The sequence below is a fragment of the Leuciscus leuciscus genome (genome assembly GCF_965113295.1).
Source record: "Leuciscus leuciscus genome assembly, chromosome: 1".
Classification (NCBI taxonomy): domain Eukaryota; kingdom Metazoa; phylum Chordata; class Actinopteri; order Cypriniformes; family Leuciscidae; genus Leuciscus; species Leuciscus leuciscus.
Window position 1 is genome coordinate 49,885,745 of NC_138725.1, and position 132,076 is coordinate 50,017,820.

The 132,076-nt window shown below is 39.3% G+C and overlaps 3 protein-coding genes and 1 long non-coding RNA gene across 8 annotated transcripts; 2 read left to right on the forward strand and 2 right to left on the reverse strand.

The window, feature by feature from the left end:
* Positions 1-30,894: 30,894 nt before the first annotated feature.
* On the forward strand, positions 30,895-32,609 carry LOC309507099. The gene is made up of 4 exons (XR_014209015.1): positions 30,895-31,245; positions 31,557-31,613; positions 32,110-32,182; positions 32,261-32,609. It is a non-coding gene; the product is annotated as an uncharacterized lncRNA (long non-coding RNA).
* Positions 32,610-37,337: 4,728 nt separating this feature from the next.
* On the forward strand, positions 37,338-100,424 carry tnrc6c1 (trinucleotide repeat containing adaptor 6C1). 4 transcript variants are annotated; one of them, XM_082180073.1, is made up of 22 exons: positions 37,338-37,359; positions 57,788-57,890; positions 58,412-58,433; positions 74,500-74,817; positions 82,977-85,370; positions 86,125-86,310; positions 86,619-86,782; positions 86,882-86,959; positions 87,181-87,238; positions 87,319-87,467; positions 87,580-87,711; positions 88,042-88,185; positions 88,760-88,879; positions 89,018-89,101; positions 89,243-89,489; positions 89,975-90,139; positions 90,241-90,426; positions 90,995-91,144; positions 91,965-92,180; positions 93,266-93,336; positions 93,434-93,573; positions 93,684-100,424. In XM_082180073.1, the coding sequence occupies exons 2-22, from the start codon at positions 57,828-57,830 to the stop codon at positions 94,057-94,059; spliced, it is 5,463 nt and encodes a 1,820-aa protein (XP_082036199.1). In that variant the 5' UTR covers positions 37,338-37,359; positions 57,788-57,827; the 3' UTR covers positions 94,060-100,424. The 4 variants fall into 4 exon arrangements, with proteins under 4 accessions (XP_082036199.1, XP_082036198.1, XP_082036200.1 ...); XM_082180072.1 differs by having other exon boundaries at positions 37,339-37,359; positions 93,263-93,336; XM_082180074.1 differs by lacking the exon at positions 74,500-74,817 and having other exon boundaries at positions 37,339-37,359; positions 93,263-93,336.
* A 5,228-nt stretch (positions 100,425-105,652) lies between these two features.
* znf207a (zinc finger protein 207, a) lies at positions 105,653-112,778 on the reverse strand. 2 transcript variants are annotated; one of them, XM_082180927.1, is made up of 11 exons: positions 112,629-112,778; positions 111,256-111,382; positions 111,038-111,176; positions 110,770-110,949; positions 110,606-110,681; positions 110,445-110,515; positions 110,202-110,347; positions 109,156-109,236; positions 107,771-107,992; positions 107,286-107,442; positions 105,653-106,355 (listed from the first exon to the last, which is right to left on the reverse strand). In XM_082180927.1, the coding sequence occupies exons 1-11, from the start codon at positions 112,667-112,669 to the stop codon at positions 106,195-106,197; spliced, it is 1,401 nt and encodes a 466-aa protein (XP_082037053.1). In that variant the 5' UTR covers positions 112,670-112,778; the 3' UTR covers positions 105,653-106,194. The 2 variants fall into 2 exon arrangements, with proteins under 2 accessions (XP_082037053.1, XP_082037054.1); XM_082180928.1 differs by lacking the exon at positions 109,156-109,236.
* A 1,396-nt stretch (positions 112,779-114,174) lies between these two features.
* slc25a23b (solute carrier family 25 member 23b) lies at positions 114,175-131,766 on the reverse strand. Its single transcript, XM_082177267.1, has 10 exons — positions 130,834-131,766; positions 128,723-128,846; positions 127,404-127,491; positions 127,082-127,193; positions 126,823-126,981; positions 125,070-125,216; positions 124,857-124,970; positions 123,294-123,461; positions 116,556-116,706; positions 114,175-116,416 (listed from the first exon to the last, which is right to left on the reverse strand). Exons 1-10 carry the CDS (start codon positions 131,032-131,034, stop codon positions 116,235-116,237), a joined length of 1,446 nt encoding a protein of 481 aa, XP_082033393.1. The 5' UTR covers positions 131,035-131,766; the 3' UTR covers positions 114,175-116,234.
* Between the last annotated feature and the right edge of the window lie 310 nt (positions 131,767-132,076).

The window sequence follows — 132,076 nt, forward strand, 5'->3', positions numbered from 1 at the left end:
TAGAACAGCTACGTCCGTGTGACTGTAATTCATACGCAATTGAGCATACACATCAAAGAGCAGGGCCTCGCATTTCAAGTTCGCACAGGGCCTCGCACCCCACCTGCGACGGCACTGTGTGTGTGTGTGGTGCCCTGGTATTCCCTACATTGTGCCTATAGTAAAACCAATTTCTGGTCCCTATATGAGAAAGCAGCATATAAATTATACTAAAATGTAAAAAGGCAGAAATGAAAATGCAGCAAAATTCAGCTAACGTAGAGTTATCCAAGTCAACTCAATTGGCAAAAAAGAAAAGCGTTTGGCAATTTTTATTGATTTAATTATCTATTGTGATTGATTTGTTACATTCAATAAACCTTTTAAACAAGAACTAAACGTGCTTTCCTATCCTTTTCCATAAAAGTTCTACTGTATCAGGTGCGTGACGGTTATTCTGCTTTGACTTGGAATTGTTTTCACTGGTAGAGCAAAAATACACAAAGTATGGGGAAGTGTCTAAAAGGTAAGTTACTCTATAAATGTTTTGTTTATTAAAAAAAATATATCACACTCGCAATAGAGTTGTTCTCTCTGCGGCCTCGTGCCTACTAATATTCACAACAACACTCTTGCTCCGTTGTTTGTGGAAAAGTATGTTTATTAACACAAAATTAATAAACCGATAAATAATTTAAGTGGCACTCCTAACTCCTTGGCTGAATATTCCTAACCTTGGTTGAAATGCAGAGGTCTGTGTTGCCAGATTGCCAGATTGAGTCGACGATTTCCAGCCCAAAAGCTTACCAAAATCCACCCACTCAAAAAAATAAAAATAAAAACCCGCCCAAAACTTTAACTGCCAAAATAATGTGCTAGAATTTTATTGACATGTCAATCAGTGGATAAGCACCATTTTACTCTTTGAAACAAAACAATGATGACAAAATGAAATAAAAATAAATTAATTTCCCAGGAAAACGGATCAAAACAGGGCAATTAGGCTACATTAAAGAGAATTAGCAAATATGCCCAGGTGGAAACGGTCAAGAAATTTACCGATGACTTTTAACCCTTGGAAAAACACATGCATAATTTTTAATGTCAACAATAAGAATAAGCCAATTTAATTGCAAAAAGTGCCCAATCAGTGTTTGGAATAAGCAACGTAATTAGCAGGCATTTCACACGTATTAATGCACACTCCACAGCCAAAATGTGTCATTCATTGATATACTGTACGATAATCCGACAACAAAAAAATAACAACAACAACAACAAGAATGCGCTTATCTTTGTGTTGCGATTTAACTTCAGACAGAACTACTGTAGGCCTATGTCTTTTTAGATCTATCTATCTACAGTATCTATCTATCTATCTATCTATCTATCTATCTATCTATCTATCTATCTATCTATCTATATGTCTGTCTGTCTGTCTGTCTGTCTGTCTGTCTGTCTGTCTGTCTGTCTGTCTGTCTGTCTGTCTGTCTGTCTGTCTGTCTCTGTCTCTGTCTCATATGTTGATGTAGTCCAAAGCCTCGGTGCTTTGTTTTCAGGTATGAGTCAACTATATAAGCTAGTGCACTGTAGTTCAGTTTGTCACAGTAAGCAGAGACTTGCCCCTGTGAATGATGTGCGTTGCCAAGGAAACAGCCTCAATTTTAGGTAAATTACTCTACTTGGCACTCGACAAAAGTGCAATTAGCTCACCAGTGGCCTGAGCCGAAGCACAATTAAAACCCAGAGGAGATGTGAAGGAGCAAAGAGGATCATGGGTATCTGACAGCTTGCTTGTTCCTAATCTCCTTGTTGCAGGGGGGTCCCTCTTTGTGTAGTTCCCTCTGAACACATGTGGTGAGGAGGAGATGGCTTTAATTATGCAGTTTGATCTCGAATATTCTGCAAAGAGCCATTCGGGACTTACCTTGTTAAATACTGACTTTTGAAAGCAAAAATAGCTTGCATTCCTTAGTCTGTATTTTAACAATTATCTTGTCATTATCTTTTCCTTTATGTGCCCCTTTCCACGTCCTATCACTACATTCAGTTTTCTATCACATGCAGCTTTATCATATTTACATATTTGTTGCTGTGTAACATTAAAAGTTTTTTTAACAGCAAAATTGGCTGCTGGAATTGCAGGTCATAGGTACAGTAATGGTTCAGTAGTGCTGTAGCATTTTTGCATATTCATAGATCATTTCTAACATGTATTAAGGAGAGAAAGTACAGCAAACTCAAGTGTGATGTAGAGTGATACGGGAGACTACTATCAAAAGCAACAGTAAACAGACGGAGGGATTCCTCCGGCATGGAAATGCCATCTCAGCAAGATTTGACTGTTGGTATTTTCCACTGTTGTAAGTTTTTTTTTTTCATGTGATTCTCTCTGTGAAGGAGGTGGAGGAAAAAACAAACAAGTAAGACAAAGCCAGAAAAAGAGACCTGTAAGAAATCTCTGGAGTCCTGATTATAAAGAGCTCACAGACAAGCCTGTTACTACTGAAGATGCATCTGCCAACTCACATATGCTACAAAACCTGAGCTAGGTTTTTCCCATAATTCACCTCATAACTTTTGTAATACAAAACAAACAAAAATTTGAGTCACTGTCTGGTTTTTTAACCTTATATGCAGGCATCCATTGTTGCTCCAGGTTTTGAACCATTCATAAGAGTCTCTGAGACTGAGACCCCAAACATTAGTAATGTACAGTGTAATTTTCATTGAGGAAATTTGAATTCTAAATATACATTTGAAATTTGGAATATAAAAATTGTGTATTTTTAAATTGTGTATTTAAATGGCTATATGGTCTCTTATATCATCAGCTGTCAAACAAACCAAAATATATCTTTAAAACAGTATTTTTATTTATTCTTATAAATTATTAATTTTAGGATCACCTGTTCAGCCAGTTAAGTTAAAACTTAACTTAAATCAAAATTAAATCTAAATAATATTTAAAACAAACAACAACTAATAAAGACAAAAGCCCATAACAAAATGACTCAAATAAACTAAGATTAAAATTAAACTAAAAAGATAAAAGCTAATTCAAAATACTATTATAGTGTTATTAGATTACTACAAGTAATACTAAAATAACACTGTACCCAAGTGCAAATGTTGAGCAGTTGAATATATATTGAAGTTGTAGTTTGTGGGCACCCATTCCTGCTACTGGAGATCTACTTTCCTGCAAATTAGGGGTTGTCCAGAGAGTTTAGGCTTATGTGGTTAAATATCTGGTTCTGGTGTTTGGTTAAGTTTGATCATGGTAAACTATGCTGGAAGATAAATGCAAGGTCGGAATGAGTTGAACTATGGAACGTTTACAGCTGCGGTGTTGCAGGCATATGTCAATGACTTTATACATCTTCTAGCTATAAGCACGTGTTTATCCAGAAATCCAATACTGTCAACTGTAGAGAGAAAAAAAACAATCTAAGAAAGTTAGATAAGCAGTGACTGGGCTAGTGGCAAGGATTCTAGTGACACATTCTGTAAGGGCTTACATGGTTATTGCAATAATGTCTATTTTCACTTTCAGTGATTTTTCAGTGAATAACAACTTACTGTTCCTATCAAATGATTTCAAAAGACTTGGAGGCCAAATTGACTAAACAGGGCAAATAAGCGTGAGAGCACTATGCCATAAAAGCGAGTGGAAAGTTGTGCGTGTGATCTACTGACAATCCGCTGGTGCTCTTCAGTAATATTTGGCCGAAAAATGTAACGTTTATTTTTTTGTATTTTTTTTTACTTCATTGGAAGAAACTTGGTAAAGGTTTTGGCACTAAGTTATGTGAACACAAGAAAAAAATCATAGACCTGATTCGAAAAGGTTAAATGGTCCTGGAAAAAAAATAGCCACACTCCCGATCAAATACACTGCATTGAAAATTAATGGGAGACGAATTTCATCTAGTGGAAACTTTTGGTACTGCGCCCATACAAAATCACATGAAAGCTAATTTTTTTTTGGAGATATCAAGCTCAAATTTGGATCACAACTTATTTATGGCTTTGATTTTCTAGCAATTTTAGAGTAAAAAGTGGTTTTGAAAATAGATTTTTCTATAAAAAAATTTAATTGGATTTTGTTGTTTTTGTAAAATTCAGTAACTTTTTTAAGTTCACTTTTTAAAACTTTTTTCACCTCAGCAATAATTTGCCAAGTGTCGTCTTTGAAAAGAGATCAAACTTAATTCAAGATTTATGACAGTTTAAGTTGGAAATTACATTTTCAGGACTATGCTCAAAAAGTGAATAAATGGATTATAACTACAGCGTAAATATAATTTTGTACCATAATATTCCCTAAAAATACAAAATATTAAATAAAATAAAAACATTATCGATCTAAAATATAGTGCATTCATTCATCAAAAAAATGTTGGTCAATTTTTGACCGGCACTCGAAAGAGCACTGGAGGGTTAGAACACAGATAAAGTCGAATCATTTCTATAATGACCAACACAATCTACCAAGAGCAGCGCAAATTAGCGTCTGGTTTAAGACATGCTTTTTTGGACAGTAAATAATGGCACAAATACCAGTAAATTGACTAGCGCAAACCTTAGTAAATCACCTTGCAGGATTAATTTAACACTCTCCTCCCATAAATGTTGCATCTTAATGTGAAACTCCTTAAAATGCATATGCAACAATCATGCATATGCGTCAAACATGACCGTGTCCAAGCCTTTTCGGGGCTAATTTTTCACTGCATGTCTTTAGTATGTCCTGACAGTAGTTTTTTAACGCCAAAAGAGGGTTTGCGCTGGTGCAAGCTGTTAGTAAATCAGGCCCTTGGATTATAGTGCACGAGTGTTATGGTGAGGCTGTAATATTTAGGATAACTGCATATTCCTTTCCCTACTGCAACATATGGTATATTGGTACATTTAAACTGCAATGCAGTCCAGAGAAAGTTTTTTCACTGGTTAAGTTTTCTTGCGAATGTGGGTGTGTTTTTGCACACTGCACTCCCTGTTCACGCTTCTGTGTATATGAGAAAGCCTCTATTCATTTGAAAGGCTGAAACAGGTTTGTGTCTGTGTGCTAGAGCAGTGAGATCTCATTAACGGAGAGAGTAAGGCAGACTGGTCGAGGCACTCATCCAAACAGTCTCAGAGCAATCATCCTCCCTCGACTGCCTGCAGAAGCTCACAGCAAATTAAAACTCTAATGGATATCGATCAGATACCTTCTAATAAACCTACTGCTATCATCCTATGGCAGCCTCCTTTTGCCTTTCTCGCACAAAGTGTTTGTGTGCGCGCGCAATCACAAGGCTTTTTCTCCAGACGTACAGTTTTGCATTGCCATAGATGTTTTGGGGGGAAATAACAGCAAAAGCAAAAGTCTCTCCTGTCAGATCAAATAACATTTGTATCTTTTCCTTTCCCGTCTGCATGCTTGATGTTTTTTTCTTTAATCTTGCCTACCATTGTATCAACCATGTAGAGTTTGAACAACAATCTTGAAAACAATATCAGTAAGAGAGAAAATACTGGAAGAGAAAGAGGTATAAATGGATATTTTCTTTTTCTGAACAAAGGTGGAGAGATTCTGTGAAAACCTGGTAGATTTCTAAAGGTCTCCATCTGGTATTCACAATAGGGGCTTCAGTTTGAATGGGGAATCCTAATTTTCTCATTCAGTCAGCCAGGCATACAGCCGCTAATGATTTTTAGATGTGAGATGAGTCATGAATTTTCTGTCTGTTCAATATTCCTCTGAGAGTTTTGAAGGGCGATGTGATCAGATCACAATTGGGGAGCCGTTAACCGGGTAAGAGGGCTGCGTTGGGTCAACTCGGTCAGCCAGAAGCCTTGACCTTTGACTTCTGGCTCATAATAGTTCCCTGAGGAGTCTGGTACACCAGCCAAGCATAAATCCCACACACCAGAATGTCTAGCTAGAGAGGTTAATAGGTCAGGATGCTTTGACCTGACCTGTCCCATCAGGACATGCAGATAACATGCAGCTCTGTGGACAGAATGATCATTATTGCGAGATTTGAGGTGATTGTGATGTACGATTCATGTTTAGCTACATCCAGGTGAAGATCAGTGTCTAGATCAAATTTGGAGAAAGCTATCCATTAGCATTTATTATTTATTCCACAGGTACTCGTTCACCTGCCAAAGGACCTTAAGTGATAAAAAACAAATAAGATCTAGAGCAGGACACTAATTAGCTGGTTCGGTGTGTTTAATTGGGGTTGGAGCTAAACTCTGCAGGACAGTGTTTGGAGACCCCTGATCTAGAGTAACAAAAATTTGCAATATTCTCATTCCATGACCCAGATATTGATATAATATTGCTGATTTCCATCCCCACTGATAACTACCTGATATAATCAAATCCCGGTGTAACACAAGGTTAAAGTGTTTCTCAGAAAAGACCCGCACCAGTATTGGAGAATAAAATTGTGTTGCAATCAATCCAATCCTCATAAAAACGGCAATGTTTTGAGATGGAGATTTCTAATCGGCTCTACCCAAATGTTATAAATGAAAGCTATGGGGATGATTGCTGTAGTAAGTGTTCATTGATATTAAATAGAAAAACGTAATGGCCTTATTTTTCAGCTGAATTGGGATTGAAATCAAATGAGAGATTGTCTGCCTGTGCTATTGCCTCCAGTCACTTCAGCTTTAAAAAAGACTCCCTGCCAGGCTGGAATAAGGCTCTTTGATTGGCATCTCTGGAAATATAGCTTCATTGGACTTGATTTGATGGCTGCAAGTTTGTTCAGGCATCAATTGCCAATCAGAGGCTTGATATGCTGCAGCCAACTATGCTCCCTACCCTCAGGGGTCACACTCGAGACAGATAAAGAGAGAAATAACAAGTGCTTCCCTTTGCGTTCTCCTTTAGAAGCTCCTTGAAGATATATGTTGATGATGGATAGTCACTCAAGATGTGGACGACAGCCAATTTACAGATGTGTTATTGTTTAAGCCCCAGCTAATGAACCCTAGCAAGCGTTCTTAGTTAAAGGGTGCCATAAAAGCACTATTTAGATCGTCTTAAAACAAACAGTTAGTAGGCCATGAAAATGTTAGCCTGCTTGCAAATTGCTCTGCACTTTTCTGCATTTGCACCTAACATTTTTGCAAGCCTTGGTTCATTATTCAGATTTAGATAGCTTTCAGAGGGATCATTTATCATCAATGTTTTGGGTAGTTTGTTGTGGTTCCCTAACCACTAAAATGGCACAGCACACAGATTCTAATGTCTCAACTACATTTGTCTTTGCCTTGGTTTATATTATTTTTTAAGGCTTTGGTGGGGCAAAAATTACCATACTTACCCAAATTAGCAAAGGAACAGTTCATGGGTAGCCCTGCACATTGTGAAATCTCATTGGTCCAAATAATCATAAAATGCAACATTTTGTGTTCCAGAACAACCCTTTTATGAACAAAATGCATTTTGTGTCATGCTGGGTGCAAAGGTGGTTTCTGTTATTCACAAAATGAAAAGTATCCACACTTATTGGCACAATATTTTTTTTGTCTTTTTTTTTTTTTGCCTACAAAATGAATCAAAGTATAAATGCATTTTGTCATGGAATACTCCATTTCATGTCATGTAATCCATTCAGTCCACAAAATTAGTCAGGTGACACTTGATGCCCCATATAGTTATGCACACAGCTTCCCAGTGCTCTTGCTCTATAGCAGACTGCTTTTGGTTCAGTGTATCTCCTGGAGGCTGCATTGTGTTAATTGGATTATCTGAGACAGGAGCGCTGTACCAGGGTTTACACCAACCAGTTAATAAAATGTGTGCTGCAATAATACATATCATTTACAAGGGAAGATTAAAAGATATTATGTCTAAATGAAGTAAGTACTTCCCCCATGAGTGCTAATAAAAATCTTTCTTGTGCCTTATATCGGGTTTGTCAGCTGCTCTAATCTAGCCATGTGTAAAATCTCACTGTTTTCTACGGCAATCAAATACTAAACTTTATCTCTTGTAACGTAAAGTATTGAGAAATAACTAGTAGCAGTGCTTCTAACTTAACTATATTTATTTCAGCATAGCCATCAATAGTTCAGTTGTTTTTAAAATACTGTTTACAAATTACTTTTTTTTTTTCAACAGTGCATGACACTGTTTTATAACTAAAACCATTTCATATTAATGCTATATGAAATATTTGCATAATGCTGCTGTTCATTCGTTTTTTTTTTTACTCATTTAAAAAAATTGCTGTCAATAAGATTTTTTTTACAATTAACAATCTTCAAGGCTGCATTTATTTGTTCAAATGTACAGTAAATCAGTAATATTGTAAAATAACTATTTTCTGTTTTAATATATTTCAAAAATGACATTTATTCCTGTAATGCTCAGTGTCACATGATACTTCAGAAATCATTCTGGTATGCTTATTTGCTGGTCAAGAAATATGTAGAAACATGTTCTTATTATTAATGTTGTAAAAAAGATGTGCTGCAAAATGTTTTTGTGGAAACAGTGATGCATTTTTTTCTCAGGATTCTTTGAATAGAAAGTTCAAAAGAACATTTATTTGAAATTGAAATCTTTTGTAGCATTATAAATGTTTTTACTGTCACTTTTGATCTATTGAATTAATTAATTGCTAAATAAAAGTATTCATTTCATTATTTAAAAACTATCTTACTGACCCAAACCTTTGAACATATAGTGTATGTAAATTAAATTTGGACTTATTTAGATAAACTATGCATTTGTGAATACATTTGTTTAAATCTTTAATAGTTTCACCCTAATTGAGATGTTTATTCGTATTTTTCAGAAAAATATGGCTCTCGTTAAATTATATCATCGCATAATTAATATTTCAAACAAAAATGCCTCCCCTTTAAATATCTTCTATGTAGTTAGCGTCTTTTTATTAGAAGCATGTAGTGTAGCTAGATACTTTTCCTCTTCTTCAAATTTTAGTAGTTGCACCTAAGCACCTTAGTGGTGAGATTTTACCACTGAAAATAGTCTGAAACTGAAAATTGCGGATTGTCCATTTTCATTGCCAGATCAATACATCAAAATGTATTGAGGCTGTGTCTAACTGTGTACATTTGAAGTATGAAACACTAGCTGTGAGTTGCATTTTTTTTATGCTAGGAGGGCATTTTGCATAATAGCATTTAGGTCATCATTTGCAGAAATCCCTTGCTGCAGATACGTTAAATCACCCCCACTGTGCAGTGTGATAGAGCTTTAATTACACACTCGCACAGCCTGAGGGGGTGGATGTCACTCCCGGCAAATGCACACATGGCTGATGCCTGGAGAGTCAGGTGTCAAAAGCATAAAAAAAAACCACTCAAACCAAAAGCTTTCGCACACATATACGTGATCACATAAGCTAGTGTTTTTTTTTATTTTACGTTTGCACCACACTTGTGAACATTTCTTCCACACGTTCCTCTCCGTTCTCCTTGACCTTTTCGTTTTGCCTTTGGCAGAGCTGCAGTCAGACTGGGCGTCACGGCTGCGGCACGCTCTCGCTATCGCTCCATGATTTATTCACCAGCCTGCCTCTGTCTGCACAGCCCCCAAACCTCACACAAACTCCACAGTGCAGGCTGTCCCCAAGGGCTCGCACGTACACACAAACGCAAATGGACAAACACCGTGCAACATCTCTCCCCTCCTCCTCTCTCAGCAGCAGAGCATAGATAGATCACGTCACCGCAGCTCTCGGCTTGGGTTGTTTGCATTTCATTAACTGCGCCGGGGAGCAAGCGCTACATACGCCATATGCAATCACACAAACACAGGTTATGTCTACAAAACCACCAAGAGTAAACATATGCATATGCGAGGACACACAATTTAACAATCGAAGCAAACATAACCTGAATTTTGTTACTGTGTTTGTCTTATTTGTGTAGTGATATTGTCATAATTTTGTTCTAAACCTGTGTGATATTCTTTTGGAACACAAAAGAAGATACAGTGGGGAGAACACGTATTTGATACACTGCCGATTTTGCAGGTTTTCCTACTTAGAAAGCATGTAGAGGTCTGTAATATTTTTCATAGGTACACTTCAACTGTGAGAGACGGAATCTAAAACAAAAATCGAGAAAATCACATTGTATGATTTTTAAGTTATTCATTTGCATTTTATTGCATGACATAAGTATTTGATCACCTACCAACCGGTAAGAATTCCGGCTCTCACAGACCTGTTAGTTTTTTCTTTAAGAAGCCCTCCTGTTCTCCACTCATTACCTGTATTAACTACACCTGTTTGAACTCGTTACCAGTATAAAAGACACCTGTCCACACACTCAATCAAACAGACTCCAACCTCTCCACAATGGCCAAGACCAGAGAGCTATGTAAGGACATCAGGGATAAATGTAGACCTGCACAAGGCTGGGATGGGCTACAGGACAATAGGCAAGCAGCTTGGTGAGAAGGCAACAACTGTTGGCGCAATTATTAGAAAATGGAAGAAGTTCAAGAAGACGGTCAATCTCCCTCGGTCTGGGGCACCATGCAAGATCTCACCTCGTGGGGCATCAATGATCATGAGGAAGGCGAGAGATCAGCCCAGAACTACACGGCAGGACCTGGTCAATGACCTGAAGAGAGCTGGGACCACAGTCTCAAAGAAAACCATTAGATACACACTACGCCGTCATGGATTAAAATCCTGCAGCGCACGCAAGGTCCCCCTGCTCAAGCCAGCGCATGTCCAGGCTGAAGTCCAGGCTTCTCCTGTCTGAAGTTTGCCAATGACCATCTGGATGATGCAGAGGAGGAATGGGAGAAGGTCATGTGGTCTGATGAGACAAAAATAGAGCTTTTTGGTCTAAACTCCATTTGCCGTGTTTAAAGGAAGAAGGATGAGTACAACCCCAAGAACACCATCCCAACCGTGAAGCATGGAGGTGGAAACATCATTCTTTGGGGATGCTTTTCTGCAAAGGGGACAGGACAACTGCACCGTATTGAGGGGAGGATGGATTGGGCCATGTATCGCAAGATCTTGGCCAACAACCTCCTTCCCTCAGTAAGAGCATTGAAGATGGGTCGTGGCTGGGTCTTCCAGCATGGCAACGACCCGAAACACACAGCCAGGGCAACTAAGGAGTGGCTCCGTGAGAAGCATCTCAAGGTCCTGAGTGGCCTAGCCAGTCTCCAGACCTGAACCCAATAGAAAATCTTTGGAGGGAGCTGAAAGTCCGTATTGCCCAGCGACAGCCCCGAAACCTGAAAGATCTGGAGAAGGTCTGTATGGAGGAGTGGGCCAAAATCTCTGCTGCAGTGTGTGCAAACCTGGTCAAGAACTACAGGAAACGTATGATCTCTGTAATTGCAAACAAAGGTTTCTGTACTGAAGGGTTTCAAATTTAAGAATATGTTTAAGATCTGCTGATCCTATTTCCTTACATAACATCACATAAAAAACTAAGATGAACTATACTGTATTGGGCATTCAAGGTGAACATGAGGGCATACATTTACTGATTATATTTAACAGTTTCCTTTGAAGGGGTTTTGTTAGTCTTTAATCTTCCTACTAAGAGATGAACTATGTGTGAATGTTTCATAGTCTTAGTTCTCATGACCATTTGTTGTTTATACCATTTGGGGGGTACCATTATCTCAGTTGGGGGTAATTGCCTCTATTGTCTTTAGATGATTAGATTCAGTAGTCATCCCTGAAGGCTGTGTGTAAGTTCAGCACCTTTAAGGACAGCCCACTGAATTGCCTATAAGATACCATGTAAAGTTCCCGTAGTCAGATAATGTTGGAAGTACTGCAGCCACGTACAGCGGAGTTCTCAATAAAGAATAACTTCTGTTGAACGCGATCCCAACTGTCTCCTGGTCTTGCGTCGAAGAAAGAAAACTTTCCAACAGTACCAAATATTAAGTTCTGCTTTTCTAATGTATCAAATACTTATGTCATGCAATAAAATGCAAATTAATTACTTAAATATCATACAATGTGATTTTCTCGATTTTTGTTTTAGATTCCTTCACTCACAGTTGAAGAGTACCTTTGATAAAAATGACAGACTTCTACATGCTTTGTAAGTGGGAAAACCTGCAAAATCGGCAGTGTATCGAATACTTGTTCTCCTATGTTGAATAATTTTTATTTTTTTTGTATTTTTTTTTGTATGTCCATCCATACAATGAAAGTCAGTGAGGTCCAGTGTTCTTTTGGACCACACTGACCTGCATTATTTGGGCAAAAACAGTTGAAACAATTTTCGACATACCAAGTCGATACTTCAATTTTAATAAAATAATGGTACCAGTCTTTCTGCAGTTCCAGTAGAACTGAGAATCAGGTCAATCCGGTAGCCGCTGATAGACAGCTGCTTTCAAACGTGTATTTGTTTGAGCGCTCAGTAAAGAGCGTCAAATGTTACTATTTACAATGTGCTTTTGCTACATTGAGCATTGTAGCCAGTCACAGACATGTTTGTTTATCGCATGAACGCAATGCCCAGTTGCTTTTTAGTTATTCAGAATCAAATTTTGTTCAGTGTGAGCTTTGCATGCGTGCAAATCATTTCATTATAACCAACAAAGTATAAAGACGATGTAAATAAGAGATTCATTGTGCAGTATAGACCAATTGGGTGTTTGCAAACATCGATGATGTGTTTGTGGGCGGAGCCTACCTGGTGGCAGAAAATGACAGTTCTGCAGTAGCACTCTATAAGCCACGTAATAAAACAATAAAAAATTATATCTCACAATTTTGACTTTTTCCCCCCTCGCATTTCCGAGTTCATATTTCACAATTCTAAGAAGAAATATTAGAATTGCAAGACATAAACTCGATATTCTGTCTTTTTCCCCTCAGAATTACAGGTTTATATCCCCCAATTCTGACTTTTTAGCCTCAGAATTTTGATATCAACTCGCAATTACAAGAAAAAAGAATTGTGAGGTAGGAGATAGCCCCTGTGAACTGCTATTGGGAATATTATGTAGATCTGTGCATCAAATCCATGCTTTAATAGTAGATTAATCATCACAGGTTTCATCAGTCCAGTCTGTGGCTTGCAACCATAAATGTCTGCGTTTAACTTAACAGAACGTCTTTGACGACAGTATTCTATAAATGTGAAGAACATCTTTTTTGCATTCTGTTTCTGACATCCAAAGGCACAATTTCTCTTATTCCATGGATTTTGCTCATTTTCATCCATTTGTTACCACTGTTTTACTGCCACCACAATGTGCCCACAATGTACAGTTGTGTGAGCAACACTCAAACACGTCTATCTAGTGCATAGAAAACAATGGCTTAGCAGTCCAGTGGAATGCAAAAACTGTGTTCTGTGTGAACAGCCCCTAAGAAACTCACTTTTGTAGTATTTACTTCATGAGTCTGGTTGTGAGAGTTTGCTAGTTTCTGAGCCCAGACTATTCTCTCTGCTCCTGAGAATCTTTGGTTTCTCTACGACAGGGGTGCAAAACTCTGTTCCTGGAGGTTTACAGGGTTGCAGAGTTTTTCTTCTTCTTCTTTTTGAAATTATTTTGGCGGTTGACAAACAACGAAATGGTGTATTACCGCCACCATCAAAACAACATACTCTCTCCCTTTTCATATATATATATCTATATATATATATATATAAAAAATAATGCATATCCTCTCCCACAAATTATTTTAAGATACTGAAAAATATAACATAACATTCATTTCCCGAGTTATTTTGTAAAATATCTCCAAGTATAATATCTCCAAGCATAAAAACTTCCCGTCTTATGTTTACCCATCTTATAAAGTGTGCTGTTTAGTCTTGTATGTCCAAATCTCATCCTTGATATTATCTCATCCCTCTTGTTTCTTCCTGCACTTCTCATCTCTCCCACTTTCCTTTGAATTATATAAAACCATCAACCTTTCTTCTCCTTATCCCATTGTTTTTACCACCTTTCCTTCAACCTTTTCTTAATAATACTCTTGATTTCATTCTTACTCAGCCTAACAATTAAGTTAATGTTGTGTTTTTTTATGGCTTCTTTTGCTGCCTTATCTGCCATTTCATTTCAATATGTGCAGGTACCCATAAAACTACCACTGTAAGGCCCATCATTTACAATGTATGCTGTATCTCTATTAAAATGTCTGTAGGTCAACTTTCCGAGTGTCTATATTGTAAGCTAGCCAATGATGAACTTGAGTCTGAACAAACTACTGATTTCAAAGGGCTTATCTCCTAACAATAGTGCAATCATTTTCCCCTGTATAAACAGATAACTCATCACTGATCCTTTTTCTTATTGACAAATTAAATTCTGGAGTGGAAAACACTATTCCTATCTTGTTGTCTAAACTCTTAGATGCATCTGTGTATATCTGTTCATAGCTTATATTAATACATCATTAATATATGTCTGCATCTTATATGAAGTACATTCATTATTCTTGTTTTTCTTTTCTAACAATGTAAAATATACTGTAGCATCTGAAAGTAACCAAGGTTTTATTACAGGTAGTAGCTGTACAGTTTTAAAGTATCTAGTGTTGGATGCTCTTGACTATGGCCTTGTAAATTAGTCCAATAATTCACTGATAACTGCATCCTTCTCATATCCAATGACATTTCTCCCATTTATACCTGTAGTGCTGTAATTTGTGGAGTTTTTATAGCTCCTGTACATAGGCCTGCAGAGTTTAGCTTCAACCGTAATTAAATACACCTCCAGTTAATCAAGTCCCTTAGCCTTGTTTGAAAACTACAGGTAGGCCTATGTGTGTTGGAGCAGGGCAGAGTTTTACACTCCTGCTCTATGACATTACTGCCATTGTATGTGTGACCTTAGCACACAACCTCAAGCCATAATGAATAACCATGAGTCTTACTGGTTAAGACAGAAGGCAGTGAGCCAGCTGCATGTTACTGTAATGCCATACCATACCATACCATACCATACCATACCATACCATACCATACCATACCATACCATACCATCTTCTTCCGCTTATCTGGGGCCGGGTCGCGGGGGCAGCAGTCTAAGCAGAGATGCCCAGACTTCCCTCTCCCTAGACACTTCCTCTAGCTCTTCCGGGGGGACACCGAGGCGTTCCCAGGCCAGCCGGGAGACATAGACATGGTCTCCTCCCAGTGGTTAATTCACTGATAACTGATAATTCACTGATCTGGTTTCCATGTCCAGGGATCGGGTTGTCGAGGCCCCCGCCTTCGACTGCCGCCCGATCCTCTCAGCACCGGCCCCTTACGGTCCCTCCTGTAGGTGGTGATCCCACGGGAAGGCGGCCCCACGTCGCTCCTTCGGGCTGAGCCCGGCCGGACCCCGTGGGGGGAGGCCCGGCCACCAGGCGCTCGCATACGAGCCCCAACCCCGGGCCTGGCTCCAGGGTGGGGCCCCGGCTGCGCCATACCGGGCGACGTCACGGTCCTCGATTTAATATTATTCATAAAGGGCTTTTTGAACCACTCTTAGTCTGACCCGTCGCCTAGGACCTGTTTGCCTTGGGAGACCCTACCAGGGGCATATAGCCCCGGACAACATAGCTCCTAGGGCCATTCGGGTACTCAAACCCCTCCACCACGTTAAGTCGGCAGTTCAAGGAGGGGTGTTACTGTAATGCTTCCAAGAAATGTGTTTGCCTTTGGTCCGATATTGGTTTGGGCTGTAAACTATTTTGTATTGTAATATCTGGTAAATGCACTTAATTGAACTATAGATTGCAGTACCTCAACAACTAGCCCTATACCCTTTGGCTAGTGATTAGTGATTATAGGGTTTTATTTAGGGTGTCTACTGAGTCTATCCTCTCTTCACCATGTCACTGATGAAATTTCAATCAATCACCAAGATGGAAGACTCTGTGTCAAATTATTTCACTGATTTTAAAGTTTTAAAACGCACCTCAACGCAGCAATTTAACAGAAAAGACCAAAATGACATACAAAATCATCATGTAAATATTACTATATTAATGGAAGGTGCATATAACATGACCATTAGACAGTGACATTTGACCGTAGCTTGGCTTTAACAGCCTCACACCCTGAAGGTACAGCAGACATTGTTTTGCAGTCTGTTGGTTTTTGAGTGGATGCTCTTGATAATGGTTGAGATGACTGAGGTGCTCGTGGATAGGCCTGGTCTTATGAAGATGTCTAACTTAGATGGCCTGGACATTTTGTAGCCCACAGCCAATAATGAGCTTCTCTTAATTCACCAGTGTCTGCGGTGAATCATCTCATCACATTGCGCTTCAGGGCAGAGCAGCTCCCATACTGGGCTGTGCACTTGTGGAAGTTGGCCAGGTTGTGTGATGGCTTGCCAGTCATCTGTAGGGAATGAAGATCTGCAGCTATCCATTTTGATCGTAGAGCTGGTGTGATGTTAGCTGCCTGACCCTCTCTGTTTCAGGCCCACTTGTGATCTCCTCCTTTACCCCTTTTCCACCAAGGCAGAGCTGGTGCTGGTTCGGAGCCAGAGCCTAGTTTCAAATCGGTTCTTTGTTTTTCCACCGCCAAAGCACCAGCTCCGAACCAGTAAAAGTGGTTCTTAAGTAGCACCAAATCATTGCAGGGTCTAGAACGGAGCCAAGAAAGAACCGCTTGCGTCAGAGGCTGGGGGCGGGGTTACCGTGGCCAACAAGACTGAAGAGAAACTTGTGACCGCCATTTTTAAATAGCAGCTAGTCGAGCTAATAGCAGCTCGATTATAATATCCGTCTATGTAAGTTACGGCGAGCTGCACGAACGCGTTGGATTCGCCGTGTTTGGATGCCGATTTATTTTCGCAAACCCATGAGCATCCATAGTAACGCAACGTCTATTATTGTTGATGCCTTGTTCGAGATGCATCGGAGCAGCGTGGACCGATCAGAGCTGCGGGAGTGTTTGGAGATCATACGACTCCTTGTGCTTTTTGATCGCTTTCGCAGTGCTTTGATTTCATGTGCTGATCGTTCTGCGAGAAGCCGATGCATCACGAACAAGTCTGGTGTGTTTGTGTTTGGCGCTGCCGCACTAGCGTTGCTGGGCAACATGATACGTATGCAGTGACGTAAGATATAGCTCTGTTGTGGCTCTCTGGCCGGTGGAAACGCAAACCGGTTCTAAGTAAGCTCGTCAGTCGAACCAACTCCGAACTGGCAATAGCTCTAGCTCTGAACCAGCACCCGGTTCTTGTTGGTGGAAAAGGGGTACTTTACCCCTTTTCCACCAAGGCAGAGTTGGTGCTGGTTCGGAGCCAGAGCCTAGTTTCAAATCGGTTCTTTGTTTTTCCACCGCCAAAGCACCAGCTCCGAACCAGTAAAACTGGTTCTTAAGTAGCACCAAATCATTGCAGGGTCTAGAACGGAGCCAAGAAAGAACCGCTTGCGTCAGAGGCTGGGGGCGGGGTTACCGTGGCCAACAAGACTGAAGAGAAACTTGTGACCACCATTTTTAAATAGCAGCTAGTCGAGCTAATAGCAGCTCGATTATAATATCCGTCTATGTAAGTTACGGCGAGCGGCACGAACGCGTTGGATTCGCCGTGTTTGGATGCCGATTTATTTTCGCAAACCCATGAGCATCCATAGTAACGCAACGTCTATTATTGTTGATGCCTTGCTCGAGATGCATCGGAGCACCGTGGACCGATCAGAGCTGCGAGAGTGTTTGGAGATCATACGACTCCTTGTGCTTTTTGGTCGCTTTCGCAGTGCTTTGATTTCATGTGCTGATCGTTCTGCGAGAAGCCGATGCATCTCGAACAAGTCTGGTGTGTTTGTGTTTGGCGCTGCCGTACTAGCGTTGCTGGGCAACATGATACGTATGCAGTGACGTAAGATATAGCTCTGTCGTGGCTCTCTGGCCGGTGGAAACGCAAACCGGTTCTTAGTAAGCTCGTCAGTCGAACCAACTCCGAACTGGCAATAGCTCTAGCTCTGAACCAGCACCCGGTTCTTGTTGGTGGAAAAGGGGTACTTGATGTTCCCTGTAGTCTACACTCATCTCTTTGATGTTCAGAAAGCAAAGCACCATGTTGCAAGTGCTGCAACTTCCTCTCTGTCTGTCAGATATCCTTAACTTTGTGTCAGTGACATCTTAAAAAACATGTTAGCAAAAGCAAGACCAATAAAAGAAACCAACCAAAAAAAAACTACATTTCGAAAGAAAAATGTATGTCATCACCACCTATGGTATTAACCCTTTCACACGTAAGTTTAAAATATTCTGACTGACCCCCCAGCGTGAGTTTTTCAAGGCGACCGTTATTTAGAATGTGTCACTTTATGGTTTCCGTGGTGACGCGTCATTGATTGTCACGTGACACACCGCAGCAACAACAGAGCTGAATGAATGATGATCTGCTTTTATGTCATTTTTCCTTTTTTATTCAAAATATTCACAAATTTGTTAGATATGGCATGAAATATCTGATATTCCGGTTGTCAAATATATGCAAGTGGAAGTGTTTTGTTGTTTAAACACATTTATAACGATCGCGTTAGTTCAGCTGTATTCGCGATGGGCGCCGCCATCTTAGTTTGTGCCGCAGACGCGCAGTTCAGAGAATCGGATCTGTTGGATTTACAACACGTTAATTCATCCACTTCTCCCGAAATACATACAAGTAAGTGGCAGATCAACTGGGAGAAGAATAGAGTAAACTTTAAAGTTACTTACACAATGTGTATCTGATATGAATAAAACAAATTATAATGGAAAGGATTATTATTGCCTCTTCCTTTGACATCAGTGTGTATTTTACGAACTGTAATGTATTGTTTTTTTAGTACTTATATGTCTGGAACCTAAAATAAACATTATGTGGTTGAAAACACTGAAAAGTTGTGATATATGACAGCTCTGAGCGCGCCTGTCTCTGGCTCAGCGCCAGCCAACGCGCGAAAGCACATTTGAATTTAGCAGTTGATCACGTCATGCACTGACCGTTCTAATCACACCGGTGTGATCGTACGCTCCAGGGACCAGCTTAGACTGATCACACCGGTGTGATCGTACGTGCGAAAGGGTTAAGATGTTGTCAGTGGTCACCAAAGTGTTGCTAAGGTGTTCAGAATCAGAAAGAGCTTTATTGCCAAATACAAGTTCTGGCATGAAACTCTAGAAACGCTAGATGTAATGAAACAAGGTGTTAATTATTTTTAACTTTGAGCTCCACTTTTCAAGGCTCAGTTGACCAGCAATACGTCGCATGGGTAACGTTAACGCTGAAGCTGATGCTTCACTTAATAGAGACCAATGGCATTGATTCAATGCGTGACTTGCTGATTTTTTTCCCCGCTGCTTCCTCGCGCTGTGGAATGCTGACCAGCGCTGTCGCTGACGCCATTGATGGTAAATACCCTTAAAGGGATAGTTCACTTTGAAATTAAATTTTGGTATGTTTTAGCTTACCTCAAGGGCATCCAAGATGTAGGTGGTTTTTTTTCCGCAGTAGTTTCAATTTTGATATTTTTAGGTCAAACCGTTCTTGTCTGTCAGTCATATAATGCAGGTCGATGGTCACTTGTCTTCATGCACAGAGTCCAAATTAAAACAACCGTAGCCAAGGCGACATCTAGTGTATATATCTATACCCGCCCGCGCTCTCAGATCACTTGGACGTGGCTGAGTTCAAGAGGTGAAAACTATATAAAAACTGTTCGTTTTCTCACACAAACCGCTCGTTTCGTGTCTTAGGCCATCAATGTGTACTTACGATGGGGAATTGTTTAATTTGGAAGACGGGGAATTGTTTTAATTTGGACTCTGTGCATGCTGTTTGAGACAAGTGACCATCGACCTGCATTATATGACTGACAGACAAGAACGGTTTGACCTAAAAATATCAAAATTGAAACTACTGCGGAAAAAAAGACACCTACATCTTGGATGCCCTTGAGGTAAGCTAAAACATACCAAAATTTAATTTCAAAGTGAACTATCCCTTTAAACGTTAAAAGGGTGATACGACAAATATTTCACTTTCCTTGGACACGGCAACCTTTTCACAAATATAAATGACTTGACAGACGCAGGTAATCGCACGCGCTCAGTCAATCTCTCTCTTATTTACTGTCTGTTTAGGTTTAAGTGCAAATCCACGAAGCCTCTGTACAAATTACCAAACAGTCTTGTTATCATTATTAACTTATTGAACATTCAATACACATGCACGAAGTTCAAAACAAGAAGGATAGCCTTATGAAAAAAGAAAACATGCGAATATCGCGGTTGCTGCGGTTACTTGCATTCCTCTGCGGTTGGCTTGTCAGTAGCGCGGTACTACAATATTGCGTTTATCTCAGCCCTACGTATGCATTGGCAGTAACAAGTCCCGTACTTGCTCTGCAGCGGCAATAACCTACAGCAGCAGCAGCGTAGCAGATCTATTACATTCAAGACCAAACATACAACATAGTCATATCCATTACCATGCCAATCACTCAGAGAGTTGTCATGACAGAAGTATGTTTGCACACACAAGTAATTTGTTTTGGTTACAGAAGAAGACTCCAGTACTCAGAGTCAACAACAGTACTCAGAATTTGAACTGTTCATGAGGTAGATTGTCTGGGGGAAAAACTTTTCTTGTGCCTGGCTGTCTGGTCCTCAGTGCTCCGTAGCGCTGGCTGGACGGTAACAGTTCAAAGAGAAATTAGCTTGAATGTGAAGGATCCAGAGCCATTTTCCTCAATCTGGATGTATACAGTACATGATTTTGACCCCATTACTATAGGCATCTTCTTTGGCCTGGTGAAGCTGTCTGAGTTTCGTTGAGAATCATAGTTTGTTGTTGTTAAATAAGTCCTGGTAGGAATGCACATATCCTCACAGAAACTGATGTATGATGTGACAGAATCTGTGAGCTCATCCAAATCAGTGGCAGCAGCTTCAAAAACACTTCAATCAGCGCACTCGAAGCAGGCTTGTAAATCCCGCTTTGCTCTGTACAGCTGGTAGTCCAGCAGATGTAACGCGCTGTCCGGAATGGCTCCATTTAGCCACATTTCCGTGAAACACAGAGCAGCATAGTTTGAAAAGCCCTTATTTGTTTGAGAGAGAAGTTCATTAGTTTTATTGGGTAGACAAGCAAAGATTCGCCAGATGGATACTAGGCAGCTCAGTTCTAAGGCTGTGCTGTCTGAGCTTGACTAGCGTGCCGGCTTGCTTCCCATGCATGCGCGTCTTGGAGCGATTGAGCTTCACCACTGCTCCTCCAACTACAATGTTCAGCAAAACGTCAGAATAATCAAAACCGATATGTGATTGGGTGGTGTGTACGGCCGAATGTTCTGCAGGTGAAACTGGTTGTATAAGAAAAAAGAAAAAGAAAAAACGAACAAAAAAAACTAATAACAGTAAAACAACTGGAGAGCTCCTGATCGATTTTTGATGGCAGCAGAAATATCTGCCGATTTTTGATGGCAGCAGTATCCTTCACTGCCTTTGATATCCCACAATCCTGAGCTTTCCATTCTGTGACAGTTGAGCTAGAAAAATAAAGATGGTGTCTGAAATTTGCAGCTGGTTGTCAGTTTGTGTCAATGTAAATTTTTGATCAACGTTTTCCACTTATGATGTAATCTCTAGTGAGAAATTACTATTGTAGTCATTAAATACAGTATTCACTTCAATTCAATTTTCACCAAAGCTCGCTCTATTTTGCTGTAGATCATTAAACCGTTACGCTGCCTCAGAAGTCTGTCCAAAATCAGTTTCGTGAGGTACCTTCATGCACAGATGCTGCCTGCCAAGTCATTGCATGATAGGGCAGCAAGGCAACAAGTCAGCTGCCTAAGTTTTCTGCGATTGTGGTTTCGTGATTGCTTAATTTGTCCGTTTTCTCCAACACTTTTTGCCTGTTTTATCCACCACTTTTTTACCATCCAGGTGAAAAGTTAAAAGTTGTATCACTTAGAAAAGTAATAGCACATCTCTTCATCATTATCATTCATGTTTGTAGCACAAACAGGGCAGTCTTACGAATCGTACAGGTTGCGGTGCTGCCACAATAGCAAAATGTAGCTGGCTAAAAAGGTCCATGTTCAGTTGTCAATAGTGTAGCGAAGTATGAAGCATAGGTCTGCTAGTCAGCACAGCAAATCAGCTTGACTGACTTGAACCCATTGGAAAATTTGCTTGGGGAAATATTTAACCCTGACCCAAAATTCCCAGTTGCATGAAATCCTATTGAAATTACTGGATTTCGCCCGCAAAAATCTGGCAGACAATGTAAATGTGACCCTTTACGCACTGAAATTTACTGTATTTATTTTTAGAAGTTTGTTCAAATCCATTAGCTTTATCGAGCACCACTAATTATGTAAAAAACAAATGAGGGCTTGCTGAACGATCTTCCTTAAAAGCACTATTTTGCAGAAAGGAAGGATTCTGTAAAGATTTTACTTGCCTATAAACAGTCCCTTCCACCAGCGCAAACACTCTGAGACTTCAGTGACTTACAGGGAACACTCTGCCAATCTAATGCCTGCTGGTGACACTGATGTTTGCCAGGGCTCAGTGTGTTCAGATGTATGACAGTAATGAACAGAGAACTATCTGTCAGTCACTGCAGGCTACAGTGGGCCTGATGAAAGCCCGAGAGGAGGGGTATTTGCATTTAAACACACAAGTTACACTTCACTGCTTCCCCCATTATCCCTTTGAGAATGCCAGTCAGGTCAAGCTGAGCGACTTCTTTGATTGGAGTTATGACAGACTGAGACAACGATTGATTCGTTTGAGATTATATACTTGGGTGTTTCCTTCAAAGATGCTGTAACTGGAACGTATTATGTGAAATCACATCTCTAAATAAAAATATTTGAGCTGTGCATACAAAACATCTGAATTCTACTGATTTTGTTATGCTCATCAATGTTTAACATTTAAGATTATTACTTCAATTTACAATAATGATCCACAAAATTGAGTTTGCCTCTCATTAGATGCAGATTTTTCAAAATAGGCTATCTAAATAAAAATTCCAACAAAAAATTGTATAGATAGATAAATAGATGTTCCCTTATGAACTAGCACAGCATTATCACCATGATGTTAGCTAAACCATTATGCTACATTTGTACTGCATTTTGAAGGTTTAAGCGTTGTAGAGAATTTCACAAGCTTTTTGCGATGCGTACATTACCCTTCACTGTGCTGTGATGTCAAAATCGACTAATAAAGATACTTTAAGGAGAACAATAACTGTTTTGAATTTTTTTTCATTTAGGGGAAACAGTTGAGAGAAACCTGCTGTTTGAACCATTGATAGAGATCTTCACAAGCATGTGGTTCACCACAGATCGGTGCCTGTGGAGACAGTGGGTCTAATCGTCTGGTTTTGTTGATGAATGTTAAGGTTTCCAGACAGCCATTGATGTGAAAATGTGAGGATGTGCAGTGAAGCCCTCAGCTTGATATCCCCCCTTGGGCAATTAAATGTGTGTGTCTGTGAGTGTGTGGTTTTTGGTGCTGCTCTATATTTGTGTAATGTCTCCTTTGAGATCATATCCTGGCAGTAAACATTGTGTAGCCTCCTTCAGAGTCCCAATCAAGTCCCTAGATGGTTTGTAGGAGAGGGTCTGGTATACAGTACTTCATCTCTCCTCTCAAGTCTCTCGAGAGGTTACAGCCTGCATCTCATTGTCTGCATTGATCTACAGACTGCACAAGGATGATGATGATCAATATCTGGATTAGTGGAGGCAGGTGCATCTTTGTCCGTCTCTGCTTGGCTTTAACCTCATCATCGAGATACCAATCCAGTCACAAGCTGGAGAAGACAGGACTGAACACAGACAAGGCAGATAGTCCTTCACTCTCATTCACATTGCTGAATGCTGTATTCACTCACTTGCTCATGTAATGCCAGGACATCAACAGAACGTGCCTCTGCTCACAGCCTCTACACTATATCTACATATCTGTGTTAATTGACGTTTGCAGTTTGCCAGGTTGTGTAGCTCCTGCCTGCCGTTGCCATGGCAGCAATCACAGGGCCTCAGCTGGCGAGTTAGTGCTGCCCTATAGGCTTTCTATCTAGCAGCTCGTTTCTCCAAGCCTGACAGCCGCCTCAGCAGGCCTTTTAAGGGATATTTAATAAGGCAAATAATAATCTCTCATGTATTAAACATTCTTAATTATTAAACATTCTCTAAAATTAATGTTTTATTTTATTGGTTTAATTTTGAGACATTTTCAGCATTCACTACAATTAATGTGTTTTTATTTTATTTTATTTAAATGTATGCATTTGGGCATTCCCTAAAATCTATGAAGATGATGATGATTATTATTTAATTAATTAAAATGAAAGCTTTTAGGGCCTAAAATGAATGAGGCATTATTTTTGGCATTCCCTAAATTTTTTTTTTTTTTTTTTTTAATTGATGCATGTGGGCATTTCCTAAAATCTATGATTTTATTTGTATTATTAGTAGTAGTAGTATTTAATTAATTTAAATTGAAGCGTTTGGGGCCTAAAATGAATGTTCATTAATTTTATTCTATTTTTGCCATTCCCTAAATTTTATTTCATTTTATTTTATTTTAAATTGATGCATTTGGACATTCCCTAAAATCTCTCTCTCTCTCTCTCTCTATATATATATATATATATAAAATTAATGTAATTTGAAGCGTTTTGGGCCAAATTTTTTTTGAGCATTCCCTAAAATCGATAATTTTTTATTTATTTAATTCATTTAAACGGAAGTGTTTGGGGCATTCCCTAAAATTATTCAAACTGAGACATGTTTTAGTATTGTTTATTCTTAAATGTTTTTCTTTTCTTTTTCTTTGCAGTAAGGGCCCCACGGTTGCTCTGTATGACAGGGGAAGAACAACAACACTGTCAACCCTCTACTTTTCTCTCTCTCTCTCTCTCTCTCTCTCTCTCTCTCTCAATTAAAGAGTAATATTCTCTCACCTTCACAGCTGATGAGTTCAGGTTGCAATCTCACAAGGTGAAATGCATTAATACCATGTGGAGTTAATAGGTGTTTTTCTGAAGAGGTGAGAAAAAGTGGTTTGTGAAGTTCAGATTATTTCTCACTTATTAGAGATGACTTCATAAGAACTGCAGTTTTGTCATTGTACTTTATTTTGAATTGAAAAAAGTTGTTCGATTTACTGAAAATACTTCTCAAATTGCATACAGTGTGAATAGTCGGCCTATTTAAAAATCTAAAGGTGTTTTAGCTGTGAAGATTGCTGAAAGTTCTGGTTTTCTTAAAAAGTTCATCCCCGCTCTCTCACTCACACACAAAGCCCATAAGCCTCATTTGCCTTCTGATTATCCAGTAGGGAGAGCTGTTCAAGCGGAGTCCCACACAGAGAGAGCCTGAGGCCTGGGAGGGGCAGAGACGGCCCCATCTCTGCCAGCATATGGCCAGCTAAACGCTCCTGTGACCTGAAATGACCTGAGATTGAAACACACAGGCTCAAACCTCCAGACTGCTAATGCAATAATTACCACGGTCTCTTTGCACCTAATGCTGGAGACTCTATAATTTAATAATAATCTAGTACCTTTCCATTATGTAAATGGGCATTTCTATAGCTGGTATTTGCAAAGATAGTACTTTTATTTATTTATTTATATTTATTTTAGTAGATTTCTTAATAGAAACTCACTGGTTTCTATTAAGGATGGGTGTAAAACTGAATATGTCTGATAAATAATTTTATGAATTATACAAGTCATAATTTGCTATTTTGAGACTATAAATATAGTTACATCTAAAAGTGGGCTTTGTATTTAGCTAGACCATGTCCGTGTTAAGCTCCGCCCATATCAGTATTATTTTAGTATTATTTATACACAATTATAGTATTTATTAATATTTTAAATTAGCTTTTTATTAATATTTGCGGTTTTCATTTTATTTTAAGTAATTTTGTTATGTGCTTTTGTCCTTCTTATTAGTATTTGTTTTTTCAATATTTCTATATAGCTTTATTGAATTTAATAAGTTTAGTTCTTATCTTATTTCAGTTATAGTTGCCAAGGCAGCATTTCTAAGCTTAAGATTTTCATCTAGTATTTTTGTTTTATATTATTTCTGCTTTATTTCAAATCTAGTTTAGGTTAACAGTAACAAGACTGACCCACATCTACTTCTGTCTGAATACAGATATAGATAATTTTGTCATTGCAATGGAATGGCTACAAGTCTTTTACCACATATAATGGCTTTGCTGTAACTCTTAAACATTGCTGCTTTTATAATTAATTATATGTCAACTTTTATTGTAGTTACTGCAGTTGAAGTATTGAGGTTTAAAGTATTCATGTATTCAGGCCGATAGCGTGTCCTTGCGGTCATCCTCACTTTTGCACATCTTTCGCCAACTAGTTTGGCTACAGTAATTGGTTAACATAGCGAGTAACTGTCGAGGCATGAAGGGAAGAGAAGAGAGAGAGAAGGAGACAAGCGAGTTGAAATGCTTTACAGGGGACTAGTGGTGAAAGAGGCTCCTCATTAGCCCAATGCTTTTTTGGAGGTTGAGCTCTCCTCTCTGCCTCTGTGTATGAAACACGCGGAGGCCGTCCTGTCCCTCATCGTCCTCTGTGTTGATGTGCAATTACGAGCTGGAGTTCTCATCAGCCACACAAAGACATGCTCACATGCTCTGCCTGTCTGCTGCCCATTTTAATAGGATACATTTCTTTATTCAGTACTCCCCCTTCAAATAGAGACATCAAAGACGGAAGGATGGACAAATAGAGAAATATGCAGAGGTTTTCTGAGTGTAAGGAGGACAGCCTTTACTTTTACGAGGAGAGGGTGAAATTGGCTGACATTTTCACCTCTGGAAAGGTTGATGTGAATTCTTTGTCCTGAGCATTCTAGCTTTTGGGAGTGGGTTCCTGTGAGTGCTTAAAGGGATAGTTCACCCAAAAATGAATATTCTCTACTGTGGGCCATATTACCGGTAGACAAGATAAACCGGTAGAGATTTGTCAACCAGTAGATATTTCTATGGTCTCTATCGTGAATATGCTCATTTGACGTTGCCGGGTCTTGCGGTTTAAAAAGAAGTGTAAAGAGAACTCATTTTGGTAAATGCAAGAGCTTTCGGACACTTTTTTTGTCCCACAAAAAGTCGCTGCTCATATAGCGCGAGTACTGAAATTAGGTTTTTATTTTGTTAGTTATAGGATAGTTAGTAAGTTAGTAATAGTTAGTGTTTTTGTGATTTTGAAATTGGTGATGTGAATTATGAAATTTAATTGCAAAATTTTTATATCATAAAAACCTTATCTAAAGCAAAAGTATCGTGATATTATTGTTATTGAGAAATTTAAATATTCATATCATGATATAAGATTTTGGTAATTTTGCCCACCCCTATTCTCAAATTTGTTGATTATATGCTTCAAAATCTTTTTTGTGTTTTGCAGAAGAAAGTCAAGTGTGAATCAGTATGAGGGTGAGTAAATGATTACATGATCTTTATTTTTTGTGTGAACTATGTCTCCAAGGTCAGTCTCTCGTCCAATCATAAATCCTTGTGAAAGATTGTTCTTAGGCTGATGCTTGATGTCTGTGTTTGTTTCGTTGTCACATTTCACTATCCAAGACAATTACTCAATGTTTCAATTACTCAATGTTCAATGTTTTGAAACTGCAAAATCAATCAAATGACTAATAAAAAAAAGGGTTGAAGGGTTGCACAATTTGGTGCAAAATTGTGTAAATTTATATTTAAATGTCTATATAAAATAATATAATAATTATTTATATTATTATTTTGTTGATATTATTATTATTACTAAATAAAAATAAAAATATAAATATACTATTATTATATTATTATTCCTATTGTAATATTTCACTGTAAAATTAAAATAAATAGTATTTAGCATGGAAAGTATTGAACTCAATAAAACATGCTGCACATATATTTATATAATTAAATTGTAATATTTCACTGTAAAAATAAATAAATTAGTATTTAGCATGGAACTGACAGTTTCTGGTCTCATTGACCAGTTTCTTTTTCTCATTGAAAAAAAAATACTATGGAAGTCAATGAGACCAGAAACTGTCTGGTTACTGATATTCTTCTAAATATCTTCCTTTGTGTTCAGCAGAAGAAAGAAATTCATAAAGGATTGAAACAACATGAGGGTGAGTATATGATGACAGAATTTTCATTTTAAAGTGGAGTATCAATTTAACTCTATAAAACATGCTGCACATATATTTATATAATTAAATTGCAGTCTTTGTGTTTTGATAATCACACTAAGCCGTATCACAATTTTTGCTTTAATTTAATTTAATTCAATAAATGAATTAATTTCATTAATTTTGCTTTAATTTAATTCAATAAATCGTGCAGACCTACAAGAAATACACATCATAGCCCTTCACTTGTTAAAGTGATACCCCCACACATATTCTCCCTTATTTAAAAGAGCACAGAGAAATACAATGGCTCCACAGAATGCACACTTCTGGACCTCGACCCCCCCATACACTGCCATGCTAATTAGACGCACATTAAATCAAAGCAGCATTGGAGTTAATTGATTTTATCCAATGCCTCTGTAATTACATTGTTTTTAAGTGGTTAAACCTCCCTTGTGTCACTGAGCGGTGCACAGACCCCAGTATCACAGAGCCAGACCAGGATCCTGTACTCAGCACGGCTCTTTAAGAGTGTTATTAACTGAACGAGGGGGAGGGGGATTGTATTGCCACGCCACTGTAATCAAACTCATAGAGGCCTTCATTAAAGTATAATTGCTTTGTCAAAGGGCTGCTATTCATATTGTGCTTTTTATTACAAACCCCATGAAATTAAAATTAAAATGTTTTGTGGCTTTAGCTCATGTCTATTAGATTTGAAGGCAACATTGCGGTATGCCGAACATTTTGCTGCAATTATTGAGTGCAGCAAAATGTACATAAAAAGTGTGTACACAAAAAGTGGGACAGAACTGTAAAGCAGTAGTTTCTTTAATGAGGTATTTCTACCTGATTCTATCCATACATTTTAATTTTGTTGTTGTAACCTAATTCAGTCAGGTTTATGTAACATAAAACAAGGGAATGCTTCACTTAATTGAGTTACATTGACCCAATATACACTTTCCAATAAAACTCAGGATGGACACATTCAACATTATGCGCACTACAACTGCACCACACCTATAGAGGGCAGACTAGTCGTGACTCGTGTCAGCTACAGGACATCTGCTCTGAAGGACAAAGAAAAAGAAAAGGTTTGTGTTTGGCTGCTGGAGAAACCTTGTCAGTAAAACCTTGTTTTTTCAGGTTAGTCGAATTCAGTGATGATCAGTAATCTTAAAAAATGTATTTCATTTCAACAAAAGCAGTTATTGTAGATGTTACCACATGAAATACATTTTCTAAGTGACAAAACAAGGGCTCTCAAGTTTTATCAAAAGTTTGGAGTAAGATCTGTTAGGGGAGGAGCCACCCAAATATTTGCAGCAGCGGCCCCTCGGCCCCACCAAATTCAATTTTGCCTATTGTTAATAATTGACCAGCACAAATGGAAATTATATCAATTGGTAAATCTGATAAAAGACAGACAAATTCATCCAAATAAAATAAATAGTTATATTTCAAAAAGACTAATTTATCAAAAAATAAAAATAAATTTGGCCCCAAACGAGTCAACTGAACATCAGTGCTCAATGTACATACTCAGTCATAACAACTTGCCCTGAGCATGTATGTCAAGTTGTGTGTGTGTGTGTGTGTGTGTGTGTGTGTGTGTGTGTGTGTGTGTGTGTGTGTGTGTGTGTGTACACATTTAGCTTATGAATGGTGTTTTGTGTTGTAAGTATTAGTTACACATTTTGATGCCTTGATGACAGGGATAGAGGGCTCCCACTTAAAGCACTGTGGCATGGCTCAAGGCCAGCCATTTTCACAGTCATGATGGATGATACCGTTCCATCCAGAGCCAAACTGTTCCTAGTTTTGGTTTTGTTCAAACCCACCACGGAGAACACTCTCTCTGCATCTGCATGCGAGTGGGGAATAAATAAAACCATTTTGACAATCGTAGAAAGCCTTCCAAATCTGCTCAAACCGGTCACCTTTAAAGGGGTCATCGGATGCCCATTTTCCACAAGTTGGTATGATTCTTTAGGGTCTTCATGTAAAGTTTGTAACATACTTTGGTTAAAATTCCTCAATGGTTGTGTAAAACAACTCCCTTTTTACACTGTAAAAACTAAAGGAGCCTCAAATATCCTGTCGGATACTCAAGGAACTTCAAAATGTAATTTAGGTGCCTCAAAGCTCTTTCTCCTATAGTAGGGTTACTGGAGGAGCATTGACAATCTTTGAGGTTCTTGCTGGAACTTATGGGATCCTTTAAGCACTTTGTATTTAGTTTAGAGGTTCTGGAGTCACCTTTTCATTACTATGAGACCTCGAAGTGCTTTGGGGGAAAATAGAGGAACTTGAATGCGATAAAAGGGTTATTGGAAGATCTTTTAACATTTAAGTGGTTCCTGGAAGATCTCTTATGTTAAAGCCAGCATCTGGAGGAACCCAATGGTTCAGTGAGGCCAGAATAAGATTATTATTATCCTATTATTATTATTATAGGCTACTTAAGTTTGATTCAGTATACATACCCAGGTGAAAAAGACGTACTATTAAAAATGTACTTGAGTGTGTTTTTAGTAGGCCTACAATACAAATATACTTTAATGCATTTTTAATACATTTAACAGTAGCCTACGTCTTTTTCACCTGGGTAGCTTACATTTATTTAGTATCTATAGGCCTATTTTGTTGATTAATTTAAACCTTAAACAACAACACTAAATTATAATAATATTAATAAGAAGAATTAATTAATTATTATTGAATAAATAATAGTAATAAAATAATAATTTTTACCTACTTCTTCATAAATTATTATTATTTGAAGAAGAACTAGGAGGAGAAAAGTTTTATTCTGTCACGAAACTGCTGCTATTCCTCTGCTGTCGTCGCTTCAGTGATCCTCGCGCTGCTCGCGCGCAACAAAGCTCAGCTGATCGACGTCATCGGGTAACGGCTCCTCTCATCAAAGCTTCCGCCGTTTGTTCGGCTCTCCGTTACAAGGTTTGTAAACTCGCCAAATAAATATAAATACAGAGTCTACTCACTATATATTCAAACACACATATATATAAACTAAATTGATTATACATTACTACTTTTTTACAGTGTTTACCACTCGTTTATTGCACAGTATCTGGTATGAAGGTTTTAGCCGCGATGCTAACTACGTTGATCTAACGTAAGTTAATGAACAAATGGAAATTATTTACTTATTGTCTTAGATTGATTTAGTCATTCAATTCAACATATTCTGTAAAACTGTTTCTTCAAATTGCTGAGACAGCCTAACTAATGTAGCTGATTCCTGCTGTCGTCATTGACGTTTGTTATGAATAACAAAAGCAGGTTAATATAGTTTGGTCTGTTTTTGTTTAGCCTAACTTTACTTACTACAGGTGCCCTCATTCTCTTAAATACCATTTTAAAGCCATTTACTGGTCAATAAATATTATGTTGTGAATAATCAGTTTTGTTCTTTTGTTTCCCCAGAACAACCAGTACATTTCTAAAATAATCTGAACATTTCAGAGGCAACATTGAATTACAGTAAGTTACCTATACACCACATGCAAGTACTTTATTACTATGAACTTTCTCTGTGTGAAATTGTATTGTTTGACTGTGTACTTTTTTAATAAGTTATTCTCTGAAAATCTTCCCTCATGCTCTCAAATCTCATTCATGTTACTCAGAAAAATAATATCACAGGTTTGGAGCTAATAATGCTATGCATTTTTTATAGGCTATACCTTAATCATATGCATTTGAATATAAGACATTTGAACCCTGAATTATAACTTAAAGTTTAGTCTTTTTCGACAAAAAAAAAAGGAAAAAGCTATTATATGACTTCAGAAGACTTACAACACAACCCATAACACATGAGTTGTGAACTCATTGATTCTTTTTAGGATCTTTTCTGGGACATTTTTGGAGCTTAACCATTTTTACATAAATTGTTGCATTGAATTGAACTAGACAAGTGTACATAAGAATAGTTTGAATGAATTACAAAAAAAATGTATGCTTGTGTTTCATGCAGTGATATTGAATGGTGACGGGTTGCATTATGCCTGAGATCTGCTTTCGGGTTCCACCGACAGAAAGTCAAACAGGTCTGGAACGTCACAAGGCTGAGGAAATTATTTAATAACTTTAATAACCTTACTAACAGTAAATTTTGTACTTTGCAGGGATCTCGGTAAGCTGAAATACAAGTTTGATCAAGAATAAAAATCCTCCTGTAGACCTGAAAATCACTGAAGTGCCTGGACCATCCACCAGAAAAGAGGAAAAGCAAACAGAAAATGAAGCTGATGCACCTTTTCACTTTTCTAACTCGTTAAGTACCTCACGTGTCCCTTGTGAAGATTTTATAATTGATTGCATTTTATGTTGCAGCGAGTAAAGGTGCATCACATTTGTGAATTTCGTGAAATTACACAGCAAAAAGACAAAATTGCTGATCGTGTGGATTCTTATTGAAATGACTGAATTCACCAGTGAACATTCACAGAACAACAGATCATTTTACTGCACCTTAACTCTTGTTAAAATGGAAAATGTTTTCTGCTTGTTGTGACATAAGGAATACTGTTTCCGGGTCGAAGCCTCTACTTCTACTTTCTCTATCTTGTTTCTAGATATTGAGAATACTCAACAACCATTTATGGGAACTGTTGATTCAAGTCACACATTTAAGCTTTTCAAAAGACATAGTGTACATTTCAGTCTCCAGTCTCACGGCATCCCAGACTTCAACATTTTATGATTCAAAATAGCTGAATAACTAACCATCTGAGATTTCGGAATAGAGATAAAGGTTAGGATCCTAATTTTCAGGAATATTACAGCACAATGAGTGTATATTAGCACTGTTTGTTGTTTGTTTTTGGCATCTGATAGAGCTTTTGGACTTGGAAACAGTGACGTCAGACTTAACAAGCGGACTGAAACACATGTTTTAAAATTAAGTGAAGATGGACATTTTTAATTAGTCAAAATTGTAATTTTTTACATTGATTTATTTCATGGAACATGTGTTTTCCATGCATTTTGATGAGATGTCTTTTCTTGTGTAGCCTATTGTATACACATGGTTGATTATTCATGTTACTTATGTATTATACTATTTTTTTTGTGTGTGTATTCATTGATATTAATCTATTACTAGCTTTTTTTTTCAAGTGCATGGAAGTGTATGTATTAAAATGGATCTAAAATATGTAATAAACAATTCTTATTTTGTATTTGGTTCAGTTTGTTTATTATAATAGAAGTTAATGGTGGTAACCATAGTAACAACATGAAATTAATTTAATACAAATAAAATAAAATTGAAATTTGGTTCCTGGAGGCACCCACAGTGGTTCCACACAGTGCCTTATATAAGAGTTCCTCAGGAAACCTGTGTGGTTCCTCAGAGAACCGCCCCTTTTTAAAGGGTGCCTAGAGGATCTACAGACGGTTCCGCCGGTGTGGCAAAGTGAAGAACCCCAAAAGGTTCCTCCAGGCACCTTTTATTTTTACAGTGTACCTCCTCAAAAATTGGTGGACAGTATACAAAATGGCTGAGGGTGGAAATATGCTAATACAGGACAGTTCGTCAGCGCTCGTGGGCGGAGCATGAGCAATATTACATCATATTGCTCAGAAAATCCAAACGCTTGATTATTGAGAGTGTTTAGGCTTTTTGAGGATTAAAAAAAAGTGAAGGGATTTTTTTCATTGTGTGGTGGTTGTGTCCACACACTGCAAAGACACATTTATATGCAAACACCATATAGAAGTGAATTTTGCTTCCGATGACCCCTTTAAAAGCAGTATTTTTGTGATTCTGCTTGGTGCTGTTAGTGGCAGGAAAATACACACTTCACCTCTGAGCATAAAAAAATGTGAGTCTGTTATAATTGCAGGTGAATAAATGACATTAAGTTCCCATACGTTCTTGATGGATGTGGAGAGGTGTATGTGCAGGAGGAGAGGGGATGTGAGTGCAGTTTCTCTGGTGATAGTGATTCATATCTACAAGCACTGAGGGCCAGAGCAATGGCCAACACTCTAGCTCAGTAAGGAATTTTTCTTCTGTCTCTCTCTTTGACATTCACCTTTTGCCACTCTCTTAGCCCTCCCTCAATGCACATACATACATACACTTCTTACCCATATTAAACATCTCGCTTTATGAACATTTTCTCTCACAAGGAATGGAAAACATACAGATGTATGCTAATTTTCGATAATCATGGTTATAGCTGATGTTTATATAGGGCACAGTGCAGGAATTGGCTGACACCCTAAATTTAATTTAAAATTTACTGTAAGAGAGGGAAAGGGAGAAGAAACAAATTATGTGAGGGAGGACAGTAGACATTAAAATGAGTAACTATCAGGCTATTTGCATTAAAGTGAGAGAAAGAAAGAGAATATAGAAAGGAAGGGAAGTAAAGTCTGATAAAAAGACTAATCCTTCCACTTGCAATGTATTATCAGCTCAGATAAAGGCCAACCGAGAGCTCAAAGATTAAGATTCATCAGCTGCTGATCTCTGAACTGTCACTTCACTGTTTCAGTCTTCTGCTTCCCACCTTCATCTCCATCACCTCGTTGCTAGACAACCAGACACTCGTCAGTTTCCCGACTCAACATCTGCTACTGAAACTGGCTTTCTTAACAAACACACAAACATGCCATAGGCCTATATATATTCAGTATTCCCATTTTGGGTTAATGACAGCAGCACTCGAGCTGCATGAACTCAACAAGATGGTGTTAAACCTGATGATCATGTTGCATGATTTGAAGGGGGTACATTCATTTCTGTGCTGTATGAAATCAATCCATTTATTCCTCATTGCTGGCTGCAGGAAAAAAGCAACCTCAAGAATGCAAATGCCACAGTCCAAAAGCCGTCACACATTAAAATTCTGTCCTGTTCCTGCAATGCAATTTGAATTATGCAGTCAGTGAATACTCATTAGAGGAAATGCACAGCCCCGCGCTTGACATTTTGAGCTGAACTGCATTTAACAGAAAAATGAATCTAGAGAAGATGTAATCACGAGTAATCACATTTGCTAATTGTTAGACTTAAAGTGTCCCCTGGCTGAATAGCACATACACACAAGAGTCGTGACCTGGCATTTTGTCATATAATTTCTATCTTACCAAAGAACAAAGAACACAGTTTAGGTCCATTGGAGATGTTTGGACTCAGTGAAACGTAACAAATGTGTGGTTTATTACATCAAGACACTAATGACATGTAACAGTTCAGCTGCAGGGAATGAAGTGGAAAGCACCGGACTCACAAAGGGTATATTTTATTCCGCAAAGACAACAAAGGACAGAACAATGAGGCAGAATTTACCGAGAATTCACATTATACATCAGACTGCTTAGTCAGATACTTGTTACATTGCTAAATCAGGGCTTTAAGCTTAAAGTCCCTGTAAAGTCAAAATTAAGTATGTGTTCTGAGTTTGTCACAGCACAGAAAAATGTGTTATTAGCCACCCAGCCAAATTTGAAAGCTAAAAAAATCTGGCAAGTAAATAAAATAAGCTATACAAAAATCTTGAAAAAATGAGCAGTATTCTCTGCTCTCAAACGCTGGGGGCGTGTCCGCTGGCTGCGCTGAAACCACGCCTACTAGCAGGGAAGTTGACTCGCGGGCACTCACTGCCGATTATCATGGCACCAGTTGTCGGCGAGACGGGAGGATGAAGGCCGAGGCGGGAGATAGTCGGTTCGGCCCTTCGGCCCCATTCACCAGTAACAGCGGATTATCAATGAATCCCAGTTGTCTCCGACGAAAGTTTATAAAACTATCCTGTGTAAAATGATCACTAAGTTAACTTACAGAGGCGGGTGTTGGTGGTGATTCTCAGCTCTCCATCAAGGTGGCTCTTCACAAAATTAATCCACCTCATGTTGATATGATCGTTGTTCGGAAATTTAAATAAGGACACCGATCTGTTTTGTAAGTGATCGCATCCAGGTAATACGCATTTCCGTGACGAAGGCATAGCTGGCAAGCAAACTGTAGGCTGTGTCGGTACACGATCCGTTCCACCTGCACGATCCGTACACGCATGCGCGTAATTACGTAGTAGAAAACGTCACGGTTTTCCTACACTATCGGAACCACGCATGCGATGGCACAACTTGCGGCATATTTGTGTAACGTTGTATTGTGTTTAACATTTCACAGCGGGTCTATTTTGATGCTTTTAAATGTAGCTTACGCTATGCATTACGATGTGTTTACGTGGTTGCCAATCCAAAAATAATAAAGGAGTTGTGAGTTGTTACATTAACATACATGATCAGTTTCCTCCATAGGCTACTCTCCTTTGCGATTCACTGCTGTATGGTATTAGGCTTAACTTGCCGTGTTTTGGTCTGAGGTCAGTAGTATTGTCAAAGACGGTTTGTGTCGTTTTTTTATTATTAAAAGCTGCTAATATTAGTTAACTTTTAAGTTGAGTAATTTTGTATTAGTATGGTATGGGTCTATATAATCTAAATGAGGAAAATGATCCCTTCAATGTTGTTTACAGAAGACAATAAGGAACATAATATGCATTTCTGCCAAGACAATCTGCACTTACATGAAGAAAGAACTACGTGGAACAGATCGTGCAGTGTCGTAAATCGTCGCAAAACAGAATTATCATTTGCGCATGTGCGTTTTCTACTGCGTCTACTACGCATGCGTGAAACGGATCGTGCAGGTGGAACGGATCGTGTACCGACAGGCTGTAGTAAATAGTACTGACAGTGTGTGAGTCACGAACTGATAGGGGAGGGGCACTGGGGCAGCCTCAGCGGCTCCAGTGCGTCATCGAGCCCCCGTTTTAGCCCCGACCAAAAAATCCTGAACACAGCAATGGTGAAAAACTGTTTAACGGTCTAACTCCACAATTCAGTACTTCACAGTTCACAGGCTTTGTAATGTGTTTTAGCAATACATTTTTAACATTTATAATGTGTTTAGATTTTTTTATATTTTTTTTATTGCCTTTTCAGCTAAAAATGATTCCCCCCCCCCCCAGAATTTCAACCATGTTGTTCCAATGTCTTTCTTATTTGGAAGATATTTCAAAGCACTGTTTTTGTCAATGAAAGTCAATTTGATGCAATTTTGTTTTTGGACCCCATTGACTTTCATTGTATGCACAAAAACAGTTTTTCAAATATACTCCATTTTATATACAAATTTTTTTTCTCTAAATATCTTCTTTGTGTTCCACAGAAGAAAGAGTCATTCAGGTTTGAAAACGACATGAGGGTAAGTGTTGATAGGACTTTAATTTTTGGGTGAACCATCTGAAATAGATTCACTGGAAGTCCAATGCTCTGATGCTAAAGACACACATTATCATGAAGTACACTGCGTGTTAGGTCACCACAGCTGGAAGTCATTTGTTTTAGTTCTGCCAAGAACATCCTCTCAATTGCAGACTGTACTATAATTTGAAAATGAAGTGACAGTCCTCAAACTTTGTGATTCAAGGACTCTATGAGAATCGTTAATTAGTAGGAAGGAAATGCGGCTGGTGTGAGAATGAGATTTGTAGCAGTAATGGTTAGTAGAACAGATGCTGCAATGGTGTTTCTGTGTGTTTGTGTGTGCGTGTCTGGAGGTCGGCAGTCTGTTTTCAGAGGAAGACTGCAGCCGTGAGCTGTTCTGCCTTATGTTTTACTAACTCACTGTAACGGCTCATTGGGAGGAGGCTGAAAAACAGAGTGTTTGTCAGAGACATGCTGCGCTGATTTGGCAGAACTCTGCAGGTCAACGCAGCAAGCCGAACACACACACATACAGTACAAACACACATACAACAATAACGCTGGAAATTGATTAGTTCTGGGTCTCTCTCATTTAATTAAAAGAACATCTCTTTTCACGATTTGATAGTTAGATTGCTTTGCTTTTGTCATTAGTGGTGTTTTTCGAAGGTGCTAATGATTGTGCTAAACTGCACTTGACAAAGCTAAATGGTTTACTCTGCCTTTTTGTGCTATAGACATGAATGATACCTCAAATCATGCGGTTTGTTAAGGAGGGGTTTGCTATTACTTATGTAAATAATTAGACTGATGATTAATTTTTTCCCCCTCTGGCATATAATAAAACAAGTTTTCAAAAATCCCATAGACTTGTATTAAAGGATGTTTCATTTATAGACAATAAAACATGTTTTATTCTTTCTTTTTATTACTTTGGCGGATTGTAAGAAAGCACGTCTAAGGGGTTGTGGACCCATTGGATCCCTTTAAATTATTCATTACTCTCTGTAAAATATATGTCTTGGCTAGAAAATGGGAGAAGAGAAGGACAGTGGGTGAGAGCGAGTGAAGAAGACCTTTACACTGGTATTGTGTACTTGTGAGGAGACTGTCAGTGCTAGTATAGCACTGCACCAGGCATATTTAAGCACTGTCATTTTCACTTGTCATTGCAAACACATGTACTTTATATGCTAAATAGGCTCATTATAGATGCGGCTCTCACAACACTCTCCTCAAAAAATGTACTCTCCTTCATCTCTTAGGATACAGAATTGTTTTTCCTTTATATTTTTCGCGTACAGATGACAACGTTGTCAAAACGGTCCCCGTTCACATGGATCCGTGAAAACTACTAAAAACGCTGTATCATACATGCCAGGCCAGTAGTTGGCGATGTCACTTTGTAAACCACTATGCGGCTAATCCGGCTATATATATATATATATATATATATATATATATATATATATATATATATATATATTTTTTTTTTTTTTATTGCTTGAACAACAATTACAGAACATGAATAAATGTACAAATAAAAAATAATAAAAAAATGCCAGGGTTAAGGATACAAAAATATAAAATACAAAAAAGTGAGTAAAAACAAAACTAAGTAATAGTTAATCCTCGCAATAAAGATATGTTAATAAATAAATAAATAAATAAATAGACCAAACAAACAATAAAAGGCTTTGACATTTCACAAAATCTTAAATGTATTCAACAAATGAATGGTTTTAACAGCTTTTTTGTTTATACTGTCCTTAATGGAAACCATATCATTTTCTAATTCTTTCAATACCACAGAAGTTTCTGATTACTAAATTTACACAGATGAATATGAAACTTAACTAATATAATCACAAGATTAATAATATAAGCTTCATTTTCCAGACTCTTTTCATATTTGAAAAAATATATATACAGTATATATATTACATGCTCGTATAACAAAAGAAAGTTGCATTCCAATTTGTTATTAATAAATTTAGAAACTTCCCACCATAACCTCTTTGTATATTGATAGTGCCAAAAAATGAGGTACTGTTGTGTACATCTATGTCTTTGTTAAATTTGGATAGAAAATGTTTAGCGGTGTAAAATTTATGCAATATCTTAAATGAAATTTCCTTGACCTTATTTGTAATAATATATTTATTAGGTAACAGCCAGACCTTACTCCAATTAATAGTTCCAATAAACCTTGACCAATAGGAAATGGCATGTGGTTTACTGACTAGTTCTTTTTGAAAAAGGATGTGGCTATAGACTGAACACACAATACTTATGCGCATGACATCATCGTTTTCACACACTTGCACTTTTAAACCCGTTTTCAAAAGTGTGCGTTTTTATGTCCTGTAAATGACCGGGCAAAACCATAAAAAGTTTTCAGTTTTTAGTTGAAAACTGTGTCATGTAAATGACCGCTTATCGCTTACGGATGTCATGTAAACCCTCTGTAAATCTCAGTCATACCCATCTGCTGCTTATGACTGTATCTCCTTTTCCTGTACATTCACCTTCTTGTTACTGTTTGAATGCAGACAGTATAAAATAGCCTGAAGACCTGATGACATGATTAACCCCAGCTGAATGAGCGAATGATGTTGTTTCTGTGAGTCTGAATAATTTCCAAATGTTCATTTGAATTCATATACTTCTGCAGAATCAGTGTCTATTGAAAGGTTTACCTTTTGCCTCTGACTCTATGGCAACTGTCCAAAGATATGTGGTTATTGTTTTCATACAATTATGAGGTAACTGATTATATTGCAAGGAATTTACTAGGAATATAAATTGTATTCTCTGACAGCATTGTGGAAGATGCTTCACTGGGGCTTTACAGTATCACTCTACCACTGTGGCTCAGACACCTGATCTAGCTCTTTATTAGAGAAAATGCGTGTGACTGTATGCCTGATTATAATGGTCTTCTCCTTGATTTAATGAATTATTGCTACTATGTTCAATAGAAAATATAAAATACTTAAAACTGTTTAGCACCTGCTTTTTGTGTTTTTAATAGTAATTGCATCAGTCAAGTAGTGATGAGTTTTTATATAGAAAGCCCAATTTGCAAAGAAAGGAGGTGTGTTTACACCAAAAAGAGTTTTTTTATTTACACTATCTGTTATATTTTTGAAAGAAGACTTTAATGCTTAACCAAGGTTGCATTTATTTGTTTTTTTTTAAATACAGTAAAACACTAATTTTCTGAAATATTATTATGATGAAAAATAACTTTCTATTTGAATATATTTTAAAATGTAATTTATTCCTGTGATGCAAAGTTGAATTTTCAGCACCGTTACTCTAGTCTTCAGTGTCACATAATCCTTCAGAAATCATTTGAATATGATGATTTGATACTCAATAAACATTATTTACTATTGATGTTGAAAACCTTGTGCTGCTTAATATTTTTGTGGAAACCATGATACATTTTTTTTCTCTCAGGATTCTTTGAATGGAAAGTTCAACAAAACAGTATTTATTTGAAATATAAATCTTTTGTAACATTATAAATGAGTTACCGTCACTTTTGATCAAATTAATGTGAATAAAAGTATTTATTTCTTTAAAAAAAGAAAGACACCAAATTTTCAAATGATAATGTAAATGCATTGCATGACTATTTCGGCACATTTAGTCCCTGCATGTTAAACTGAATTTCAGCTGGTTAAAAAAAAACAGGTTTTAAATGCTGAAATACTGTACACTACTGTTTGGATCCCCTCAAGCCTCTCTCAAGTTCTCAAGTCTATGAACTCAGTATTAATAAGTTCCCACAACCCTGCCTTTGTTACTTTGAATAGTTTCCATATCAGTCAACTAATTATGCAACCGATAACAAACAGAATGCGACATCAGTCATCAGCAGTTTGGAAAAGAATACAGCAGCACAAAGAAGCTGCTACTGACAGGAATGTTGTTTGTGACAATCACGAACCGTCAGATTTATGACAAGCATCTATAAAGAGTTAAATTCAATCCCCCAGAACAGAAGTATAAGGTTCATTTAAATGGCGATACCACTGATGAGAATGATTGCGAATCCTGGTTGTTGGAGCACAAGACCAGGGTAGCATCAACCGTTGTTTCCTGCCTGGCCCATTTTCTTCCCATCACAGTCAGTCATGCTATTGTGCTCCTGTTTTCAGCTCATTAATATACCCTTCTGTTCTCTTGCCAGCCTTCCCCTTTCTCCTCCCATCCATCCATCCCACCCTCCTCCACTTCCATAAGTCAAGGTCAGACAATTTTACCTTTGGTTTTTCAAATGGGAAATCAGATTCATATCACCCCTCCCCCCGTTCCATTTTCCTGGCCACTGGCTTTGAAGAGAGTGTGTGTGTGTGTGTGTGTGTGTGTGTGTGTGTTTGTGTCCTCTTGTGTGCCCAGTGGAGAAGTTTAATAAATGTAGTGTCACTCTGCAGTATGGCATGTGAGATTGCTTGGCCTGCAGTCTGTGACACGCGTGGAATGCTTTTGAATGGCAGACCTCTGTAAAAAGGCTGCAGAAGGTCTGAGAACAATACAGCATGGCATATGGAAACTGCTAATGACGTGGGCTGACAAGCTTTTTTTTCATACAGATTGCATTAGTAAGATATTGTTTCCACTGCTCTCATTAATGATCAATTGTCTTTTTTGCACGCTTGCATACCAATGTGCCTGAGTGATCTTTTGCTTGCATGTTGCCTACATAGCAGAGGCTGATTGAATTTAGTTTTTTTTAATGGCTATTGGTGATATGTTAATTTGCAGTTGTTACCTTAATGAGCTCATCTTAGCCTTACATTTTGTTTTTAATGGTGTAAGGTAAAATATTTAGGTTGATTGAGTATTAAATAATATTTGTGACTTAACATTGTGACTTTTGTATTTACATTGGGTAAATATAAAAGGACTGTAATTTTGTTCATTTTACATTATAACATTTATTGGTATTAAAATGTCTAATTGCCTACAACTTTGTTAATTTCAAGTTTTATATAAAATGTCCCAGACATCTGTAATCTCAGACTTTTGGGTCTTCTGTATATGTTTACTATACTCCATTCCAGTTTGAGCACATTACTACCGGTAGTTTGATTACATTTCAGATTAAATTGAGGTGGGAGGTGTGAGCCTGATGTTTGTCTGTAAGAGTGAGTTATGCTGTTGTTACCTGAGTGGGTTGGGAGCATGTCGCACAGTGCAGAGGCTCTACTCCACTACTCTGTTCCTGTGACCTTGGGGGGCATTGACCTGAGGGATGCATTCATCACTGTGATGCTGTGGGATGGGGGAAGGGGGAAGGGGAAAGGGGAGCTGTAGGCTTGCAACTGCATGCTCATTACTAACCTACATCTAGCTTCTCTCTGTGAATATCTATGTAAGTGTGATTATATATCGGCAAGTTGTTTTATATTAGCCTTTGTTACTGGTTTAGTGTTTTTATTGATTACAGTTTTTCTCGATTGCTTTAACACATTTCTTGAAACTATGCCTCATATTCTCAAAACAGTAAACACAAATCCATAATGTCTGTTCCAACGTCTGACTTCAATGGGGCTGCTTTGAACAGTTTTTTTCAGTGCTATGAAACTAGACGGTCATTGGATAAATGCTGTGATTATGTCCCGCTCACGGATGCTCAGCGTCTCTGGGGGTGAATGGAGGAGTGGGCTGGCCTGGACTCCGGGCTTCTGCGTGATAATTGGAGGGTCTATCGAAAGACTGCATCTCCTTTTGATTGACAGCGATTTTGTACTATAAAAAGTCGCTGACGCTGAAGCTATTCGAGCTCAGTCCCATTGCGGATTTTGCAAGTGTAGTCGAAAGACAAACATTTTCTTGAAAAGGAACGTAGGGCAGAATTTACGTATAAATAAATGGACAATTTTTATGATGTAGGCCGAAAATGAGCTTCCCCTCTTTGAAAGACCAGCAGCCGCCACTGCAGCACATGTATGTGTTGTAACAGCACATAGTACAGCTCTCAAAAAATACAGTAGAGAGCAGTCTGAAGTACATCTACCTGTTTTTCTCCCAGAAGGTTCTTATGATCGAGGCGACGGTGAAGCGACTCAAATTTGGCCTTCCTCGTAGCCCAGCCTCCCTCCTAGTAATACCATGGACAAAGACATGGGCAAATAGATTGGCACGAATTTCATCCGAGACTTGTCACCTTGCCCTTGCCCTTGCCCTTCACCTTCACCTTCCTCCTCCTCCTCTACTCCAGTGTCCTCGACCTCTTCCTTTATGTCTTTCTGGCTCCATTGTTCCAAAACTGAATGAACTGACTCTGGCCCTTTTATCTATATTGAAGGTTCTGATTGGTGCGTGATCAATTTTGACTCTTAGTGTTTCCACTTGGGTAATTGTGTGCTAATTTAGCTGAAGCTATGTTGACTTGAGTGAACAATATTGAATGCTAGTGCTTTCTAAATGACAACATGGTGTAGGCAATGAGAAATGAAGGGATTTGTGTGTAGAGTTTTGCAGTGACAGTTCAACAAATCTGACTCGTGTCAAAACGGGAATAGTGTTTATAGTTTAGGGAAATGGGTGTGCTTTTTGATAAATGTCGTTATGGTTTTGAAATTTGAAGCCTGGCTATGTTTCACACTGTTATGTGTTTATGCAATCAAGAAAAACTGTAATTTATTTATTTACCACAATAATTACACAAGCTTCCTATGGCCCCACCACCACTAAAAATCCATTTAAAATATTTTTAGATATCACTTTAAATATCACTTTAGATCAGATAAAGTCAAAGTCTGGAAATAAATACAATGTTTTTAAATGTTTTTAAAAATGTGAAAAATTGTAAACAAAGAAATTATGTAAAATGAAGAAAATTCTACTTCTAAGTCACTAGAAACTTGTTATGAAAATGTATCATAAGCGTAATAAAGGTAACATGAAAAGAGCAGTAGAGCTAATGCAAGGGCTTGAAATACATTTATAATTTGCTGAAACTTCTTCATCATCATGGAGAACGCGGCTCATGATTGCTTAGCAATGGCAGACACCACAAGAGCGTTTAGTTTGTCGGTTTAATTTGTTCTACAAACTAGGTGTATGCGAGTAAAATGCGGCAGGAGCATCTGTTTGTGTACGCATTTGGAGATTTGCACGGTGATACTGTAATGGGAAATCCATGTTGAAAACAGCTGTGTACATTTTTTTCAGGATTCTTTGATGAATAGAATTTTTTTTTTAAAACAGCATTAATCTCAAATAGAAAGCTTTTGTAACATTAAAATGTCTTTACTGTCACTTTTAACACATTTAATGCATTCTTGCTGAATAAAACTATTAATTTCTTTAAAACAAATTATTACTAATCCCAAACTTTAGAACGGTAGTGTATAATGCTGCAAAAGCTTTAGATGGTTTGTGTGTAACAATTGACATTTATATCTATGACGTTAAAATTATTTTTAGGATTAAATTGTGCATTGATAGGTTAAGCAAAACAAATGTGTTTATATCTGAGAACCTTTTATACACACACTTAACTGCAGACACTGAAATGACATACACTGTGTGGTACAGTACAAATATTTTATTCCACGATTATTCCACAAATTCCCTTATTTTCCTTGTCTGAAGTTGGCAGCCCTACTTCTTGCCCTTGTTGGGGGGGATGGGACCATAGATCTCAGAGTGAGTTTTAAAGATTATTTGTTAAATATAACAAATAATTGTGTCTGATTTGTCTCAGTCGTTACAGAAAAGAGAGTAATGTACTAGAAGACACAGGAAAAGTATGCAGGTTGTTAGGATTGCACTGCCTCCTGCTTGAGACATTTGATTTACGTATGTTAGTAATAGTAGGGATTTGGGAGCACATAGTGAAGAGAGGTCTCTCAAACAGAAAGATGAGAACAAGTTGTGTAGAAGAGGAAGGAAAAAACCCGAAAATAATACTCAAGTGCCTTGTCGGTGTGGTGTCCTTGCTTGGTGGAGTCGCGCAGGTAGAGTCGCTGGTCTTTACACGATGAGGGCTTCACACGATGAGGGCTTCACACGAGGGCTGCCGCGGTATACTACTTGATACTCATCTGAAATGTCGTTATTGAATACAGCTGGACACGCCTCACTATTTTAAGTTACTCCAATATTACTAGGTCACAAATCAAAATTTGTGACATTGTTTATGTGACTCTTTGTAGAGACGATCAGATGTTTTTTGCTTCCATTGAAGCTCAAGATGTTTTTTAATATTTTCAAATCTTAATCGAGAACATGATCATCAGCTTTTAACTTGAAATTCTGACATTTTTAACTTGAAATTTAACTTGAAATCATTAAAGCAAAAGAGGAACAAACCAAATAAACTTTTCGCTCTCATTGTTATGCTAACTATTGTATAATTCCAATATTGTATCATTTGTTATGATATTTTGCATTTAATTAGAAAACTGCACTCTTTTGGACCCCACTGTTTATCCCATCAGCATACCTCGCTCTGCATCACATTACACATTACACATATACACACTATCCTCCATCTATCTCCATCAATAAAGTGTAATGAATAAGAAATGGCAAAGAGGATGCCCCCTCCCCTTTTACTATCAAACCGAGTAGATCAGGAAGAGCTAAGGTCATGCTCTTTCTCTGTTTATCATCTGCCTTTTGAGCTCAAAGCTCTCATACTCTGTTGTACATAAAAACAACTGAATAAGAGATAATGGTGAAGATAGGATGAGGAATTGTGAGATCAAAATAACCAATTTTTCCCATTGCTGAGCAAAGGCTCCATTAACAAAATGCATTCAAAGATTTCTTTTCACTGTGGTTCACTTTATGTTTGAAGAGCTATTGTGGTTAATCTTTTCTCTTTGTAGACTGTTTCCTTCCTGAAAGCTTGCGCTGATTTCAGTCAACATGCTCTTATGGCAGACTCCAGTCACATGGAAACACAGTATCCGATCGAGCGACATGTATCTGAATGAAGTTTTCCTTGACACATGTATGTATCATAAACAAAGCATGACAGCTGTCACTACAGCTCATGTCAGTGCACGGCAGAAGTCTTTTCTCTACCATGTGCTATTGGCCAGAGCTCTTCATTGTTTTATTTACAAATGTGACCAGAGGATTTCTGTCATTTATGGTCTAGGACCACATTTTAGTTAAGATGAACAGATTTGTTTTGAGTACTGATGCATTTTTTCTTTTAGAGACACTTAATGCATCTTAGAATTTAATTTTAGAACATGTATTGATCTGCAGAGCATGACATTGTGGTTTGTTTTATACTTGAAAGTGTACAATGACCTGTCTGATACCATTGCCATATGAAAACGCTAAATGCTATGGACCAATCAGAATGAAGTATTCCAAATAGCCATGGGTAAGTTTTTGGAGGCTTAAGAGGAAGCTCTGATTGCCTCTGTGGGCTTCTTCACAAAACTATTATGGCAGCACATTCTCATGTTTCCAATGAAAGTGCAACACAGGCGGCTTGTAGTTAATTGCTCATTTGAATCTATAAAAGAAGCCAATTATGGTTATGTGTGTTGTAAATCTGATTAACCTTTCTACGCTGCTCCCCTAATGCCATGGAGACCACAAAGGTATAATGCTTGTTCAACAAGCGTGCGTGATTACAAGCTAAGTAAAGCTAACCAGTGCTGATGTATCTAAAATAAACATCAGCATATGAGCTGAAGAACTGAGATGGATTTTTTGGTAGCTTGACAGTTATGGACAGGCCTAAATGGACTTAAATCTTTCAAATCTTTAATAATATAACTTTTATGTATAATAATATGTATTTATCTATGTAATTATACATAATGTAAACAGGGTAAATGCTAAACAGAGATGCAAATTCTGAACTTTTATTGGACATATTTAAATTAAGAAGGAAAAAACAGGTGCAAAAGATGTGAACTTTGAATTATGGACATTCAAATTACAATTACAAATTAGTGTTGTTATTTTTAAATAAAATGAAAACTTAAACGTTAACTCAAACAAAGCTGAAATTAAATTAAATATAAATGTTAGATGGAAAACTTAAACTTATTTAATTTAGTTGACAACGTTTCAAAATTTACTAAATTACTAAAAACAAAAATTTAAATAAAAATTAATTAAATTAAGAAAATGACAAAAGCACAACAAAATTACTAAAAATGAAAACTAAATGAAAATAAAGTCTAATTCAAAATATGAATAAATACTATAATATATAAATAATAATAACGCTGTTATTCCATATTGACCTGATTCTGGTTAATAAATTAATAAATGGCTTGTTACCACTGTTTTGTATAATTGATCTGGCTTCTTTTAACACAATTGAACAATATTCTTCTTTGAATGTGACAGCTATGCTCTAATTTCAACATTTCACTTGGACATTGTAATTTGTGATGCAGCATGCAAAGCCTGATCCTGCTCCATCTCCTGCCATTATCCATTAAATGATCTCAAGGGATATTAATAAAACTCAGAAATGCCCTGCCCATAACTGTGGCAACCTGAACATTGGTCTGTAAATCAACACACATTCCCGATGCACGTACACACTAAAAGTAATTATATTATTGTCTTGAGTTGCTCCCACAAGACATGACTTTTCAGTGCCTGCATGGGTGAAGTCTGGGTTGCCTCCTTTGCAACTCTGAGATGTTGCTCCTGTGCTGAAGAGGTGACGCGGTGAATAATGAATCTGAATTATCACGACAAGCGAGATTAATTGCCATAAGCTGTGATTAGCCCTCCCTGCCAAGCTGATCTTTTATGCCTCTATACGTACTTCATCATTAAACACACTCAGTAATCACGTTTCTCCTCTGCCACCACATTACATATCTCAGCCGTAATCCATATGCAGATGACATTAGGGCGGATTGTTATTTAATTGGCCCCTTGAAGGTCTGTCAGAACGTCTTTATCTGCGAGCCCTTGTCTTTTAACTAAAGCGACCCAGCCATCCTCTCAGATTCATCTGGCCAACAGAAGTGCTCTGGCTGTCATTGGGTGGATGAATGCTAATGAGAGCGAGAAAGATGAGTCCTTAGTGAGATCGGGTTTTGGCTCATTGCTCAGCAAAATGTTTGGCCAGATCATATTTGTCTTTCCCAGTCTATGCGATAAAGCTGTAAGCTGGAATGGGACAGAGGCGGATCAGTGTTGCAGTGTGAAAATGTCCCCCTGGGAGGAGACCATATACTTACATGCTACACTTTTAAGCCTATATTTCAGCCATGTTTGAAAGCCATGCTTGATAACAGGCATGTGTCCCAAATCGTGGAATCACAGCTTCTGTGAGGAAACTTTCTTTAATGCATCTCAAGAAGATTAAAATAAGTTCAGCAGACAAATAACATTTCAGAGATGTAAAAACAACTGTTGCAGACAAAATGTGTTAAACAGTCCATGTTCTCTATTTAGAGATAATTACTAAAGTGGTGTAAATAAATACAGAATATCTCATACACAAAATTACATATAGGCCTACAATACACAAAATAGCATATTTTAATTGTAACAACGATCAAACTCTGTAAATCACCATGGAGCACACCTCATTTTAAAACAGTAATTGTTTTGGTTTTGATGTTTGTTAGAGAAAAAAGTGCACTTAGTTAACAGCTGGTGAGTCAGTCAAGATGTGTCAGTCCAGAGGGTATTTTAGCAGCCCCCCAAAACAGGAATGTCTGAAAGCCACCGTCTCTGTCAGCGAATGATTGTATGTTCATTTGTTTTTAGTTTTCAGTTAACAAGTTAGTTCATTTTTAAGAGATGATTGCCAAGTGATGTCTAGTGGTTTGTTGAAATCGCGCCCCCTGCTGGTGGAACGATGTCTAAAAAATACATATTTAATGTGCTACGTTAAACCTTGTAACTAAAATGGATGCTAGAACAACTATGGTTTTGTATATTTTTAGGTATTGCTGAGAAAGCCCGATTAATGATTAATCAAATGAGAGAAACACAAGGGATCGGATGGCTGGGTATATATGAGTTTGTGTTGTTGGGGGAGGGAAGAGGTAGTTCCTCGACCCTCGTTGTCATAGCAACAGTAAAGGTGGAGCGATATTTTAACATAGGGGTTGGATTGTTTGTTAGTTGAAGTCACGTGACGTGCCTCTGGGGAATGGGGGCACTTCCTGTTTTACTCTACTGAGACTTGAGCCGCTGTTGTCAGTTTCAACAAAATGGCTGCTGGAGCGCCACAAACGAAAATCCAGTGAACGCTTCACGTCAGTGCAGTATCATTTTAAATGGATGCATTGGAATTTCCCTACCTTCTGAGCATCGGGACATTTACTCGTGTGGACTCGTTTACATACGCATTAGCGAACTGAAGGCATGCTGAAATATTTCCCTTTACGCACTTTATACACTCCCAAAAAAATTACAAAAGCTCAAACTGCCAGTGTGCGCGCGTCTGTGTGGGTGCGCGCGTCTGTAGCTGCTCCTAAACTCGTCGTAATGTTAAAGCTGATCAACCTTAAGCTGTCTTGCTGACGTGCAAAATTGTCTTTTTCACTGTTTGCGCTGGCGTTTCCTTCGCATCTGGATAAATTCCCCTGCATTTTGAGAGGTGAATTCCTCAACTGGAAAGCCAGGCTCGCCATTGCAGCTCACTGCAGGAGCGGGTGTCCTGTGTGTGACTGTCCTGACTGCGACTGAATAATATCTGATCTGTGTCAGTACGGGTATCGACAACACCATGCAGCTCATGCATCACATCTGAATGCATCACATCTGAACAGCAGACCGCAGTTGCTCCGTCTGCAAAAAAAAAAAAAAAAAAAAAAAGGTAAGACAAGACATTTTTTAAAATGGTTATAATATTTAGGTGGGCGGGGTGTGAAATTTTTTAGTATACAGTGATATTGCGTCATTTTAGGAATTTATTTTGAGCTGTTTTGTTTCTGACAGACAGACAGTGACATTGAGAGGGACGCAGAATGAGTGAAATCACTAAAACCAGGCATACTGTGTTCAAACGCTCGCCGATAAGGGTATTTAACACCATGCACGGTCTTTTTTGTTTTGATTGTTAGAAATAGCTTTCGTACGCAAATGTTTACTTCCCCGAACATCAACATTTGCCCATTTTCTAAACAGAGGCGAGATAAGCCTTATTTCTTATCGGATTCCAGTTGATTTTTTGATACATACGCTCGCGTAATGTCTGGCAATGTGATATATTTTATGATTTGCCCGTTGTTGCGTTTACTTAACGCTAGAGTTTGACGCTCGAATGGTGTGTTTTGTAAATATGTGTCCAGGATTTGCGGGGAGTCCTGACTTCTGTCACGTCGATTTGATGATAAAATGTTAGCTAAGGCAACTCGTTACGTTTTTTGTTTGTTTGTTTTACATTATATTGTTATGGAGAATCATGTTACAGTCTTTCTGCAATGACGTTAACCCTGGACGATGAACGATAGAGAAAGAACCGCTGTGGTGTTTATATTTTCATGGGGTTTGGATTAGAAATATCTCACGAAGAAGCTACTTTTATTTCTGGTCGTATTCAGATTGCTCAAGTTCCTTGAAGCTTTAAAGTTTTTTTTCTTTCTTCTTTTTCTGGGGAGAATTCGAGAGGTTTTATTCTCGAAATCATGTTTACCAATTGAGAGTAACGTAAATTGTTTACAAAAATTGGTGATAGGCTAGTTTCCGTCAAAATGTCAGTTATTGTACGTTATTGTTACTACTTTGAAATAAGTAAATTCACAAGAAATATCGTAAGCTGCCAGAATCTTCCTGTCACTATTTATTTATTTATTTATTTATTTATTTTACGCGAGATTACTACTATTACCATCGTTTTGTTTTGGTAGCGATTACCGATTTACACTGACACTATGGTTACCATGGTAAAATTTCGCAAGCACACTTGTACTGTTTTTGGCTGTGCATGATAAGGCTACTGAGGACAGCACTCATGCCAAACATACCCATGACTGTTCCTGTGGTGGTGCAGTTGCTAATTTGGCAGGGAAGTTTCAGCTCCCCTCGCAGGGTCAGGGTCCCCCTGTCAGAGCCAGACCTTTGAAAAGGGCTGTGTGTTTTCCAGGAGTGAAAAAGGGTCAGACAAAAAGAGGCCACTTAATGCTCAGATTACCATAAAGCTTAGGTCACATTGCCCCTCTCAGCTTGTTCTTATAAAGCCTTACCAGCATTACTGTGGCTTGGGATTTGCACCATGTGGCTTCATGTTTGGTCATTTGTCGCTGTTGGTTATTGAAGTGGAATCATTGTTGCTGAGTCTGGTGCATGATTCCCCTATGAACCTTAGTTCCTTTACTGTGGCTTTTTGAGCAAGACCATAGTAACCACAGATAAAACCATGGATTCTGTGATATTTCCATAGTAAGGTCAATGTTAGGGTTAACTGGTTTTTGTAAAATGAAATTATAACTAATAGTAATTGTTGTAAATGATTAAAATAAAATGTTTGATTCAACAACTTGGCTGGATTACATGCAGGTGTTTATCTCTTTGCCTATATCCTGCGAACAACTGCCATTTTCTGTTTTGTGTGTGTGTTTTATTTTCTTGTATACACATTTTACAACTGCATGCAACTATGTTGCTATTTTCTACACTTGGTGATTTGGCACATGTATCAGTTTAGCATCTGTATTCTAATCTAAAATAGAGGCTCCCATCTGAGCTCGTCACAGTCACTGGTATCAGACCAGTAATGCTATAGGTAAGGTTTTGTAGCTGAATGATTATGTCCCATTATTTCCCACAGTCCTTTCACTTTGAAACATTTTTTTTTTTTTTTTTTAAGTATAACCCAACCTGGGTTATCATTTTATTTGTTTGGTCCGATAACCAACAGCTGTCATTCCTAAAGTTAGATTTATGCTGATCTCTGAAGATTGTGACCGGATCTGTGTCCCACTGACCCTCATAGGACTTGTTCATCATAATAGATGATATTGATGTCAAGATATTTCTTTCATATCTTAATTATGTAAGCCTCTGGAAATGAGATTAAGTTTCTTGAGACTTTATCTATGTTATGAATAGCTGTCATAATGTGTTTTGCATGCTTTGTTCTATGCTGTTTTCTCCATTCACACAGGTCTGATGTGTGGAGGTTGAGTTTTTTAAATCTTCAGGATGTGTTTTTGGCATGCCAAGAGCTTTACATTCTTTTTTTGATTAGTTGAAAAGCGCAGGCCAAAGGGCAGCTCAGATGAGCCTTTCAAGGGCAAGTTTTCCACTCTGAGACCCACTGTAGCCGTTATCTGAATTCATTAACCTTTTGAAAGGCATTTTTTATTTTAGAATGCCACATTTCACCTGCTTGGTTGACTGCAAAATGGCAGCCTTCAGTTACAGTAAAGGTGTTAAGCCCTTCCTGTTCATCTAGTGATAAGGATGTCTTAATATCACACATTTTAATAACACATAGGGCTGAGAAATGTGGTCTATAACTCTGTACACTGCTCTAGACCAATTGTGAGGTGCTGAAAGTAACAGTTGTTTGATAGTTTATCTGAAATATTTTTAATAATTTCATGGTATTCAGAATATTTGTGGTTTTTCTGGCCACTTAGACAGAAAGAGACCCTCTGACCGACATGTAAAGCGAGCCACAGTTTGTGGTGTTTAGGGGTGAGTAAATCTGAAATGGAAAGATACCACAATAATAGACTGGCACAGATAAATTTGATCTAGATAAGCCGTGATGACAGTCTCCCTGAACTGTTGAAATGTGTTTTGACTTCACGATCAGTGTTTTTGTTTCCCCAATAGTAATATTGATTATTTCACAGGCAGAAAACAAAGCTATATAGTTTGCTTGCTATAAAGTGCCTTAAACAAAACTCTAAATATCTTGTGCTTTCATACACTACCCTACAGAGGTTTTATTTTATTTTATGAAAGACGGATCTTATGCTCATCAAGGCTGCATTTATTTGATCAAAAAGTAATATGTAAATATTTTTAAAAATGTAATTCATTCCAGTGATGTCAAAGCTGAATTTTCAGCATTATTACTCCAGTTTTCAGTCAAATTATCATTCAGAAATGATTCCAAAATGCTGATTTGGTGGTCAATACATTTTTCTTCTTATTATCAATGTTGAAAACCATGATACATTTTTTTCAGGATTTGTTCTATGAAAGCTCAAAAGAACACCATTTATTTGAAATTATATAATTGTTTTTGTAATAATGTGCAAGTCTTTACTGTCACCTTTGATCAATAATAATGCATTCTTGATGAATATATATATTCATTTCTTAAAAAAAAAAAAAAACTGCATAGCAGTCTTATGATTTTCACAAGTTTTGTGTGCAGTATGCAACAGATGTTCAGTAACTGTATTGTGGGAAGTTCGTGGGCACGTCTGGTCCCCAATATACTCATGGCGAAGTTCTTTTTCGTTTGGGGTAAAACGAAGTTCGAAATACTTGTCCAGCGATATGTTGTTATCGAACATCTGACGCCACCCAAACTGCTGAGAGCAACGGTTATATGAATATGTAAATATGTGCTGCGCGCATTCCTCTCGGTAACAAAATAAACACACAACAAAACTAAGAAAACAGCAAACATTTTTTTAAATAAAGCATTAGAAAAGCATCTGATATAGCAATGTGGATATGTTTGCACAAGCTCTGCAATTCTGCACTCTAGTAAAGTCAGTAAAGTTTACATTGCTATATCAGATGCTTTTCTTATGCTTTATTAAAAAAAATGCTTGCTGTTTTCTTAGTTTTGTTTTTTTTTTTTGTTACCGAGAGGAATGCGCGCAGCACATATTTACATATTCATCTATCTGGGTGGCGTCAGATGTTCGATAACAGTATATCGTCACGTATTTCGAACTTGGTTTTACCTCAAAACGAAGAACGAAAAAGAATTTCGCCGTGAGTATGTTGGGGCCTTTAAGCTTTAAAGGGATAGTTCGCTCTTTGAGATATTATGAAGAAAGTTCAATTGGACCCCATTGACTTTCATTGAATAGACAAAAAAAAAAAAAAAAACACAACACAGACATGAGGTTTGATAATAATGATAAATAATGACAATAACATTTTTGGGGTGAACGATCCCTTCAAGGTTTCATAGGTCCAGTGTAATAGGTTGTTTACACGTCACCCTTTTCAACTAAAACCGGAAAACTTTTTATGCGTTTTGGCCATTCATTTACACGACAACGCGTTTTGGGGGACTGAAAACGCAAACTTTTGAAAACAGGTTTCAAAGTACAACCTTTTGAAAATAGTACCATAATTATCTCTGTGTAAACTACAAAAACACACATTTTTGAAAACGGTGACGTCATGTTCTACGTATTACATGGTCAGATAAGGCACATTGTGTTTCTTTACAAAGTGACCTCGTCAACTACTGGCCTGGCTGCAGAATATAGCGTGTTTAATAGTTTTCGCTGATCCGTGTGAACGGGGATCGTTTTGACAATGTAAGCGAAAATCGCAAAGGAAAAACGTTTCCATTTTTAGTACATTGTTGTCATGTAAATGTACCCTGAAGCTCCCGGAAGACTGAAAGAATGAAGAATGAAAAGCCATAGCTGTGTTTGTACTAATCTCGCTAAAATTCGTTTGACAACTTTTTTTTCCCCCTTGATGCATCACTAATAACCTCAGAACTGATCACTCTCAATTTAGTCCCCCGTTACATGAGTTTCCTCTTATGCTAAGTCCATTAGTGTGCTGAACTGTTGGATGTTTTGCATTTTATTGAGACAAATGTGCAGTCGCTGAAAGACCTACGTGATTTGAGTATAATGACAGGGGTCTTTATGGAAGGCATTTGTGTGATCTATTAGGGCAATAAATTGTCAGCAGAGCTTGTGAAAGTGCTTTCATTAGTGACTTTGGAGGAAGATGAAAGTCATCGGACTGCTATGACTGCGAGTCAATCCACCAAAAAGCTATTTTTATATTTGCCCGCCAGGAACTGAACGTATGAAAAATCACCTTTCGCTGTTTTCTATTGGCATTCAGGCTGGCTGAAAGTTTTCTTCTGCTGAATTAAAAAGGTGCCGTACAGATGGTCTGGAATTCATAAAACAGGATTTCACGCCGCACTTTCACCACTGTATAGTTGCCTGTGGAAATAAAATCAGACTCTAAAGGTTCTTTCAACCCGTCTTTTCTTTTGTCTGTTATTTGTTGAGTGCGGTTGGGTGACTAAAGGAGTTTTTCGTGTTATCCAGGGGTTTATTGGCATGTCAGGTCTGGTCTTCTCATATGGCTTGGAAGTTATGGGTTTCTAATGCCTGATTGTGTCTGATGGAGAGGCTGCAGATTTCTTCCTCTGTAGGCTGCTGTTGCTAGCCAGCAGGTTCCCGAGGGCTCTCAGCTCTCTTGTTTGTCTTGCAGCGCTGACATTTTTTGGCTCTGTGCCCAGAGAGCGTCTAGCTATCCCCCCCCCCCCACCACCTCATCTCCGCCGTCTCTTCAACTCGCTCATTTCCCCTCCTTCCTCCACCTACCGCTTTTTCCTACAGTACTTCCTACTGACTTGGACTTGGACCGTATCATAAATACACAAGAGACCAACAATGTAGGCAGTTATGTTGTGGGATGTGTATTTATCTCATTAATTCTGCCCATAATCTCACACACAGGTAAAGGTAAAGCTAAAGCAAAGGTCATTATGGACTGAGACATTTAGACTGATATTTGTTTTCATGTTTTGGCTGATAACCAATAAATAGATGGTATCAAATTCTATACTATTACATTTAAATATATAATTCAAAATAAATCTCTAAAACTGATGTTACTACAAGTGAATTTATGCATCACACAGATATAATGTGCAGTATGAATTATTTAATTTTTTTCGTTTTAGATTTAAGTGGTATTCAATTATCAGTCTTTTTATAAAGCAATTAAATAATCTATTTATACATTTTTGTTATTTGAATTCGCACGGTGACAAAATAAGATATTTGTCAGTGACGCTCGGGATCTGTTGCATTTATTTTGATCTTTAACATTAGATCTTTACAACTTTCCCTTTATTTATACAAAACGAATACTTGAATCCTCCGCAATTGTCTTGTCAGTCATCTTTCCCTACTCTCAACACAAGTGAAATCTGACTCCGGTGTAAGACACTTTCAGTTTATAATTGTAGTGGCCATTGTCCAACTGATATAAATGAGTTTTATTTCTATAAAAAAAGCAAAATGGTATCGATGTACTACATCCGAACACGGTTTAACACCGCTAACGCTGACTACCACAGCAAAATGACTCTGATCATGTGACACTGAAGACTGGAGTAATGCTGAAAAATCACCTCTGCCGTCACTGGAATAAATGACATTTTTAAATGTATTCAAATACAAGTCTGTTATATTAAATTGTAATATGTCACTCTTTTACTGTATTTTGATCAAATAAATGCTGCCTAGTTAAACATAAGAGACTTCTTTCAAAAATATTTGAGAAGATAATGACGTTTGAACAGTAGTGTATCAGTTGATATATGACGACCACCTGTATGGTGCCAATATACCGTGCATCTCTCGTTTCAAATATTTATTTAGTGATTATTAGAGAAGAAGAGCCATTCATAGGCTTCCATCAATCTTTTTTTGGTGCATCTGGTTCATGTCACATTTGTTTATCTGTGATTCATCCACTCAGGCAGAGTTTACTGAAAACAGGTGGTATACAACGAACAAAGTTCAAAGTCAATGTTTTTATTCCTAAAAGAAATGTTCCTCTAAATCCCAAGCACATCCTTTTTCCTGTGAATTTCTTGTTAACATTCTTTTCTGACTATTGTTAACATAAGCGCAAACAGTCAGACCAGCTCTAATACCTTTGAGCTTTGTTCACAGATGGGAATTTTTTTTTACTTGATGCAGCTGCTTTCATTTATTTGTGCAAATCTAGTTTAAATCAGTGATTTCTGCTTTTCGTCTCCATGCAGGTTGGTCTGTATTATCTAATGAATGGTGTTTTTCTCAATACTAGAGGAGAGTCTGTCTTTTGTTTTAAGTATTTTATCTTTGATGGCTCAGACTTATGGTGGTAAACCAGATTTTTGTAAATGTAAGCCACACTAAGTTTATTACATTTGTGGGTTCACTTTCTTCATTAACAGACATGGAATATTTTGTTTGTTCTTTCTTTTCTTTTTCTTTTTTTAAATCAGCTACTGTATAACGTAAAAAAAAAATGCATACTTATGTTCTTTTAGGTTTTAGATCATATTCCAATTAGTACTGCCCTTGGTTCTGTGGGTAGTAATATTAAAGTAATAAATTTGAAAATATCATATTTGCTAAAAATTGTATCTTAAAATGTTCTATTAGAAATACGACATTATAAATGTTGTTTATAATATGTTTGGGAGTTATTTTGTTAATTGTCTCTATTTGTTTTTAAAGATTAGGACCAAAATAACTCACAACTGATCTTTTTCACAGCCTTGGGACAAAACACGTCACACAAAAGGAGAACCATTTGATGGAAGAAAAGAAAAAGAAAAAGCAAGAGGAAAAGAAAAAGAAGGAAGCTGCTCAGAAAAAGGTGAGGGCTTCTTTCCTATGACCTACAAGCTTTCACCTAGAATCTTTTGCTTGCGTCCTCATGAAAGCTGCTTAGCGGACACCTTACTGAGTCTGTCATAAGCTTCTGAGACATCTTTACCAACGTAAAGCACAGGTACCAAACTGAAGACCTAGAGCTCACAACAACCTGTGTAATGTCTGCTTGTGAAACTCTATTCAAACACAGATAGATATTAGGCTATGCGTCTCACTTCTTAGACATCATGGAGTTACAAAGTGGGTACATTTACTAATGTCTCATTCACGTCCTGCTGCTCTTTAGATTGATTTAGCACATCCAGCTTGATCTCTATTTAGCATAATACTGAAGCAGATATCCATTATAATCCATCTTACATGTTCCAAGATTTATGGTCCACTAGTCATTTGTAGTGTTTTTATTTTTGTTCCAGAAGCGACACGTTTTTTGTTATAAAGCTTTTGTACACTAGACCTGTGAAAGTGTTCATCTCTCAGTCTACCTTTATTCTTTCTTTACAGGCTGCTGAACAGAAAACCAAAGGTCAGTTATGATTCTCTTTGCAGTGCTGCATTAAAGCATGTTAAAAGTGTTTCTTTTTCAAGGATCTTCTCCATTCAGATATGATATGATTGACAAGATACCACATGCATCTTGTCAAACACCTCTAGAGTGGCAAAACCTACGTTGCATGTGCTGCAGAAATTTGTAGTTTGTGTAAAGATTTAAATAGTTTTCACATAGAAAGTATTAAAATCTTATTTTGTTTATTTTGCTCCTTTTGTGGCGTATCATAGTAGATTATCAAATTATGAATTTTCATATTTTTAGATCAAATCTTGTTTTATATCTGTGTCTGGGACCAGTATAAAACAATAGAATATGTGCATAAATGGTGTTTGCAAAGTAGCCAAATAAATGGAGATATGGAGAAAAGCCTAACAATTTTACAAAAAGAAGCAAGCTGAAAAAAAGTGCTTGTAGGTGAAGAAACACCCATTCATTCAAAGGTATCTTTTCTATGTTAGTCTGGTTGTTAGTACGTCCTGGGTAAATCCGTGTTTAAGCAGCAGATCTTAGATTGACAGGAGAAGTGAGAGGGACAGCACTGCAGGAGAGGAGGTTATGTGCTGACATGTTTGGTTCTGGTCTCCTCACCCCATAGGCCAGGTCACGCCGCCTTCATTGAGAGGGGTGAGGTATGAGGTCATTGAGAGGGGTGAGGTATGAGGCAGTACATTTTAGACTGCAGAAAGGGCTTTTTCAGGGTTGTCATGGGGCAGATGGGAGAGGGGCTTATGTCATGTGAGGGATAGACAGTCATAAATCTCATTAGAGCATCTGCTAATGCTGGAACTCTCAAACATCAGACTTAACGTAGGAGGGAATGCTGGTTTAGTGCGCACAGGAAACTTGCGTTGCAAAATATTCTGGAGAATTGAGTCGCAAAGCAATTTCTTCTCCACTTTCATCCCCCGAATTTCTGTATCACTGCGTGAGTCAGTGTTTAGAATCTCTTGTTTCTTTAATCGGGGTACACTAGGGGCATTCGTGGAGCTTTGCTAATTAGATCTAATCTGATTTTGCTTTGTTTCACATCTTTCTTTATCCCCTCTTGCGCCATGGTACCTAAGGACACACATTATCTGCAGCTGATAAGGATATGTCTGTTCCTTCCGCCTGTTAGATCTTCTTGAATTTGGCTGACCTGTTTCTGGGTGGCTCGACATGTGTGTTAGATTTCTTCTGTGTAAACTAAAGTAAGATGGACCGTTTGTTGAAGGTGATAGTGTAGTATAACCCTCCTGGATCGATGTTGACCTTTTTATTGCCTAAGCCTTCTAAATGCTTTAGCCAAGATACTGTCTTCGTGACTGATCTTTTATAGTCTGACAAATGTGATACAAACAAGTAGATAAAGTGATGTTTGAACCACCCCAACATATTTTCCTTGTAATTTGGCTTTTGTTGATGAAGTTGTATGTTTATGGTAAGGATGTGCACAATTTAGTGGGTTGTTTGAAAAACTAGTTGGTCTTGAAAGGATATTTCACCCAAAAATGAAAATTCTGTCATGATTTGGTCTTGAAAGGATAATTCACCCAAAAATGAAAATTCTGTCATGATTTAGTCTCTTATGTTGTTCGAAAAACTTTATGAAAAACTTTTTTTTCTGTGGAACTTAAAAGATAAAAAAAAAAAAATGTCTTTGTGTTTTTTCGTCAATGGTCACAAGAACTGTTTGGTTACCAACATTCTTCACAATATTTCCAGAAAGAAAGTCATACAGGTTTGTAACAACATGAGAGTGAGTGAATGATGACAGAATTGTATTTTTTGGGGAGTGTACTGTCACTTTAAGGAAGCTATTTATAACTAGGCTGGTTTAGGGCATGCCCATCAAATGCCAGTGTGAATGCCAATGTTTAGATGCTAATCGCAGTTGTTCAGTGTGGTAACTGACAGGTATTCATCCAACAAAATGACTAAATTATGCAACCTTTAGTGCACAAAATTGTCAGTCATTATAAAAACAGAGACCTACGCATGAATAACAGCAAGCGATTTGAAGACTGACAATTATTGTCTTGAGTTCTGAAGTTTGATGGCTGGACACAACTTCTGTTATTCTTTCAGCATGCTAAAACGCTCTCTGAGAAGTGCTCTCTGTGTCCCCTTTAAAGCCCTGCCACTATAAATAATAAAGCTAAAGAAAAAGAAAAAAAAGAGTTGACCCCACTTATCGCCTACTATTTGACCACTCTGACCACAAAAATCCACTTAAAATGATTTGAGCTTGCCGTGCCTTGCCTTAGTAACAAGTATATTGAATATGTTCCAATGCCAACAATATGTTCTGTGAATTCTGAAAGGACATTTTAAATTCAGCATAATGCCACCTAAAGATCATTTGTATCATTAGAGAAAGGTGAAGGTGAGCTCTGAGGCATGAATCTCTAAAGAGACTTGTGGAGGAAGCAGTGATGACTTCAAGACCAACTTTCTCTTTTCAAGAGAGGCCCAGGAGGGGCTATACACACATGCACACAACCTGGAGAGATTCACAGGGAAGTGCTTTTGCCAAACCGACAGAGTATTTTTGTGGAATGAGAGAGAGAAAAAGAAGTACAGGAAAAAAAGTTGGAAAACGCTGTAGGTGTCTGTGTCAATGGAGGAAGGGAGCAGTGGAACTGTGTGAAAGAAAGTGTGAGAGCCTGCTTAAGTTTCCTGTCAGCTCAAGTCTTTTGGTTTTGGCCGCAGAGAAGCTCAAAGGCCTCTGAAGATTTTTAGACAACTGAAAAAACAACCATCCCCCTTTTCCCCCCTCCAATCTCTTTCTTTCCCTTTCACTTTCTAACTCATTCTCTTAAACTTAATTTGCATATGCGCACACATAGGCGCATACCTCAAGGACTAATCAGATTTGCTGCTGATTGTTAATGTGCTAAACCAGATTCCTGTTGTTTCTGCTCTTGTTTCAGTTCAGGCCTTTTTTTCCCCTTCAGCCACAGAAACTTTCTGTTTTGCTCACTTGGTCCAGTTTCCCTTAAGATAGTTTCAACCCCAGAAAGAACGTCTATGACCCATTTAACTTTGTATTGTGTATTGCATGTAAAAATAATTACCAGTTATTGCAATCAATGGTTCCAGTTAGAACTATTTTATATATATATATATATATATATAATGTAATATAAAAAAATATATATAATTATTCATTTCTTATTTTAAATAAGTTTTGTATCATTGTTTTATTATTAGACTTTTTAATGAAGTTCAATAATTTTACTAAATCTGAATTAAGTCAATAAAATAACCACACTTTTTTTCTTTTTTTTTAACACACAAAATTTGGACAGAAAATAGGCCTATATTAAAATATTAAATATCAATATATTAATACGAAACAAGCCTACTACAGAGAAATTTCATGGCGGCATGTTATACGCTGATTTCACGCAGCCGCCATTTTGAAATCGAAAGTGAGGCTCCGGTGGGAAGAACCCCGGAAGTAAAGATAAACAACAATGCCTTGGATTACCAACCTGAAGCTGCTGCCGCGATTTACACTATTGGATGTTAATATCCAATATAGGATATGTATATAGTTCATTCCTGCTTCGTTTTTTACATTCTGAATTATATATAAAAAATTAATTTTATTTATAAATGAATTTCACTGTATATAGTCTAAAGTATGAAAGAAATGTTTGTACATTTTTAGAATTGACACAACATCATTAAACACAACAATACGCTATCACATTCACGACTCTCCTGTGATTAAAGGCGACACTTCCGGTTTTCTTCCCACCGGAGCCTCGCTTTCGATTTCAAAATAACGGCTGCGTGAAATCAGCGTATTTGAGCGGACTTTGCTTTTCACTCTTGCGCGTGAGAGTGAAACCTGGTCGTTGAACACTGAGGGGCAAAGCAGCATATTTTTGGCTCATATGTTTGTCCATTTCTGTCTTTCGGTCAATATTTCGGTGCATCCCTAGTTATAAATGCAATATATCCTGAAAAGGATCTCGGTGCGGTGCTCCTGCTGACTGGCACATTGTCAAAGTGTGTGCACAGAACGCTGCCTCTCTCAGAAGGAGACTTGCGAATTTTGGGACATACTCGGTGTTAAAAAGTGTTAAGCACATTAAGCAGTGAAAAATAACTCCATGTGGTGCACGCACTGACTGACACGCAAGCGTAAGCGCGAGCACAGAAAGCCGCTTCTCTCAGCATGTGATCGCAAATTCAGTTCTCGTTCACATCTTATTACACTTGAATGGTCGAATACACACACAATTATGTCAAAATGCTCATCCTGTGGAAACATTATGTAAACACAGCCGGTTATGTCTCAAGTAAAAGTAAACAGATGGGTGTAAACCGGATGTGTATCAGTATAATGGATCCGTGCGTTTGGTCCTAAAGTGACAGCAGCCTGTTCAATTTCTAAGAGTTTCTATCAGTTATTTGGGAAATAAAGTTTTGTGTTGGCAAGTATTTTTAAGAACTAGATGCTGTATTTTGCGAAGGTTTGCACGGTTCAGGTCATCAAATCTTAAAATATACTAAACAACATATTCTCAATCACAAGTGTATATTATACTTTTTCTGTGGAGTAATATCTGTAAAAAATATATATATTTGGTTGAACCATTATAAGCATATTTTCTTAGAATTGTACCTCATCTTGTAGAGAAACGCATTGATCATGGGTCTAAAATAGGTATAAAATATAACCTGTAGTAGTTGAGAGTTGCCAAATAAATGTAATTTTGTCAAATATTCTTCATAATATTTCACTGAGACTGCTGCTGTATTTTATTGTAGTGATTTTAGATTGTCTTGTTTCTAAACATCAGGAAAGCTTGATCTTGATCTGAAACTGTTGTTCAGACAGCCCTGCTTATCTTAAGGCCCTTTCATACCAATGACTGTTAAGATTACTGTAACTATAACGTTTTAAATATTGATAATGACACAGAGGAGCAATATTGTTAGAACTACTTTCAGAATTATTTATTTTTCAGCTTATGAACGATAAAAACATTAACAGTCAATCAGAATCCACCTGACTTTAAAGAGCGAGGGCATTTAAAGCGGCAGATGATGTAACCGCAGCACACACTTATAATGAACAGAACGTTATCGTACGATATTTATTGTTATTGTTATCATTCTTGGTGTAAACAATCCTTAAGTCTGTTTGATATGGTGGTCAGGGGCAGTTGTATAGGGGTCTATGTCAGGCTGAATGGCTCACACAGGTTTTCGGTTAACACCTGCTCTACTTTAAGAACCTGCTCATTACAGCTCCTTCCTATGCCATATTTGCAGAGTTAGGACATCGTTAATTACTGCTAATGACTCAGTCTGGCTGTTCGTCCTTGAGTTCCTCAGTTCGTAAGGAGTTTGATCCCCTGAGACCTTGGCATTCACTGTATGAGCACAGTACAGGCTGCCTCTCCATGAGTTCTTACCCAGACATCCTATCTGAGAGGGCAGCCGCTACCCACTGTGAGCATGCAGGGCAGCGAGCAGAAGGATGACTCATGGCTTAGTGGAGCATGCTTTTTTGGATGTTTCATTGTTTTAAGCTCTGAACTTGCTTTTTAGAAATTCACTTTTGTTGTAACTAAAACATCTCGTGGCAGTAACACAGACACCAAACTTGAGTCTGGAAAAGTATGGAATTTTGAAGCGTGTAGGAATCCTGTATATATAAATGAAAATATTATCTAATATTCTCCTTTTAAATTCTGTCCAATTTGAGTGTATATTTGAACTTCACCTTCATGACATGTAGTTTTCTGTGGGTTGCTTTGACTCCTATGGTGAGATTGTGGAGATGTTTGCTTTTTTCAGATCATGAAAAAATGTGCTGAGTATGTTGAAGTCCTGTAAAATGTGTGCTGTGCCAACTTTTGTCACCGTCAAAGTCTCTTCTTTGTAATGGCTGGCACAGTTTGAATTTCATAAAGAAACTCTGCCAACTCTCCACATTCACGTGCATGTTAGTCAGCTGTCAGTATTTCTCTGAGGAGCAGCAGGCTCTCAAAAGAAGCCCTGTTGATTTGCATTGAGAACCAAACACACTGTGGTTCAATTGTTGCACTTTTACATGGGTAACTATTTTTACAACATCCCACAAATGGTGATGCAAATTCATGTCGATATGCTGTTGCTGGCCTGCTTTCTTTTTTTTTATCTTTCTTGTATTCAGTGTTACATGTGTTGTGTGAGAATGGAAACAATTTACTGATTGTATACTGTATCAGTACTTGACTTTATTTTTTAAGATGCTTTTTTGTAACAAAAGTGACTTACACTTACTACCAGAGAGCCACTAAACAAATAACCAATCTGACAAATTTAGTTTTTTTTTTTTATATATATTTCTTTAGGTGCATTTCTTTTCTTGTCAAATGTCAGGATGCCTGGCTGATGAGTAAATTAATCCAGCACTGCAAAAAGTACTGAATGTTTGTTGTTTAATAAACAGCTGTGTAGAGCTGGATTTTGGACCAATGAGATTTCACTATGGGTGAGGGGCAGTGCAACAACACAGAAATGGAAAGCAAGCGTTCGACACAATGCTGTGTGGCTTGTCGCACACAGGTCAACACAGAAGAAGAACATTTGATCACATGTTGCTGTTGTTTTATCGTGTTGTGCCTGGTGAGGACACTGTGTGAGACATGCTGCTGCTGTTGAATTTCTCGAATGGTCGAAAAAGGCTCTGGTGGTTTTGCTGATTTAGAGCGAGTGTGTGTTTGAACCGCTGAAGATGGTGGTGTGCGTGTATGTGGGGAGACAGAAACATTCTCTGACTGGGTCAGTATTTATAGCCTCCCTTAGGCAGTGTAGCCTACCGCCATCTTGTCTTTTTGCCTGCCGTGTATTCACACTAGCTCCATCTCCCTTTAAAAATGACTCTGATTTATAAAAGTGCTGTGCTTGAGTGTGTGTTTTGATTTGTGGTACATCACTTTCTGCATAAAAGGCCCACCATAGTGGTAATAATAGAATAAAGGGATGGTAGGAGACACACATAATGGCTTATAATAGAGCTGTCGGTCTTCTTACCATTTTTGTCTGAATGTCAAACAATTTGGTAGAATTAGGAGCGAAAGAACGTAGGCAGATGCGTACCGGTAGCACAGGTCAGGTGAGCCAAGCTCTGGAATCTGCTCGTCTTCACGCACGTTCCTTTGATCAAAAAGCTCTCGCTCATAAGACCCGGCCTGGACTAATTCCAGCCGAGGGTGTCAGACACCGACACGGCAGGTTACTGTGTGGTTCCTCAGTGTTTAGCAGTTAGCGGTGCTCAATCCCAGATTAGAGGCTTGTGCAAATTGCTTTGGTTTAAGAAGTGGCCTGAGTCCAAAGATAGCAGATTCCCCAGTGAAATTTGTGGCTTCATTGTTATGACACAATGTTGGGAAAGTTACTTTGAGGCTAATTAATCATAATTGAAAGTATTTAAACTATAGTTTATGAAGTAATAAACTTTATGAAGTAGCTAGCTAAACTTCAATCTTCTAACTGCTTTTTGCTAACCACTTTTAAGCTATTTAAGAGAGCAATCAATTTATCTGGCACGAAAGCAATGAGCAACTTAGGGGACATATCATGAAAATCTGACTTTTTCCGTGTTTAACTGCTATAATCGGGTCCCCGGTGCATCTAGCAACCCAGAAAACGTGAAAAGTGACAACCCAGTAACTTTGTTTTGGTAAGCCTTTCTCTGCAAGCATGTAAAAAAAATAAGCTGATCAGATTTCGCTCCCCTTCTGATGTAGGAAGGGGAACTTATTATAATGTTACCGCCCCTTCATCTGCACGTTTCCACCCACGACAGCGCCGCCATTTGGTTTTCGCAAGCGACAACAGTGTAACCAGTTCTAACGCAATGGCAAAAGTTTGAGAAAAGCATACAATCTCTCGCTCGGGCTACATCCTTGTGGTGTTTTGACCCAAAAATGCCACAGCTGTCTTATAAAGACTTAAGGGAACTGTGTCAACCTGTTCAGGTCACGAGGTGCATCTAAAAGTTGCAACCTCTTCCTGAGTTCTCCGTAAGGCTGAGTGTGAGAGCGCGTTTTTTTGTTATTGCCGGAGTATCCGAAGCTCGTGTAAAGGATATTTTGGTTAACACCCAAAAAGGGGCAAATTTGACAAGCTGTAATAAATGATCTGGGGGGTATTTTGAGCTGAAATTTCACAGACACATTCTGGGGACACCATAGATTTCTTGTGAAAAGGGGCATAATGTCACCTTTTAAATACAGCTAGTAAAATGAAAGAAATTAAGAAATTAATGTTTTCTATTTTAATAAATATAAAAAATGTAATTAATTCCTGTGATGCAAAACTGAGCAGCCATTATTCCAGTCACACGATCCTTAAAAAATCATCCTAATATGCTGATTTGATGAATAGAAATTTTAAACGAATGGCATTTATTTGAAATAGAAATTGTATGTAATATTATAAATGTTAACTGTCACTTTTGATCAGTTTAATGCATGCTTGCTTGCTGAATAAAAGTATTTATTTATTTTATTTCCCAAACCTTTGAGCGGTAGTGTATATTGATAAACAGCAGTATTTAACTAAATATTAATATTCTCCTTTCAGAAGTTCCTGATTTAAATGAGTCAATCTTTTTATGAATCAGTTCATTAAAAATAGCCGTCTGGATTAATCGTTGCACTAAAATGATTTGGACTTCCCAACATTACTTTAGAGAGATGATGAAGGCCACTGTAGGAAAGTCCCTTTGAGTATTGATTCAGTTTGCTGGTGTGTAATACAAAGTGATATTTTACATTGTTACGTTATACTGCTACTTTTTACTGGAACAATTACAACATTTTGAAATCAGCTGATCAGCTGATCACACTAGTAAAATAAAGTTGCATAACATAAGGAATTGAAGCTTATTGTTATTGAAACTCATTTTTGAAGTGAATAGTTTAATTGTACAATTAATTAAACAGACAATATTAATGCATTTGTACAGTGTCAGTGTTATGACGATCCGATCATTTTATTACTCTTTAAAGAGTAAAAGCATGTGCCAGAGAGGAGGGGAGGGTGTTCATTTGAAGTACAGTTAATTGAGGGTGAATACGGTAAGGATTCCTCTCTGCTCCGTGCTCGTCCCATGAGACACGTCCCCAGTCACTCCAGTTTTCATGTAGAGCAGCTCCCAGTCTCCTCCTCGCGTGGGTCTTTTCATCTCTCTGCGAGAAACCGCAGGCCTTAAATACAGCTACATATTTAAACGCTGCTAATTAAGATCTCCGGACTCATTCGTGCAAGGTTAAACATGGAAAGCGATGAGGTTAGCATGATAGGCGAGCGTTGCGATTATTTCCCTGCAATGTCTTCCACTGATTAATGATCTTATGTTTGAAGCCTTTGAAACGTGTCCATTGGCAGGGTCAAGTCATGCGTCACTCTCGGTTGTGTAGATCGTATTAGAGCTAATCTTATTGCTGCAGGGTATTGAACTCTGTGACCACGAGCTGGCTATTTTGTTTGACATCTATACTGTAAAAACAAAAGATTATTTGCTTGAGCTAATGCAGCGCTAGTCAACGTTGGCAAAGCACACATACAGATCTCAAGCCATTTTTTATGATGCTTGATGCTGAGATTCTGTTACATTTATACTGGTATATCTGACACCCAAACAGAAAAATCGGTTTGGTCTTATAGGCTATTTTACCATGGCTAGTCATACTTGTAGTTTCTTATCGTTTCGAGTCTTTTGATTTGAATATAATGTGAATTTGCATGAATATTATCTTTCTATATTACCATTTCAGTCGTATCCGGCTCTTGGTGATTCTATGGGCAAGAAACCGTCCATGAATTTTCATGGCAATGTTTTTTTTCCAGGGTAGGTTGGCAGGTCTTTCTCCAACCCTCCCTATTACATAGCTTGGGAGGACACAGACACACACACACACACACAAACAAACAAACCTGCATGTCTTTGGACTGTGGCAGGGGGAGAACATGCAAACTTTCTTGCTGTGAGGCGACAGTGCTACCCACTGAGCCACCGTGCCACACATTAATAGTACACTTATCTTTAATTTGTTATAAATAACATTTTGTTCATTTGTTTCAGTCAATTTCCAATTAAAAAAGGAAAATAATCAACAGATATAAAGTATACTACTCACCAATGCTGCATTTATTTGATCAAAAATAAAAAATAAATATGTTAATAAATTGTAACATTTTATTTATTCCTGTGATATGCAGTACTGCAATCACATAATCCTTCAGAAATCCTTCAAATATGATTTGATGCTTAAGAAATATAAGGCGTAGTACGTCTTTAGACATAAAAATGTCTTCAAAATAAATAATAAAAGTATAATTTTTCTTTTTTTAAGTCATACCGACCCCATACTTTTGTATGGTATTTGTGTAAAGTATTTAATTGGCTGAATTATGAAAAGAATTCAACTGAATTTACAGTTATTGAATCCAGGTTTTTATTGTATTTTTTGTATTTTTTTGTTGTTGCTCTATATAAACGTGAAGGATGCTTTTGGTTATTGCATCTGTTCTTGCTGACAAAGCACACAAACTCCTGTTGTGTCCTCCCCATAGCCATTCAAATTGCACGGTTCCTTGCAGTTATAATGAAAAGTATTACCCATCATTTCCTGAGCCAGCTGCTTGGTTAACAGTACATAAAGATGCCTTGCTTAAAACTATATTATCTGTTAACATCTGCTCACTCATTTTGACCTGTCAGTTTATTACATTTTGTGCATCCTGTAGCAGCCTGTGTGAGGTTTGTTTGTGTTGGGAGGAAGTGACAGATGCTCTGCTGTGATGAGATCTGGGAGAGGCGGAGAGAAAAAAACAACTGCAAGGTGTGTATCTCCATAGCAACAAGCTTAGTCTGGGACCCGGGGATGCACAAGGCATCACAAGGTGTCTGTGTAAGTGCCACCCTAAGGAGAAAATACTCCATGTGTCTGGCTCCTGAGGACATGCACAAACAGAGGATACCCTCTGCACTAAGATATCAGAAGAATAGAAGAATACTAAGAATATTTCAATGCTTCAGAAATATTCTCTCAGTAAGGAATGTAAATAGGGGTTAGAAATTATGAAAAAAAAATTTTTTTAATGAAAGTTAACTTGAAAGGATGTGATGAGTAAGAATTTGGTGAGAGAAACTGAGAATCTCTCTCTCTCTCTCTCTCTCTCTCTCTCTCTCTCTCTCTCTCTCTCTCTCTCTCTCTCTCTCTCTCTCTCTCTCTCTCTCTCTCTCTCTCTCTCTCTCTATCTCTCTCTCTCTTCTCTCCTCTCTCTCTCTCTCTCTCTCTCTCTCTCTCTCTCTCTCTCTCAGTATTTGTTTTTGTTGTTGTTCTTTTAAGAACAGGAAAACCTGGATATATAAGGAAGCCTAACAGTAGACCTGAAAAAAATAATGTAAATTAATACAATCTTTTAATACATTTTATGAATATACATTTTTCCAGTAATGCCCAAGCTCTAAAATATTTTATCAGGTAGAAATTGAGTGAAAACTATTTTTAAAGTTCCTAATCTTGATTGCAATGCAGGTCCTTTGAGGCAAAACGTTTGTGAAGAAATGTCTATTTGTGAAGTGCTATCTCTCTTAAATGTTTTTTTTTTTAACCCTGTCTGCTCACAATTGACCGAAAGTCATGAAAAAACCATGGAAATTCACTGGTCAGAAACTATGACTGGCTTGTGATATTAATATCACATTAACAGTACCAAGCATTTTCTCAAACAATTTCACAGAAACTTGAGTTTTTGTATGGATGCAAATCACTTAAATGTTTCCAAAAAATAAAATCAAGTTTACATTTTTTTTTTTTTATTATTGTTTTCTCCAGACTTTCTTGTCATTTGTACATGATTTTAGTTCCTTAACTATTTTTGTAGCCTATGATTTACAAACTCTATATAACTATATAATGTTTGGGAAAACAAGGACGGTTTAAAATAGAGCATTTACAACAGAGTCTGTCAAAGTGACAGATTATGATTTGGTAGCACAATATCTGTCTGTTCTCTCCTCCACAGACGGCCACTAACGTGCCATTGAGAGAGAGTGACGTTCAATTATATTGACCTCAAAAACCTGTTCACTCTGTGAGGTCTAATTCACATCTCCACATCTCATAACTCACTTACAGGCTGAAATCGGTGCTGGAAAGCGCTTTTGATCAAAATAAACCCACTCAGCGCTTTTTGGCCTCCGTTTGAAGTCACTGCTCATATTGGAAAGCCTGTCATTACGCGTTAGCAGCATGTGCGGAGTGTGTGTCTGTAGTAGGAGGTGCAGTCAGTGTGCTGTATTTACATTTAAGTTGTCTCCTCTGTATTTAGACTGGGCTCAGGTCCTGTAATTTCATCCTACTAAGACATGTTACACCATTCTCGTACCTTTAGTGCTTTCATCTGTCCTGTGAAGTCGAAGAATTGAACGTTTAATGCAGGATTTAATTTCTCTTCAGACAGTAAATGAAGCTGTCTATGTGAAAGAGAGAGAGATCTGTAGCACGCCGTAAGATGGAAAATACTCCCTCGGGCCAATATATTATGCTTCTTTTTTTTTTTTTTTTTTGAAATGAAATGCTGCTTAATTCTCTGAGAATTCAGAGTGCATGTTTTGCAAACAGACATCTTTAATATCTTAGCGGCCTCCCCAAAAGCTGATGTCTGCTTTTTCCTGTGTCAGTCTTTTCTTTTCTCCTTAGAGCAATTTTTATTTATTTATCTGAGCGCCTTTTGTGTTTTTTGTTTGTTTGATAAAAATAATATCTGAAAAAGCTTTTGCATTTCTGCACATGCAGTGTTTGTTCAGTGTTTCTGCTCCATACAGTAGATGGAACAATGGTAATTAAAATAATTTTCTTGGATCAGCAAGTCAATGTATATCGACAGCATTAATGGCATAATGTCCATTACCACAGACAATCATTTCTTTTTCTTTCTTTTTTTAAGTAACAGTATGGCACTTACAATGGAAATACACGGGGTCATGCACTTGCAAAATGTGGGTTTCAAAGCAGAAATGTGAAGCTTATATTTGTTAAAGCACTTGCATGAATTATTCAATCATACAAATATTTTTTTATATAGTTAAAATTTGTCTAAATCGTCATTCTTGTAGTGGGACTACTATTCAGGGCCGATTAACTAGTTATTCATCACTGTAATCCATATAAAATGTTGTCTTGTATCCACTGGAATATCATGTGAGAGTTGTTTTTTGTTTGTGTACATGTTTACTTCAAAACAACAAAAAACTTTAATAATTTTTTTAGCAATATAAATGGTATATTATTATATTATCATTTTATTTGATTATTGTCATTATTATTATATTATTTATTTTATTAGTATATTATTATTATTATTATTATTGTTGTTGTTGTTATTATTAACCCATAATATAAGATAAAACAGATCCTTGCCAGATCTCTGTGTCAATGGTCTCACTTTTACACGTGAGAGTGTGTATCAGAGCGACAAAGCTTTAAAATAAGTCTCAGTAAACTGGTTAGCAGTTAAAGCATTTCAGTTCACATGAATCTCCCAACGGTGTAATTGTTTGAGGATTTGTGTTGTGTGGCCATGTGTCCAGTGTTCAGAGAGCTGGATTTAGATGCATACACACAGAGACTCCTTTTTTCCCCCCTCATCTCCCATTCGAGGACTCATTGCATCTCCCTCCCCCTTCCACTCTCAAACCACCCCTCGCCAGTGCTGCGTTGTGATTGGACGAGTGCTGACAGTTTCCACAGAAGCTTCTAGAATACCCTTCATCAAAGGGCCCTGACTGCAGCAATTTTTCACGGCCAATTTTTTTAAAAGTGTGAATGTGCAGGTACTCCCAGAATAATCAAGAAAAATTAGCCATGCGTTTGGCAGTCCGTATGCTTCCCATAACACGTTCATAATCGGCTGTAACAATGGGCTGACTCAGACACGTATGTGAGAGGAGTGGAGGAATCCGTAGCGATTGGTCGGCCAGCTCTTGGCAGGCAGGCTGAGCTGGACTTAATCGGGGATTGGCGTCACCGATTCCATCTTAGCACTGCGACTGCGCCACTGGAGAGCGTCTGTGCTGCAAACATGCCATGAAAGAGAGCAAGGGGCCATGACTGGGGGAGGGACTTGCATGTGAGGGAGAGAGAAAGGGAGAAATTGAAAGGACATGTTCACACTAGCTCAGGATTCATGTTTTCATGTAGCATTCAGGCTGTGTCACAATGGGCCTCTCCAGTGCATAATCTATAGAATGTGATTGTGAGCCTCTTTCCAGCCGATTGGATAGAAGCAGTGGATGCTGGAGAATGTAGTTCACCTGATTACCACAAACCTTCTTTAATGAGTGCTTTAAAGACCTGACAGAAAACGCTGTATTTATACTTACACAAATGTGAAAGAGGCTGTGAGGGAGAGATGAGTTCTTATGTCAAGTCCAGTTTCACTCTTCATTGCATACCTCTTTTTTTTTTTTTTTTTACTCTTTTTGTTATCTCTTATCAAATTCTTAAAGAAACTGAAGTAAGTAAACCCAACTAAACTTAAATGTGCAAAAATAACGATTGAATCAAGTTATTTTGAAGTAAACCATTAGCTAACAATTACACATATTAGCTAAATATACCTTTACACATTTGATGTTAGGTGTTGGCAGCCAAAATATGAAACTGGTTACATCCATTGCATTCCCAAGTCAAGTGTAGTCCAAGTATTTGCTTTTTTATTCAGCACCTTGAATTGTTGTTAGCAGGTCTTCAACCCAAACACATGTTCTACACATCACCGCAATGGTAACACCCCAAAAACATCAACATAACCGAACACTGAACATGAATGAGGCCTCCCCTTTTCTCAGCTTGGTGAAAAATGCATAAAATAACACTTTGTAAACATTTACTCTCCCTATCCAGTCCCATGCGAAGCATGATGGATTGTGGAAATCTTGTTAACAGTTTATGCAATGCTACTTTAACACAATAAAATCATTCATGTAGTCCGAACTTTAATGGATTGTGGTTGAACATGATTAAATTAAAATGACAACATATCAAAAGATTTTCAACAAGCAGCAAAATCCTTTTTGTGTGTGTGTGTGTATTTCAATGTGTTGATCGACCATTGAACAGACTGTACTAGTTAATCATGTCATCGAAAATTCTCCCTACACTCTCAAACAGCTTCAGTAGTCATTTAACATTCAATTATGTAATTTGCAGTGCTTGTTTATCAGATGACTAGCTAATTCCCTCATGAAGTATGCAGTCTTGTACCTTTGCCTTTTTCCTGATATTTATATACGTACACTTTAAAATGCATACTTAATACTTAGTTGCGGAGCTGTTTTTTGAAGTTTTGACCTGTTCGACAAGGTCTTTGTGTGAATAATTGCAGTGCATCAGTGTAGACCTATCTTTGAATGCATTTTGATATTTCCCCCTCTGTCACTCTGCCTCAAAATTCAGAAGCTCCTAAAATCAATAAAAGCCCAAAAACCCCACAAAGTTGAGTTATCAAATAGTTTTTGGTGTTTTTCCTCCTCCAAGCTTCTGCTCCTCCACCAGACAGTGGTTTATCTCCGAGCAGTATATGCATCTCCCCCCGTCTGTGAGATAGGAGTGCGTTACGTAAGTCCGGCACTCATTCACACAGATGTTTGTGCTCCCACTGCTTCATCTTTGCCTCTGCCTCAGGCGGAGATCTGCCTGGATCAGTCTCTCTGATGGCTAATTGTGTAACTGTTTCTACCTCCTCCACAACACTGAGGTATTAAGATAAACGGTACTTTCGTTTCTTTTCGTCTCCCTCCCCAAGCGCCCTTCTGCATCTGTGATTGGTAGAGACAGGCGAACCGACATCCTCAATGGTCTCGCACCCGCTCATCCCTCCCGAATCCTCTCATAGTCATCCCTCTAAAGACACTTCCTGTTTGCTTTCGTTACGGCATGTGCTAAAATTAACTTTATGCTTCCCTCTCCCCTTCTCTCTCTCTCTTTCTCTCTCTGTCTGTCTTTCTCTCGCTCTTTCATCTCTGTGTCCACAGTGCCAGACTCTGCCAAGCCCAGCCCCACCCCTCCTCCCCCCACCAACCCCAGCACCGCCATCAACCCGTCCGTGCCCTCAGCCAGCAGCAGCACTGGTGGCAATGGCAAGCGCGCACCCTCCAGCAACCAACAGCAACAACAGCAGCAGCCGGCAGCCCCTCGCTACCCGCCCAGAGAGGTGCCCCCTCGTTTCCGTCAACACGAACACAAGCAGCTACTGAAGCGGGGCCAACCTCTGCCCGCCGGGAGCACGGCTCTTGCGCAGCCAGTGTCCGCCAGCCTTACACCTCAGCCCTTCTCCTGCCAGACCCACCCAGGTCAGCCTCTCCTCCATGATGCACACGGGACAGCATGCTGAGTCAGGGACCAGGGTGCAGCCCACAAAAATCTCACGGCATTTGTGTCGACCAAAGTTGGTGACCATGTGGTCTTTTTTTGTTGTTGTCGTTTTATAAAATATTGGAGGAAAGTGGAAGAGCTGGTTGTGGCGGAGGTCGTTTGGATGCTGGTTTGTACAGGCTGTGGTGGTCATACAGCACATTGTGTAAAACTATAATATAAAACTGTGTTCTTAATTAATAAACGATATACCAGCGAGGTGATAAATGGAGACAAACAAATTACAAATAGGCAGAGAAAAGAAAAACTAGGCGATGAGAGGCAGCTGCCAAGTTTCACACTAAATACTGTAAGCTGAAAAGAAAAGTCATCAAGAAAATAAAATTGACCATTCTTATTTTTTATGGAATAATTTTTTTGGAATTTTATGGTGTAATTGGCTGGGTAAAAAAGGATTTAATGATTGATTGCACTCTTAATGTACCCAACAATATACCCAAGAATCAAATTGGAATTTAATTGAAATTGTGAATCGGAACTGAAACAAATCGGGAAATATGTAACTATATTCAGGCATAATATTACATTTTTATTAAAAATAAAACTTGTAAGTTATAACGGGTTTAAAAAAATGCCTCTTCTTCCATGACACCGTACCTATCAAGCTATTTTTTTAATCTAAGGGGCCATTCACATCACATAACACATTTTTGATATAAAGAACGCAAGACGCGTGCAGTAGAAATGAGATGTGTTTTTTTTAAGTTTAACTTTTTTTGAGTGCCACATTTTTACAATGCCGTGTTGTGCGAGACACCGCAAGAAGAGAGAAGCGAGACGTGGAGCACAACTGTCAGAAATGATGGTCTAGCACGTTTACGTAGACAAACAATGTATAAGTAGCACAGTGGAATGAAAAAGTACATTATGTGCAGCCCCTAATGAGGCACAAAAGATGTGGTTCAATAGGCAGTAAAATGGACTAATTTATGCATCACACAGTCAGGGTCTTGTTAAAATCTCCTGTTGACATTTTAATCATGGTCTTTTTGTTATATAGTGTTGTTTGAACTCATTCGTGTGTGCATGTGCAGTAGGCAGTAGTGGATGCTGTTTTTTTCGCTGTCTCTGTTTTGCAGGCAAAGAAAGTTAGGTTGAGAGAAACAGTCATGCTGAGCTGTTTTTTTGCTACTTCCTGTGTTTGGAGGCGTGTGGGTGTGCCAAGAGTGTTGTAGTTTGTACGTGGACTTGGCAGTCTTCAGCTGTTTCTGTGGCTTCTCGACTGATGTGGCGGAGTGAAAGAATGAGTTTGAGAGGAGAAAGGAGAGATGGCAGACGATCAGCTCTGTGGGCAGGGGTGATTCACAGCTTACAGTAAATGTGCGTGATTTTAAAGGAGTCTCCTTTGATTGGGAGGAGGGAAGAACTGTCCATGTGCCGGCCCATATATGTGCCATGCCAGAGTATTGATTGGCTCTGGTCTGAAGCAGGGGTTTTTCAATGCTTTTCAGGGCAAGAACCCCTCTGGCAATAGAGACATGGAGCAGGGACCCTGATACAAAATGTCAAACAGAGCTACATATTAAGCATATAGTCTTCAATATTAATAGAGACCAATATTATGATATACAAGTTATATGCTAAGACAGTAGATTAAAACTGTGCGTTTTATTGTTGCACATCCATATTTTTCTATATATTACTTTTTATTTTATTTTTATGCATCATAACAAGCATATGTTGCGTTTTAAAAATAACAATTAATTATTTGGTCACAATGATTGTAAATTATTTTAATAGTTTTGCAGAGCATTTTAATCTTACTAATCAGATGGACAATTAAACATTTCAAGTTCACTAAAACTTCAAATTGTAATTTTGCTGTGTGATGGACAATTAAGAATCAAATCACTGTGCATCTGAAGTTAGTGAGGGTTTTCCAGTAATTTGCAGATGTAATGTGTAAGCAACGGCTCCACCATAACAAGAACAGCGATGTACAGTGAGACATTTAAGATTATTTACAAGAAGTCATTCTTTTTTACAAAAATGGAATATCAAAAATATATTGAAATGAATATTTTTCTATTAATATATTAGCCTGCATTTATCAATGTCAATTGCAATTTCGTGAGTGAATCCCGCATTTGTATGTAGATGTCACATCCGAAATTTTGCAGCATGTACTTAGCCGTCGGTCCTCTTAGCAGCATAAAAAACAAAACTTTTATTCAATTAATTATATATATCCTCGGAAGCACGTAAAGGCCGCTCCATTTACAACCACTAAAAAGCTGTCATTCATCTCTGTTGGCGATCTTACAAAGTTCCATTAAAATCAATAGATATCTACACTGCACAATTAATCTCTTATTTTGTTTGTCTTTGTTAATGAGAGGATTCGTAAGCATGCAGAACTCTGATGTTTTAAGCGGTGAGTGGAGTCTGATTAAATTAAACATCTCTCATTGTGTTCAAGAGATCAACAAACATGACTGTGCATTGCCTGTATGGCAGTCCCAGAATGCATTGTGATAGTTTTTAAAAACTACCTACACTTGCATATCTTTTCCTGCTTGCTTCTGTCTCTATTTGTTGAGTTTGCTTTTGGGTATGTTTTGAGTCGACACGTGCACTGAGCTGTGGTTCCGCTGAATGTTACTTAACGGTCATTGGGAGCCTAGCAAGTAATAAGAGCTCCCAGCTTTCTCTCTGTGTGTGTGTTTTTACAGGAAGCCACTGGAATGCAGCCGAATGGCCCACAGCTCTGCTTTAAGCCAGAAGCAGCAGCACAGAGGCTGTATTCATTTAGCTTGTCTCTTTTGCTTTCCTACAGTCGTCACATGGATATCTAATGTAAAACAGCCCAAGGGTCAGAAACGCTTTGCCTTCTATCCTCAGAAATTGTAGAAGTCGATGCATTTTTACTTTTGTGTGGCCTCGTGCCCCATTTCCATGAGTCTGTGTGTATACACAATCACGCCTGTAATAGTGTGATTAGGTATACAGCTTGTAATGGTGTGAATGGGTAACAGCTAGTCAGAGTACAACTGAATAAAACAGAATGCCAGGGTCTTGAGTCATTATTTAGCTGTAGGGTTTGTTGTTGTTGTTAGAGGCACATAAATTACACACTTCACCTTTAAGGCCTAGTGCATTTGTTTCTGAATGTAGATTTGAGGTTTATGTTGCACAGTGTGGCCGGCTGATCTGTGGAGTGGATTACAACTTACAGCCCTGCTGTTGCAGAGGAATTATCAGCTCATTATGGGCCTGTTTGCCTCAGTGAGTCCTGTGTTCTCTTCTCCCAACCACCGAACAGACCTGAGCGCTGGCTCTGCTCCCGGCCATACAAACTTTCTCTCTTTCTCTTTTTTCCTGTCACACCCATACAACTTGCATGCATCCTACCAACGCCAACACTGTTGTGACCGGGAAGTGAAGTTGACCGGGCTGAGAAGGCCCAGCTTAGGAAATGATAAATAGAACTTTCCCATGTAAAATGGACTGAAGCCTCTCTTCCTCCCAAAAGTAATGTAATCAAGAGCTGAAAAAATATTCTGGTAGAGTAGTTTGCTTCAAGCCAGTACAGCTAGCTTTCCGTTTCTTTGGTTTACAGAGAACACATGCACATACAGGCATTGAGGGCTTTGTCAGCAATCTATACCAATATGCTGCTCTGTACTATTTTATTGCCTGGTCTTGATTAGTTGGATGAGTTCTTATTGTCATGCCTGTGTTATTCTGCTAACATCTGTCCTAGTCGCCCCCTGCTGCCCAATGCTAGTGGTCGCCTAGTTTCAGCCTATTCCTGATGTCACATCCTGCCATGGATGAGCGGGACTGTGGTATAGTAGATCAAGACGGATGGTTGTTGCATAAGACCCTCATGCATACTGGCCCCTCCCTCCTCTCTACCACTATGCATCTTTGCAACAACTGACAAATGGCAACATCAGTAAAGCCCTCTGTTCTTCGCCCCACAGTATCACTGCTATTGATTTGTACATGAATGCATATACAAACACAGGGCAAAAAATGTTAAGGATGCATATGGTGCGGTTCTGCATGACACAGTTTATGCTTCCATTCACAGTGGTTACTATCCTGGTTAAAACCAGACCATTCTCAGTAGTAACTGAGTTATGGTCTGGCAAAGCTTCATTAATAACTCATTTCCAAAGGGGCGTCACCAACGGACGTCGCTCAAATGCCTCTGGGCGCAATTGGATAGACCTAAAACCAATCAGAGCGATCGTCATCGTGTAAAGCCATATGCTGCGTCCCAATTCGCCTAAGTTACACTACGCCATAAAAGTATGTACTCTTTTTGTGAAGAAAAGGTATTTACTTTTGAATGTGTAGCAAAAAAGTAGGCAAGCTTTGGGACATACTACTTCGTCATCTTTATCGGACGGATCTGTCGCGTGCATCCCGTCATGTAAACTGCCCTGTCAATCATCTTGTCACAGTTAAAATCCTCTATTAAATCTAATTTCATTTCCTACCGTTTCGGAGAGAAATGTAGTAGCACGTTCATCTGCCAGTGGGTCTTTCATGGAGACTGTCCTCATGTGTTTGCAATTTGAATATAATAATGCATTTAAAAGTTGGTGCGCTTCACCAACGGACGTCGCACAAATGCCTCTGGGCGCAATTGGATAGACCTAAAACCAATCAGAGCGATCGTCATTGTGTAAAGCCCGCCCCAACGTTTCTGATTGGTGCTGCGATTTCGACGGATTAGAAATGGGCTTGAATGAGCTCTTTGCCAGACTACTTGCAGAGCAAATCTAAATTTGCCGGAAGTTGTCTGGGTTTTCCCAGGCTAACTGGTTACATTTGTTTTAGTTAAAACTGTGAGATTGATTGCAGTGGAAAGGAATCGAATGCAGAGGTCCTGAGACTTGAGATTTATCCCCGAAAAACCAGTGAGATGTGTTGCTGCAACGTGTAAACCAATGTAAAAAAAATTAGAACTTGCTGAAAGAAGTTGAAGTATTAATACTTAAAACTAAAACTGAAATATATATTTTTTAACTATTTAGAAATATTTTAAAAAAATGGCAAGCTCAATACATAGTTACTAAAGGTTAAACTAAAATTTAAATGAAAACTGTATAAAAGTATAAAGTATAAAAATAAAAGCCAACTCAAAATTGTGTAAAAAACTATAATATAGAAAGAAAACTAAAACAAAACTGGTTTAAAGGACAAGTTCGTTATTTTACACTTAAAGCCCTGTTTACAGATCGTATCTGATGAAATAGAACGGTTAAGATTAAAATTTGGACACATGCTCCTGTCCCGAGAATTTTTGGTTTATTTCGCTCCCCCCCCGTAAATTTGTACATTTACACATTTACACTCCTGATTTGTTCAGTTTAATTTAAGATTAACATTGCTAATACACTGGAATCTTCCTTCTAATTTGAGGAAATGGCAAAGTTTAGACTTTTTTTGTATATTTTTCAGAAAATGTAAAAATAACAATGGTTGACCTCTAATAGTAACAAATGACATCCTCTTTGGTTTAAGTGTTCCTAAATGTTGGCAAGACATTTTTAGGTAATTCTATTTAGAGAAAGTGTGCACGTGTGCCGCTGTTTGTCTAGTGTTTGACTGGACTAATTTGTCTCCAACACAGGATGGTAAACTCACTCCTTTCCCCTTCCTCGGCTGCATCGTGCTGCCTGGATAGTACTCTGGCACTCTTACTGTAATAGTTACTACAGAAAGACACAAACAAAACCAACCAATAACTATTTAGGTAGTAAAACCATGGTCTAGCATTTAGATCTACTTGTTTGAGGATTTTCATAAAAGGGTCATTTGCAGAAAAGGGAATAATCAATAATGAGGCTTTGATTACATCATTGCATATTTGGCTAGAAAAAGCTGGCTCTGAGTTGGAGTACAATACGAGTCTCTGTTCTCTTCGGACTTTGGTGTTTTGTGTATATAGGAGGCGCTGGGATCATTTGTAAACAATGCCCTCCTTGATGCCAAGAGCTAGTGTGCTTTTGTAAGTGTTCATCTCATTTTCTGTGTTTCTATCTCTCCTGTACTGGAGCCATCCCTTCTTTTCTCCCAGCATGCATGCTTTCCGGTCGTCTTTTTGTCTCCTCTGCATCATTAAAGAGCGGGCACACTCTGCACAGACATTTAGTCCTTGGCCACCTGCCCGCCTACATGTGATCCTCATTTGGTGTGTTTATCCTGTTTCCCATTCAGCCATTGAAGTGTTGTTTTCCTCTAAACTTAGGACCGCACCTCTAGTATGCAGAGCTACAACTTCACACACCCACTGTACTTTTAATATTACAAGAAGACTACTAAAAATTAGCCATTATGACAGGGACCTGTGTGTGTTTCTGTGTTTGCAGTCCTTGCAGTGCAGCCTATGCTCTGAGGCTGGCTTGCTTTTGTGCATCTATTCAGCTCGCTCTATTGTGAGCAGCGGTGCTAATTGCAGTCTGAATGGTCTCGGCTAAATGTTTTGTGACAGTTTGAAAGCATGAAAGAAGAGAAGGGTGCACAAGAAAAGAATCTCTCTTTTTTGTTTTGTTTTTCCTCCCTCCTAATGGCACAACGGAATGCTTTTGGCTTTAACCTTCAACTCCCATGCAACCCCTTTCCCCTCCCTCACGAGAGAGTCTCCTCTCCGAATCAGGAATAGAGGTAGATATAAATAAAGCCCGGGTGAGGGAACAGAGATCGGATCCTGCCGAAGCTGTGAGGGACGAACGGGGCGGTCGCTCGTGTACTGAGCTGCAGCTCCTTGGCAGCATTTCAAATATGAGCCTCAGAAGCCTCTCGAGCAGCAGACATATTGTAACAGAGATGGCCAGTGCTCTGCACGCAGCCTAGCGCTTCTCTCAGGATGGTCGGGCGACATCTCTCTTCAGGTACTTTTCCACTTCTCTGCGACCCCACCCCCTCCAACCTCATAGTACGATCCTCCACGCGCTGATAACAGGCATTTCCTTTGCTTTGCTCGCTGCTGTACTGCTGCTGTTTGATTTGGAAGCATACCATTCAAATAACTGCAAATAAAACGCAAATCCTTAAAGCTATTGCATTGCTTGTTAGAGATTAATGTAGGGCAGAGGTTTGCTGAGCTCATCTGATAAACTTTCTGTAGTGAGAGACTGTAAGATGTTGATGGCAGCTCTAAGCTTTTTTGGCTTCAGTTCAGATTTGATAAAATGGCGTCCTTTACTACGCAGTGACTCTTTAGAAGGACAGCGTTTGTGTTGGAAATGCACTATCCTCTCTTTTATACACTCCCTCTTTATCTTTAGTTGAAAGGGGTTTTTGCGTGATTGGTGACAAAGCTTTGTGTGCACGAACGCTACTGCTGCTTTGCTCAGATCTGACACAGACTGAGCTGTCTGCGCATGCAAAGCCACACAAAAACAACAACAGAGTTGAGTGAGTGCCAGGAGGCTGGGCAGAATTTGCCAACGAATGAACACAACAGGATCCTATTATCCATATGTGGGCATTTGCACTGCTTTCAATGTTGAGCTCAATGTGTCAGATCAGATTTAGAATGAACATCTTTGAAACCAAAGTGCGGTTGTAACCTGTCAGTCCAGCAGAGGGAGATGGTTGTGGTTGGTAGAAGGTTTTGTGGTGACAGCAGTGAAAAATAATGTCTCCAGGCTAGCACATACATGTGAACCTGCATTTTTGAAGGTGCATTTTTATTATATTTGTATTGGTTATGACCATGGCTACCGTGCTGATGTAAAACTCAATTTGTCTTAAAGGAAAAAAAATGTTTTGATCAGTCTAAGCAGATCTTGCGGTAAATGGTCATTTAGATGAATGATTTGAAGTGTTTTTTTTGTGTTTTTTTTATGCAAATTAAAAAATGCATCATCTGAGAACTTTGTATTTGTATCTGTGTTTTTATATTTTTGAAAATAAAAATATTTTCCAAAATCTAATTATAATCTACTGCAGTATTGATAACAGCATTTATACATATAATGTTTTTCGTAATAACATGTCGTCTATAAAGAAAATAATGCCTTGTTGTGATGATATCATGAATTCATTAATTCATATATATATATTACATTCACAGTATCTTAATAATTTGTTTCTTTCTCTCCAATTCTTTTTGTAGAGCTGCCCCCACAGAGTGGCCTGGCAGCCCAGTATGAGAATATATCCCTCAGTCGCAGTGCCACTACAGCCTCTACCAACAGCTGCAGCGGCTGGGATCCACTGATTATTGACGAGCGCGATACGGAGGCGTGGCCTTCCATTTCATGCAAAGAAAGCCACGCACCTGCAGGATGCCCCTTGGACACTGAAAGTATCAGTGACATCAGCAGCATGAGCATGGCCACAGGAGCTGGCCAGCAAGGCCATTTCTCCACCAATCACCCCAGCAAAGCCAATGCCAGCCACTCAGGAGGTCTGCTCTCTAGTCAGGGTGGGGCCAGCAGAGGCTGGGGCTCTGGCCCTTCTCCTGCCAGTGGAGGAGAAGGGAAGAATGAAGTCTCCAGCACATCAGTGGGAGCCAGGGGTTGGGGCTCCTCCAACTTTAACTTGAACTTAAACCCCAACGCCAACCCCTCTGCCTGGCCAGTTCTGGGACATGAAGGGACTGGCATGGGTGGTGGCAGCTCAGGAGGAAGCAACCCTCCTCCTCCTAATCTCTGTAGCCCACCGGGCACTTTGCCTAGCCAGGGCTCTAGCAGCAGTGGCAGTATGGGTGGTGCCAATGGAAATTCTGCAGGTAATGGTGGCAATGGCAATGGCAGCACCACATGGGGTAGCATTGTGCCCAATGACTCCTCAGAGCCACACTCCACCCCATCCACGAATGTGTCTTTCATCTCCGAACCTCAGAACCTTAACACTGATGGACCAAATCACACTAAGCAGGAGCCCAGAAGCCCAGGCCACAGCCTGTCTAACTGGGGCGTTGTCCCTGCAGGCATGGGCTCGTTTATTCAAACTCCAGGAGGAGCCTCGCAAGTCAATGGAGACGAGGAACTTGTTTGGGGTAATGGAGATGCCAAGTCTGGTGGTGGCTCAAAAGATTCTGGTTGGGACTCAGGGAGCAGCTGGGGACAAGGAGGGGCCTCAGGAACTTCTGGCTGGGGACAAGCTGCCTCAACTGGGGACTGGGGTAAGCATTCCAACAGTGAGGCCAAAGGATGGGATTCCTCATGCTCTCCCACCCAAGAGCAGCAGCTCAATTCTTGGGTCCGTGGGGCCAAAGCTACAGCTAGTGAGGGAAGCAGTGACAGCATGGAATGCCATCCTCGCATGAGGGACCACCCATCAAGAGATGAGGCTCCCCCTATTCTGCCAGCCCAGGATATGGACCCTCGGGTTCTGTGCAACACAGGCTGGGGACAAACACCAGTGCGGCAACACACAGCTTGGGAGATTGAAGAAGCTGCACGCTCCAACCGCAAGAATGACATTGGAACTGAAGCCTGGTGCTCGTCATCAAATGCAGTCAAAGTAGGACCAACACCAACTTCTGGCAGTGCCAACCCAAACTCTGGCACTACATCCAGACCTGACTCTGGAGGCAAGAATGAGGGCCCCTCTCCTAATACTGGAGCTGCACCTGGATGGGCCACAGCCATGCCATCACCCCAGGCTAGCTCTGGTTGGGCTGATCCAACCAGCAACAAGAAACCTTCCAGTGGTCCTGGAAGTTGGAGCAGTACCCCAGCCGGAGGCCAAGGTGGCAACCTGCAAAAAAGTGGTCAGACTTGGGGTTCAGAGGAGAAATCTCCTACCTGGGAAGACAGTCACTCTAAAGCCAAACCACAGGGCTGGGCTGAGGGGCACAAACAATCTCACGGATGGGGCAATGGACCTGGTGGAGAAAGTGGGTCTGGAGGAGAATGGGGTGAACCTGGAGATGGAAAGAAAAATGGTCCCTCCAGCTCTACCTGGGAGGGAGAGGGTACTAGCTGGAACGAGGGCTCCAGGGGATGGGGAAAGCCTGCCCCGGGAGTAGGGGGAAACTGGGGAGATGCACAACGCCCCAGTGTGCCACCACAAGGATGGAATAACAAGCCTCAAGAGGGCACCAATGGCAGTAGTGGCAGTGGAAGCGGAAGCATGGGTTCTTGGGGAGGTCCTAGCTCTGTAAAGCAGAGTGGCTCTGGATGGAGTGGAGGAAATGGTGGAGGTTCTAAACCTGACCATCCTGGAGACCCCACTGGATGGGAAGAGCCCTCTCCACCCTCCATCCGCCGTAAGATGGAGATCGATGACGGTACCTCAGCTTGGGGGGACCCAAGCACTTACAACAAGACAGTCAATTTATGGGACAGGAATAACCCTGGGATCCAAGGCAAACCAGGACCTGGCAATGCCAACAATGTACCCAACAACCATCATCATCATCATCCCCACCATAACCAACCTCCCATGCAGCCTCACAGCCATGGAGGGCCAAACTCAAACAATAATAACATTTCCCCTGATAATGCTGGCCCACATCAAACGGGACCGCCTCACAGTAGAACAACCCACATGAATCCAGGTAAGAAACAAGACTCTTTGGCATTTATTGTCAATGACCTTTAATTAGTTAAAATATATCTCTATACTTTTGATTATAATGCCATACAAATCAAGAAACAAAAAAACTGAGTAACAGTTCATGCTAACAGAATAGTGTTTACATTCAATCTATGAGTGAAGTTCAACATATAGTGTTCGAGCCAGGAGGAAGTGTGTAATTAGAGTTGGGTCGCCATCTGTGGGGAGTATCACTATTCCTCAGCAGGATACTTGGAACAGACCCGACGCCCTCTGCTGTTTGTGTGTAGCTTTACACTCCCTGTGCCAAAGCTGTATTTAACATGGCATCCTCAGTTCTCCCATGTGCCAAGAACTGAACAGACATTTCATATTGTAGCTTATTATTCCATTTTAAGAAAGTGGAGCTTACCAAGTTACATTTGTTTTTTAAATAAAGCAAAGCTTTAATTACAATATATGTTTTAAAATGAATAAATTCTTAAATTCATGTTAATTTTTTTAATTCCACTTCGTACTCCATGTGTTATGCTGGAAATGTAATTTGTAGAGGGGGAAAATGCAAAATAGAATTGTTATGCTGGTAATATAATTTATAGAGGGGAAAAATGCAAAATAGAAGATATCTAAATTTTGGACCCCACTGTATGTACTGCATGGTGCAAACCTTTAAAGCATTTAGTACATTACTTAATATGCAGTGAAAACTTAACTTAAGTTGCACTTGTTCTGAAGTTTGCAATATTTCTCTGCAGGATGGGGTGAGATGACAAATGTCCATTCAAAACCTGAGGGCTCATGGGGGGAGCCAGCCGCCCCTGCAGTAAGTGTGGACAATGGCACTTCTGCATGGGGCAAACCCCAAGGTGGCTGGGGTGATAATGGCCCTGAGGTCTATGGTCGAGGCAACGGACCCCCTGGATCTGCCCCCTGCAAACCTGGTTAGTTTTATTCACTTACATTTATTTGAATATAATAATTAAATATTACAAAAAAATCACATGCAATTATCCAGTTCCAAATTTACAGTGTTGGAAATTGATGTTGGTCAGATGCTAGTTATCAGAGCTTTGAAATGTGCAACAACAGGGCCCCCTGTTGTTGTAAATAATGCATTGCAGGATTGTACATATTTTGCTATTTCAGCAAGGAAAAAATTGTTTGTTTCTTTTAATTGTAAACATAACCATTTGCAAATATTGATCTGTACTATGGACACTTCCATAAATCTATCTTTTTCATCCTCCAGCCCCCAAATCTATGCAAGATGGCTGGGGAGGTGGTGAGGACATGGGCATGTCTGCAGGGCAATGGGAGCAGGATGACGGCGACATGTGGAACAGCACTGCATCTCAGGAGAGCAACTCCTCCTGCAACTCCTGGGGCAACCCACCCAAAAAGAGTCTACCAAAGGTAAAAAAATTAAAATAAAAAGCTACATGAGTTTAATGTAGGTGTTAGTCACATTACATGCTGCAGATTGAGCTCATTGATCTCTGTTTTTGTTTAAAGGGAAAAGTCCCAAACAAACAGGATGATACCTGGATAATGAATCGTCTCATCAAGCAGCTTACTGACATGGGCTTCCCTGTAAGTGCTGCTTATCTCTGTAAATATCCCAAATATCCCTCTGTATATTTGACTGTTGTGCCTGGGCTTTATTTTGTGAAACTGACTGGCTAGTTGTACATTATCCCTTACATATAGCCATAAATGTCTAGTTACAAATGTATTGGCTTTTTAAAATTAATATTTATTAATGCAAATGGTTAATATATGGGTTTTTACTGTGCTTGTGTTTGTTTTTGCAGAGAGACCCTGCAGAAGAGGCCCTCAAGAGCAACAACATGAACTTGGATCAGGCCATGAGTAGGTGTTATACCTGCAAAATCTTCAAGTTTCTTTTTTCTTTGCTAGAATATTGTATTTAAATATTAGTTGTGTTGTAGGCGCCCTTTTGGAGAAGAAGACCGAACTAGATAAACGGGGGATGGCAATCTCTGACTATAACAACGGCCTAGTCAATAAACCAATGGGCTGCAGGCCTTCAGTCATCTCCAAAGAATCCTCTTCAGATCGCCCCCCCTTCTTGGACAAGGTTTGTGCTTCTCACAATTAAAAATCAGCACATTCTGGTTATTCCCTCTAGAAGACTTTACATTGTGGTGGATATTGTTTGACTTTTAGTTTTTTCGTTCTTTCCTCCTCAGGATGCTGGGCTAGCAGATGATGCCCAAACCTCACCGTTTATGCCTTCTCCGAGCCTGAAGCTCCCATTGGGTAGTGCTTCACTCCCTGGCCAGAGCCTTGGAGTTGCAATGCAAAACTTGAACAACAGACAGGTGGGTCTATGAGGATCTATGTATATTTGTCTTCGATATTAAACCATATCTATTGTTTTTGTATATCTATTTAACTTTAAGTTTTATGTCTGTATTAGTTTTATATAATACAGTGACAGTCATAAAAACAAATATTAATTTCATAAGTGTGGCTTAAGTGCCTAGATACTTTTTGGGGTGCCCACTGTTTTTCAGCATTATATTAGTCATCGTCTACATTTCTGTGTAGATATTGGTATATTGCCCACGTTAAACCAGCAGCAAAACAGCTTTGAGCATATCCTCATGAAGTCAGATTCTGAATGAGTAGTTTTGTGTGCGTTTATGTAGATGCAGAGTGGAGTGTTTGGTAGTAGCGGAGCAGCACAAGCCCGGGCCCTGCAGCAGCAGCCTCCTCTCCAGCCGTCAGTGCCACCTCTCAACTCGTCCCAGCCTAGTCTTCGCGCTCAAGTGCCTCAGTTTCTCAGCCCTCAGGTGTGCACAGACATGGACACATTTTTTTTCGCACTAGGGGTGGGAATCACATGGTACCTCGATACGATACACAATACATGGCTCACGATACCGATATCATCACTGTACAGCAATTCTGCGATAATCAGTATATTGCTAGACAATCCTATAATGATACATCACGATATCTGTCTAATTATGAAAACAAAATGCCTGTGAAAAGGTTAAGTGCAGTGCATGCTCAACATATATGTCTGTGCATGCATATATGCATCTATTATTTTACTCACACTGCTCTCCGCCATCCTGTTAAAAACCTCTTTTTCTTAGGCTAGTTAACTTATGTTTACGTTTCCTTCATTAATGTGTTGAGCGCCACCTCGAGGAGCCATGAAGTAGCGACGCTGGGAGCAGGGAAATCTATTTAGAGCGCCTTCTAAGGAGAACGATATATAGCCCTATCAATATTTTGTCCCACCCATATTTAGCACCTTACTGTGACACTGACTTCATTTGGTGACAGTTTTTCAACACTTGAGTGTTGTGTAGGAGTGATGAAATCATGCTGAACTCTTGACTGTTTTTTCACTGAAAGGTTCAAGCACAGCTTTTACAGTTTGCAGCAAAAAACATTGGTCTCAACCCTGCACTTTTAACCTCACCAATAAACCCTCAGCATATGACCCTGTTGAACCAACTTTATCAGCTGCAACTGGTAAGTGCCAGTTTTTTGACATCTTGTTGATACTTTCATCTGTAATTTAAAGAATTAATTTTTATTTGTCAGCATATAATCTTAAATTTCACTCCTAATGTCTCATCCCAATGTAAATTTGTCTCGATGATTTTGCAGGCGTACCAGCGTTTACAAATTCAGCAGCAGATGTTGCAGGCACAGCGCAGTGTTTCTGGGCCCATCCGACAGCAAGAGCAGCAAGTGAGCAGTTCTCTTCCAACTAGTGTCATCATGATACCATTGAAAATGAAAACCCCCAAAAATAAGTTTGTTTGTATTTTTAAATCTCAGCCGCCTTTAAAGTTCAGCCTGCTCTGTGTTCACAAGCATGTCCTCTTGCAGGTTGCACGTACAATCAATAACATGCAGCAACAGATCCAGCAGCACCAGCGGCAGCTGGCTCAGGCTCTGCTGATGAAACAACAGCAGCAGCAGCCGCCCCCCTCACACCCGGGCCTGCATCTCAGCGCAGGCAAATCAGCTCTGGACACATTTCCATCCCATCCCCAGGTCTCCAGCCTCTCTGTTTCCGACCTTCAGACCAAAGAGCCACAGTCTTCTCCAAATTCCTACTCACCCTACCCTATGTGTGAGTTGCCAACACTGTCTGCTGTTGTATTCTTTGTGTTTAGACAAGTAAAGATCCAAACGTTCTTCTATACAAGGTTCGCACAGTCCTAGAAAACCTGGAATTGCCATTGAATTTTTAAAGTCCTGGAAACGTCATGGGAATTTCTGTAGAGAATATATATTTCAAGTTTTTCTCTGCTTTAAAATGGTTCATTAGCTAGATAGTGCTATTTGGTACAGATCAATTTGTTTGCAAGCCATATTGATGTTCAACCTGTGAGCAAATCTTCTTTTTTTTATTATCCATTCTTTTCAATGAGTCAGTCACACCGGTTCACAATGATTGACCTGAATGAATAAATGGCCAATAGGTCCAAATCACAATGATTTTTAAAAACTCCTATTCAGTTACAAATGACTAGAAAGGTCATCAAAAGGTTTTTGGGAACTTATTTTCTCTTTAAATTCACCCCCGCTGATCCTTGCAAATGTGCTTCTCTGTAGCTGGATTAAATCCCAATATGAATGTAAACTGCATGGAGGTGGGTGGCCTGTCCATTAAGGACTCTCCTCAGCCTCAGTCACGCCTGTCACAGTGGACACACCCTAACTCCATGGATAACCTATCTGGGAACTCCTCTCCAATGGAGCCCAACTACAGCAAGCATGGTACGCATCACTGTTACAGTTATCAGTATTGTAAATATGTGGCATAGTGGTTAATTTCAGGCCTGATACTGATGATATTCCATACCACCTATTTTATACAGGGCACTCTGCAGGCCCCAGTCTGGGTCACCCCAGTAAGCCCCAGCTGGATGACTCCTACAGTCCCTACAATCTGATTCCCAGCTCTGAGTCTCCTGCCAGCCCTCTGGCACCTCATGATAGCTGGGGCCAGGGAAAGAACACCAATGACAAGATCTCCAACGGGACCAATATCAACTGGCCTCCAGGTGACTAACTGGCATCTCTAAAATCTCTTTGGACTAGTTTTAGTATTATGATATGATAGTTCTGAAAGGACTCAAAAATATTTGAATACTTTTAGACATTTAGGTCACACTTAAAATAACTGAATGTCATTACACTGGATTAAAAAATACCAAACCATGTAGCCTCTGCAACAAAATAAAATGCATGAATAATTAGCCATTTTTCAACTGACTTTTGCCTAGGTGTTCAGCAGAATAACTACAGGTGTAGGTCTTCCCATTAACATAATCCACTAACGTTTGACAACTGTAAAATATTGAAATACTTTGTTGAACAATACATCTATTATTTTATCATTTGAAGATTTTGTGTGTTTGTGCTATATTTCTTTTAATAAATGCTAATGATTCGATCTAAGTTTCCCAAACTGAGGTTTTCAAAACCCTGTGGGTTTCTGAGATAAAAAATGAGATAAAAATTATTCAGCTGATGAGAAATATATAATGCAAAGATAATCCCACATTTTTAAGTGTTTTCAAATACTATGTGTCATATCTGTCATGATCTGATTTGTATGAAATCCCTCAGAGTTTTGTCCAGGAGTGCCCTGGAAAGGACTGCAGAATATTGACCCTGAGACTGACCCCAATATGACCCCAGGGAGTGTTCCCAGTGGGCCCACCATCAACACCAACATTCAGGATGTTAACCGCTACCTGCTGAGAGACAGGAGTGGAGGTAAGAGGAGCAATCACCTTTTTTCTTCAAAGAAATTATCTTTCAGTGAACTTACTTTCAAATGACACTGGAGCCATAAAGCCTGAACAAATCCCATCATCTTACCATCTCTAGTAAAAATCATATATATATATATTGAATAAAAGGTATTGCGTATTGCACTATTGTTTTTTTCACATAAAGCAACCACTAAGTTTTTTTTTCTTCACTTCTGATTTCCGCTTTGAATTCTTGCCTGCTTTGTTCGGGACACATTGTAGGTTCCACCCCAACTTCCTCACAGGGTGAGGCTCTGCCTCCCTCCAGCGATTGGCCAGTCACTAGCTCTTTCGGTCTGTCCTCTCCCGAGGCAGACAGCACAGGTACAACTCCCAGAATCCCCTTTCCTGCCCTCAGTCCTCCCCATCACAGCCTTTTCTTACCGTTCAACCTAGCATGGGGCCCCAAAACGGGGGCCGCATTCCTGTATATCTAGTGCATCCGACTCAAGAGTGGCCCTTTACCCCTTAGAGAGCTCTGTCCCGACTACATTCATCCGTACATCCCCTCAGTGGTGTTAGTCACACACTGTCCCTTTGTGCAGCATGGTCACCTGCTGTCTGTGATTTTTGTGAGGCATCTTCTCTTATGTCACACATGGGCCTGGACCCCCTCTCTTTCCTATTTGCGGTGGTGCCTCATTGACTATGACTGCTGTGAGAACACATTTCACCACAGTATGTGTGGAGTGCACAGAATTAGGAACAGGAAATAAGATGTCTGTCAGCATACTCTGTTTTCTCTTCTGACCTCTTCACACATTCACACCTCTGATCTACAGGCAAGCTCTCTGACATGAAGTCCACTTGGTCCCCAGGGCCCATCTCACACACCCAGCCTTCTCTCTCTCACGAGCTTTGGAAAGTCCCACAAGGACCCCGCAACACAACTGCTCCCACACGGCCACCTCCGGGCCTGACCAACACCAAGTCCTCGTCCACGTGGGGCGGAAACACCCTGGGACTCGTGGCTGGCTGGAGCGGCTCCTACTCCTCAGGTGTGTGTGTGTGTGTGTTTGTGTCTCTGTGTATGTGAAAGGCGCAGTTTAATCCCAGGCGGATATGTGTTTGCACAGCTATTCGTAGGCGTAGGTGTGGGCATATTGAAACAGCAGTTGAATTTTGTCAGTTGACTGTTTTATGTGGGTGTGAACACTAGTCGAAACGTTGGGGGTTAAATGAGGTGAGGATTGGAACGGTTGGAGCGTTTGCAAGCACGGGCTCTTGTGGTGGAGCAAACTTTTTTTTTTGTGGTCTCGCATATGTCGTGTGTTAGTCAACATTCACACGCTGTTGCTTGATCACACTTTCTTGACTTAACTTAAGCAGTTGTTTACAATACGTCTTTTCTGTACAAAAATCTGATGTCGATTTTCGTACAATGAAAGTGAAGGGTTGACTACGGGTTCTGCGTCATGACATAGGGATGAACCGATATTAATGTTTTGGTCAATACCGATAATCTGTTAATTGTTTTCAGGTTATGGCCAATGGCAAACTCAATACTATTGTGTCTAAATACAATTAAAACCATGAAAACAGTTTAAATTTTACAAGTGGATTAAGGCATTACATTAATGTACAGCATTAACAATGTATATTAATTTTGAGATTTGCTAAGGATTACATTTAACAATGTTATTAAAAATCAGTGTACGTTAGATGATGGCAACGGTAATCTAGATAAAAATAATGGAAAAATATAGAATAAAATAGAAATAATGTCTATTTTATTTAATAAAAGCACATGTTTACAGAGGTGACCTTTTTATATATTATTTTTGTGGAAACCGTGATATTTTTTTTTCAGGATTCTTTAATGAATAGAATGTTCAAAATAACTGGATTTATTTGAAAGAAATATTTTGTAACATTATAAATGTCTTTACTGTCACTTTTCCATCTATTTAATGCATCCTTGCTATATAAATATATTTGTTTCTTTTTTTCTTTTCTTTTTTAAAATCTTGTTTGCCCCAAACTTTAATTTGACACTTTAATTATTAGACTGTTGTAATGTTTATATTAATTGACTATTGTTAACTGTTTGGCATTAAAGTATTGATTTATTGATTCTTAGTAGGTACCACATGGAGTACAGACAGCTCCAGCAGGAGCACTAGCTGGTTGGTTTTGAGAAACCTCACACCTCAGGTATTCTTGTGGCTACTGTTATGTTCATTGACTTATAATTTCTTTATGAATTGTCTGCAGTGTTATAAATCTGCTCTTTCTGTTATGTGATATTTAGATTGATGGTTCAACACTGCGGACACTGTGCATGCAGCATGGCCCGCTTATCACATTCCATCTCAACCTGACGCAGGGCAATGCCGTGGTGCGCTACAGTTCTAAAGAGGAGGCTGCCAAGGCCCAGAAGTCCCTACACATGTACATAAATCTTTCACCTTTCTTTTTTTTCTCTCTTTTTTTTGGAGGAATCAACCTCAACTATATGATCACATTCGTCTGTTCTCTTTCTCTAAATACTTGTGTTTCAGGTGTGTTCTGGGAAACACCACTATACTGGCAGAGTTTGCTGGAGAAGAGGAGGTGAACCGCTTCTTTGCACAGGGTCAGTCCCTCACGCACACCACCAGCTGGCAGGCCAACCCCGGCACCAATCAAACTCGGCTGGGAGGCGGAGGGACGGCGGCCACACACCCCATCGGCCACTGGAACAGCAGCAGTCTGGGAGGAGGCGCAGGCGGGACAGGGTCCGGCGGTAAGGCAAGCAACGAGCTGCTGTGGGGGGGTGTACCGCAGTACTCCAGCCTATGGGGGCCGCCCAGCGGCGAGGACGGTCGAGTGGTCGGCAGCCCCACCCCAATCAATACGCTGCTTCCTGGAGACCTGCTGAGCGGAGAGTCCATGTGAGAGCGCCAAGCGCTCGACCCCCTACCGCAGCGAAATATGAAACTTCAAGAGCAAAAACCAAGCAAATCATTTGGCGATAATCAGCGTCAGTGGAACTGTGAAAAAACAAGAGACAGGAGGCTGAGGCCACACTTGCATAGAGGCTGCTGACCTTCTTCATCTACTTTTTTTTGTTTGGTTTTGCGACTTTTCATCTGTGTTATTTTGATCATTAGGATTGGGTTACAGTATTCTATAGACTTCTTAAGAAGAACCGTGACTAAAAGAGAAGTGAACCTTTACAGAAACTTTTCTCTATTAACTGATACCAGTGTGAAAGTGTATTTTACTACAAACCGATGAGACAAGCTGCCATTTGTTTTAAATTCCTCTGGCTCGAGCACATCCTGTCAGCCCAATCACAGCATATTGCCCTCTCCCCGAAGAAATATGCATCATTCCAAACCAACTCCCTGTGTTTTGGACTGGCTTCTTTTTTTTTTTTTTGTCCTTTTGGATTGTTCGGATTAATTAACAGCACTAAACTTTAGCCTTAACTGCTGATCAGTCCCACTCCACTTGTACTCTGAAGAAACATTTTGAGAATTGCACATTTTCTCATTTCTGAGCCAGGACTGTCATGGGTTGGATGTCAGCCGCAGCATACACGCATTCGTCCTCCTCATTTCCCTCGGTTGCCATCCTGTCCTCGTTACTCTCAAAAGGATGGACATGTATATGACCCCTCTGCACATTTGAGGCATTTATTCTTAAACTGAGAGGACATGTGGACAGCTGAGGAATATATTAACCACTTATCACAACAAAAAAAACTGTACAGGAAACACTTTTTCAGATGGACTACTTTTTTTTCTTTAATTTTCCTAAATGACCTCGGTCTCTCGAAAAACACAAGTCCTCATTGTCGTTCGTCTGACGTGCAATATATGCCACAGACTCTTCCGTCCTTTACGCAGTGCTTTTTTGCCGGCGAAACGGTCGGAGCTCATCTGGGGACGGGAGGGATCAAAGACTCGTCTCCAGCTCCACCACCAAGCATGGGACTGAACAGAAGAGGACTCTGTCAATGTGTAAGCCCATGGTGATGAAACATTCACTAGCACTTCCTCTACACACTCAAGGACAAGTGTGACTACAGGGGCAACAGGGGCTTCAAACCAAATAAGAGGTGTTTCTTGTAACCCAGTAGACAAAGTGCTTTTTTTTTTTTTTCGTTGTTGTTGTATTTGGTACAAAAGTATGGAACAAAGGCGGCGTGGTTTCTTCATAGCACTTAGCAAGAGCGTCAAGCTCCGACTTTAATGCCAACAAATTACACGTGTACGTGTGAAACTGACAAAAAGCAATCTACCGAACTTCATGCTCCTTTTTGAACTCTAAACGGATTTTGCCGTTTCATTTCTTCTTCGTCTTCGTCTTTCCACAGCCTTTCGACTTTGAAATTTAGACATTTCGAAAATGGTAGCAAAACGAAGGGATGTCTGATGAGGGGGAAAAAACACCACAACAAGACTGAAGTGTTCTCGTGTGTTTTTTTTTTTCTTTTCTTTTTTTTTTTTTCAGATGATATATATCAAAGTAAATATCACTGTTAAAGTACTCCAAAATCATTAGCCTTTTTGTCTGGAGATGCTAGACGTGTTGTAATGTTTCTAATGGATTCTGTGGGGCCCCCTGGCCTGGTGGCCCTGCCTACCTGTATGATAAGTGTGGCCATTGAGTGCCTATCTGCTGTGGCGCCTCAGGTGCCCACGCTCTGACTTTTGACCCGCTGTGCCAGGCCGGCGCACCAGATGCCAGAACAGACCTGCCTGGGCCGGAGCAGTGGCTCCTTCAGACCTGGCCAATCAGTACGTACTACTACTGCGCCAGCACTCGACCTCGTCTCAACTTCACTCTCATAGACTCTCTTTCTCCCTCTCATGCAAAGATCACTTTAGCTGGAAGTGGACAGGTTCGTTTCATGTACTTTTTATGATCAATTGGGTTTTTCCCTTCTGGAATTGCCAGTGTTGTTTTTTTTTTGTGTCAACATTGCTGTTGTTATCGTCATTGCTGTTGTTGATGTTATATCGTTATTTTGCGCTTTTTTGTTTTTTGGTCTGTGTGTGTGTGTGTGTGTGTGTGTGTCAATGCAGTGGTCTCTATGGTAGCTGCTCTCACCAGCCCCTCTTGCTGCGCATATGCAGAAAACACTCTGATTAAGAGGCACACCTCAGCGTAAATGGCGGCCGCTAATGTCGCCATGGCTTTTGAAATACGGAATATGGATTGTTTTCGGTCGCGCGCGTAGTTGGCGTAACGAAGAGTAGGTTGATGGTGCCCAGTTTGTCTTCTGCCTCTCCTCTGCACTTTCCTCCGCTTTGGCATCAGAGCCCTGCCAGGCCACACACTGGTGCTTACGACAAAGGGCAGACAGAGTACACTACTTTACCTGGTCGCCTCATCTCACAGTAATAAAAGCAAATGATAACGGAGACTCGGCTCTCCACTTCTATGCAAAGACCGGCCGAGAGGTGCAGTTCACGGCCTTCAGCTTCAATCTGTAGTTCTCTCCAAGCCCACTCTTCAGCTTACCAGTTCATTGTGAGAAGGCAGCTTCCTTACGGTGTAGCCTAAAGAAAGAAACCGGCCCGCTTCATTTGAACTAATGACCAGGCCCTCACTGTTTACTCTCTGAATGATCTCTTACATTATGTACATGCAGTCTCAGGGCAGCCTCAGAGAACCCCTAACTGTTTTATCGTTCCGAGGGGGGCGTAGTCGTGCGTTCTTGCATTATCCGATGTGGCTTTAAAGATGCTGAATGGACCCGGAGAAGGATTCGCAGGAAGTCCCTCTGTTTTTTAGATCCTAATGTACCTATTCTCGATCGTAGACTTAACCTAGACATGAATCTATCAGAGTGGGACTCGTTACTTCTTGAAATGTGTTTTGATGTTTGGTTTTGTAAAGAGCACATGGAGGTGGAGAGGTAGAATGCAGGTTGGCACCAAGACAGACGGGTAGCACCTTGTCCCGGGTATCAAATATACGCCTGGGAGGACTGCTGAGAATTAAACAGGGAATCCAGAATGTTTAGGTGCACTGTAGATGGTTCACATTTTGGTACATCTTTTTTTTAAACCAAAAAAGGTTTTTGTCTCATTATTATTATTATTATTATTATTATTAATGTTATTGTTGAAAAAGGAAACTTTAAATCTGTAGTACACTCTTTGACTGAAGTGCTTCTCTCTGCAAGCCTTTGACGCCCTGATGTGGCGGACAGATGACTCTGGGGTTTGCTGTATTGATGGTATTATATTCTGTCCCGACCCAATACTAGGGGAACGGTACAGATTATTTTCTATTTTTTTTCTTTCTTTTTTTTTTAACAGGTCCAGGTCCACATGGACCTATTGTATCAGGAGGCCTGGGGCACATGCCAGTTGATACCAAGTCTTAAAAGGGGGAAATCCCTTTCTGGAAGAATTCTTTTTTTCTTTTCTTTTTTTTTTTTACTTCACACTCGAGTGACACTAGCAACAATCACTATTGCCTGTTTTTGAAGATATATATATACATATATATTTTTAACTGCCTTTCTCTAAGCTGTACTCGAGACCACAGATTAAAAAAAAAAAAACAAAAAAAAAAACGAACATCCAAAACTTAAAATCCAGAGGAATGCCTGGCAGACTAGCTAGCTAGCTAAAAAGTGGGCATACTGGGTCTTATCTATAGGACTAATGTACCCCAGCTCCACGAGAATGGCTCAGATGCAACTTTGTGTAGGTAAGAAGTCCGCTTCGATCGTACAAAATAACAGGGGCAGGGCCTGGGTGGAGATAACCTCTAAGAAAATCAAATCCTTTGGCTAGAATATGCACATGCTGGTTGATATACATGTACATCTGAAATCCTGTGTATGTATAGAACTGGTTATATATATTTTTTTTTTCATTTACTTTTACTTTTTTTTTCAGGCCTGAGTAACCCCCTGTTTCCTTCTCTCCATGAATTTAACTAGATGATAAAGGCATAAACATATCAAAATTATACAAATGACAAAAACACAAATACTTGAATCAAAAGAAGCGCCAATAATGTAATGTGAAATTTTTTGTAATAATTTTGTCATTCATACACTTCCAAGCTTTTTGATAACATCAGTTCAAACTGAACGAAAAAATAAAAAAAGTATAAAAAAAAAATAAAAAAACAAAGATAAAAAAAAATGCAAAACGACATCGGTTGTATGTGAGTGTTTGCACAAGATTGCGTGTACTGTATGACGGATGAATGCGTTCCTTTGCCTGTGTGAGTGAGTTCAAACCAATGTATGCTAGTGATTACAGTGGATTTGTTTGCGCCTTTGTTTCATCTTAGAGTTTTTTTTGTCTTTCTTTTGTTGGCTAGTCAAAAATATATTCGGATGTGTATTGTTATTGTATTTGTTATTAGCTTTGTTATTAGAGTTGCACTGAGTGTCTGCTTCCCCTCATTCAGCTAATCGTACAACATGATATTAAAGTACTAAGGGGACAAGGTGACAATTCATGTGTTAATGTTTACTCAAGGACTTATTGAGAAAAATAACAAGTGTGTTTTTTATCTGTAATACGATTATCTACCTTATAGTGGCTTTTATTGTGGAATAATCCATGATAAAGAAATGGATTATTTTGAGTATTGCACCATTTTTGTTTTCAGATTATAAACAGACAAAAATGCAAAATACAAAAAAAAAAAAAAAAAAGTATATGAAAATGAAATGTGGGGGGGCAGGGGGGGTGGGATCTTTTTGAAGAACTGTGGCCATAGATCGATGTAGAGGGACTTGTAACTCCCCATGTTACACCCTGATGAGCTGGATAGACATCTGGAGAAGAGTTTCTTACAAGACTCATTTCAGAGGTGCCTACCTTTCTGGTTTGCTTTTTTTTTTTTTTTTTTATGTTAATTTCTGTTCTAGTTTTCTTTGTGCAAGGCCACCAACAGTTTACAAACATTTCATGTTTTTCTGAAGTTCAAGGAAAAGGAATGTTACGATGGGATTGTCATGAGAAGCGAAAAGAAAGAAAATCCTAAAGGACATATACTTCCATCAAATGAATAACAAAAAACACTTTACAGAATGAAGATTATTGTGCTACTTGCAGAACTCTGGGATTGATCAGTGTTGTCATGTTTTTGTTTTTATTTATGTTGGCAATGTTACTTTCATAGATTATCAAAGCCTGTAATTTTTTTATTTTTTTTTTAAAGAGAAAAGAAGACATAGTTGTTCACTATCTTGCACACACAAAAAAAGTGGATCATGTCTCAGGAAGGCAAGGGTTCCAGAGTACCAACTCCACGCCATTTAATGTTTGTTTTTAGAGAAAGAGGATAACAGAAAAAAAAAAAAACATAAGCACTGAAGGTTATGGATTTCAGAAGAAGAAAATACCTTTGTTTCTAAATCCGTAGCAGTTACATATTTACCAAATAATGAACTCTTAATGAACTTTAAAAAATGGAGTGCTTTATATATAAATCTCTATATTGAAATTGCTTTACATTTTAAACAAAATGATCAATGATTTTGATTGTTCAAAAGACGGTGAAAGAACATACAAATGCTGTATGTGTGATTCTTTATTGTATTTTCTTAACATGAGGTCCCTTCCTGTTGAAATCAGGACCATTGTGCATTACTATTTCTTTCCTCTTTGTCATTCTGTCTCCTGTGGCGGGTATTACATGATGAGAAGTAAAAACGAGGGGTTGGGAGCAGGGTTTCTGTATCAATTTGATCAATTTAAAGAGGAAAAAAAAAGCTGGTTTATACGGATCATGATCTATGCACAAGGGGGGTGGGGTTCTTAAAGCCTTTGTGACCCATCTCTCACTGGGATTAGAGGGAATCTTTTTTTTTTGTCCTTTTTTTGTGCTCATTTGCTCTGTTGTCTCCCTCCCCCACCAACCCCATCTTACTTCCCATTTTTTATGTTTCTTGCATACAGTACATCGCCATGCTGTGTATTCCTAAACCAATGAACGTCTCATTCTGAAGCACTGTGGGGTTTTTTTGTAGCCCATGACTTTCAAGGTTGTCTGTGTTCTTTGTGTGACTGACTGAGTGAGTGAGTGAGTGAGTGAGTGTTACTGGGATGAGTGTAGGTGGAGATACTGGGTTGCTTTTGCCTTTTGTCAAGGAATATGTCTGTACTGAGATTTTAAGAAGTCAATGGCTTTTGATGGGGTTTTTTTCCCTCTCTTTTCCTCTTTTTCTCTCTCCTCATAGAATGTGATTGTTGACATGCACCGAAAAAAAATGTTTTCAACTATGGAGCTTCTTTCAAACAATTAATAAATTGCATTTTTGTTCTTGGCTGTAATGAATTTGGTTTGGTCATTGCGTATTAGTGTTGTGATGAATACAGGTAAAGTGGGATGCTTAAGCTTAATAACTTGTCATTGTACTCTTCCAATAGGATGAAAAATTATTTGGTAAAGTAGTGTGGGATGACATTAGATGCCCATGACAAATTATTAGAAAGTATCCAACCTGTATTCACCCTTAAAATAAGAATATTTTATATTTCTTCTTTAGTAATTTAAAACAACCAGGTTAATGGAAGCACTTTTAACCCAATTTGATCATTTTTATCCCAGTAAATTGTTATACTATTATTATTTTTATTATTATTATTATATAATATACTTATAATAATTATTGTAATACTTAATTAAATATGTTTTGTCTGTATATTGTCATTTGCAATTATGTTGCCATGGCAGTTAATTATGCATTACAATAATTAAGATGACAGAATATTTGTACTTTTTTATTTATTTGTCATATCACAGGACAGAGAAATATATACATTTTAGCTATAGGCCACTTTGTCTAAAAGCAATAGGCCACTTAAACTGTGTAGTTGTAAATGGATCCAAATATCACATAAAAGCTGCCATTTTTTCTTCTTTTTTCTGATGCTGATGCCACTTGATCTGTCCTTTTGGGGATCTGTGGTTTTCCCAGCATAGTCTTTCTATTGGATTTGGTCCAGCCTGGAGCAGATGTTTCAGGCTCATGGTGGACAGATCCGATAATGGTTTGCACTGCTTCCTTGCACACTCGACATGTCTTCATAAATCGGAACTGCAGTTTGATGCTCTGGCTGAGCATTTGGCTTTTTCTGAGGACAAGAAAGAGGGGTAATTTTAACTTTAAGAATGGCACACTATTGCTTATTTGCTAAATGAAGTGTTCAGCTGTGTGACCTTACATGTGTCAAAAAGAGAGCGATAACTGTGAGTAGGAGCAGACTCACTCCCACAGAGATGGTATAGATGAGCAGAGAATACCTCCTACAGGAGCACTGCTCACCTAAATCAAACAATGAGAGTATGAGGTCAGATGTGAGCTTACTTTTCCATCACTACAGCTAAATATATTTGGGCTAGCGGTGGGGTCTTATCTCATGTTTTGTTTTTTTCCAATTTCCAACCTCTATCTGACTCATAGTGACGGTTTTAATTCAATATTAAAATGTGACTCTGGACTACAAAACCAGTCACAAGGGTAATGTTTTTTTTAAATTAAGATTTATACATAATCTGAATAAATAAGCTTTCCATTGATTTATGGTGTAACTATTTGAAAATCGCAGGAAAAAATCGAAACATTGAGAAAATCGCCTTTAATGCTGTCCATTTATGTTGGCGATAGTGCTGCATCCACTCACAAAAATAAACTTTATATATATTTACGGTAGGAAATTTACTAAATATCTTCATGGAACATATTCTAATGATTTTTGGCATAAAAGAAAAATGTATAATTTGGACCCATACAATGTATTGCTGGTCCAGGGTCACATAAATATAATTGACAGGTTGTCCCAACCTTGCGCAATTAAACATCAGCAGAAATGCAGTGCAGAACTCCACCAATATATAATTTTTTTTTTATTATTGAATATAAAGAAACATTTTCCAACCTGCCGCATTCACAAACAGAAAAAGGGCTGTTGCGTTCACCGAATCCTGATCTGATGCATTTCCCGAGAAATCACAGACATAAAGCCCCGTGTCTGTGCGTCTTAAATCAGAAAGAGTCACAGTAATTTCGCCTGTCTGGAGAAAATTCGGCTGTCCGGAGATCTTGATACGTCCCTCAATTCCTGGATCTGCTCTCACGCTTTCATCTTCAGAGATGTTCATCACGCTTTCTGAATGAGCAAACCTTCGCCGCAGGTACAGAAGCGATGGGGGTGATTTACTTGCTTGTGTAACACAAAATATGTCCACTGATTCACCCTCAAGCCTTTGGATGTAATGATAATTTTGAAATGCTGAAAAGTGTTAATGAAAGGATTAAACTCATGAAATTGCATGCTTTTGCATTGTTGGCCATATGTATAACACACTTTTTTATCAAGCTCTATACACATACAACAGATTAGTTTACTGGTGTACCCCTATTACAGAGTAGGCCAATCAATAACTTAAAATGGTTATGTATAATAAATTCTACATACTTCAAATGTATATGTTTAAAATCATCACCTGTTGTTATGCTGCATGTTCAAAAAGTCTGATGAGACACCTGTACTATATTAGCATACATCTGAGGTTAATCAGTGTTATTGATATAAAATTTTAAAAAATGAAATGTTTGAGATTGAATGCTTAATTTCTGAAATGTTTTTCAAGTAACCTAGACTGAAATTTAACAGCTTATAATAAACACTATGGTATCCCATTCAGAGTGACGTACCTAAAGTTTGCTCCAATAAAATCCAGAGAAATAAACAGGCTCTCATAGTGCACTTATTAAATGTTTTAAATATCCATGACAAGTTACACATGCATCTCTCCTCAAAGCGTTGATTCTGCTTCTAGGACTGTTCTCTTCATCTCGGCAGAGCTCCACCCAAGCACAGGAAGTTCAGCAGACACGCATATTATTTTTTTTAGTGTAGGCAGGGTAGTGTGTTACTACTGAAAGTACAGCGTCATATAAATATGATTTGTAGAGTAAATGTTTCCACATTTGTACCAACATATTTTCTTCTCTGGCAGTTTATTCCAGCACTGACATTGTTCATCATTCATTTGAAGCACATTATTTCAAGTAATTTAAAGCTTAGATTTGCAGGAAACTTCTCTTATTCTTTATGAATTCTTTCCTTCTGTACTCTCATCCTTTTGACAGTTTAATTAATACACTTAATATTGTTGTTCAGTTGTTACTTGCCCGGTTTCACAGACAAGGCTTAAGCTAGTCCCAGACTAAAATACATGTTTGAGCTGTTTTAACTTAAAGCAACTTCCACTGACATATATAAAATATGTCGGTGCCATTGTTTTTTGGTTTTTTAAGGCACGTTTATAAAAGCTACTTAAATGTCCTAATTGAATGAAGCCCTGTCTGTGAAACCAGGCCTATATATATGACCAAATATACATATAAAGAATACACAGCTCATTCGTTTTTATTTTAGTTTTTATTATTTTCAAATGGGACAAAAGGAAAAGGCAACTCACTTTGTGCTGCACTTTACTGGAAAGATAAACTCAAAACTCTGAAAAAAAAATCTCAGTTTACCCTGTACAAAGGAAAATGAGTACAGATATAGAAAATTGAGGACTAAACCTAACCAAACTTACCAGGCAAAAAATTAGTTGACAGTGAACCAGAAAGCAGTGTCTTTTGCTTTTAACCAAATCTCAACTCTGTAAAGGGGGTCCTGGGTAACGTTTTCCTTAAAAATCAAGGAAACTGATCAGTAGCAAACGGACAGATATAAGAAACAAAGAACCACAAAAAACAAAACTCACAGACAGTACTTTACAAAAACACAAAACCATCGGATTCATACGGTTGGCTAGATGCTAAATGATTCCTTGAAGTAGTTGTTCTGTGGATTGATACCATTAGTGCCATGCCAAACATCTCCAAAACCAGTGAAAGGATTTCAATGAATATTCTGGATTTTCAACAATGCTTGTGGACAGAATCTGTGGCATCCTGAAAAATGTCATCTCATCCTTCGGTTTGTAAAAATGGGAACTACATTACACACATGTAATGTTTATATGCAAGTTGCATTTTCTAAGGACTTGTTAGCTAGCATAACTGCTAAACTTTCATTAATTGCATATCCATTTCCCATTTGTTTAGTACAAACTGTGAGACGAGTCATTGTCTGTGCTAATCGACAGAATGCCATAGATGTAGTTGAAAATAACAACATATTCTATTAACACACTACCATTCAAAAATTTGGGTTCAGCAAGATTTTTCAATGTTTTTAAATTTAAGAGAAATCTCATTCACAACAAGACTGCATGTATTTGATCAAACATCTTTTCTATTTAAATTTTTTTTTGAAAAATATTTTCAGCATCATTACTCACGTCACATGATCCTTCAAGTATCATTCTAATATGATGATTTGATGTTCAAGAAACGTTATCCTCACTGTTTAAAACGGTTGTGCTTAATATTTTTTTCAGGATTCTTTGACAAATAGAACGTTTAAAAGAACATCATTCATTTGAAATAGAAATGTTTTATAACTTTTGTATAAATGTCTTTACTGCCACTTTTAATCAAATGAATGCATCCCTGCTAAATAAAAATACTACTTTCTTTCCCCACCCCTAAAAAATCTTACTGACCCCAAACTTTTGAAGCATATTTGTGTACATTTATCATGTTAGCTAAAACGGAGTTAGTTATGAAAATTCCCCTGATATTAATAAAACTGGGGGCCATCACCAAACTTGTTCTAAGTTTGGGGACGTTTGCATCCAACAGCCAAATGACTGTGAGGCCCCCTGAATACAGAGAGTAAAGAGAGAAAATGTGAGACTTGCCTCAGCCTGTGCAGGGCAACACTGAGACTCTGCCTCAGCCAGTCCCATGGCATTGCTACAAGGAGAAGAGAAATCCTCAGTTTAGGACAACAACCACAGGGAACTACAGTCACAGCCTTACCTGCATCTTCCTGAAAATCACAGTCAAATAATGAGCTTTAGCCGGTTCATTTGGGTTATTTCAGTCTTTCACAAGACGGTGATCTTCAGGAAGACTGCCATCTGAATGGTTGTTTATCTCTTTGAGAGCCATATGTTCTTGCATAAGGAGTTGAACATTTAAAGGGGTCTTAAACATTTAGGTCCACTGTTTTTCCCCCACCAAAAAGAGTCAAAATTGTTTTATATTGTTGGTTGTAAGTTGTTCAGGAATAATGGAATCTATCCTATCCTTACTGGGTGTTCAAAGCTTCCGAACACCAAATAGGCATCACTGATGTGTAAACGTCAGACATCGTGAGATGTTTTGAGTTACATCAAGTTTACATGGTACAAAACTACTTTCTTTCAAAAGATCAGAGAAATGGAATTCCTTATGATTTGACCCCTTTAAACTCGAACTTCAATATGAAAGAACATCAAACGTGGATGCAAACGCTTCGGCTTTCCTCGCACTCATAAATGCATTCCAGCACACGCTAAACACTGCTTTCATACAAATAACAGCCATCACGTGGATCATTTGAAGTACAAACCTTACGGAGTTGTCCTTTACTCGCTCATGAAAAAACAGCCGTTAGATTTCAATAGTTTATTACAATTCATAGTGGAACAGTACAGATATCATTCACAGGAGTCCTTTTGTTATTGGCCCTACAGAGAGAACACTGTAAATGTAGACAAGCAGACACAGAAAAATAAACTCAACAGTGACAGCTATCTGAAGCCCTCACCAAGCAACGCTGGGGACAGGACGTCCAACAGCACCTATGGGTGCTGCGAAGGCTTCACACTTTTAGTACAGTAGTATATTTACAGTGACTTGCCTTGATAAAGGTGCTGTACGAAACTCCAGCCGCTTCAAATTATTACGAACCATATTTACTACACTTCACTTCTAAAAACCTAAACAAAACATGAGAAAAAAAGCCAAACTGTATGATCTGCAACAAAGGGAAGGTCCAAATAAAAGACTTGGTAAAATCAAATGTCCCATGCGTTACACAGTTTGATTACTCCATCCCCTCATTTCAAGAAGGGTTACGGTTACTGATCTGGATTGTAAAGAACGCCACTAGATGTTAAAATGGTTGAATCACCAAACCTAATGAAGACGCTTCAATATCGGCCTCCAGGAGACATTACTGGAGGTCTCATGCCAATGGCAGGCCGAGGGGGAGCGGCCTGGTAAGGAGGAACCATGGGTGGGGCTTGCCCATACGGTGGCATCCCTCCTGGGACGTACCCAGGCACTGCTTGAGGTGGAGCACCATATGGCCCTACATGAGAAGAAACTGATTAGTTGCATATATAACACAAATCTGCTTTTATCTTACACTGCGATTCCACACTAAATAAAGTGATTAGGTTGATGCACGTGTCAATATGTCGCAAGCTTCAAACCGGAACGGATTTTTATGACATGCACACGGTCGCACGAATAGTTTCCGGCTGTTTGCGCATTCTACTCCCCAACATTGCTTCTTTTTCATTTTGGGTCCTAATTAGGAGACGACGAGCACATGAACCGTTGTGCCTCCCTGCTTATATTAAATCAAGCAGTAAAAACAGTCCCTCTCACACCCAGAACAAGGCGTCTTTGGACGAGAGTCCGAAACAAGGACTGGTGGCACGTTGTCCTGCTCCACTTCACAGACGCAGAGTAAAAGTCGAATTTTAGAATGACTGACGAGACACTCATTATATGACAGGAAGAACAGCTCATTCCGCGCGTCATACATCATTACACCATTTCTATGTCATTGCATATACGCAGTACTTTCCAGTTTCTGTTTTCAATCCGATCAAGCGTTTAGATGTCCTCTCGATTGGATTACAAAAGGTTTAAACCACCCCTCATACGAATCGATGTGGTTACATGTGACTTATTCCGACTGTGCAAGTAGTCCGACTAATATGCTGATTTAAAGCTCAGGAAACATTTATTATCATTGATGTGGAAAACAGTTCATATTTTAGTGGAAACCATAATGCATTTTTTCAGGATTCTTTAATAAAGAAAGTTCAAAATAACAGCATTTATTTGAAATATAAATATTTTGTACCATTATAAATGACTTGACTGACACTTGATGACTGCATTCTTTCTGAATAACAACTTTTAATGAGTAGTGTAACAAGACCTTTTCGCTCTTATTTTGATATTCAGTGGGCATCCAAAAGTCTGAGAGCACTTATATGCACCTCACCTTGCATGGGATGCCTAACACCCGGCTGCTGCGCAGGAATGCCCTGCTGAGGGGGCAACACGCCTCCCATTGCTGCGACTGGTGGGGAAGATATGTGGGCCTGTCCCGCACTAGGGATTTTACACTGGTAGCGAGGCAGCTGTGCTCGCAACTCTTCCTGTCAAACACATAAAGCAAAGTGTGCAGGGCGGTAAGACATATGAACCTTTTTGTTTTCTTTCTTTTGTTGAACGCAAAATAAATATTGTAAAAGCTTTAAGTCACTGGGGTCCAGTGTTGTTTTGGACCTTTTTGACTTTCACTGTCTGAACAAAAACGTTCTTCGAATTTATGTTCCGCAGAGGAAACGAAAGTCACAGGTTTGGAACGAGACAGTCTGGGATAATGAACCAGGTGTTTTATCAAATGCAAGCATGCACTATTGAAAGCTGACCAGTTATTTCTGCAAAGCTTGAAAGACAAAGCACAGAAACAGGTTCACTTACCAGTGATATGTCTTCATCAGGGTGGATCAACTTACTGGTTGCACTGGTAGTGGTGAGGGTGGCGGGCTTACTTGTGACTGGGGTGCCCGGTTTGGCCACAGTGCTGCTCGTGTTGGCAGCAGCAGTGGTGGAGGACTGGGTGTAGGCTGGGAATGTGGGTTTAGGCGCAGCAGAAGGAGGTGCAGAAGCGCTCACTGCTACACCAGAACCAGCCTGCTGGACCTGAAGTGAGACAAAAGTGCAGATTAGATACATTCAGGGATTCAACTCAATGCTGCACTTAGGTACTACAGTTAACAGAAGCAAAACAGATTTTTAAAAGCCTGAATACAGTGGCCCCACAAAGCATTAAAGTCACACTTGATATACAATGCAAGATATAACAGAATACCAAAGTGTTATTTACTTTATTTAGAAATAGAGAGCAAACACACTTCAAGAAAAATACCGCCATCTTAGCTCACTTAGAAAGTCAATATTTAGAAACACTAATTTAATAACAGTTAAATGTAAAAAAAAAAAAAATTCATACTGTACATTATAATGGTGTAATGTCTAAAATGATTTTAGTTTGGTATTATTTTTTATTTAGACAAAATAGTATAGAGTTAATATCATCCATAACATTATCCACCCATATTTCAGCAACAACCCGGTCGTGCAGGTTTGCACTTTGCAACATTAAGAAAATCAGACCCTTCATGTCAAAGTATGTGGCGCAACTTCTTGGCCAAGCTCTAGTCATTTCAAGGCTGGACTACTGTAACGCTCTACTGGCAGGCCTTCCAGCCAGCGCAACTAACCTCCGTAGATGATCCTGCACACGGTAGCCAAAACCCATGTCACACCCCTCCTGATCTCACTCCACTGGCTCCCAGTTGCAGACTGAATTAAATGTAAAGTTTTGATGCTGGCATTGTAGACTGACTACCTCAATTCACTCCTGCCAGTGTACAGTCCCTCCTGCCAGCTAAGGTCACTGAATGAGCGACTGGTTTTAAATGATAAACACACAAAATGTTAAACAAAATAAAGTATTTGGACACTTTCTGGTTGTAAAAAGTGGATCATGATCAAGTGCCCCAATGAGTCCAAATACTTTTTGGGGCCACTGTATATATACAGAGTTAAAATGTGACTATGAAAAGTGACTATGAAGGTGTATTTTAAAGAAAGAGAAACACTGAGTTTAAAAGAGAAAATCAAGCTGTCTATCACTTATAAGCCTCGATTAAATATATCTTTTGATTCTTCTGAAGCACTACAGATGTCCACAAGAGCAAAGGCAATTATTCTAAGAGGCAGTCTGAGGTCTGTCTGCTGTCACATGCCATCAATAGTTTTAAGAAGCAGCTCTTTCACCGAGTCAGCAAGCTACTGCATACTTGGGACAGCGGTTTAGAGGATGCTGACAAAGTGTCCAGACTGGAGGAGGCTGAGCTTGTGCTTGGAGCTCGAGTGCCCATCTGCAGCATGGAGAGAGAGCACACAGTAAAGACCCTGTTTAATTCTGGACATGACTGCTGCTCACAAAAACTATCATGAACACACTTAACACTGAACCTCTGGGCATTTAAAACTGCGCTCTAAAACTACCAGCACTGGGGTTTTAAATTAGCCCCTCTTAGGTTTATCCATATCACATTTTGGTCTCTTGAGAATTTCCCACAACAGCAAAAAAAAGGATAAAAAAAAAGAAAAAGGGATAACTTTTACTTTAAAAAAACAAAGCAATATATTTCATATATGCACCAGAATTTTTTATGATTTGTTTTTAATAAAACAACTAATAATTATCTTTTTTTTTTTCATTTAATAACAATTAAATCAATAATAGCCAAAAAACGTTGCATGTAACTATGAATTCATACACTTTTATTGGAAAACACTTTCACTTTTATTGTCCACATTCAACCACTTCTGTCCTGATTTCTTTGAGGGGAGGGTCAGTGGGTAAATGTATGGGCTTTATCAGATCTTTTGTGGCTGTTCGCACGCATTTGACCACATGAGCGTCTACACTATGAAAACAATCCGGTCAAATGAGTTTGACTACCTCCGGAAGTGGTCGAAAGTGGACAAGCTCAAAACGTTTTAGACCCCGTTTACACCTGTAACTAGCGTCCTACACTCATGATCCGATCGACCAAAACGCATCTTAATACAAGGTGTAAACAGGGCCTTAGATACTTTGAGTTTGAGACTCCTGGTTTAGAAGCATTGGAAACCTGAAAACATCACTGTCAGTAGCATGAAGTGATGCAAAAGTGTTAATAATCCTGGTCTCTCTTTCTAACCAAAAACTGACCGTACAGTATTTTCCTTGGTACGAGTCAAATCAGTCCCTGAAAGTGACATCAGAAAAAATAAAGACATTTATTTTACTTAAGATGCCTTTCGGTTCTGCAACTAGCAAGGAAGGGCAGCATACCTGTCCTGCACTGGGAAACAGTGGCTTGGAGACACTTGGCTGTGGCGTGGACACTGTGGTGGCAGGCATAGCTGGCCGGGTGGTTGTAGGAGGAGCCTGCGCCATGTGGGGTATGCCAGGGTGATGGCCCATGGGAGGAGGAATTCCTGTAATACCACAATAATCAAATTATTTTACCACAATAATAAAATAATTATGAACAACTGAATAAAAACTGAGCCTTAAATTGAAAGGTTCCTGTACCTGGTGGCATGCCTGGCATCATTGGGGGCATTCCATGTGTAGGTGGCATCATGCCACTCATTGGCATCATGCTATTGATTACATGTAACAGGAAGGAAAGGTTATTGAAAGAAACATGTTTACAACATGGATGAGCAATATTCAGATCTATTAAAGCTTACCCTGGAGGCATCCCTGGCATGACAGGGGGCATCCCTGGCATCATTGGGGGAACACCAGGCATCATTGGGGGCATTCCTTTGAGATAAGTCATTTAGGAGACACATAATAAATACACTATGCATAAAAGCTTGAACTGGTTGTTTTGTATTATTACAAAGCACACCTGAGTAGCTTCCGTGTGGCATCCCTGGAGCTGGGACAGGGGCCATTCCTGGCTGAGTCATGGGGGCGTAGGCTGCCTGAGGCTGTACGGTTGATGCTGGCTGTTGGAAGGAGGGTCCAGCCTCTTCGTCCTCATCATCTTCATCAGAGTCATCTTGGTTCTGTCTTTTCTTTTGATTTTCTGTTTACACAAAGCAGGGGCATATTGTTATTATGGGTTTACGTGGGCTACAAAAAGAGCATAAGTAATATGAAGTTAAATGTGCTACCCTGTGTTTTTTGTTCAAGTACACGTCGTCTCTCCTCCATGTCTTTCTCTGGAATACCCTCCATTCCATAGATCTCCAGTTCTATGTCAGTCCTTCCAGGTATTGCATTAGGGACACCATCAATAGTTTCTTTGTGAACCTTCAATAAACAAACAAAAAGTTTAAGACATACAGTAAAATTATTACATATATACACAAAATCCCAATGACATATGTACCTGCATACAGTGGATGGCCAGACCAGGACCTGTGTATAACTTTTTGTGACATATGTGACACTTAAAGTGCTTGGCCTTCTGGTGTTGAATGAGAATCTTTTCATCATCAAAATCCCTGTTACAGTACCTGGGTTTGCGGTTAAAGTCATATAAACAAGAAAAAAATAATCATAACAGAAAGCCAGAAAAGTCATTAAGGCAACATTATTAGCATAAGGATGCTTAAATATTTTGGCCCACTTCTTTCATAAACACCAGTGGTTCTCAACCTTTTCGTCTACAAGTTCCCCCCATTTTCCACAATAATAAGCAAAAGCCCTGTGACATTCTCCAGTTCTTTGTGATTTACTGAATAAGGATTGAGGATAAGGATTGTTCTACCTGAAAAAAAATTTTTAGAGGAAAATGAATATTGTTTAAAAAATGCCCATAGAGTTTAATTACACTTCAACTAAATAAATATTTTTTTCATTCAGAGGACTTTTGCAGTTCTAGAAATCACACTTTTAAAAGTACGCTTCCACATAATTCTACACATGGTTGTAAAAAAAAAAAAAAAAAAAAAAAAAAAAAAGCCAAACAATTAAAAATTAAGGAACTTCTTATTTAACAGCTTGTTTTATCTCATTTAAAATAATATGGTCAGCAAGTGGGCCCTGGACCCTTGGTTGAGAACCACTGCCATAGTATGATGATAGCAAGATGGTGTGAAGTTTAGGCACTAAAATGGCTATGAAAGCAGATACATTTGTTTATTATATGACTATCAACATAACTTTTTTTGTGAATGATCAATTGAGGAATTTAGCAGTCAAATAGTGTTGTATAATGACCACGAAATTGTTTATTTCCTTATTGACTGTTCTCCACGTTATTAACATAATGGTACTTTTGTTAGCGTAAAGTAACAAATAAACAGACATAAACAAAAAATCATTTCAATCTATATCGTTAGATACATCATGATGATGTATCAAGTCAGTGTATTAGTAGGTCTGGGCTTCACACCGAGATCCTGGTCACCATGACCAGGTTTATTTTGTGATAATGACCGACTGACTGTTCATTATAATAACGCGTTTGATCCACCATCACCAGCTGAAGGATAGGGACAAAGACTGGAGTCTGGACTATGACTTAATATCTAGTCAGCGATTAAACGGGCGTTCAAATAGAACTCAAATTCGAAAGCGCCAATGACGTCTTGGGAGTAAAGCACATAGCTCAGTTTGTTTTTGAGACACAGCCTTTGATATCAGAGAAACATGCGAACAATGCATTAGCCATCCGTAAACAGGAAGTGAGCCAATCCCTTCTAATAAACCAAGCGAAAATGTTAGAACAACAGTACGATAGCTTTAAAAGAAGGATACCAACACCAGGGCTTCATCTGCTTCTTCTTTTTTCTCCCCATGATTTATTTAGCAGCCTTTTCCGCAATCAGCACACTGACACCTACTAAACTATTAGCAGAAACAAAATGGAGTAAACAGGATATGACGACGACGGCATTTTCCATGCATGCACTGACAACTCAGCAGAAGTAATGTCGCCACTAACTGGACAGGAGGTGCACAGCTTTGGAAACTGGTTGGTGCTCAAATGACAGCAAAAGTAAAATAATTGTAAAAATAATTAACTGAATTCAGTTATCATTTATGTATGTATGTATTTATGACTGAACATTACATTTTTTTCACTTTGCATACTCACTAACTTTCCTTCATAATCTATTACTTAGAGTCTAATCCCACAGGAATAGCAGGGGGAAACATTGTAATAAATAGTTCGCCCAATTAATAACTGACTGACCTGTCAGTAAGTGTTAAAGAGTTGACATCATCACCGGTGTTTAATGGATGGTGGTAACACTCTTAGGTTGAGCATCAGTACTACAAACACAACTCAATTTGACATGTAGGCTACTACACAATCACAGATTGTGTCAAATACAAAGAGTTTTGTTGTTACAACCTACCCTTCTACTAGGAGGAGTTCTAACACTAGATGGGGATAGATGTAACAATGAGAGGTAGTTTGCTGAAATAAAATCTACACTATCTAATTTATGCAAGAACTTTATTGAAGAACAAAGACTAATCACTTTTGAATAAAGTCAACCATTTTAAGTGACAAAAAACATTATAGGCCTATTGTATTTCTTTTTAGACTTTGTGTTGGACTGTATTCTTGTCACATTCAGTCACATTAGCTACTGTATGTTGCCATGCGCCTATTTGTATGTGAATTTTGCAATATCACATAAAAACTGTATGGAAACACCAAGATGCGCATATATTCTAAAGATGTGCACATAAAAAAACGTATGTGCTCTAATGAGACGGTTAATGTTTTTTACCTGATAAGAAGACATGCATAAACTACAATCAAAACACAATTACCATAATCCATTGATGCTACAAAAAACTCTTTGACTTTGCCTTAATTGATAACTGGACTCATTGGAATAAGAATAAGGGGTCGGTTACATTTTTAATGAACTGTTACAACTTTCCCCACCCCAAACATAGATACTGTTTTAGCATGTGGATTTGAAGTTAGCATGAATAAAAAGTATCAAATTAAAATAGAGAAACAGCTATTTTAGGTAGCCTAATGTAAGTCAAATAATTGTAGGATATCTTATTGATCAATTGCTAGGCAAAACACATTTTTTTTATATAAAATCTACAGTGTTGCTCAGTCACATGCCACTTCTCCTGTGAGCTCAAAAAGGTGATTGTGTATGATATTGATGACATCTCTATAGCTCTTTTCTGACAGTGTTGCAATTGACCCTGCATTACAACACTCCCCGGTCTCCACCCATTCAGTCAGTGTTATCTGTTTTAAATGGCCTATTGGTTTTAATGACAACATTTGAAAGGACATTTTGATTCTGAGACAGGTTTATGAGTAAAACATTTTATTTTGTACTGTAGTATATATTTAATAACCTCTCAAATGTATTTATTCTCACTTATACATAAAAAAGCAGGGAATTGTTGCCAGACTGGCTACACAGCATGCACATATTTTAAAGTGAACACAGCATGTCAAGGCACACTACTCTCAATGCAATGCATAAAAGCAAAAAAAGCAAAAAAAAAGTTTCCAGAGGTAATTATTTTCTAAGATAAGTTATAAATGTATTTCTCAAAATACTACATTCAGCAAAATCTGAATTAGATGCAGCTAAAACATTTAAAACAGTGTCTTAAGATCTAGTATGAACCACTAGCAGTTAATCAAGGGACAGTCAGTTGTACTCTTGATTATCATGTAACTGACTTTAAAAAGTTATGAACGGTCTTTAATTTTTTTTTTTTTTTAATGAGGGGGCAGGAAATATAAGATATTCTTCACCCTGCCTCCTTTTCATCATGGTTTTATAAATTATATATATGAGGATGATGAAGTAAGTTTTGTTGGAAAATATCCATGAATGAAATAAACATAATCAATCAATCAATCCCAAAAAAATTTTTTTTTTATTGTAAGACTAGTCTTAGCAGTTTATGCAACTGGCCCAAGGACCTTCAGGAGTAGGATTGATTGAATACCCACTATAGTCTATAAAATGACATGTGATAAAAAAAAAATGTAATTAGTTCATTCTTTACAGAACCAAACAATTGACTTTGTTTTTTGTTGTTTAGTCCTGTAATCTAGTAGCATCCAGTAGTTCTATAATGTGTTTCTGATTTAGAGTCTGGTAAAAGCAGTCATGTTTTATGTTAAATAAACATGCATTCCTTGTCAGTTTTAAATATAGGCCTAACAGTGCTTTGCATATTTTTTGATATGGACAATCAGAGCTCTTAAAACACGTAAAACATGCAACTTGTGACACTGACATCATGCACTACCAAAAGCCCTTTGTGAACAGATTAATACTACTTTGAGCCACATTTATCATTCACCACAGCACATTCCTTAACAAACACAAAGCATCCAAATCTAATGCACAACTTTACTGATAGACTCCCCATCCAGGGCCGCAGCTAGGGTCTTCGGGGCCCCAGTGTAGGCTGTTGTAGTCACCACCTTTCTCCCCTCTAGAAACAGCCCTGTCCCCATCTTATCTAATGCCCTTGTTGTTGCTCCATTTGCAAGTTGTTCAAGGCAACACTAAATCCTGTATTTTACTCTACACAACAATGAGGCCTGAAATATCAGAAAAGGTTGTAAAAAGCAAAGCAGCAGAGATGTCATAAAAGAACATCATGATCTTTTATAAATAAGATAGAAGATATAAATATTTCCACAATCATTTGAAGAGTGCAAATGCTTGATCATTAAATTGTAGCATATGACATGCTTAACTCTCGCTGACCTTTACAAAAATACAAAAAGTCATACAATAATGGAAATCCCTGTATAAACATGCTTTACAATTTATCACTCATTCGTAAATGTTATGAAACATCGGTCAGGAGAGACTATTTAAAATATTCTAACCCCAGTGTACATTAAAACACCTTCTTCAATATTTTGGTCAATTTTAGGAGGGAAACTTTGGTTGCCATTTATAAAAATATAATACTGCCTACTATTTCACCATCATTCACTGTAATTATATGTCTTTCATTACCTATTAGTTTCTTACCCCACATTTATATTACACCAATGACATTACATTCCATGTAAAATGAAGTACTATGTATGGTGTTCACCTTTGAAGATAAGAAGCTGTTTATAGTGCACAATAAACCTGAGATCTACAAGCTGCCAGTCAAAGAGAAACATACTCTAAACACAACCATTGTTCTTAATGATTGCCTCAGCCCAAAACGGTCTTTTCATCCTATTGAAGTGTAAATTGTAATGGGAATGTAATTGTGTATGATGTAGAGTAGGTTTTTAGGTCATTCATTGACTATGTCTTCCTTATCCTGTTCTCTAGGGGTCCTCTGTGCCTCCCTAATGCTCCTTTTTTTAATATAGGTTCTCTCTTTCTTTTTCACTCTGATTCTGCCTTAGGATCCCACTCCCAGTGCTTTCTTCATATGCTCATATACCACATAAGAGATGCTAACAGCAGGAATGACTTTGAGGAAATTGGGGGCAATGCCACGGTAAAGTCCAGAAACGCCTTCGTGGGACACAATGTGCTTGAACTGGCCAACCATTGACAGCTGTGGAACACCATCTACTGAAGCTATCCAGAAGAAAGGGAAAAGTGAGGTTATATTTTCATTTAAAATATTTTCATTCTTGTGAAAATGTTTTATGGGTTTCATAAAAAAACAAAAAAAAAAAAACATAATCAGAATAACATTGCATTTCCTCTCGCTCACCCTGAGCCTGCATGCGTGTGCGGATTAAAGCCAGCGGGTAACTAGCCAGTTGCCCACATGTGCTGGACACAGTGCCACATGCGAGCAGCACCAAAACCCCAGGATCAGCCGAGCCCATGCAGTACCTCTGTAGCCAAGCATTCTTTAGAGTCTGTCAAAATAACAGAGAATATGGAGGGATATAAATATGTTTCACATATTTGTATATATTTATATATTTCAAAATATAATACAAAAACAATATTGTTTATATATATGTTTTCTATACATATATACGGATCTATTCGCTGCAGCTGTAGATTTATTAAATTCAAACTCAAAACAAAATACTCAGAACACATCTACTCGAAACATAATAACAACTAGAATAATGTGATGAGAACAGACAATGAACTGAAAGAAACACTGGGCTTAAATAATCATGAAATTAACGACAGGTGTAACTAATAATCAAACAATGAAAAACCACAGAAACGAACTGAAAACTACGACAAAAAACTAAAACACACGACAAACCTATACCCAAAACAGAAACAAACCCATGTTCTCTTTCATAGGTTCACTCAACGCTGCGGATAGCGCAGTGGGATATTCTCCGAATGTGCCGATTGTCTGAAGCCCTATAGAATCACGCCAATTCATTGGCTGATGGCGCCCGCGCAGTCTGGCTCCGCCCCGACGCTCTTACGTCGCATCATTACATATTCGCGTGCGCCATCTGCTCCTCAGATTTCTCTGCCTTCAGAACGAAGCGGTCACGTTTGTTTATTCTCTGCGCTTCTGCGACTGTTCAAGCGGAACTCTGTTTCTCCTTACGGTGAAGTTGCCATGGAATACCGACGCTGTACTCCGCCATGTGCTCGTTACATCGCTGACGACGACCCACACAGTAAGTGTGTTAAATGTTTGGGTTTTTCACATGCGCGCGAGGCAGTCATAGGATCGTCTAAATGCAAATTCTGTGAAAATTTGTTGCTCAGAACCCTCAAATCGCGGCTCGCGGTTTTTGAGAGGGAATCATTCGTCTCCCCCTGTCGCGCTCCCGAGGCCGCTCGAGGATCCGCGACTTGGGGTTCGGATGTAGAGCTTGAGGATGTGGAGTTCGAGCAGACGAGCCCCGCTCTTTCTCTCCCTCCCTCCCCTCGGCACGCGCGAGGCATGCCAGTCGAATTTTCGCACGATTATTTGCGCCCCAGCCCGGGAGCACGCGACGCGGTTTCTTTCGGGCTGGAGGATGTACTTTTTACCGAGGCTTCCGACTCCGAGGATTTCGGGCCTCCTCTCACCGACGAGGTTATCCCGCCGAGCGGCCAGGAAGCGCGGCCTACTGCGGCCTACGCGGAGCTCGTTGACGTACTTTCGCGCGCTACGGAGAAGCTCGCTATTGATTGGCCCGACGAGCCCCGCGAATCTCAGTCGTCGAAACTCGACGAGAGACTTCTCAGTGGCCCTAATTCTAGGCCTCAACGGAGAAAGCTGCCATTTTTCAGTGATCTGCATCACGAGATTTCCAGATCCTGGAAGCAGCCTTTCTCTGCGCGCCTCACTAATGCGGCAGCTGCTGATTTCACCAACCTAGTAGGTTCTGTGGAACAGGGCTATTCCGCCATTCCGGCGATTGAGGAGACTTTAGCCGACCATCTTGCTCCGTCGTCTGCGCCGTCCTGGAAGTCGCGCCCCCTCCTCCCCTCTAAAGCATGTAGGACTACTTCCTCTCTCATTGGGAAATCCTACATGGCGGCTGGGCAGGCAGGCATGACCCTGCACACTATGGCCATTCTTCAGGCCTACCAAGCGGACGTCCTGAAGGAAATGGACGAGGGCGACGGCGTGACCCCCGAAGCGGTCAAGGAGCTTCGTAAGGCTACGGATTTAGCCTTAAGAGCCACCAAACATACTGCACGCGCCATAGGTCGCTCTATGGCTGGTTCCGTTGCGGTGGAACGCCACTTGTGGCTTAATCTCACGGAGATCCGTGACAAGGAGAAGGTTTTCCTCTTGGACGCCCCCATTTCTCAAACGGGGTTGTTTGGTGAGGCGGTCAACACAGTGGTTGAGAAATTCCGCTCCTCCAAATCCCAATCGGCCGCGTTCAGACAGTTCATGCCCAGGAGGGTTAGGGAACCTTCTGCTCCCTCCCCTGTTCGACCCAGAGAACGTCCCTCTTATAGACCGGAGTTCTCTTCCAGGAGGAGCGAACCGGTGCATCCCCCACCTACACAGGTTTGGGGAGCCCGCGGTCGCCCATTTCCCCGTCAACGGCCTCACAAGCGCCTCCAGTTGAAGCGGTCCGACAAACCGACCGCTCCGGCGGCCCAGAGCCGTTCCTGACCCTCCGGTCGGAAAAAGGAGAGCTCCTCTGCTTCCTCAAGGTTGGGACAGACCGCGCAAGCGTTTCTGCCCACCTCCCAGCTCTCCTTTCCTTGCCCTGTCACCTTCGCCACTCAGAGTGTCTCGAAGTGCAGGCCATTTTTCACCATCTCTACTCAGCCCGGCGCGGGAGGAAGGAGACGCTTTTTGCTTTCTCCCCTCACCCCCGACACTCTCTATAACTGCCGGTCGCATCCTCGGAGGCACTTTTTGTTCTCCTCCGGAGCAGGCAGACCTGGTCACCATGACCCCAGCATCGATGCCTCCCATCACGTGCCAGGGCGCCAAGGGCTCTCCTGCACAGTCAACTTCTCTACCCCACGAACGTCAACACGGCACCCTCACTCAGGTATGTCGTCTGCATTACAACATCCCTCTTCCTCTTTCACATTTCTTTCAAGAATGGGAGCGCTTACCAGGGGTATCGTCTTGGGTTCTCCGCACAGTTCGGTTCGGCTACACTCTTCAGTTTTGCCGCAATCCCCCCTGTTTCAACGGGGTCTTTCCTACTGTAGTGGACAGCGCCACTCAGGCTTCTGTACTTCAGCAGGAAATTTCATCCCTCCTTCTCAAAGGAGCAATAGAGGAGGTTCCTTCAGGAGAAACCGAACGGGGCTTTTACAGCCGTTATTTCCTGGTCCCGAAGAAGGGCGGCGGTTTGCGTCCCATCCTGGACCTCCGCCGACTGAACTTCGCCCTTTACAAAGGGAAATTCAAGATGTTGACGCTGAAAGCTATCATATCTCAGATTCGGCCAGGGGATTGGTTCGTGACAGTAGACCTAAAGGATGCTTACTTTCACATCCAGGTTGTACGGCGACACAGGCAGTTCCTCAGGTTCGCCTTTGGAGAAAGAGCGTTCCAGTACAGGGTCCTTCCCTTCGGCCTCGCTCTGGCCCCGAGGACATTCACGAAGTGTATGGATGCAGCTCTGGCCCCATTGCGGCTCCAGGGCATCCGTATTCTAAATTACCTGGACGATTGGCTCATTTTAGCCCAGTCCAGGGAACTAGTGACCCACCACAGCGACATCGTCCTGAGTCATATCCAGTCTCTCGGTTTGAGGTTGAACTCGGAGAAGAGTGTTCTTGCTCCGGCTCAAAGCACCATTTTCTTGGGGGTGAACATGGATTCCGTTCTCATGCAGGCCCGCTTGGCTCCTGCACGGATTTCCAGTCTGACGACATGCTTGGCCCGTTTTTCGCTAGGCCATCATGTGTCTGTGGGCACTTGCCGCAGGATGCTGGGCCTAATGGCTGCGGCCTCCTCTGTGCTACCGCTGGGCCTGCTCCACATGAGACCCTTCATGTGGTGGATGAAGCTCTCAGGGGTTCGGCCCTCCGGGCCAACCCTTCGTCTACTGAAGGTATCGCGCAGTTGCTTTCGAGCCCTGTCAGTTTGGCGGGACCCTCTTTTTCTTCGGAAAGGGGTCAGCATGGGTACGGTATTTCGTCGTCAAATGATTACGACGGATGCCTCTCTCACCGGCTGGGGAGCGGTTTTCGAGGGCAGACCAGCGTGTGGGGTCTGGACTGGCGAGACTCTCTCTTGGCACATAAACTGCCTGGAGTTAAGAGCCGTTTTTCTGGCTCTGCATCATTTTCTCCCTCTTCTGGAAGGACACCATGTAATTGTCAGAACAGACAACATGGCAGTGGTGTCTCATGTGAACCGGCAGGGGGGTTCTCGGTCGCGCACCCTAGACAGGCATGCGCGTCACCTTCTCCTGTGGTCTCAGAGCAGATTCCTGTCTCTGAGAGCAGTTCATGTCCCAGGGGTTCTGAACCTCGCAGCAGATTTTCTATCGAGGCAGAAACTCAGATCGGGAGAATGGATGTTGAACCGCCAGACGGTGGCCCTGATATGGGAGGTTTTCGGAGAAGCGGAAGTGGACCTCTTTGCATGTCAAGAGTCGTCCCAATGCCCGCTTTGGTTCTCCCTGAGTCCCCCGGCTCCATTAGGGATAGATGCGTTTGCTCACCCTTGGCCAACGCAGAAACTCTATGCCTTCCCGCCCATCAAACTGATCCAGGCGGTCTTGGCCAGAGTGAGAGAGAGCGGAGTCCGCCTCCTCCTGGTAGCTCCGTTCTGGCCGTCTCAGCCATGGTTTTCAGAGCTAATTCCTCTGCTGGAATCTTCCCCCTGGAAGATCCCGGTCAGGGAAGACCTGCTGTCCCAACTGCAGGGCAGGATATGGCATCCTCGCCCAGACATATGGAAGCTGTATGTTTGGCCGATCAGAGGCCGTTAGCATTAAGTTCTGATCTCCCAACTGACGTTCAGGAGACCATTGCGAGTGCTAGAGCCCCTTCTACAAGGAGGCTATATTCTTCCAAATGGAAGGTTTTTGAGACATGGTGCTTAGCACATGATAGGAGCCCGGTTAACTGCCCTGTTGGTTCAGTACTGGAATTCCTGCAGGAGAAGTTTGCTTCTGGAGCAGCTGCTACCACTCTCAGAGTTTATGTCGCAGCTATTGCAGCACATAGGGAATCGGACGAGATTCCCCTGGGGAAACTAAGGTTAGTTTCGGCCTTCATGCGTGGGGTTAAGCGCCTGAAACCGGCTCGCTCCCCTAGAGTTCCCTCATGGGACCTTTCTATTGTCCTAGAGGGTTTGACGAAGGCCCCCTTTGAGCCCTTGGAGTCAGCTCCGGAGCGGATTCTGACTCTCAAGGTTTCTCTTTTGTTGGCCTTGTCCTCATTAAAGCGGGTAGGAGACTTACAAGCTCTTTCTGTTAGCGAGTCTTGCTTGGACTTTGCTCCTGGCTTGGTCAAGGTTTCCTTGAGGCCGAGACCAGGGTATGTCCCCAAAGTTCTTTCCACAACTTTCCGCTCGCAGGTGGTTAACCTTAACGCTTTCCACCCTCCTCCATTTTCTTCTGAGGAAGATAGGAAGCTTAACTTGCTCTGCCCAGTTCGTTCTCTTAAGATATATGTAGACCGCTCAGGCGGTTGGAGGAAATCTAACCAGCTTCTGGTTTGCTTCGGTGCTGGCCGCCGTGGGCTTGCTGCATCAAAGCAGAGGATTTCTCACTGGGTCACAGAAGCTATCTCGTTGGCTTACGAGGTGCGTGGCTTGCCTTCACCTCTTAGCATTAGAGCACATTCCACCAGAAGTGTGGCATCTTCTCAAGCTCTTTTTAGAGGAGCACTTTTGGAGGACATTTGTGTTGCGGCAGGCTGGTCCTCTCCGCACACTTTTGTAAGGTTCTATAATTTGGATCTTGACATGACCCCGGGTTCCCAGGTTCTTTCTGTTTGAACTCATCTTGGTCGTTGTCTCATTTATGTACCAGTCATGGAAAGCGCTCTAGCTTGGCGAGTTTGGTAGTCCGTTCCCACTGCGCTATCCGCAGCGTTGAGTGAACCTATGAAAGAGAACGTCTCTGGTTACTTACGTAACCTATGTTCTCTGAATAGGGAACGAGACGCTGCGTTAGCTGCCAAGCTCCTCGCGCTGCTGACAGTTTTCTTTTCGGCAGAGAAATCTGAGGAGCAGATGGCGCACGCGAATATGTAATGATGCGACGTAAGAGCGTCGGGGCGGAGCCAGACTGCGCGGGCGCCATCAGCCAATGAATTGGCGTGATTCTATAGGGCTTCAGACAATCGGCACATTCGGAGAATATCCCACTGCGCTATCCGCAGCGTCTCGTTCCCTATTCAGAGAACATAGGTTACGTAAGTAACCAGAGACGTTTTTTTTTAATACATTTTAAATGGTAACAATATTGCACTACATACATATATATATATATATATATATATATATATAGTTAGTATAGTATATATAGTTAATATAAGTTAATTTGAACATATATAAGTTAATTTGAACATATATGTAAGTAAATTTTAATATATTTTAATATATTTTATAAAATTATTATACAGTTATTTAATTGCAAAGCTGAATTTTCAGCATCATTACTCGAGTCGTCAGTGTTACATGATTCTTCAGAAATTATTCTAATATGTTGATTTGTACAGCTTAATATTTTTGTGTAAATGACTCTTTGATTGATTAATTTGATAGATACATTTCAAATGAAAAACATTTATTTAAAATAGAAATCTTTTGTAACATTATAAATGTCTACACTGTCACTTTTGATTAATTTAATGCGTCCTTGACCAAATAAAACGTTTTTGTCACATGATAAACAATGTCATGGGGTTAATAAGACAATCACCTGAAAAAAGACCTGTGAGTTCTTAGAAAGAGAGAATTGCACAGCAACATAAAATACAAAACATTTTATTTTACCAACCATTGCAACTGAGAATGATAAATTCCCACAGCCTGTCAGTGGCAGCAGGCATTCGCAAACACTTAAATGTGTTAAAATACGCACACACACACCCATACCTCATAAACAGCCAGATCAATGCCAGCATAAGGGATGATGCCAAGTGTGTTTGGCACATAGCCTTTGTAGAACGCTCGCACTCCTTCTTTACGCAGTATCTGTTTGGCACAGTCTGCCATGCCAGAATATTGTCCTGTCTTTCGGAGGGTTAGACGCGTCTTCAACACCTGGGAAGGAACAGAGTAAACATATAGAAAGTAAAAAAAAAAAAATTATAATTAAAGAGGATACTGAGAAATATAAGTTTGGAGGTGACTTTAACTTTAAGCTGCAGAAGCTCCTTCCAAGATCTCTAAATAAATAAGTAAATAGAGGATTTGTCTTCCAAAATGTGAACTGATCTGCCTCATTAAATAAATACCAGAACCTAAAAAAAGAAACTTGTTTTCTTAAGCACACCAGGAATAGAAAGACAATCTGTATCTGTATTTGTTAACTAGGCCCAGCTCATTTTCGACTCTTTGAACATTTAGAACAACACGAGTAAACAGACAAACAGCAATTAGGAACAGCTTTGTTAAACAGCTTCCCCTGTTACATGATTCTCTATTGTTTGTACTTTACATTAGCAGCTGAAAAAACTACACTACTTAAGACAATAGGATACTTTTACTGCCAGACATTATATAAGTTAGACCATTAAAGTAATGTTCCAGGTCAAATGCAAGATTTAATTTGAAAATCCAAATCATCCAAGTATCAATAATAGCATAGTGCACATATACTTTGGTTATACTTTTAAAACAGTGTGTATTTTAATATTTACTGCCTCTCCTCTGTACTTCCATTGTAAGTGTCTTCCTCTAACAGTTTTTTTATGAAAATCCAAAATATGAGTTGAATTTTCTTTTCTGTAGTAAAATAACTGTTTTCTATTTGAATATATTTTAAAATGTAATTTATTTCTGTGATGTCGAAGCTGAATTTTTAGCATCATTACTCCTTGTCACATGATAATCGTCATCATTCTAATATGATGATTTAATACTCAATAAACATTTCTGGTTATCAATGTTGAAAACAGTTGTGCTGCTTAATATTTTTGAAGAAACTGGGATACATTTTTTCAGGATTCTTAGATGAATAGAAATTAAATTTCAAAAGAACAGCACTTATTTGAAATAGAAATCTTTTTTAACATTATAAATGTATATTTTACAGTACTAATGTCTATCTATCTATGATTATAATATCAGCTTGACAGCTTATACTGACGTTTTTCAGTCCTATTTTGTCCATAGTCTAAAACTTTTTGTTTTGTTCTTTTTTTGTTTATATCTATCTACTTTATAAAATTTTTGTAGAAGTGCATATGATAAAAAAGACAATACATTTAGAAGTAAAGCAACTGAATTCTTCATGTCTTATCCTTATAAAGCCATTTAGTCTTGATGTAAATTTGTAGGCCAACCCAGAAGGCTAATTTACCAAGGATTCAGGAATTCCTAATGGGTTTTTAGAATGTCGGTTTTTGATTTCTGAGTGAAAAAAGGTCTGTGGTTACATTACTTATATAGTTGAAAATTGAAAGTCTCTTCATGTCTCTCACTTCCTCCTCTTACCTCCATGGGGTAGATGATGGTTTGAGCTGTAGCTCCAGCCAATGAGCCAGCAATGAAACGTTCTTGAACCCTTAGAGAGCCACCTTCCCTACTGCCTCTGATCAGCCATTTGATCTACACAAGACATTTCAAATTGTTTACTAATATTAGACAATATGCCGCTAAAAACAGAGTGGTTTAAAATGTGTAGCTACTGTATTCTGGTTTGTTTACCTGCTCATAAGCCATGAATTTGATAGCCGACTCCGGGGCAATTTTGAGGACGTTGATGCCATTGCCTCTCCAAAGGGACTTCAGTCCTCCCTCCTGCACCATTCCACGCAAGCCACCCAACAAACTCACACCACTTGAGCCATGGACCTGTTGAAATCCCACTCAGTTCACACTCCTTTCATTACGAGTAATGTACTTTTCACAACTGCCAGTGCCAACAAAGGATTTATTTATTTCTGTTGAGTTCTTTGATACAACAATAATTCATAGAGACAAAACTTCCTTTTAAAGGGGTCATATAATGGTACATGCACTTTTACAAGTTGTTTGTACTGAAATGTGTGTTGGCAGTGCCTGTACACAACCATCATAAAATGATAAAAATCCATCCAGTGGTTTTTTTTTTTTATCTCCTTTTAATCTCCTGTTTGACCTTCTCTGAAATCAAGCCGTTCGACTTTGTGACGTCACAAAATCGACACCCCTCCCACGATTGTGATTGACAGCAGTGTTTCAACACAGACCCGCCCTCGCTCGTGAGCGAGCTGTCCGTCATCATAGTGATATGCTGGAGAAGAATGGCGTCTAAGCGATTGTGGCGTTCTGTTCTTGGGTGTAATAAGGAACACAGCAGTCATTTTGATGTTTTGATGGAATATTCCCAAAGCATTGACGCGGGGATTCCCTCGCGGGGATTCCCCACGATCGTCCATGCTTTCATGTTTGCGCAAATCATTTCACACCAGACAGCTTTACAAACGAGGGTCAGTAAAGCTGGTTTTGCTAAGAAGCTGTTCCTGAAAATAGGATCGGTACCAACTATTCGTGTTCCTGCTGAACCTCCAGAAGAAGAAGTGAGTGTAACGTTTTATTAACCTTTATATTAATATTTATATTAATCTTTGCAAATCCTTGCTGCACGCTTCACGATGAATGCGGCTGTTTACACTCAGAGTACATTACGGCATGTTTTCTATGTACGACGTTCTCAATATAATTCATAATCCCACGTTTATAATGAACACCGCGTTATGGTTATTGTGTTAGAAACGGTGTACGCACAGAACAGAGGGGCGGGGTGAGCAAAGCTCATTATCATTTAAAGACACATGCACTTAAACGGCGTGCTGAAAACAGAGCTGTTTTTGACCAGGTAAAATTAGTGTTTTCTTACAATACTAATGAGAATATTTAATTAAAGTATATTACAAACTTTTAATTTATACCCTAAAGAATCATTATATGGCATTATATGATCCCTTTAACACTTTTAAAGAGGACTTCAAAGAGAAAGTCACTACAAATTCAGATATTCCCTATATCAGTAAGCACTATTTCTGAACTCCCTCAAACGCTTTGATTGTAGTCTTGATCATTTTCTTTCAGGAACGAACACGTCACAATATCGCTCATTTAAATAATTTTATTTTATAGTGAAATAGTGCAATATTGGCAATAGTGAAAAAAAGGAGCAAGGCCTGGTTGAGTTGCGTTAATGGTGTGTTGAAATTCGGGGTTATGGTAAGGGGCGGGACATTTTCAAAACACACTTAAAGCGTTTGTTGACCAGCTGACCAATCAGAGCGGAGGGGCTTCATAAAGACATGAACTAAACAGCGCATTACTGACAGACTGGGAGGAGAGGTGCTGCAACAAGGTATTCAAGCATGAAAACCTATTTTAGTAGACCCCAAAAATAAAATCAAGACTTTGTAAAAGGGCATAATATGGCCTCTTTAAGAACTGACTGAACCTGAAGGAAAACTTTAAGACGATCCAGAGGAGCAGTTCCTGTTCGCGAAACGGCTCCTGCCATTGCCCCAGCCACCAACTGTCTCCACACCACACCTGAACGCCGCTCCTTCTCCGAAAACTCATCTGGCACCGTTAGTTGTTCTCCAATGTCCAACATCTGACACACAAACATTACAGATTCAAAAGACAGATGAAGTTTACATTCTAAAATATATATGAATATCAAGCCTAATTTCTGAAAAGAGCTGGAAGTAAACCAGAGAGTGTTTCCAGTAGTGGGCAATGTCCTCCATGTTGTGCAAGGGGTTAAACAGGAAGTGGTCTCGCCACTCAGTCCAGTCAATGGTCATAGTGCCGTCTCTGTCTATGCTGACACACAAAAAGGAATATAGAATAGTTAAAACAAGCTTTTTCTATGCCTATTGAAATTGTGTGACTCAACACATGTGGGCTTCACAGAAACATCATAAAGTCTTCTGAAAACACAGTCAGAGTGGGAGGTAGTTGTGTACACGACACTGATTAAGCACTAACAAAAATTAAAAGACAGTGTTTTGTGAAAAGCTGAAGTGCTCTAACCTTTGCAGGATTCTGGAGGCCTGCTCTGTGGACACATTCACTCCAAGGCTGTGCAAGGAGAGTTGAATTTCTGCAACATCTATGTGACCTGAGGTCATAAAATACTTTAATGCTTATTCTGTATATAGACCGCAGAGGATATACTATTGTTCAAAATTTGGGGTCAGTAAGAGTTTTTGAAAGAGATCTCTTATGAAGTGAAGTGACATGTGAAGGTCAAGTATGTTAACCCATACTCTCAATTTGTCCTCTGCATTTAACCAATCCAAGTTAGTGCACACACCCGGAGCAGTGGGCAGCCGTTCACTGCGGCGCCCGGGGAGCGATTGGGGGTTAGGTGCCTTGCTCAAGGGCACCTCAGCTATTTCCTGCCAGTATTGAGAATCAACCCTGCAACCTTCAGGTTACAGGTCCAACTCTCTAACCATTGGGCCACAACTGCCCCCAAGGCTCACCAAGGCTCACCAAGGCTGCCTTTATTTGATCAGAAATACAACAAATAAATAAAAAATACAGTAAAACTCTGAAATATTATTACAATTCAAAAGAACTTTTTTGATATATATATATTTTAAAATGTAATTTATTCCAGTGATATCAAAGCTGAATTTTCAGCATCATTACTCCAGACTTCACTGTCACATGATCCTTCAGAAATCATTCTTATATGATGATTTGGTGCTCAAGAAACATTTCTTATCATTATCAATGTTTAAAACAGTTGTGCTGCTTAATATTTTTGGAAAAAAAACATGATTCATTTTTGAATTGTTTGACAAACAGAAAGTTCAAAAGAACAGCAGTTGTTTAAAATAGACATATTGGTTACATTTAATTTTGATAGTTCACTTTAGATATACTATTTACTATAAGTAACTTTAGAGCTACATGCCAACTAACTCTCATTAGAGTATTAATAGAGATTAATATTTAGATTGATTAGATTGACACATTCACTTGAAAATGAACTTATTGTCAGTAGAATGATTGTTGAGGGATCATCAAAATAGGGTGTTTAAGCAGACAGTCTACTAATACTCTAATGAGAGTAGGCTGACATGTAGTTGCAAAGTTATTTATAGTTAGTAGAATGTCTAAAGTGGACAATCGAAATTAATCTGACAATCTTAATCTTAATTTCTGACCCCAAACTTTTGAATGATACGACATATACTAGGCAAAGACACACAAAAGTTATATTAACACTTTAAAAGCAATAGTGCAAAAAGGAAATGTGCATTTTCAGTGAAGTATTATGAGGTAGCAGTTACAGTGATGTCGTGTGTTAACATTATAATGTGTGAAAGGATAATGCAGACCATCGTTGTTGCGGTCCAGGCTGTGGAACATAAGTCGGAGCTCTTTCTCGTGTGTGCGCAGATACCGTGTGAACTCCTCAATGTCCAGCTGGCCATCATGATTGGTGTCACTCACACGTACAATCTGAGGGGTGGAGGGGGCGGAAAGTGCAGTTAAGGGCAAGATTGTGAGGGTTTGATGGAGGAGTTATATGTGAACTTGATTTAACACTGCATCTGTGGTCATACCCGTGAATGAGGAACAAAGAGAAACTAACAGAAAGCAAATGGAGAGAGAGAAAGAGGCATTGCTCTGAGCTTATAGATGCAAGGTTGTGCAAAGCCCTGCCAGTAGTCTGGCGGCTCCAATCGCAAACACATTGTGAACAAGAGCTAATCTCTCTTCTTACATCACAGCACATGACTAACACAGTCACACAACCCAACAGCACAGACGTACCACTGGCATATAGTGTTGCTCCAAGTTACTTTCTTAATGGCACTTTCATTGTTTCATCTTAGGACTCGATGTATTTCCTTAACTACCTGCTGAAGCAATCGTCACAACACAACATATGCACTGTTTTTCAAGTCGCTTTGGCAAGAACGAGGCTCTTCACAACAGGAGTGAAAATTTAAATGTTGGTGCTCTATATTTTGTGTTGCAAGTTTAATAAAAATGGAAATTTCAGATAGCCTAAATGGCATTAAGATCTCACATGTTTAAGGGCAGCACTGTTTAATTTGGCCATCAATTTAAATGTTGCACTTATCTCAACTCAAGTTGAAATGCCAATCAGTAATTATTGTTCTGCTTGTATCAAGTCAACAAATATACTGCAGTCTTGTAAAAGATGGTTTCAGTGGAACCAATAAGTATACAGACCATAAGATTATCAGTGAATAAATTGTCAATATTTCAAACTCTTTCCCTTGTCAGTGTGTTGATCAAGTGCACTATCAAGTGCACTTACAGTCCCTGAACTCAAGCAGCCTAACCCAGTGGTGCAGATTTATTTCTGCTGTTTATGGCATATGATTGGATCACTATATGACATAACTTTCTAAAATAGCAGCGCCACACATTTTGTTTCAACATCTGTAGCTCTGTTATTTTGCACCATGTGCCTAAAACGTTTATAAAACTATCTCATATTTGTCTTCTATGTGTTAAAATGTACAACCTCTGCCTAAAATGTGTAAATTAATTTTAAAAACAAAAGTGCACAAAACCAATAGTGGGGATGCAGGACTAATATAAACATTAGGCTAATTTAAATTGTGTCAGTGTATCAATTTTAATAATCTCATTTACTATTAAAATAAAAAATTAAAAAAATTATAACAATGTGCATGTTTTATTTTGTGCAATCTTTTATGCTTCCAAATTTTTCTAGATGAGTTATTCAACATTCCCCATCTGGTCAGCTAGACACTTCTTATTTTTGAACATGTATAGGCCTAGTTATCAACATTTTTGACTCGAAGGCCCCCTGTTGTCCAACACAATATTAAATTATCTACGCTGAGATAATTATGAAAATGATAAAAATTATGATATTACTTGAAAATGTATTAACCACAATCCATTTTGTGATTACAGAAGTTATGTTCTGTATTTCAGAACTTACGTTCTTCATTTAAAACAAGTTAGGCCTACTGAGGAAAAATAGAACGAAATATGATGCAGTTTACAAGTTTATTTATGTCTGTTAATAATAATTTATTAATGTAAATTTTTTTTTTTTTTTGGTATTTTTGCATCTATCTATTTATCTATCTATCTATGCCCAGGCCACCTGATTGAGAACCACAAGTTTACATTTATGACGTCACATCTCGCCCTGCTTTACAACACTTTCAGGTCTGTCCTACACAAGCAACAAAATTAGTCTGGAGGTTTGTCAATATTCAGCGTGGAAAGTCTTAACTCTTAAATAAATTACACGGGATCATTTGTCCTTGGTCAAAGACAGCCTATATGCTGGATACGTTTTACTCCTGCTGAAAGTAAGCTTGGTTCTCGTTTGGTCTTATCAAAAATGATATGCTGAGGTTTCAGATGTTTCCCATTCATCATAACTTGGCTACAGCATGTTTAGGGTGAACAACTATTAACGTCCCGGACCCACCTCGTCCACCTCACTGCGAAGGATCCCCCGTGCGGTTAATCCGGTGCGCAGTTCATTCACGTCGATCCTCCCATCTTTATTCAGATCCAGCTGATCGAACAGTTCTGCCCATCGCTTCTCCCGCTCTGGATCGGACACCCCGTTATCTTGACAGCGAGCCCATGTCCAACATGAAGGGAACCGAGTTCTCGCTTCGCCCATATGAAACAGCTGTCGGTGAAAACGGGCCAAATTTGTTCTCGAGAATCAGAGCTGTGTTAGGCAGTGGATCGGCATCCTCTCAAATACAGGGGCTTCTTCAGGAAAGACCACTTTGAGGATTTGTGGATTAAGGTAAATCAAAAACTCCTGCCTCTAATATATAGCCTCGTTCACCTGTCAAAAGTCCGGCAACAGTGTAGGTTATATTTAAATGAAGCGTTTAAACGGGCGAACAATATCAGCAGCGCGTTGCTCCACTGTAGCCCGTTCCGATTACGACAGAGTTAATCCAGGAAGTATTAAACCTCTGCCCCTCTGGCTAGAATAATAATAATCCCCGTGACCGTGACTGTTTCATCCCTTCTCTCAAACCCAGGTCCACCAACCTGTTCTGGCCTGAGCTCAGATGACATCAAGAGCAAGCGCGTCGCCGCACCGGTTAGCTATACCGCATCTCAGTGCGACGGAGAGACCCGCATATAAACGCTTAATTATTGCTCACACATGCGCTTACAGTTAACGTCTTTTGCTCATTTTATCGCTCCTCTCTCTCTGTGGTGTGCAGAATGAGCGCCGTCGCCGCTGGGTGCACAAATCGCATAGGGGAAGGGCTGGGTGTCCCAACTCTATTAGCGCCTCGAGGAGCGATCGCATGTCATTGATTGCTGTGCAGTGCAGTGTTCAGATTATTCACTGGCTTCCTTCACGTCGTTCTGTTTCTGATGGGTTTGTTCGTCTCGCGGAAGTCTTGGCACATTTCGGTACCAGTCTTTTTTTTTTTTTTTGATTGCAGGTTTAATACAAACCTTTAATAAAATATAATAGGCTATACTTCTTTTTTTGTACAGTCAGGCTACTGATCGACTGACGGTGCTTCGGCAGCGTGTTGCTACCTCTTCAGGTGAAACGTATTACATAATATTTCTTACTTTTGTGTTTTTTGTATTAGCACTGTTAAAACGCTAAAGTATTATAGGCCTACCTATAGTATGCATTATCATAAAATAAAATGTATATTTAGGGGAGAGTGGGTACGGTTGCA

Coding starts and splice junctions, on each gene's coding strand:
- tnrc6c1 (XM_082180072.1), top strand. CDS start 57,828: ATGGAAGAAAAGAAAAAGAAAAAGCAAGAGGAAAAGAAAAAGAAGGAA. Junction 89,490..89,974: donor CTACTCACCCTACCCTATGT/GTGAGTTGCCAA, acceptor GCTTCTCTGTAG/CTGGATTAAATCCCAATATG. Junction 90,427..90,994: donor CAATATCAACTGGCCTCCAG/GTGACTAACTGG, acceptor GAAATCCCTCAG/AGTTTTGTCCAGGAGTGCCC.
- znf207a (XM_082180927.1), bottom strand. CDS start 112,669: ATGGGGAGAAAAAAGAAGAAGCAGATGAAGCCCTGGTGTTG. Junction 110,682..110,769: donor GCCACACGGAAGCTACTCAG/GTGTGCTTTGTA, acceptor CTTATCTCAAAG/GAATGCCCCCAATGATGCCT. Junction 107,443..107,770: donor CTGATGAAGACATATCACTG/GTAAGTGAACCT, acceptor TGTGTTTGACAG/GAAGAGTTGCGAGCACAGCT.
- slc25a23b (XM_082177267.1), bottom strand. CDS start 131,034: ATGGGCGAAGCGAGAACTCGGTTCCCTTCATGTTGGACATGGGCTCGC. Junction 127,492..128,722: donor CCTGGACCGCAACAACGATG/GTCTGCATTATC, acceptor TTATGACCTCAG/GTCACATAGATGTTGCAGAA. Junction 126,982..127,081: donor ACTACTGGAAACACTCTCTG/GTTTACTTCCAG, acceptor TTTGTGTGTCAG/ATGTTGGACATTGGAGAACA.